At 39.8% G+C, this 142168-nt stretch overlaps 8 protein-coding genes and 1 long non-coding RNA gene across 11 annotated transcripts; 5 read left to right on the top strand and 4 right to left on the bottom strand.

The window, feature by feature from the left end:
- The first annotated feature begins 3702 nt into the window (after positions 1–3702).
- On the top strand, positions 3703–7519 carry LOC119725775 (membrane progestin receptor gamma-B-like). Its single transcript, XM_038197342.1, has 2 exons — positions 3703–4044; positions 5210–7519. The coding sequence occupies exon 2, from the start codon at positions 5230–5232 to the stop codon at positions 6259–6261; it is 1032 nt and encodes a 343-aa protein (XP_038053270.1). The 5' UTR covers positions 3703–4044; positions 5210–5229; the 3' UTR covers positions 6262–7519.
- A 739-nt stretch (positions 7520–8258) lies between these two features.
- Positions 8259–32041, bottom strand: LOC119725774 (DNA-directed RNA polymerase III subunit RPC2-like). Its single transcript, XM_038197341.1, has 26 exons — positions 31964–32041; positions 27753–27842; positions 27117–27181; positions 26588–26764; positions 25509–25718; positions 25004–25085; positions 23826–23975; positions 22873–22989; positions 22120–22257; positions 21291–21452; positions 20539–20649; positions 20083–20172; positions 18935–19251; positions 18182–18355; positions 16520–16647; positions 15765–15850; positions 15009–15132; positions 14584–14742; positions 13980–14100; positions 13322–13465; positions 13045–13111; positions 12855–12960; positions 12460–12556; positions 11374–11511; positions 10329–10478; positions 8259–9224 (listed from the first exon to the last, which is right to left on the bottom strand). The coding sequence occupies exons 1-26, from the start codon at positions 32039–32041 to the stop codon at positions 9095–9097; spliced, it is 3411 nt and encodes a 1136-aa protein (XP_038053269.1). The 3' UTR covers positions 8259–9094.
- Positions 32042–37489: 5448 nt separating this feature from the next.
- On the top strand, positions 37490–50649 carry LOC119725412 (GDNF family receptor alpha-4-like). The gene is made up of 14 exons (XM_038196817.1): positions 37490–37517; positions 38112–38246; positions 39416–39580; positions 40219–40266; positions 41194–41262; positions 42451–42772; positions 43207–43415; positions 44260–44358; positions 46802–46866; positions 47254–47362; positions 47588–47674; positions 48404–48537; positions 48791–48892; positions 49057–50649. The coding sequence occupies exons 1-14, from the start codon at positions 37490–37492 to the stop codon at positions 49306–49308; spliced, it is 1824 nt and encodes a 607-aa protein (XP_038052745.1). The 3' UTR covers positions 49309–50649.
- A 1679-nt stretch (positions 50650–52328) lies between these two features.
- Positions 52329–88715, top strand: LOC119725769 (DNA-binding protein RFX6-like). Of its 3 annotated transcripts, none has more exons than XM_038197338.1 (17): positions 52329–53376; positions 55206–55404; positions 56406–56529; positions 59736–59797; positions 65546–65623; positions 69006–69033; positions 79755–79862; positions 80122–80199; positions 81082–81245; positions 81915–82074; positions 82379–82520; positions 82745–82839; positions 83402–83507; positions 84163–84294; positions 84657–85409; positions 86073–86306; positions 86995–88715. In XM_038197338.1, the coding sequence occupies exons 1-17, from the start codon at positions 53217–53219 to the stop codon at positions 87252–87254; spliced, it is 2883 nt and encodes a 960-aa protein (XP_038053266.1). In that variant the 5' UTR covers positions 52329–53216; the 3' UTR covers positions 87255–88715. The 3 variants fall into 3 exon arrangements, with proteins under 3 accessions (XP_038053266.1, XP_038053265.1, XP_038053264.1); XM_038197337.1 differs by having other exon boundaries at positions 83390–83507; positions 84163–84285; XM_038197336.1 differs by having other exon boundaries at positions 83390–83507.
- Positions 88716–88717: 2 nt separating this feature from the next.
- Positions 88718–93325, bottom strand: LOC119725773. The gene is made up of 2 exons (XR_005270733.1): positions 89929–93325; positions 88718–89819 (listed from the first exon to the last, which is right to left on the bottom strand). It is a non-coding gene; the product is annotated as an uncharacterized LOC119725773 (long non-coding RNA).
- Positions 93326–94490: 1165 nt separating this feature from the next.
- On the top strand, positions 94491–95144 carry LOC119725411. Its single transcript, XM_038196815.1, has one exon. The coding sequence runs from the start codon at positions 94491–94493 to the stop codon at positions 95142–95144; it is 654 nt and encodes a 217-aa protein (XP_038052743.1).
- A 3609-nt stretch (positions 95145–98753) lies between these two features.
- On the bottom strand, positions 98754–104501 carry LOC119725772 (U11/U12 small nuclear ribonucleoprotein 35 kDa protein-like). The gene is made up of 5 exons (XM_038197340.1): positions 104438–104501; positions 102127–102259; positions 101315–101413; positions 100518–100731; positions 98754–99426 (listed from the first exon to the last, which is right to left on the bottom strand). Exons 2-5 carry the CDS (start codon positions 102241–102243, stop codon positions 98921–98923), a joined length of 936 nt encoding a protein of 311 aa, XP_038053268.1. The 5' UTR covers positions 102244–102259; positions 104438–104501; the 3' UTR covers positions 98754–98920.
- A 1315-nt stretch (positions 104502–105816) lies between these two features.
- LOC119725770 (heparan sulfate glucosamine 3-O-sulfotransferase 1-like) lies at positions 105817–109591 on the bottom strand. The gene is made up of 3 exons (XM_038197339.1): positions 109095–109591; positions 107783–108204; positions 105817–106967 (listed from the first exon to the last, which is right to left on the bottom strand). The coding sequence occupies exons 2-3, from the start codon at positions 108102–108104 to the stop codon at positions 106216–106218; spliced, it is 1074 nt and encodes a 357-aa protein (XP_038053267.1). The 5' UTR covers positions 108105–108204; positions 109095–109591; the 3' UTR covers positions 105817–106215.
- A 1331-nt stretch (positions 109592–110922) lies between these two features.
- On the top strand, positions 110923–141911 carry LOC119725768 (TBC1 domain family member 2B-like). Its single transcript, XM_038197335.1, has 30 exons — positions 110923–111550; positions 112734–112816; positions 114944–115012; positions 115288–115362; positions 115770–115842; positions 116326–116406; positions 117749–117812; positions 118311–118455; positions 118628–118714; positions 119492–119611; positions 121926–122025; positions 122857–122984; positions 123709–123843; positions 125590–125689; positions 126532–126696; positions 127464–127570; positions 128724–128809; positions 131783–131897; positions 132068–132179; positions 133169–133255; positions 133870–133934; positions 134577–134652; positions 136051–136146; positions 137034–137099; positions 137406–137464; positions 137818–137961; positions 138746–138812; positions 139507–139686; positions 139950–140027; positions 141391–141911. The coding sequence occupies exons 1-30, from the start codon at positions 111197–111199 to the stop codon at positions 141517–141519; spliced, it is 3246 nt and encodes a 1081-aa protein (XP_038053263.1). The 5' UTR covers positions 110923–111196; the 3' UTR covers positions 141520–141911.
- Positions 141912–142168: the final 257 nt, after the last annotated feature.

Raw genomic sequence — 142168 nt, 5'->3', positions numbered from 1 at the left:
GTGGACTTTTGGTTCAAAAGTTATGACAAGTTTTGTGAAGCCCTTCTGAAGCGAGTTGGTCTGATTCAATGACCTTAACACAACGACCAGTTATGTACAATGCAGGTATGCATTGAAGACAATTAAACCAGAACAAAACTTTCTTTGAAACAACTGATGATAAGTATCAATTAAATTTAATAACTGGACTATCATTGTTTCAAAGCATCATGAATTATTGACTAATAACATTGATTGTGGACTAAAGGATTATGTAAACCTAATCCTGCCACACATGTCCTTCTTTGTGATCCACAAATACTTTCACCTGTACTGAATTCAAACCTTTCATTAGGTATGTGTGATTTCACAAATCAGACCAGCTTGGAATTTATAACCCTTCTTCAATGTACTCTATCTCTGGACAGGATTGTACAAATGAGATGGGATAAAAAGCATAGTGAAGAGAAGGAAAGGTACTTTGAAAAGAGGGTTAACATTATGATGAATAGGGGTGGTTTATATTCTTAATATTTTTGTTTCTAATCCTGCGTTTTTATTGACATACGCTGTAGAAGAGGATTATTATGTTATTTTTAATGACTGTTCCTGACATATGTACGCCTGGGTTTTATCATTATACATACTGTACATGAACTTCAACAAAAACTGTCTTGTTTTTCTAACATGCATACGAGTATTAAACTGTATGTTTTTGTGCTGGTAGACAGTACCTGGTATATAAGAGGTCTGAATTCTGGATAAATAGAACGACAGTTTTAAAACAAAAGGGTAGTTTGTAAAGCGAACATGTTTGTAAATAAGATATTTTGGTTGTAGCATTTAAATCGATTCCAACAATTTTTAGTGCAAAGTTAGAACTGTTTTGAGCTAATACATTAATAGAATGTTTTGAAATTATGGTATAAAATTTGAACTGCATATTTTTGTGTCAACGAAATCGATTTCAAGCGCTTCCTAAATATGGTGCATGAACAAGTTAACGATATATTTTTCTGCGCTTTCGTAAAAAAAAAGTTTTGTTACTTTTCAATACTTATGCTTGAGTAAATGTTCTGCTCATTCGTGTACCTTTTCATACATGAAGCAAAATCTGCATTTTCGTGATCGCTACGCATTTAATAAGAAGTAGGCCTATACTTTGTGAGAAAAGTTGTAATATGGAATGTTATTCATAATCTGCTTTGTAACATTTATACACTTTTATATTTTCCGAAGTATATTGCAATATAACGCATTTGCACACAACTGGTACTTTACATGTATTTCTTTTACAGAACTAGATTTTTACGAATATTTTTGTACATTTTTTCTTTGTATTTTGGTTAAGTTTTCAAGTTATCTTCTTTTTTTTAGGTTTAACTTAAAGGGTCTATTTTGTATTGACACAGTAACGTTTAAAACCTAAATATCACATGTACACGTACTTGAAGAGGTTATACATTGTATATATTTTTGTAAGCCACAGAGAGCCTGCCAGGTGTCTATCTCACTGACTGATGTCATTTGCGACCCGGGCAGTGCTATTGTATAGGATTACCCATAATGCCAATTGCCCATTGTGCAGACCAGATGCATGAACAGACTTCCAGTGAATAGCCATTCTGAAACAATTGAATAGAATGTGTGGACTCTGGGACCAGCTTTACTACGCGTGTCTAGTTCTTTTCTTCTTTTTTTCCCAAAGTGCCTTAAAAAATACATGTAAAATGCTTCTTTCATGCATCTACGTGATTCATTTAATCATCGTTACGCTATGTGAAAGCAGGCATTTTTACTTACAAGTCAAAACATATTGTGGTGCTGAATGACATTTTTGAATGACAAATTCGGAAAAATGTACCAAGTTGGAATATAAGGTATAGGTATAATGTGCAAGACTTAAAACAGTCATGACAGTGAATGCTTTTTGTTTTGTGAAAGTAAAAGTGATGTTTTGATTGCTGTATGGTTTGGGATATCAGTAAACATTAATTAAACTAGAAATTATCTCGTTTCAATTCATTCTTAATTAATCTAAAACAAATCTGGATAGTTTTCTGAACTTTTTTGTGTAACTTTATGCAATTTGGCTTGCTTTTGACTCATTTTCTATAAATTTGGGTTCCACTTTTTTTCCTGTCCCTGTTACATCTGACATCTTTGATTTATAATTCTAACGCACTCCTTAATGCAGTCATCCTCCAAGAGTGATTATGAATAGAAAACTACCCACCCAACAAATATAAAAATCGTCATTCTTAATGATACTTGAATAACAAAATTAAAAAGTACCAAGGTAACAGAGACACGAAAAACATTGTACTTTGGCCCCGAAATTTATAAAAGGACCCTTTCCCAAAAAGAATTCTTTGCAGATATTTTTTTTTGTACAACACACTGACATTGAGGTGGTCATTGTTCGCCCGTTCGTTTTCCTGTTTTGTAGTTTCCTGAGTTGTTTAGCCTTGTTACAGGAACGACCTTCAGTAAAAAAGGTCAAATTTTGTTCAACGACACGTTCACGCATACACTTTATGTGCCTACATGTACGATCCATGTCTTCATATAAAATAACTCAGTCAATGAAATAGTTTTTTAACTTGCGATTTCATTAATATTTTTGTAAGCATGCCTTACGCAAGCAATTAAATGCAAACAAACTGTAATTAATAATTTAGTTTTTGACAAAAAACTGTTTTGATTATTTTTTTGGTGATTGGTTTTATTACTTGTGTGAACTGAGCATGTGTAATAAATCGGACTGCTTTCAACAAACTGAAAGTTTGAACAGTGTGATTATTCTTATTTTTGTCAGTTTCTGAAACATCAGGAGGGAATTATTTTAAAATGAAAATAACAGCCCTTTCTTCCACCAAAGCTAGGTCTCAAAGCACTTCTGAGTTATTACCCTTGTTTATCAGGCCATGAGACCATTTTTGTGTCGCCGGGATTAGCGCAATTTGGTCTCTACCCTCACAGGTACCCATTTGTACTGCTGGGTGGAGAGAGGCAATTGTAGTAAAGTGTCTTGCCCAAGAACACAAGCACCATGTTCCCTGTCAGGGTTCGAACCCATGTACCATGGCACATAAGTTGAACACTATAACCACAAGACTACAGAGCAGTTAAAACTGTTTTTGAAAGTCACTTAACTTTGTATGCATCAGAACAGAACAGATATGTACAGGAAAAGTTTAAAATCAAAAGATGATGAATACATTTTAAAGTTGCATCGCCCATGCCCTTGAACAAATTCAATTTTTTTTCTCTTAATAAACTTTTACCTTGTATTTTATTCTGGGGGGGGGGGGGGGTGTGCTAGGTGATCTAAGCCCCTCCCCCCATTGGTCGCCAAAAAAAAAAAAAAAAAAAAAAACAAATAAAAAAAACACAATAGTTTTCTTCTGTAAGAAAATGATTCTAGACATACATGGAATTTTTCTTGGTTTAAGAAATTCACAACAAAAAACTAGAAACAAATTCTTTAAAGTTTGAATATCTAATATTTCCAGGAAAATTGTCTTGACGATTGGTTTCATAACCATTTTCTCATTTCAAGAATATTTTCTTATTTTAGGAGAGTCCTTTTATAACAAATGTGAAATATATTTTCTTAAATAATTTTCTAACTGTTCTCATATTAGGAGAATATTTCCAAATGTAAGACAAATTTTCCTGTCATGAAAGCAAAAGAAAAACCCATGTTAAAAAAATATATTTTGGGGCAGTGTACATGTAAATGCTTTGGCATCTGTTTTGGGTACGTGGGTGTGCTGCATTTAGTCAATTGCTAGAAGATTTGAATGAATGCCCATACACACAGCACTCATCCACTGACTCTATGCAACCATGCATAGCCAAGGCTATAAAGTACCTAGTAACAGAATAGTGCTATCAGTCCACAGGAAGAATAACTTCACACGAACAAAAAGTTGCCCACTATTGTGAAAAACACTTTTGTGGTTCGAGTGAAGCATTTACACACTATTATTGATTTTGCACCAAGGCTGTTTAGTGGGTGGATCGAATGCACAGGCAGTGCAGCATCACTACACATACAAGGTAGGTACATGAAAACTGATTTATGAAAACAACTTCTCTTTTAAGTTGATTTAAAGAAATATATGTGTTAAATTGAAGATAAACATCAAACTACAGCATGTTAATGTGACATCATACTAACAGACAACCAAACATTTAAGCAGCTTTTGCACGTTATTTAGCCCACATTAATCTGTTATGTCAACACATATCAACCATTCATATTTCAATTAGAGATATATACGCAGTGCAAAGAAAAGTTGTGGCAGAATAGTTGTGAGATTTTGGACCAAGTATCCACGCCTATGTATAAAACTTTTGAATTTGCTTTCTTGGGTGTTGTGTGATACTAGGGGAGTCAGGTGGGCCTTGCCTTCCACCTCTGTGACCCAGGTTCGAATCCCGCCTGGGCCAACATGTGGATTGGGTTTTCAGTCCCTGCCTGATTCCGTGGGTTTCCCCCAGAATTTTCTTCTGGGGTTTTCCTCCCACCTCTAAAACTGTAATTTCTTTATACTGTTTTTTCTTTACTGGGCCCCATGGGAGACCAGAGGATTCCACTGAATGGACTACCCAGTTAAAATAAGAAATAAAATGAAAAATAAATACAGTCTATTAAGCAAAGGCAATTATCCCTGATCTTAAACAGATGTCAAGTGGTTTTTTTTTTTTTTTGCTGGTAGTTCTAAAATCATGCCTGGGAATCAAAATATTAAATACAGATGTAAAAATGTCGACCAATCACAGGTCAGCTCATAAGCATAATTTTATTTATGAAATCGAAATGCCTTGGTCATGTAGTTCATTTTAATATCTATGAAATGATTCTATGAAATATGTCTAAAAATTATTTTTGTCACAGATACATTTTCTTACAAGTATTAGAAATAGCTCTTAATTTTGATGTATAGTTTGGCCTCATGATGAATACGGATGCTATGTTGGTGAATAAAAAAAGAAATTGATAGATTTATTGATTTTAGTTGTGAAAGATTTTTGATAAGGACCTGTAAGTCAACAGCATTTTCTGGTGACTTCTGACATAATTTCACTGTGAGGATTGGGGGTGGGGCCTAAGAAGGGGGGGGGGGGGGGGGGGGGGCATGGCATATTCAAAACTTTCCCAATTCAGCTATATTTAATTTGTTCACTGATCAACTTCTCCATTTTTATGTGTGATTGCTAGGTTGCTACAGTTACATCGTGATGTGTGCCAAGTTACTACGGGTCAACCATGTTCCCAAAGACTTCCGGGAACCGTTTATCGTATCCGGGTACCGGTCCTGCCGCAGCAGTTTCTCAGCCTGCATACGGAGTGCCTTCAGTTTGAACAACGAAACTTTCAACTTTTGGACTCATTTCGCAAGTTTTGTCTACTTCACGTGGCTTTTCACGCAATGGTTGTGGTACGAGTTCAGATTCGATGTCGACCCGTTCACGTACCCACTGCAAGTGTACTTGGCGTCGGTCAGCTTGTATATGCTTGTCAGCAGTATAGCGCATCTCTTCAACTGTATGTCAGAAAGGGCTCACCATATCTGCTTCTTTATGGACTACAGCGCTATCAGTATCTACAGTCTATCTTGCTGTATCATGTACAATGTTTACGTCTTTCCAAAAAGCTGGATTAATTCGACGTTTCATACAGTTTACATTCCATGTAGTGTTATCAATAGCCTACTGTGTACATCACTAGGATGTGTAGCACGCTTCGTAAACTGGAAGGCGCTTCGCGTGTCGGCGTTTGCTGTAAAATATCTATTCTGCAGTTTTCCTTTATTGTATCGCTGCATTTTTTGCGAAGACGACGATTGCCAGGATCCCAACGCCATCCAGTTTCACGTTTATCAGTTCATCTTATGCGCAGTTACCGTCGCCGTTTATGCAACGCATTTCCCAGAAGTCCTTGCTCCGGGGAAGTTTGACGTCTTCGGTCACAGCCACCAGTTTTTCCACATTTTGAGCGGCATCGCAAACTACTGCCAACTACAAGGCAATATTTTAGACATGCAGTACAGACGTGATTATTTACTTTCTGTTTCACCGATGCCGACTTTTGCAAACACGGCAGGCGTCGCGCTCTTTGCTCTAATAATAAATATCGCGATAATCGGTATTTTCACGGGTATGATCTGGAAAAAGCAGCATTTACGTAGAGTGAAGTCAAGGCAGGGTATCTTAACGATTGATTGGGAAAATTCCAATAACAACGCTTTCAAAAACGGAAAAGTACATTAATGTGGAGTTACAATTTTAAATGGAGAGGCTCTTTTATAAGTATCATTTGTACAGTAATACAGATATTATTCTATATTTTTTGTAGAATATTTTTTACATTATTTTGCACAAGTAGGCTTTACTAAAAAAAAAAAAAAAAAATTCAGTAAAATAAAAGAGTGATTTTCTTTCTTAATTACCGTAGGTAGTTTATTAGTTTATTCTCAACCATTCTGGAAATCTGGGAAAACTTTGAAAATGAGTTTTATATTTTTCCAGTCAGGGAAAACTCAGGAAATTTGGGAAAAACACTCGAGATCTGGGAAAACTCAGGGAATTAGACAGTGACCCAGAAGGGAAAGGTTTTCGCCAGTTTGGCGTATGTGTGTCTTGTGCCGTGTGTCCAAGTTGTGTCTGTTGACTGACTGGCTATGGTGGCTTTCTAGTGTTTATGCAGTGTGAGTATCTTGGTTGTTTTGCTGCAACCACCTCTTGATTTCCCAGCAACCTCGTTCAAGTAAAAATATTTCTCATGGAATTTTTGGAAATTTCTCAGGGAAATACATGTATCAGGGAAAACTCAGGAAAGTTTAATTTCATAAACTGCTATGAGTTCACGAAGTTTACAGAAAAGTTCTTTTTCTTATAGAAATTTTTTTTTTTAACTGATGTTTACTTGAACAAATACAAAATTTTCCATAACTTGAAAGTTTACAAACTTTTCCTGAAATCTTTCCTGCTAAACAATTCTCGAAACGGGTGCGTCCATATTTACTGCACGTAAAGTGAAAGCCACCTTTTTGTACCCTCTTCCGGGCAGATATTTGCATATGCATGACTAGTATTAACTATGCATGACTAGATTTACATATGAAAGACCAGTATTTGCATATGAATGACTAAAAGAATTTTCCTGTAGACGAAGGTCTTTTGTTGTCAGGAAAAAATGCCTTGAATTACATTGATTTTAATCATGTGATGTTGTGTCGTTTGGAATAATGAACTCAGTATTGCACATGTGCAGGGTATTAGGTCTTTCTCTTTCAAAAGTTCTCTTCAAGTTCGTACTTAAAAACTAATTTTGTTAATTTTGAGGTCCTTTAACTTAAATGAGTTTACTTGTGGTTTACATGGTGTATTTATTAATAGCAATTTATCACAGTACTGTAAAAAATAATACAAATAAATACATGAAGTTTTTTGTCTTTTCTTATGGTTGATTGTTTGTTTTATGGAAGATGTACGAATTCTGGGCCTAATAAAACTAAATAAACAACTGAAGTTACTAAGTTTTTTCGTTATGGTCCATCGATGAGATTTCAAGCAATAACTTTTCGACTAATTCTGAACGAAAAGTATCACCAATATTGGCATGAATACGGTAGCCTCTTATCTACACAAATTTCAAACCTAACCAAATTCTGGTTGTAGTGAGCATAAAATCCAGTTCTATCGTGCCTTTATGCGCACAACGAATGGGCCAACACTCCACCTAGTACAAAAATCTGATTTCACAAACATTTTGTCAGGTCGATCCAGACAAAAACTTATCGACTGTATTACACTCGATATTGAAGGCCTCATTTTGAATAATAATACGACAGTGTCCCTGGGTCAGTTTGGCAGTGCTTTGTTCTGTTTGTCCTTCACAGTCTTTGTCTGTTTAAGGACAAAGTTCAATTCTCTAAAAACAAATCTGCCTGTTTACTGCTATGTGTGCGTCCGACTGGAACAGTTTAACTTATTGCATACCAGCACTTTTATACATGAAACAAATATACAAAGTGTTTCCCGAAAAGTTAAATTTTTTTCAGAGCAGATTTCACAAAATTGGGGAGATATGTTGAAGTTGTTTTTTAGATATTCCTAAACTACAAGATCTCGACAGTATATGGTGAAAATGGAGTTGAAAATAAAGCTGAAGTTAAGAAGTTGTTATTTACAGAAAAGTGGTCAAAAACTAGTTTGTCCACGTCTATGTCAGTCATGTAGACCTAATTACAATTATTGCAGTTCTGTGTGCGTGCAGTGCTATTGTGTTGACCATATGTCATAGACTTGCATGAGGACAAACTGGTTTTTGAACATTTTTCGTAAAACAATTTTAACATGTATCTCCAATTCCAAGAAATATGCGTCTGAAAATGTGTAAATTTGGTTTGGACACTATCAGTTGGCCTTTCAAGATAAAACGCAACAAAAGATATTGACAACAGGCCATCGGATTTACTTTAACTCTATTTTTATAGAATTTTAAAGAATTTGTGTTTAATAAAGAAATAAAAAAAAAATAAACAAATCAGAGAATTTTGTGAGATTTCTTTCTTTCTGAGGTTTATTTGTATTTTCAAATTTTATACAACTTGTGTTTTATCTCCAAAAAAGTATGAAAAACAAAGAAATAAGAGAATTTTTTCTTTTTTACTTGTTTACCTGTAATTTCAGATTGTTTACAATTTGTGTTTATCTCAAAAAAGACTGCTAAACGAATAAAAAAAATAATAGAATTTTGTTAGTCTCTGATTTAGGTTTATGTGTTTTTATGGAGCACGTGAAAGTACCCCCTCAATGTTTAAAAATGGAGAGTTGGGGGAAACCACTTGGAGGGACATTCGAACACATCGCTGACGACGCCTGACACTCATGCGAAGACGTACAAAAATTGTGCAAATTCAGGGCAAAACAAGTCGTGCGTATTTCGTGCCCTTATGCGCGAACCATTACGCACATGCTGTGCGGCCTCCCATTAAGACTTGAAATCGGTCAAAAAGCGCCCTCTATAGTTCTCGCACAGAGTCCATTGATATGACCTGCATTGTTTTGGAAGGTCGTTGCATATCATACATTACATGCGTTATTCGGTGTATTTCTGGAGTTTGAGGCGAGGCACGATGTTCATGGATTGCATTTCTTGGAAGAGGAGTTTGCAGGCGTAGGGGATGCGTAGAGATGATACGCTGCTTGAAGACTTGCAGTAATGACACCTGGAAACAGATAAAGAAAAGAACAACCGTCATAAGCTAGTCATAAGCCAATCAAAAGTCATCACAAGTCATCACAAGTCATCACATGTCAATCACATAATGTCAATCACAAGGCATCACAAGTCAATCACAAGTTAATCACAAGTCATCACAAGTCATCACAAGTCAATCACAAGTCAGTTACAAGTCAATCACAAGTTAATCACAAGTCAATCACAAGTTAATCACAAGTCAATCACAAGTCAATCACATGTCAATCACAAGTTAATCACAAGTCAGTCACATGTCAATCACATGTCAATCACAAGTCAATCACAAGTTAATCACAAGTCAGTCACATGTCAATCACATGTCAATCACAAGTCAATCACAAGTTAATCACAAGTCAGTCACATGTCAATCACATGTCAATCACAAGTCAATCACAAGTCAATCACAAGTCAATCACACGTCAATCACAAGTCAATCACAAGTTAATCACAAGTCAGTCACATGTCAATCACATGTCAATCACAAGTCAATCACAAGTCAATCACAAGTCAATCACACGTCAATCACAAGTCAATCACAAGTCAATCACAAGTCATCACAAGTCAATCACAAGTAAATCACATGTCAATCACATGTCAATAACATGTCAATCACATGTCAATCACAAGTCAATCACAAGTCATCACAAGTCAATCACAAGTCAATCACAAGTCAATCACACGTCAATCACAAGTCAATCACAAGTCAATCACAAGTCAATCACAAGTCAATCCCAAGTCAATCACACGTCAATCACAAGTCAATCACAAGTCAATCACAAGTCAATCACAAGTCAATCACAAGTCAATCACAAGTCAATCACAAGTCAATCACAAGTCAATCACAAGTCCATCACAAGTCAATCACAAGTCAATCACATGTCAATCACAGGTCAATCACAGATCAATCACAGATCAATCACAAGTCAATCACAAGTCAAACACATGGGGTGGGGATGGGGTTGGGGTGGTGTTGGGAAGAGGGTGAGGGTGAGGCTGGGGGTAGGGTTGGGCTGGGGGTGGGGCAGGGGGGCTGGGGGTGGGGGTGGGATGGGGACTGGACTTTTCTACTTACCATCCTGAGTAGCCTAGCAGTCCACACTTTCCGCACACATCTACTTGGAATTGATCGCTAGAGATCATCAGCCGCTCCAGTAGCAGCATGCTAGCACCGTAGCCAATCAGACAGTCACGTTCCATCTCGCCAAGTCGCAATCCACCATCTCTGCATGGCATCAAATCAATCAGAGAGGAAGATTAAAGGGGTACGCTCAAGAGTAAGAACCCATTCGGGCTCGAAATTCGCATAACCAAGGAAATGATAATAGTTGGAAAGTTTGTCAAAATATAGAATGCAAATGTTAACACAACTATACCTTTGAAATTTGCTGTGTTTTTTTTAATGAAATTCCCACGCAAAGGAATTTCAGGGAACAAAATCTTGGTCCTCAAAAATCAAACTGTTGGAGCACTAGTCTTAATTCCAGTCACAACTTTTTTCAAAACTTTCTTCAAAATGCCTGGGTGCAAAAGATCGCTTTGCGTATTATTCTGAAGCTAGTCTGGGACCTGGTACTGCACAGTGAATCACACAGTGAATTGAATCCATTTTATGCGGCGCCAGTCTTTTGTTGACATGTGGCTAAAAATTAGATGATTGAAATAAAATGAAAACAAAATGAGACAGAACTGGGCAGAGGACGAAATGAGGATTTGTGGGTATTAGGAAAGAGAATAAAATTCTCCTTACAATACTGTTTGTTGTACTTCAATCAGACATTCCATTGACAAGTTACGGCTGTTTATAAAAGTTCGCATTTATCAACACGTCAAAAAAGTAAAATACCGAGAAAAAGGCCTTTAATGTTTCAACTGTTTTGTAAGTCTCACAAACAAAAAATGCAAAAATGTTCCTTAAAAATATTTATTCCGCAATTTTTACATTATTTCTGAAAATTTTTTGAGTAGACATATCAAAGATTACAACTATCAACACATCTGAAAATTAAAAAATAAAATCAACCCTATTTGGATTTTTGCATTTTTCTCCAATACGGCCTGTGCCAGTACCGTCTCATTTTACGAGAACAGGTCACAAGTTTTGTCGGATACGAGCTTACCTAGATCGCCCTTCTGTCGGTTGTCTCGTCAGCACAGCGCGAGGTCCCTTGGCCCTGGCATGCATTTTGTCCAGCACCATGTGTTTGAGTTTCTGGTAGTACACTGGACCAAAGTAGATGTAGGCACTCAATGGCTCTCTGCAACAAGAAAACCCCCCAAAAAGTTAAAAAGAAGAATATATTAATCCTCCTTTGGTTTGATAAGTCACAGACAGTCAAAATTCAATCCTGTTGAACTGCCATGCCTTTTAAGCAGGCTAGTCACCAACAGTCACCTCACTAAATGGCCAACTTTTTTAAAATAATTTTTTTTCCCCCAAAAAATTGTGGGAGCAGAACTGAAAATGTTACCCTGAGATAAGGTTCACAAAACTATTTCGATCTAGGGTTTAATGTACCGATCAATTTTTATGTAGTAAATAAATAACCTGCGAACATAAAACCTGATAATTTCTAATTGAACAAAACTGTAATGAAGAATTTTTGGCATCCTGTTGAGAAATAATGACAAAAGCTGGGATATAACTTAAAAAAAAGTATCATAGCCTGCACTCATTTTGTGCAAACTGTTTCTGGCTATGTCAATAGAGGGCGCTGCTTTTCTTATGTTTCTTAAGGGAACAAAGTAGTTCACCAAACAACGCTCTATAACTTCCATGGGTTCCATTTTTTAAAAATAAATTAGAAATCCTTCCATATGGGCTCCGTGCACCAACCAAAGAGGGCGCCCTTTCACCTAGCAACGACGTCCCATGGGCGGGACATTTCGCTGGTTGACGTGCACTGTTCCTTGTGTGTGACGCACGTACACCTGCACCCGATTTTATAAAACGCGTCTTATCCCTACGATGCGTCGCAGCTGCGATGCGTCCTGCTGGGATTTGTACTACACGCAGTGGCCGCGCTTTGCGCTTCTCTGCACAAAATTGCAGTCAGGCAAGATGGCGTCGGTCGGACACCCCCAACCGTACTTTCTTTGCCGGTGAGGGGGTACTTGTGAACGGAGTGGACAGGTGAAGATAAGAACTAAAGGGGTTACACGGGGGTCTTAAATCCGATGGATCTATAAGTGCCCAAAGAATTTACCCTGTGATGCCTGACGTGACATAGTCCTTGCCTAGATAGTTGAAGCCATGACTGATGAGATCCTGAGAGATGTCGACAACTTTGTCGCCGCCAAATGCTGCAAAAAAGAATGTGCAAAATGCAAAATCCATAAACTATTAACGATCATTAGCAAGTTGGAGAAGAGTATAAAATCTGAAGTTGTACTGCAGTGAAAACTGTGAATCTTTCGTTGGTCAGACATCTGTGCTAGTAAGCAGGAGGTCGTGAGTTCAACTCCCACCTGATCACATTCAATTCACACACTCAGTCTATCAGCAACTCTTAGGTGGAAAAGTTGAACAAAGCTGAAAGCAACTGGTCCGGATCTGCACATGCTTCCTTCTTCCAACTTATTAAAGAGGAGTGTAACTTACCCGTTCCATAATGGAACTTTCCTTTCAGGAGCCCCGCTTTGCCGGCCAGCAGCTCAATGAGTTTGCCGACAGTCATCCGAGACGGAAATCCGTGAGGGTTCATAATCTGCAGAAGTAAATTCATATTCATGAGCAAATTATCACCCAAGATTTTGAGTGTTAAGCTGAAAAGTGAGACGTGTTTACTTACGATATCAGGGCACATTCCCAGATCATTGAAGGGCATATCTTCCTGCTGAACGATCAAGCCACATACACTGTTGAGAAAAAAAATACAATTATTCCTCGTTCATCAGGCCACGATATCAGCATACATTCGGTCCTCAACCCTCACAGGTACCCATTTGTACTCCTGAGTGGAGAGAGGCAATTGTAGTCAAGTGTCTTGCCCAGGGGCACAAACACCAACGTCCCTGGTGTGCATTCACAAAATTAAAAGTTCCTGCCAAAAATCAGTGTTGGCTTACCCTTTCTGTCCATGGCGACTGCTGAATTTATCGCCAATCTCTGGTATTCTGGTCTGTCTGAGTAGCACCTTGATCAAGAAAGCTTCTTCAGGATTTGAGGTGATCAGAACCTTCTCAATGTAGGAATCCTGAGCACCTTTGAAGCTGAAAAATAAATAAATTACATAATGTGATCTTGCAAAATCAGACGGAACTAAGAAATGGTTCATATATAAATTATTGGTAGATTTTCAGGGTTAAACCCTACTTTAAGATGAAACGGAGCAATTTATAGACGTCGGGGAATTGTAAGGTCAGGGAACCAGTCTAGCTTGCTTGTATACGTTTCAAAGGTGTGTAATCGATTGCAAACAAAATGCAGACTAACTAAATATGGTAAATTGGGGCAGTCTTTGAAAAAAGCCCGTTTTTTAACACTGGTCAGCTGACCAGTATTGGAAATTGATACAAAAATACAAATTTCTTGAAAATGTCAGCACACCAGGTGCCATGATTTTACAGGATGCTTTAGACTGTCATTCACTAACAGTCCAGTAAGATATTTCATAATAATTTGGTAGTTTTGTTTTTGATGTTTGCAAATGTTTATATTCCCTTTCTGAACACACAGAACAAAATTAACATATTTGTACAAAACATATGATGAATAAAACCTTACGTTATAGGCACATCCCGGTACTCGGCTTGCTGTTCACCGGTGGCGTTACTAGGCAACGGGTTCATGGTGACAACCGGCATGGATTTATTCAACAGGACTTGCTTGTTCTTCACGCGCTCTCCTGAAATACGGAACAAAATAAATCAATAAAAATTTACAACTATGGATCATAACATGGTCAACAAGTCAACAATTTTTTAAGCTAACATGCAAACATACATTCTGTGCAAATTTGTCCTTTTTCAGTCAAAATCAATCAAGTGACTGTTTTCAACAATTAAGAGCTCCCAAACTACATAAACAGGATTGACTGGCTGTGACTATTTATTTAACTTGATGCAGCTATGCTTTGACTGCAGGTGATTGCAACAGCGCCCTCAGTTGTCAGGAAAAGCATGGAACAATTTTGATATTATAAAAAATTGCACTTTACAAATATTTTTACCAAAAAAAGAATGTCTCACAATTTGCAATATTTCTGAAAAATGAAAAATTGGACAAAACATGGTCCAGCGTAAAAATAATGTCACCAACTCTTTAATATTTTTCAGCAAGTCGAAGAATTTCACACTTGGTATCATACATCTATTTTTATTGTACATACCTGGCGCACATATGCCATCCAAGTCCAGCACTTCATGTCTCCATATTGGTTTCTTAGTAGCTGCGTCTAGCATCGGACCCATCATACGATCATATGTCTGATTGGCGTAGCGTTTCAGTGTGCACTTCTGATTGCGATATACCAGACAACGTCCGACACCTGCAAAAATGAAACCATTCATAGACAATCTCAGCTCTCTGGGGAGTATACAGCTCGATGCAGCCATTTCGACACAAAAGTCAATCACAATAACCATCTCTGCCCTCACAGGTACCCATTTACTCCTGGATAGAGAAGCAATGAGTGACAAAGTGCCTTGCCCAAGGGCACACGCACCATGACCCCAGGCTGGACTCAAACCCACAACCTGCAGAATTACCCGCAGACCACAAATTTGATGCTCCAAAAAATAAATGAATAAGTACCTCTATCTACGGATGCTTTGTTCAAGATGAGTGCGTCCTCAATATCATAACCGCTGTAGCTCATTACGGCTATAATTGCGTTCTGGCCGGCTGGGATTTTATCGAAGCCGATCAGATCGATCGTCTGAAAAAAAAAACAGCACAAATAAAATCATTATTAATTTTACGATTACATTCATGGCTTCTGACTAGCGCCCTTGAATAAGACATTGAAAAAAAAGGAACCACCAACATAGGGCTGGATAGCTCAGTTGGTAGAGCACTGCAAATGGCAATCCGGAGGTCCCAGGTTCAAACCCCACTCCAGTCAATTTTTTTTCAACTTTTAAATTATTGAGAGCATTTTGAGAATGACTGCAGAGCCCGCTGATGTATATATATTAATATTTGTAATCGTTAATATGTCTACTACACTTATTTTAAAAAAATAAAATATAAAATTATGGGTTAAAACTGTTTTTAAAGGAAAGACAATTGGCATCTTTCATTTTAACGACTACAAGACAGTCATAACTTTAAAGGCTTTTTCTCAGTATTTCACTATTTATGACATGTCAATAAATGCGAACTTTAAACAGCCATAACTTGTCAACGGAATGTCCAATTGAATAGGACATTTCCTTTTCCTAATATCCGCAAACCCTCATTTCGACCTCTGCCCAGTTCTGTCTCATTTTGGCAGAACATCTCACGGTTGCAAAAATGTACAAAACTTCTTGAGGGGTACAAAATGTATTAACAAATTTGCAAATATACCCTTGATTTGACGAGAGGCGCTTGTGGATATGCCAGTAGGTACATCAGGGTGTCGATGCGATTCCGCTGGTTGTAGGCGATGGTTCCTATCACAAATTAAAAGAAACTTGACAATGAAGGCCTCGTGGTAAGTGGGACACAGACGAACTACATTATTCCGTGTGCTACGAGCACGAGCGCGATAATGAATTTATCTTCAAGCAACTTGACGCACTAAAAACTTTTTAGCAGTTATCCTATGCGTGTTTGTACGGAATGGCGCGCACATCTTAAAATAGCCCAATGCATGGAGTGCGGTATGGACCGTGGCCGTGTTACATGGTTATATGTAGCACGGCTTGTTGCCATGGATCGACAAATCAGGATCGAGGATTTAAGATTACTCAAAGATAAATGTACATGTACTACAAACACCCCGAAGACAGACAGACAGGCAGACAAAGGGAGAACAACAGATTATTTGTTGTCCTCGAGTGTTCGTCTTTTGTTGGCAACGGTCCTTGATCATTAGTGCGTGTGTGCTTAGTCTATGGGAGAGTGTTATATTATAGGGACAAAGGAAAACACAAAGCCTTGTCCTCGAGAGTATAGTAAAACAAGACTGCGTGTACTTGCTGTGTGACTTCACTTATTTCAGTATGAAGTGGCCGTAACTTTTCATCTACCCATTCCAAATCTTCGCAAATAATTTGGTTTGGCGCGACTCCGGAACGCCGTTCTGAGGGTCATGTGACTTCTGAAGTCATGTGACTTACCCATTGCCTGCTTGCCCATGGCACATTGGTACGTGTTTCTGGGTGACTGGTTGTGGTGTGGGTAGGGGATGAGCCCAGCGCACACACCCAGGATGGTAAACGGTTCGATCTCTAAATGGGTCGTCTCACTGTGAAAAATACAACAGAAAAACGATCAAACACTACATTAGTGGGTATTAGTATACAACTATTGAGTGGCTCGGAGTGAATTTGGAGAAATATTATCGAAAGGTAAAATCTGGACTTTTCCATTTCACTAGGCGAAGCCGAATAAACTAAAAAAGTCCAGATTTTACAGAGCCATAATATTCCTCCCATTTCACAATTTAAAGCCACTCAATATTTGTTTAATATAACTGACATAGATCTTTGTCATTTGATATTGTTTGAACTTTTATTTCAAAACAAAATTGGTGGAAAATGTATTTCTCTCTTCCAAACCACCCCTTCACGAAAATGTTTAAACCCAACTCTGTAGCGCTGGCTCTTTGGAACAATACGCGCTACGCGCAACGCTGAACGCGCTCACCAGTATGCATTTGCACACAAAACCGTGTCATGGAACAAGAATGATCCTAACTGTTGAATAGTATTTCCCATTCCCCATGGGCAAATGGGACTTTTTGAGCCCCGGCGTGAATGGGAGCAATAACGAATATCACATGATGTAGGTTCCACCAATCAAATGACAAGGATCTGTATGTTGGTTATATAATTCTAAACATCAGACTCCACGAACCCCTTCTGGGTACGAGCCTTAACAAAGACAAAAAAAGACCGACTGAAATGGTCTTAATACTAACCTGGTTATGAAGGATTCATACAGCTCTATCCGACAGTTGTTTTCTTCATATACATTGAGATACTCCACCAGTCCATCTCCAATGAAATTTTCTATCTAATCCAAACCACTAACTATTACACTATTAACCAAACCACTAACTACTATTAACCAAACCACTAACTACTCAGTAACCAAAGCACTAACCTGGTTATGAAGGATTCATACAGCGCTATCTGACAGTCGTTTTCTTCGTTTACATCGAGATACTCTACCAGTCCATCTCCAAGGAAATCTTCTATTTAACCCAAACCACTAACTACTAAACTATTAACCAAACCACTAACTACTATTAACCAAACCACTAACTACTCAGTAACCAAAGCACTAACCTGGTTATGAAGGATTCGTACAGTGCTATCTGACAGTCGTTTTCTTCGTTTACATTGAGATACTCCACCAGTCCATCTCCAATGAAATTTTCTATCTAATCCAAACCACTAACTATTACACTATTAACCAAACCACTAACTACCCAGTAACCAAAGCACTAACCTGGTAATGAAGGATTCGTACAGCGCTATCCGACAGTCGTTTTCTTCGTTTACATCGAGATACTCCACCAGTCCATCTACAAGGAAATCTTCTATCTAACCCAAACCACTAACTACTAAACTATTAACCACACCACTAACTACTCAGTAACCAAAGCACTAACCTGGTTATGAAGGATTCGTACAGCGCTATCCGACAGTCGTTTTCTTCGTTAACAACGAGATACTCCACCAGTCCATCTCCAAGGAAATCTTCTATCTAACCCAAACCACTAACTACTAAACTATTAACCAAACCACTAACTACTCAGTAACCAAAGCACTAACCTGGTGATGAAGGATTCATACAGCGCTATCTGACAGTCGTTTTCTTCGTTTACATCCAGATACTCCACCAGTCCATCTCCAAGGAAATCTTCAAAGCTGCGGATTCCTTGATTCAGTTCTTGCATGTGTTGGTTGGTCACTTTGGGCCGAGCATTCTGAACTATGATGTACGGTCTGTGTGGAAAACATCGTCAAATAAACTTTTTACAAGAAAAACCTTTTAAAAAACTTCAAATACACAGAGATGGGTTCTCATTTTATTGTATTGCATGTTGTTGCATTTATCAGGGTTCGCATTTCAGCTGTGTTGTATTTAGCAGGGTTCTCAATTCAGATGTGTTGCATTTTGTTGCATTTATCAGGGTTCTCATTTCAGCTGGGTTGCATATGTAGTTATATTTAACAGGGTTCTCATTTCAGCTACGTTGCATGTTGTTGCATTTATCAGGGTTCTCATTTCAGCTGGGTTGCATATGTAGTTATATTTAACAGGGTTCTCATTTCAGCTACGTTGCATGTTGTTGTATTTAGCAGGGTTCTCGTTTCAGCTGTGTTGCATGTTGTTGCATTTAAAAGGGTTCTCATTTTAGCTGTGCTGCATTTTGTTGCAATAAGCAAGATTCTCATTTTAGATGTGTTGGATTATGTCACATTTAGCATGGTTCTCATTTCAGCTGGGTTGCATTCAGCATGGTACCTGAAGAGAACCTGACGGGGGTTAGGGCTAATAGAATAAAAAAGCTGACAATTCACCTGCAAACGCGGCCGCCGTCTGACGCGATGTAGACTGTCCGTTGCGAATGATTTGCAAAGATGGAAACAAACTCGTTGACGTAACCGGCGCGCCGCATCATGCGGAACGTCCGAACCAACTTCTTGTGATCACAGATGACTCCGAGGATGTTTCCATTCAAGAAAACCAGGTAGGTGTATGGAGAACTCAGCTCTTCGCCTGACAATAGACTGATGTCTTCGACGCCGAGGTTGAAAGCTAACTGGACGATGGGTTGCTCTTCCATGTCTGTGGTGATGTGCGTCATTAGGGCAAGATTTTTCACAAGTCCACATGCCTGAAAATAAACAAAAATCTTCCTATTTCGTTTGTCCTAAAATGCTATACTTTCTTGAAGGCATGTAGGACAAAAGTGGGCAATTCCAACATTATTAAATGTCTGGGATAGATCTTTTAAGAGCTCAGTGAATCAACCTGAATTTTTTTCAAATCTATACATCCATCATCTAGTAATGGTCAAGGAGATTACAGACTAGGAGTTTTGGATCATTTCTCTGAATCATTAATGAGATATCATGGTTAATTGGCTCTGTCACGGACAGTACAATTCCATTCACACCGCTGGAAATGCCCAAGTGTACAGTAGGACCTTTTGCAATTTTCACCAAGTACCTACAAATTTAATTTAAAACCCTCCTATGCAAACATGCATTCTGAGCCATGCTGTTACTTGGGTCAATATTGTTCAAGTGACCCATTGGTTTGTTACAAGTACACCAGGGGAAGTGGAAGGAAGTGACCTTTTAAACAGCAGGAGGGTTAATTGACAGAAATCTTGCTAAAAGTGAAGATAAAATAACTAGACTGGTATCAAATTACCCAGTGAAACTATTTCAACTGAAATGTAATATCATTTGAAAGATAACAATCTTGGAAGTGGTTTTAAAAAGTTTGTCCACTGGCACACTTTTGCGATGCCTACAGAATCTAGTTACCGACCCCAACAAATTTTGCATATTTTTTTCTCTGTTTTCTCAAAATGTATAGTATCCACTGAGCTGAAACTTCAACATGTTAGTTGTTTGTACCCTACTTAAGATTTTGAGCAATTTTTGTTGCTTCAAAATGAACCAAAAACCCACAAAGAGCAAATGATCCTGAAACTGACCTCTCCTTCTGGCGTGTCCGATGGACACAACATGCCCCACTGTGATGGTTGCAAGGACCGTGGACCGCTCACTTTCCTGGTCTTTTCAAACTGTGTTGAAATACAACAAATATAGAGATGTAATGTAGTTCATTAAGTCAATCACAAGTCAATCACAAGTCCATCGAAAGTCCATCACAAGACAATCACAAGTCAATCACAAGTCAATCACAAGTCAATCACAAGTCAATCACAAGTCAATCACAAGTCAATCACAAGACAATCACAAGTCCATCACAAGTCCATCACAAGTCCATCACAATCAAAAGTCAATCACAAGTCAATCACAAGTCCATCACAAGTCCATCACAAGTCAATCACAAGTCAATCACAAGTCCATCACAAGTCCATCACAAGTCAATCACAAGTCCATCACAAGTCAATCACAAGTCCATCACAATGCATCTATAAGCCTACCTGGCTTGATATTCTTGTCATCATTCCCAGACATGAGATGTAGGATAATCTGGACAGTACTTGAGTCACTCCAGCACGATCCATCTTGAAACGCTTGACTGACCAGTTACCCTGAAAAACATTTTAATACAATTATTTTTATACATCATCGTGTCTGTGCAACAAGGTAATATTTCCTAAAATGGGCCGGACGTGAAACACAAGTTTTAGAATGTCAAAAGGTCGTATCTCATGTAAAATAACAAGGATGTGCACACAAAGTCAATGGACGTCAAGATATGACTTTGTTGCACGGAGCGTATTCGCGTGAGATACGACTATGTTGCAGAATGGAGTTATGACCTTGTTGTACTGACGCGACGAAATGTAGTTTCTATGACTGATAATCTCACTGTTTGATGTAGTGTTTATCAGGCCAATTGGTAATCGGATCCTGTCTCATATGTTTGATTAGGATTAGTGATTGTTAACTAGGGTTTGTGAGGGGTTAACTAGGGTTAGTGATGGGTTAAGTAGTTTATATGACCAATAATCTCACAGTTGATATAGCTGTAATCAGGTCATTGGTAAATCTGATCCTGTCTCATACCGGGGGTATATTTCACTAGGGGTTAGTGATGGGTTAACTAGGGTTAGCAATGTTTTAACTAGGGTTAGTGATGGGCTCACTAGATTAAGTGACGGGTTATCTGGGATTAATGGTGGGCTAACTAGGGTTATTGATTTGTTAACTAGTTTTATGATGATCTCACCGTTGATATAGCCGTAATCAAGCCATTGGTGATCTGATCCTGTCTCATATGCTTGACGATGTCAAACTGCGCAGCTCGAGGTTTGGGAATCGTCTGGTCAGCGATCTTCTTCAACTCACTGTTGAATTTCTTGAACAAATCTTCGAAGAGCAGTGCTATCAACTAAAAACAAATAACATCTTCATAAACATTTCTCATTTATGATATCAATATCCACAAATTTAAAAATGACACCAAATACATAAACCTCAAATTCCTAAGAATGCAAATAAAAGGAGAGAAATTTAAATTTTTATATAAACCATGAAGCTGTATCCTCTTTGAGTGATCCCCGTTTGCTATTTCCTAGGTTTGCAGCATTGCTAATGTTGCTAGCATCGTGACTTTGGGCATGATCCCTGGCTACATGGCAAATACTGGTATGGGTTGATGGCTTCTGACTAGCGCCCCTTGAACAAAGACATTGACAAAATGGGGAACCGCCAACATAGGGCTGATAGCTCAGTTGGTAGAGCACCGGAACGGCAATCCGGAGGTCACAGGTTCAAACCCCGCTCCAGTCAATTTCATTTTAAACTTTAACAAGGCAAGGCAAGTCTAGTAAAGCTGGTCCCAGAGTGCATACAATTCTACTCAATTGATTCAGAATGGCTATTTTCTGGAAGTCTTTGCATGCATCTTTCCACACAATGGCCAGATTTAGCCCATTCATTGCTATTACAGGTAATCCTATACAATAGCACTGCCCGACTCACAAGTGACAGTGAGTCATAGAGGTACAACAAATACAATAGGCTGGCCCTCTGGGACCAGCAAAAAGTCGACGTACCTGCCCGGCCAATTCAAGTCTCTTGTTGCCATAGTAATCTCTATCGTCGACTTTGACCGCATCTCCCTGGGCCTGGATCACACGACGAACCATCAACGCCAGATAAATGCATTTAGGTTTGAAGTTGAATTGAACGACCTACAACGTTCAGCAAAAAGGGAACATTACATCAGATTTGTTGAATTTAAAGGTACATGTCCAAACACTTGTAAAAAAAAAGTGTGCCCTTGGACACACTTTTTAAAAATTTGATATTGATGGCATCGTTTGAAAGAAACGACAACTGAAGGTGGTGTTATAAAAAAAAGTGTGGCTGTGGACACACTTTTTAAAAATTTGATATTGATGGTATTATTTGAAAGAAACGACAATTGAAGGTGTTTTTTTTAAAAGGTGTGCCCGCGGACACACTTTTTAAAATTTTATATATTGATGGTAACATTCGAAAGAAACGACAGTAGAAGGTGGAGTTATATAAAAAGTGTGCCCGCGGACACAGTTTTTAAAAATTTGATGATACTGATGGGACCATTCTAAAGAAACGACAATTGAAGGTGGTGTAATAAAAAATGTGTGCCCGTGGACACACTTTTAAAAGTTCTTTATGATGATATTCGTTAAATAATGCATAGATTTTCCATGCATTATTCAAATAAATATATGCGTGGCCCACGAAGGCCACGTGCTGTAACATGCGTGTGGCTGATTTCTGGAAAGTTTTTTGCCAACCAAGCTCGTAGATATGGTACTTACGGGTACATGGGCTAGTACTGTGGTTGCTAAAATCTCCCTCGCTTCGTCAATTTTGCTCCGTTTTGCTCCGCCCCACATGCGCTTTTGTCTCACTTTACTTCCGATATACTTCAGGGCCTGTAAAAAAAATAAAGACACTTCACAATGAACGTTAAATTCACTACCACATTTTTAGGAAACTTTTATATTAGGGAGCTGAGTTAGTCCAATGCAGACGTGTACAGTTCAAGCATGGACTCAACGCTACACGGTTTCTAATGATAAAAAAATTGACATTTCCTGGATTAGTTGTTACAATCTTTTCTTATATATGTAGTCATGAATTTCTATTCAATGTAGGTGATTCCCAATACAGTGCGCCAAGAGTTTGCCACGGAGAGTCCTTTTTTCGCAGCGCATTGTGGGAGACGGTCGACAAATTCGCTGTGGCGCAAGGACGCTTAAAATTGTAAGTTTGTCCGGTCAGTAGTTTCGTAAGCATTTGATTCGAATATGATTTTTTTTTTTATCGAACTGGTGGTTTGTTTTTTTGAGATGGCAGAATGCTAGTGGTATGCCCCAATCCATCAAAAATTTCCTCTAGTTATCTGACATTTGTTCAAACGGTGGCAAGTCGGCCATGTTTTTGGCGACAGTCAAGTTGAAAATGGACTCTCCGTGGCAAACTCTTGGTGGCGCACTGTATTGGGAATCGCCCGTACTGATTCAGAATGGCTATTCACTGTTGGTACTTTCACGCATGTGGTGTGCACAGTTGGCCGTATTTTGTCATAGGGTAATCCTATACAATAGCACTGCCCGGCTGTCTTTCACAAACTACAGTCAGTCAGTGGGATACAATGAGGATTCTAGTCCTCTGATATACCACGATATAAAAAAACGATTGTCTGTTGTGACATGGTCCATGGGTTTTTGGAACCAACCAGTGTTCAAAAACGCCACGAATCATTTACCTGCGTCTGTGTGTATATCTGTAGTCTATGACACTCTTCCAAGTTGGGTGCGAATACTGCCATCGTGTTCTCCTCAACTCCGATGACTTGGACGATCTCTTGATCGCTTTCCATACCCATGGCTTTGAAGACTGCCACAATAGGGATGTCCTGTTAAACGACAAGGAAAATCCGTTCACATGTGTTGTGGTAAAGTGTCTTGCCCAAGAACACAAGCCCAATGCTCATTGGCAGGCTTTGAACCAATGTACAATCGCGGTGTCTGAATCGTGTGCGCTTGTTTGTGGTTTCGATCCCTGCCTGGGAGCATGGAGCTTGAGCTCTTGGGCAAGACGCTTTACCCACGCCGCATGGGTTCAAACCCTGAAAGGGGGATATGGTGCTTGTGTTCTTGGGCAAGACACTGTACCCATGGCACATGGGTTCAAACCCCGACAGGGGAACATTGTGCTTGTGTTCTTGGGCAAGACACTTTACCCACGGCACATGGGTTCAAACCCTGACAGGGAACATGGTGCTTGTGTTCTTGGGCAAGACACTTTACCCGTGGCACATGGGTTCAAACCCTGACAGGGAACATGGTGCTTGTGTTCTTGGGCAAGACACTTTACCCACGGCACATGGGTTCAAACCCTGACAGGGAACATGGTGCTTGTGTTCTTGGGCAAGACACTTTACCCACGGCACATGGGTTCAAACCCTGACAAGGGAACATTGTGCTTGTGTTCTTGGGCAAGACGCTTTACCCATGGCACATGGGTTCAAACCCTGACAGGGGAACATGGTGCTTGTGTTCTTGGGCAAGACACTTTACCCATGGTATATGGGTACAAACCCTAATAAGTTGAAATGGTGCTTGTGTTCTTGGGCAAGACACTTTACCCAAGGCACGTGGGTTCAATTCCTGAAAGGATTGGTTCAATTCTCTTCAATGCTTGTGTTCTTAGGTAAGACACTACAATTGCCTCTTTCCACCCAGGAGTACAAATGAGTACCTGTGAGGGCACATTAGATTGCTTACTCTCTGACTGTTATGGAACTAGATTAAAGCCATTTATGAGACTCAATTCCCCCCCCCCCCCCCAAAAAAAGTGGACTCAGCTTTCCAATATTTATTTTGGAATCAATTCTCTTCGCTTCTCGTGCAGAGAAATCCAAAGCCTATGTCATTTGCCCACCTCTGACATGGTGTTGTGTTTGAGGAAGTGACGTCCTTTCTTGAGGATGACGTTGGTTCGACTCTTCTTCTCATGAGTTGAACTAAGAAAAAATGAAGACATACATGAAGCTTGAATTCTGTTAGCTTGAGGTCATCGATAAAAAAAATCAATGTCAATATTGCTTGAAAAAATGCCAAAACTTTGCATTACCCCAAAACCCTGGCAGGTGCAACACAGTGCATCAGGTGTAAAAGTCTGTGGGACCTTGCTACACCAGTGCATAAACAGCCAATTCTGAGACAACAAGAGCTAGTCCCATTGAACAAGGACACAGTTGTGTCCTGCTGCATGCGGTGAGCACAGACTCTGAGGCAGTTTGGCCTTGAGACTTTTGACCTGATGGATCTTGCTGCACTGGGCAGGCTTGTCACTTAGACAAATGTTGCATGTTGCTGCGTTTGGCAGGGTATCTAGCCAAAATACCCCAAGGTTAGAGGTAGAGTTAGGGTTAGGATGAACATACCTGGTAACATTGCATGTGACACCACCTTTCTTGCTGGACTCTACTATCATTCTATTCTTGGACAGTTGTTCCTGGATCAAGATGACTTTCTCCACGCCTTTACAGATGAAGTAGCCCCCTGGGTCTAGGGGGCATTCGTTGAGTTTTGCTAGCTCAGCGGGGCTCTTCCCATTCAAGACGCAGTTGGAACTTCTCAACATGATTGGCATCCTATGACACAGAATAATCACAATCACATTAAATTATGGGGTTTTACCAAACCAGTTTCGATTTGATTCTATCACAAGTCCATCACAAGTCCCATAAAGTCATAACAAGTCCATAAAAAGTCCACACAAGTCAATCACAATTTTGAATGGACTTGTGATGGACTTGTGATGGACTTGTGATGACTTGTGATGGACTTGTGATGGACTTGTGATAGACTTGTGATAGACTTGTGATAGACTTGTGATGGACTTGTGATGGACTTGTGATGACTTGTGATGGACTTGTGGTGAACTTGTGATGACTTGTGATAGACTTGTGATTGACTTGTGATAGGCTTGTGATTGACTTGTTAGGACTTGTGATTGACTTGTGATTGACTTGTGATTGACTTGTGATAGGCTTGTGATTGACTTGTTAGGACTTGTGATAGACTTGTGATGGACTTAAAATAGACTTGTAATGGATTGTGATGGACTTGTGATGGACTTGTGATTGACTTGTGATGGACTTGTGATGGACTTGTGATGGACTTGTGATGGACTTAAAATGGACTTGTAATAGATTGTGATGGACTTGTGATGGACTTGTGATTGACTTGTGATGGACTTGTGATTGACTTGTGATTGACTTGTGATAGGCTTGTGATTGACTTGTAAATGACTTGTAATGGACTTTTGATGGACTTGTGACCACTCTGTGATAGACTTGTGATGGACTTGTGATAGACTTGCGATGGGCTTGTGATTGACTAGTGATAGACTTGTGTTGGACTTGTGATGGACTTGTGATAGACTTGTGATCACTTTGTGATAGACTTATGATAGACTTGTAAAAGGCTTGTGATTGGCTTGTGAAGGAATTCCACATACCTTCCAATAGGTAAATTGTTTCTTATGACTCTCTGTGATCCTCTAGTGTATTCCACATCTACTGTGATGGGTGCGGAGTAGGTCATATCTCGCAGACGGCATTCATGAGGAGATATCGGCTTAGTGATGTTGAAACTCTCCTCAACATCTGGCGTTCCGACATAAATGTTGAGATACCTTGAAATAAAAAATCGGAAAGTTGATAAATGTAGATCATCGTGGTCCAATGGTTACAGTGTTCAACACGTGCAACGGTGTATCAGTTTGAACCCTGACAGCAACATGGTGCTTGTGTTCTTGGGCAAGACACTTTACCCATAGCACATGGATTCCCAAGCTGACAGGGGAACATGGTGCTTGTGTTCTTGGGCAAGACACTTCACTACAATTCCCTCTTTCCACGCAGGAGTATGGATAATGTGAAAGATTCTGTACAAATCCAGCAATCCTTTCCCTTCACAATAGAGGATTGTGAAACAGATTGATGTTTTTTTGCATGATTTTTTGAATGGATAGAAAGTGCACTTACTTCATGTAGAAATTGGGATCGGCGTCACTCATAACCTTCTCATTGGCCAACATAATCTTCTTGATCTAGAAATATAAAAAAAAAAGTTGGTTTGTGGCAACGCATTTTAATAATTCAATTCAACATCTTAATATAAAAGACCTACGTAGAAATATGAGCCATAATTCTAAACACAAATTACACTTACAATTACACAAATTTCTGTTGTTTAGTTATGTAGTGATAAGATACTCATTGTGCTTCAAAGTTGTCACGTGTTCAAGTTAAAAAAAAAAAAGTCTCCGGTTTCTAGTATGGAGCTTGCCCAAAAAGTGGTGCGGCGACATGGCTTTTTTTTTTTTTTTACCTGTTTTTTTTGCTTCAAATGTCGGCTGATGACTGCAAATGGTGCCCGACTAAATATTATGGGAGACCAGAGAGGCCACATAAAGCTTATTCTCGATCATAACCCCTTCTAAAAACCTGTTAAAATTGTGCAGCAGCAGGATTCCAGTCAAACCAGTGAGTTTGGCGGTTTTGAGACATCATCTTTCATTGAAAAAAAAACTTTTTCATTTTGCCGACGCTCATGGCTACGGCGACGCGCGCGCATACCAGAAACCGGAGACTTTTTTTTTTTGGCCTTAAGGAGATTACCTCAACATTGATGAAGTAGTTGAAGGAATCTATATGCTGTCTGACCAAACCTCGCACCTTCAGAAACGCAGGAAGGAGTTTCCATTTTTCCTATAAGAGAACACAAAAATAATTAATCATGATCAAAACTCCCTGAAGCAGAGCCAGTGACATCCTGGAGCAGTGCGGACGACTTCAAGTATAATGATCCAGCCCTGAATTTATGCACGGCTGAGCATAAACAACACAATTAAGGTCCCGCCTAAGATATTGATTGACACAGTGTAGGGCTGTGCCGAATATTCGAATATTCGGTTATTCGATCGATAATCGAATATTCGAATATTTATTTTCGAATAAGAATATTCGGTGGTGATATGCAATGAAATAAAAAGGTGGAAAAAACTTTTTTTTTAACAACAAAAGTGTATTCTCAAAGTTAAGTTTCAAGTTGCTGCCAAAAAAAACATAAAAGTAGCTTGTATATATGCCAAGCAATAATGCCATACATATATTACTTCTGCTTTGGGAGTGCTTGCAGTAAAGCCAACCCATTTTTTTAACGCCGGACTGCAACACCAATCGCTGATGCTTCCGACAAGATAAACAAGACATTTTGTCTTTCATGTCTTCACAAAACACTTCCTGACACCTTTTCATATCAAACTTCTAGCATGAGTAGTAACGTTTCCGTTGTCCGTATTTTTGTTTGTTGTTGTCCTACTTACAATCCCTACTTTCAAAAGAAAACTGCCGCTGTTTTCCCCGATGCGATCCTGGCAAGTTTCCCCGCGCGTTGGTGTTACATGTACATGTACATGTACATGTGTGCAGCATAGGAAAATGCAGCGCGGCATTGGAGAGGAGCACGTGTTAATTTGCCCACGTGCGCAGTGGGAGGGGCTTACTGGATCGGCTATTGACATCGCGAAAATGGCATGCCAACATCGATGTAGAAGACCTCTGCAATCTCATGCAAAGAACTTGATTTCTTTTCTCTGTGTGGGCCTTTGTATTTTCCGTTTTCATGTACTTATTTTGAGGACGTACTGCTCGCACAGGGTCGCACAAGAAGCGGTACATATTTACACTGATACAGCGAAGCCAATTCCCCCCAAAGTTTTCCATCGCCTGTTCAATCGTGTCGAATGCACGTGGTTATAGGGAATCGCCTTGCACGCAGTATGCTGCCCACAGCACGTGGCGGTGTAGAAAACTTGTCATGAACCCCAACATTACTTTAAAACGTTTTGAAAACCTTGGTTAATTTACGTTACGGACTCTGGGATTTTTCTAAAAGAATTTCTTGTTTACTTTTAGGGGTAAATTTATTATGGCTGTTCGATGTTCGCCTCAATGCCTCCGTATACATGTACATGTACAAAATAATCTAGTTCTCTCAACTGATCAGAGCACCCTTTTATCGAACACATTTTCGTTCGCTGTCTGTCAGCTTTGTTCGCTGGGTTAGTCTGCTAATTGCACCCAATATTTGCACAAATAAAACATACATAAACACTTCAAAAACTAGTTCAGCAATTATACTTTCAGTAATAATAGCGGGAACCTCTGGCTTATTTCCTCCAAGTCGAGCAAAACGCAAGAAAAAGGGCAGACAACAGAGAGGATTTCAAACTCAAAAGAGCTCTCATTTATTTCGCCAGACAGACTTTGCGGTCAACTCACCGCACCGTACCCCTGATTCCCAGCATAGAAAACCACAGCTAGACAAAATGTATCAAAATGTTGCAAGTTGGAATATCCAAACCTTTTAGTGGCCTATTTGTTAGAAAGTTATCTACAGAGCACGCACTTAGCCAGACAAAAGAACCGGGTCAGCGCACCTGTGCCCTAATTAGCCCGCCAACAATGCGCCCGCCGGAGCTCGGCCGGCAATTTTTTTTTTTTTGCTGAAATGTCACCCTTCATGTTTTGGGTACACAGCTTATAATACATCCCCTGTGGGCAAACAAGGAAATACTGCTTTGCACATGTCAAGCTGGGGCGTGTGTATGCCGCGCCCACGCCCATTATTTGCATAAACTTAAATATGCATTTACAATTCAAAGACCCATATTTCATTGAATAAAGACATTAAATATCATAGGTTTTTTTCTTGGAGTTTTTGGTTGTTGAGAATAAGTTATTTAAAATGATATAAAATCATTTCCTCAATTCTTGGTGACAAAAGTGCGAGTTATTATTATAAAAGTGATTTTTTTCATCCTCAATACTGTGACTAGGAAGTACACCGTTTTGTAGACTTCAAGAAGCTTCCAGTAATAGATATGCTCGGTTCCTGTTTGCGAGTTAAGGGTCGGAGAGTCACAATAGCTGACGCCACCCGCCGTGTTTGGGGATCACGGCTTAATACGTCCCCCATGCAAACAAGGAATCCTTCACTCTAGCTTCTCTGGTTATTGTTAAAGGGAATATACATCATTTGCTTTTGCTGTAATTTTCAGAAATGGATGGAATTGGGGGGTTTGAAATATAAAGCAAATATAGTTACACTAACTTTTTGGAGGTTTTGGGTTCGAAAATGCTATAAAAACCAAGAAAAACGATCATTTTCCTGTAGTCTGGTTCCCTGACTCCATATAAGAAGAAACAGAGCAGTTTACATACATTTGGGAATTGTAAGGTCAGGGAACCAGTCTAGCTGGCTCGTACCCGTTCATAGGTTTGTAATCGATTGCAAACAAGTGCAATGGTCAATTGGGGCCAGTATTTGAAAAAAAAAGCCAGTTGTTTCCAACGCTGATCGGCCGATCAGCGTTGGAAATTGATACAAAAATACCACTTTTCTTGAAAATGACAGTATACCAGGTGCCATGATTTTACAGGATGCTTTAGACTGTCATTTACCAACATCCTATTAAGGTATTTCGCAAAAACTTGGTAGTTTTATTTTTCGATGTTTGCAAATGTTGTATATTCCCTTTAATCTTTAAATTACTGACGACTGAAGAACAACTGATTGTTGTCAAATACCTGACTTACCTGTGAAGAAATCATGCATGGCATGCTGACGTGCGCACGTACGTTGACTACATGTACATGTATGGCATATTTTTGCTTTTGAGGGAATTTGGAATGGCCAAATAACCGAATATTCGAATATTCGATCGATTGGAAGGTCGAATATTCGAATATTCAATTATTTGAATTGACTCAGCCCTAACACAGTGCATCCTCCAAAATGAGCCACACATTTTTCCACGTAGCCTCAGTCATGCATGCAAAATCCTCTGTTTTGCGAAGAGGGTTTTGGAGGATTTGGGAATTGTTAGGGTTAGCAAACACACAGTACAAAACTTTATTCAACTTGGACATGTCTTCAACAAAAAATTGGGGGGGACAAACATTTTCTGTACACTCATTTCTTATTTATACTACTACTTCGTACTAGGCTTAGGCCTAATTAATTTGTGAATCGATGATCAGTTAATTTTGGAAAAATACTAAAGAAAAAAATGTATTAAGCTTTGGCGAACTCACTGCCCCCCATAGCATAGGTTTTAAAACAAGATAGTGGATATTTTGCCGGAGGTAATGACGGCAAACTAACGATTACTAAGGGTTTGCCGGCGGCAATCCATATCAACAGAGGGCGCTGTACTCTTTAAAATAGGGCTGAATTATAAGATGTATTAAATTCCCACCAAATGTCGTGTAGCACGTTTGGTGTAATGGTTAAGCAAAGGCTCTAGTAAGCGGGATGACTCGCGTTCGATTCCGATCGCACCAAATTTTTAAGTTTTTTTTTCTCATCCCCAAATAAATAAGAATATTCTTCTTTTATTATTTTAACATGTCTCAAACATTTTTTGCAGAGTATTACATTTTCTTTTTCAGATTTGTGGCTCTGGAGGATTTTTTTTAAAAGGGAAATAAAGTCCGAAATTATAAAATGGTCTGAATCCCATCTTGTGAATACGAGGTAACAACGATAATTTTGGCATGGAGCCAGACTAAAACTTTTCACCGGAAAATGTTTAAGTACAAAAAAACAGTAACTGCGCATGTTCAGTGCATATCCGGCAAACTAACGTTTACTAAAGGTTTGCCGTCTCCGGCAAAATATACACTGCCTTAAAACAACGTTGCTTGTTTGTCATTCATCATGATGATGCAATACAATCTAAATCATAACAACACAAAAATGGCACCGGCATGACCGGGGGTCAATAATGTCAAAAACCAAGTTAAAAGGTTTAACTTAACAGTACCTCGACAGTTTTAATTGGTGCAGACAGTTTGGCAACATCAGCATCAGCAGCTGGCTCCTTCTCAGTATCTACACCCATGATGGCACTTGCAGAAAAACCAAACAATGTGGTCGTAACTTTTCTTGCAGTTTAGCGTGGACGTCCCATGTAGGCTGCCATCTTGGATTATCGAATACAGATTCTACCACGAGATGGCGCTCTTCACAATCACCGGTGCCACTTTTGGTGTTTCGTAACCTCGGCTTCGTTACAGCTGTGACTGCAGGATATTTTCCCCTCACTTTAACCCTTGCTGAATATTAAAGGGAACATACATTCTGCGTTGGAAATATTAAAAATCATAAAGGCATTTTTAAGTATTTGAGTTATTTTAGTTGATTTTTCTGATCACGTTTTGATAATTTTGCAAGGTAGTTGGTTTGTTGGCCTCTGAAATGATTCGGTGACATAATATGGGTCAAGTTATTCACCAAATTTTAAAAGTTTTTTAATTTTTTTTTTATTCATCTACATTTAGGTATTTAAATTGCAAGCACTGCCGTCACAAATTAGTCTTATTACCACCTGAAAGGTACACAGATACGAGCAACAGAGAATACGGATTTTACAAAGAGATCATAAAAAACTCTTTGTATTGCATCTAGCAAGTGCTTTCGCGCCCGCCCCCGGCCCGGCCCCCGGCCCCGGTCTCAATTTGCCCTTTTTCAAATCCCGGCATTGGTTCCGATCCGGCTCCAGACACTTTTCCAATCTGCACGAATTAAACCAGAGACGGAACGAAGCCGGGGTTTGTAAAACGGCCATTAAATCTTTCACCCACATAACATCTTATTTAAATCTGCGCGCGCCACCGTGTCATGATTTAGCCTTGTTACCGGACGATAGATAATAATAATAATAATAATAATAATAATTTGGGAGGCTAATCATCCTTACTCGCAGCTGGGATGCTGAATTGCGAAGGACGCGGCTACAACGTGGTCGGGCCGCTGGCACGTAAAGGCGCCTCTGGCTGCCGGCCACATCGACCCATATATGACCACGGAGCAACCAGAGCAACATTGAATGTAGTATGCGGAGATGAGAAAAGTAAACTGTCTCCTGGAATTGCCTCTAATTGCTTTCACGCACTAAATACAGGCATTCAAATCTGCAAGCACCGTGTTATAAATTAGCCTTATCACCGGCCGATAGATACACGGAGCAAATGTATGCAATGTAAAAAAGCAAACGACAAATAAACTGTCTCCTGGAATTGCCTCTAACAAACGCTTTCACCCACATACAAAACCTGCAAACACGTTATAAATTAGCCTCATTACCAGCTGCTACACTCCACGGAATATGCAGGATTCGGATTCGGACAAGCTACTAGCCGCCCACGCACAAAAGGTTAAGTGCAAGAAGGGGCAAAACGCTTCACATAAGCTGGCAAGATTTCTGCCTCCATGATCTCTGTGTTTCGCCTCCTCACGTAAAAGCCTCCGCACGTTATGCATACTGGCCAAGACAACGCGATGCTACGAAGGTAACTCGATATTGTGTGTCGCAAACATGTTGCGCGCAGGGGCCGGGTAGTCCACGTCTCAAGAGCTGTCGATCGCAACAAAAATCACATCACTGTGGATGTTCTTGTCATCACTAGGATATCATTTTTCATGTGACGTAAGTAAAATCAGATCGATAATTAACACTGAGTAATAAATTTACAATGAATCGATTTTAGTATATCAATTAATCGATCTTGAATTGATTAATTAATACAGCTTCACACGGACAGACAATTGATAAGCTGGTTTTCTTGATATTAAGTCACAATTTCATAGCACGACAAAATTCATTTGTTGATTGATAAATTAAGCACCAATTAATTATAATTGATAAATTAATTGATAAATACACAAATACTGAATGGCAAGAACTATTTACCACTCATTCCTCCCTCAATCGGTTCAAGCATGCAGGATAATAATTACTACTTTTATTCTAAATAATTATGAATAGTTATTTTGGATGTAGGCCAGCTTTAGATCAACTTGTCAGCATCACGACAGAAACACCGCATTTGCAACGATGGGCGACGCGACGCGTCTTCGCACAAAATGCAATTTGTTTCCACCAAGGAATAATCCGTTTGTAAATAAAGCCGTGATTTTAACAGCGCGTACGTTGATAGCGTCATGGTTACCTCACTGACACAACACGTTCACTTATTGCTCATCAGAGATTGCTAAATACATCTTTGATACCCACAGCTTGAGGCTGGGAGCGTCGATTATCACGACTTGTGACAACACGATGCGCAGTGATCACCGCCGCCGTGTTTCGCGTTGAGTGCCCCGGGACATACTCTTGCGTTGCCGCTCCGTAGGCCTACACGCAATGGATACTATCTTCCATGCAGGTACGTTTAGCTATAGTAAAAAAAAATCGTCTATCATCATTGCATATTTTGTGCATGCCTTGTCTGCTTTTACAATTGCAAATCCAGCACTGTGAATGTAGATTAAATGTCATATAACTGATGCATTGTATAATCTTGTAACTCATCTTTATTTTTGCATCAGATTTCACGACCGGCGCTGAAGGGTATCCAGTGACTGCTTGTTTTTCTATAAAAAAAATTACGCAGCTCGGATTTATCAAAATGATTTTGAAGGCCTTATGATTTGTCCGGGAATTTACTGGCAAATTATTTGGTTTAGCAAAAGAAACGAGGGTTTTGTTGTAAAGACTGCGCAGCAATGCTTTTTGACCAGTAAAAAACTGTGAACCGGCTTTTATTTTCCATGTGTGTTAAAATTCGCCCAACAATTTTCGATTCAGTACGATTAAACAAAAAGTGTTAGGAAATGAAGATTAATTTTTTGCGGGGGACCTGGATGATTTTTTTTGCGATCATATCGATTTAAAAGCCGATTTTTTTTCGGGGCTTACAATCATGATGCTATATTTGCAGAAACGATGCATAGTTTTGGAAAGTACTGAAGATACAGCGCCTTTAAAGCCCGAGTCCATCATTTGCAGCTATCCAAAAAAGTAACTGGCGTAATTATTGTTGAAAAACATACTGGTTGAAAGATAGTAAGTGACTAAACTCCCTGTGAAATTATCCTTTCTGGCAAGCTCTCATTTTGAAGAAATCAACGAAAGAAGGCATTTCCAACGGTGCGTCTTAAGAAGCACCGTAGGAAAATTTAAATTAGTAGTTCGTTTTGTTATTCGGCGCAGCGCGCACAAGCATTGGAACGACGCACAGGCGCGCGCGGTTGCTATAATTCGTCGGATCAGTGCGCGACATCGCGTAAAGCTGCAATTCAAAACAATTCGAAACATGATTTAGCAACTTTTGATTAGAAATTGAGATCCTAAAATGCTGTTTTTCTCGGAATATAAAGCTGAAGCTGAGCTGAAACTTCATCAAGTAAGTTGTTCAGTATCCTTCATTAGATTTTGAACACTTTTGTTGCTTCAAACGAACAAAATGCACTAATTACAAATGATGGACTATAGCTTTAAGGCATATGGATTTTTCATGAATTTTGTTCGTTTCCGATAAAAACACCACTCAAAGTCCAAAGACGAAGTTCCAAACCTAACCTGTTGAAGTTTCAGCTCAGTGGATATTACACTTCGAGAAAACAGTGATAACCCGTGCACAACCTTTTGATCACAAAACACGATTTCGTCAAAAGCACTCTTTAGTCATTTCCCAAAATCAGTCAATTATGATCGTTGGAAACCACCTACATTTCTTGATTTCTTCTAAATGAAAGCAAGCCAGACGGAATAATATCACAGGGTGTTTAGTACCAGTACGATCTTGAATCCAAGTAAGCTTTTTGATAACTTAGGTTGCTTTTGGGGTAATTGCAAATGATCCTATAGATATGCCTTTAATTCGCAGGGTAAAGAGAAAACGCTGGATTGAAAGCCGCACACTAAAAGGATATCGCGAAAATTGGTTCTTAGATTTTTCTAACCATACTAGTAATATTTCTGTAATCGCGTATAGTTTAGGACTCCGATCCCATATAAAAGAACAAAAAGACACATTTTATGTTTTAGGACTTAATCCCTAAACATTTGGCTATGATACAATTGGGAAAAGTCACTTTGTGTATGTGTTTCCCTGTGTGGATGATAAATAGTTCGCTAAGATACCATGTTGAATATCAGCTAGCTTAATTTTGTGGAAAGAGAGCAGAACTAGTAAAACATAAGAGGTGTCATAAACAACACGATTGCCAACATTTCAAAAGTCTGGGTTACAGAAACGTCTTCCCCGTATATAGGCGAAGAAAATGGAAAACAAAAAACCGTTGTTTATAATACATTCGGCGCGGCAGTGATTTGTGCAGATGATTATTCAAACGGAGACAACTTTTCTTTGTTTTTACTTCAATCAGTCAAAACCATGGGCGTTGCCAGGATAGGGCAAGCCCCCCCCCCCTGGAAAAGTCATATTTGCTTTTAATTTAATACACATTTAACAAAATGGGCATCTGCGGAGGTGTCAATGGGGGTGGGGTGGGTAATGTCCCCCCGCCCACCCTCGAAAAAAAATGATAATTTGAGAATATGCTTGAGAAAGTACAAGGGGTTTTTTTTTGGGGGGGGAGGGGGTGTGCTTCCCCCCCCCCCCTAAAAAAAATCCTGGCGACGCCCATGGTCGAAACTGACCACAGCATTTTAAGACTGTCTTATAATTATGGTTAACTCCGAGTACAAAACGAAAAAAAAAAAAATTCAGTGCACACGCAAGATCTGAACAGAACTGCATGTATTTCGTGCGACTATAGTACAATATCAGCCTTCACGTACCGTATTAAAAAAAATATATGATCGACGGCGCGAGAAACGTTCGGCCTTCAGACATCAATCATAATATTTCTGAGTATTTTAGTTTTAAGATCTGAGAGTTATTTTACAGTCTGTTGATTCGTTTATGCTAATCCTGCACAACACTTAGCCTAAGTGCCATTATACGGAGGCGGCAAGGCGTATAGGCTAGCTATGGGCGATCGCCGTAACCCGCCCACTCAATGTGGTTCATGCCCCGCCTACGTTTTGACACTTCTTTAAATCAAACGGAAGTGAAATTCATACACCCCAAAAAACATGGCTTTTTGAACGGTAGTGTTTCTCAGAAAATATGCTCAGTGTGATTGAAATGTTAAATTATAACGGAAGAAGAAATTCTAAACTTCATGTTAGTGAAAAATCGCCCGTTTTCCACAACTTATAATCTATCCCTGTGAATAGATTATCCTCTCTTTTTTTTTCCTTTATACTTTCCTTTAGTTCGCACCTTGAAAGGCCCTCTGGCCGTGTGATTGGCGATTCTCATAAAAAAGCTACATAATTACTTGAATATGTGTTTGCCCAATCGCCTCCTGCGCCAGTAACAAACACAATGGTGCCTTTCTTAACAGCAATTAAAATACAGAACACGATGTGGCAACAATCTGCACTTTTAATTATAGTCAGCTGCGCTGTTCAAATTTGCCTAGTCTCCCCGACACAATGTGTCAATACATCGAAGATGAAAGATGTAAATTCGGGACATAATTAAGGAACCTCCGTATACGTATTACATAAACAATCATTTCGTAATTCAGGATTTTCTTTAAAAAATAAGGAAACTTGGAGTTTTTGTCCAGACACACAGTAGCCTGTGTTGGAACGCCACTGTGTACACCGGTGTCATAGGAAATTTGGACTCTTATGAAATCTTGTCTCTTTTAGCTTATATGGACTCTGAGCCTAACACATGACATGTCACTTAGGCATGCGCAATACAACCAATGAGTCCGTACTTCGTTGAGTCTAAATTTTACACGACACCGGTATCAAACATCATAGAAAGTGGTACAATGTTTGTGGGGGCTAAGACTCGATACATAACTTTTAAAAAAACTACGAATTTGAAAATTACCTACATCATCACGGACATAACAGTTTATCACAGACATAACAGGTTATCACAGACATAACAGGTTATGTCTGTGATATGATAGGTAATTTTTGCTGAATGACTGACTAGCTGGCTCAGTCAGCACAGGCATATACTGAGACTTTTTAGGTGCAACTTGACTAGCCAGCTTAGTTTTGTTACGTTACCCAATCAAATGTTCCTTCTTTTCAGGCTTATACGCGGTGCTATGGTTACTTGCATTAAGAGGCCACGCCTTAGACTGCCAACATGCGCAGGCGCAGTGCACCGAGGACCGCACATGCGCAGTTATGCTGATGATGGTCCCTGACCTGTGCGGAAACCCAGGTAAGAGACATGCGCAGTACGGTCAATGCGGTTGTTTTTTCACAGAGTCCGGATTTTATATAACACCAAAACCTCACGCCACCTAGGCAAGCCTTGTCCAATTGCCATGGTGCCGCCCCCACATATTACCATGGCAACCATCTCCACGCCAACGCGTGTTTTCCCGGGGGGATATCACATCTAGGTTACCTTGGACAAATGTCGGTATTTATGAGAAAATCTGGCACACAAGATGACGGATTACCTATGTGATAGTTACAAATATGCGTTTTGCGACGGTCTATTTTTAACATCGAAAGGCGTGATTTATTCATGAGATTTAAAATGTGCATGTTCAAGACGTTCATAATTACAGAAACTGCTGAAAAACTGACTAGCTGTTTTGGGGTTTAACGTTCGACATTTTAATGGGTATTTTTGTTTAATGTCGTGCATTACTGTTCATTTTTGTTTCGGCAATGTAAACTTGACGTCCATACAATAATGATGTGTTAATGTGTTTAATGCAAAGGAGGCGGAATTGACGTCCATAACTATGAAACATATATACTTGAAATTGTGAAACATTCAATTTGCTCTCCATTCAGCTAAAATTATTTCAAATGAGCTTTGTTTTTCAGCAGACTTCAAACCAATCGAACATTCCTACAGTGAATTTAAAGTGTTTACAACTTTTGTTAAGCATTGTGATGTATGTTACCATGCCCATAATAATACATTCAAGACTGGCATTTAAGCCTGAAACAATCATGCAACATAAAATTGCTGAAATGGTCACAATCGGCGAGATTTCGGGGAATTTTTTTTAGATCGTTATTGGTCTAAAAGTAGCTGTTCAAGTAACAGGCGAAAAGACAAGCTGCAACCGGTTTACTAAAAGACATCTAAAACATCGTAATTCTGATAAAATTTAGAAAGTGTATTTTGTTTAATTATAGGGGCCTATAGATTTGAAATCATCACTTGACTAAATTCACTAAATTCTAAAAGGTTTTTCTGATTTTGTTTTATTTAAGGAACTTAATTCGCTTCATAATTGGTCAACGAGACGAAACAATGACAATTACTGATGCAAAGGATTATGCAAAAATTTCCCAGCTTGCTTTTAATCCATACCCAGAACGCACCGCGAATATGGAAAGTGACTTGAAGTTCTTATTTGACGACAGGTTCGGAGACTACGTGTGACGCGCCTGATAGGCCGCAATGTGAGGGGATCCTTCAGATTTTACGGCAGAGCCAGCATTTCAGAGGATGCAGCTGCGATCCGCTCGCCGTCAACTATCAAGAATGTCAGGCCGTATACTCTCAGCTGTACAGGGAACAGTGCAGGGGTAGGACTTCATTAAACCATTGCTATGACGTCACACTATTGTTAAAAGTATGGTTTCGGAACTACGAATCTGTTACACTGGTCACAAAGTGTGGATTCGAAACTTAGTAAAGTCAGGATTCGGAATTACGAATCCACACTCTGAACAATTTTTCTTCATAAGGAGGTTCAATAGGACCGTCTGCGTGAAAACTTTCATTCCGAAATTATTTGCATTTTCACTGTCAGATTCTCCGCCGTCACTGCAAAAACTAATTTGAGTCAGAAAGAAATCGTCGTCTGAACTATCCATGTTGACGGAAGGAGCCAACACACAAAATGACTTGGTTGTACGGGTGTGGCGATACACATGCTAAACACGCCACAATGTTTGAGATAAGGGTAAAAAACTCAAAATAAGCCAGTAACAGACAAAAATGCGGGGAGAAGTAACGATGTTTCGTATCACGTGCACGACCTGCGTGATAAAGTTTGCAGACAATCAATGCACTTGAGTCTCCGTAGAGATCGTAATGGGTTCGTAGGCGCGTGTTTGAAGACGTACGTGATCGGAATGATGCCGTGCTTTAGCAAACACGAATTACAATTCGAAGTTAAGGTGCGCCGCTAATGCATTTTCCATCTTCAATTTCCTTTAAGACTCGGACGAAGAAGTCGTTCAAGAGGTTCCAACTCAACCCGTGCAAGGTAATTTGTGCAAGCTAGAGTAGGCCTAAGCCAATCTTTCTCTGAAAAAGGAGTACATGTAGGCATATAGGGTGAGTTGAAAAAAAGCGAAACCCAAATGTCGGGACCATTGTATTAGTGAAGTTCTGCACGTAGCACTTTCAAAATCTAGGATATGAAAAGCCCAATTCATAAGCTATCTGTTAGTGTAAGAATCATTCAAAGCATCGATCATAAGTTACGGAATTTTAAACACAACCACCGTTTTAAAGGTCCACGGATCACAAAAAAGGTGTTTGTTCTTTCAGCAACACGAAAATAATTCACATACATCTCCATGTGATTTTTTTTTTGCTGGAAGAACACTTACCTTCTTGTGATCCGTGGACAGAACTTTAAGACGGTGGTTGTGTTTAAAATTCCGTAACTTGAAAAGTACATAAGTGATTTGAATGATTCTTGTACTAAAAGAAACCTCATGAATTGGGCTTTTATATCTAAGATTTTGAAAGTGCTATGCAGAACTTCACTAAAACAATGGTCCCGACTGTTGGGTTTCTTTTTTTACTCACCCTGTAGAGTTCAGCCAAATTGGAGTCGACTTTGGAAAGTCGTGACGTCATTTCGATCAGAAATGTGGACTTAGCTTTTGATTGGTCAATTTGGATGCCGTGTTTTTGTAACACAACAACGGGTTATATGGAAGACCCAAAGGCGCCCGCTGAATGGTCAGAATCTTGAGGTCAAGACGCAGTCTTGTTTGCATAATTAATCGCTGATTCTGCTCACATATCATACACCATTTCTGTGCATAGCTCTATTCCATAGACTACAAAACAGCTCCCAGTTATGGCAGCGTTTACGTTACCTTCTAGGCATATTTGAACTGCTTCTGATGTCATATGTTTTCACGTATTTCAAATACCATTGTTTTTTATCCTTGCGGAGATCCTTTCGCTGTTTCCCCATGGCAGTACATGGCAAATGTTGATCAAGTTGGCCCTGCACCGACCGGAGGTAAATATTTACACAATATTGGATGGCAACGAGGGGATATAAGATTATATTGCACGAGTTGAAACAGTATTGCACTAGACGTAGACAAGTGCACTACATAGAGTGCGTCCGTAACCTTTTTGTGAGGCTCTAGCGTTGCCGCACAAACATGTACTGCCATTATTTTTTAAAATCATTGGAAAGCTTGGAATCTTAACTTTATCCCTTGTAAGTATTGGTTTGATTTTCAAAAGGGTTTTGAAATTATCCGTGTTCAAATAAAGGCATGTAAAAAACAAACTTAACCGATTTAAAGGAAAATCAATTATGCGCATTTTTTCTGATGTGGAAATGCTTCATCGTGTTCATAATGTGACGATCTCGTTGCCTTTTACTGTTTCCTTTTCTTTTCGATCCACGTAGACTACACCTTAAACAAATTCACAATATAGTTTTTTTGTTTCAAGTTCAATGGGTTTTTAAATATAAATCAACTGTTTTTTAATTTTTTTATTTCAACAGTTTGTTAACTCGAGTTTGCATCTGATATACCGCATCATCGATTTTCCTTGAAATCGGTTGAGTTTGTTTTCGACATGCCTTTATTTGAACAACAGATAATTCGAAAACTCTTTTAAATATCAAACCAATAGTCGCCAGGGATAAAAGTAAATATTCCCATCTTGAAAATGGTCCAAAAATAATGGCAGTAAGTGTTTCCGCGCCGACGCTAGAGCCTCGCAAAAAAGATGCGAATATTTTGGGACGCGCTGTATTGCAGATCCTCATTGAAGAGCCTGATTTAACTGCATGTCCGAGAGTTGATCATCTGTGATTGACTTGTGACGACTTGTGACGGCATGTGATACTTTGTGATGACTTGTGGTGACTTGTGATGACTTGTGATGACATATAATGGCTTACGATGACTTGTGATGACGTATGATGACTTATGATGACTTGTGATGACCTGTGATGACTTATGATGACTTATAATGACTTGTGATGACCTGTTATGACTTTTAATGACTGATGATGACTTACGATGACATGGGATGATGATTTGTAAGTACTTGTGAGGACTTGTAATGACTTATGATGCATTGTGATGACGTGTGATTACTTGTGACGACTTGTGATGATTTATGATGACTTGCGATGGCTTGCGATGGCCTGTGATCACTTAATTACAACTCATATTCCCTTTAGAAAGCACCTGTATAGAAGCTCTGAACGCTTGCAACGTCGACGCGACCTGCCGTCAGAGCCTTTACGAGTATCTTACCGAGTGCAGAGGCGACCCTGTCGCAAACACCTGCAAAATGACCGCCTGTAGACACTCCATACGAGCGTTCTTAGATGCCGTATCGCCCCGGTACACACACCCACTGTTGTATTGTTACTGCGCTAGTGACGATACGCAGTGTGATACAGTATGGCAGGGTCTGAATGCTGAATGTGCGTACAAGCTGACACCACTACCTAGCTGTCTGGATGTGAAGGAACAATGCATCCGATCTGCACTGTGCAGGTGAGATTTGAAAAAAAGTTTTTGAAAACAAAAAATGCAAACCTAGAAAACCTGGTCCAGAGCACACATATCCTATTAAGTTGACTCATAATGGATATTCGGGTCTTTTCATGCATCTGATCCGCAAAATGTGTAGGATTTAGCGCATTCATTGACGCAACGGGGTCATCCAATACAATAGCACTGCCCGGTTTGCAAAGTTACTGTCAGTAAGTCAGTTCGTGAGTCAGTCAGTGAGATAAGTGCTTGGCACTACATTTGATTATGCAGCCAAAGTTTAATATGCAAATGTATCTAATATAAGGGTGAGTGAGGAGCTAAAATGGTGGCGTACTTCATGAGGCCATGTGTACGAGGTTGGTCATGCACATAATGACGATGGTCGGATTGACAACGATCTCTTTCTCGGCGTTTTTTTCTTTCGCCACGCAAAGCACAAATTTCGAGAACTACAAATTCCAGTGCGCAGTCAGCGACGCGACCGGGACAGGTTGCGCACAAAGCTACGGCGCATGCCGTGACTCTCGGCTGGGAATTCTGGGAACGATCGTGGCAGCCAGTTGCACGTGTAGAGGCGTGGAGGGGTCGGATTTGGACGCGTGCAAGCAACAACAACTCATTGTGCTGGACAACCCCTGCTTTGGTGAGTAAGAGTGTGTCCTAGTGGTTAGGGTTCCTGACTCATGATAAGAAGGTCGTGGGTTCGAATCCTGCTCCTGTAATCTAGTCTCACAATTGCCTTGCTTTCTCCTACACTATCAAAGACACTGCAACATTTGCTAATTTTGCCTGTAAAGCCAATGGCTCTATACGAGAGCATGGTACTAATGTATTCTCCTAGTTGGAGAGAGGTAATTGTAGTAAAGTGTCTTGCCCAAGAACACAAGCACCATGTTCCCCGCCAGGATTCGAACCCACGTACCATCGCACATTAGGACACCATTATCCTTAGCAGCTGAATATCAGCGCAAACACACTCCTTGGTGGACAGACACAATTGTAGTAAAGTGTCTTGCCCAAGAACAAAAGCACCAAGCTCCCCGCCAGGATTCGAACCACGTATCGTCCCACATTAGTTGGACACCATTATCTGTAGCAGTTTGACATCAGAGCAAGCATACTCATGGGTGGACAGACACAATTGTAGTAATTAAATCGTCTTGCCCAAGAACACAAGCACCGCGTTTCCAGTGAGGGTTCGAATCCATGCATCACCACACATGGGTTGGACACTGCAGACCTATAACCATTGGACCACGGAACTCCACATTAAAATGAGATTCCCAAGTTGATATCTCGACTCGGTGACCTAACAATATGCACCTCCACATCAATGACCAACTGAAGCAAACGTGCGCATGCGCATAATTAGTGTACAGGGAGTATGTACGGTGGCGTATAAGGTGAGATTGTTACACACAATATTTTCATTTCATGTCGCAGCCTCAACTTCTTGCAATTGATTTCATCTCTTTTTTCGTTCCCAGCCCGAGCGAGCCAAGCCTATTACCCATCAACCAAGAACCAAGATGGCGCCCATACTACTGCGCAGCCGCAGATCCATGTCAACAAACGCGTCAAGAACGGTAAGTGTTTAGTTCTAGATTTGGCACATCATAAATCCAATCACAAGTCAACGATTAGTCCAATCCTTAGTAAGGTCCATATTTTAATCAACCGGTTTTGAATATAAATATCAAAGGAATGCCATTGTCATAGCTCAGTTAATTTAAATAACTTGTCACGTGACTTGTCACGTGTCGTGAGGACTTCAGTACGTTGAACAATTCGATTGTGATGTCTAGATCATCATGGATAAGTTTGACATCTTTTAATTACGGAATAATTACAATTAAGGCACAGAATAAATAACGTATAACTCATTCCTGCTACTATTTAAACAGTCACAGACAGCCAAAATTTCCACCCACTTCCACTGCCATACTTATAACACAGACTAGTCACCAACAGTCAGATCATATTTCAAGCAATCACTTCGACTGGTCAAATTCAGTCAACAGACGATTTAAGCAGGCAACTGGTAGGCACGGTTGTCTTATCAATCACCTACAGTCAAAGCCTAGCTGTGGTAAGTTACATAGACAGTCACAGCCAGTCAATCCTGCTTATGTATAGGCTGGGAACTCTTAACTATTAAAAACAGTTACTTGACTGATTTTCACTGAAAGGACAACTTTGCACAGAATGCGTGTTTGCATAGGAGGGTAAGATTATTGGTAAGTTACTCATTTGAACTATTTTAAAACTGGATAAGTGGAGTCGAAAAAATCTTAAGTTGCCACACACACTCTCAAATTTGTATCCTTGTGGAGACATTTCTTTGTTCTCGTGTAGTAAAGTTATCAATTTTGAAAGTGAAGTTTCAAAATGCTCTTATTTTAACCAGAATTAATTTCCTTGGTTGAAATTCGGACTTCATATCCCTTTTCTAAAACTCTTCCATTTGCGACAGATCAACCCACCTTGGAAATTCCTTGTTTTCGAGTAGACCTATTCATCTATAGAAATTGCCTTGTGGAGACCTTTACAATGTTTTGTTCCCTATTGTGTGCGTGTCTCTACAAGGATACAAATTTGAGCACAAAAAAATCCTCATTAGCCACCGTACAATGTTCGTTTGTGTGTTTCATACGAAGATGTCCCGTGAGAATATGCATTGCTGTATCTACATCTGTACCAACGGATGTCAAGTGCTTCGTAACTCAGTTCTTCTGCAAATTTCGCGGAATTTTGCCCAATATAGCTCTATTTTGAAAGGAAATTGCCTTTATAATGCCAACTGAGCAGTCTCATTCGAAAGCGCTTTGGCGTCTTGACGTTGTGATTGCCTTCTTGCTTTTGCAAAACCAATGTCTGATTGCAATTGCAAGGAATGGATGTGAGGAGTTATTAAGTGAGAAACCCGATCCTTTCACCTAAATTGACTCCCATCTTGTGATCGATAGAAGGGTCGGATGTACGAACACGGCGCTCAGTAACCGCACAGATGTAGTTAAATACATACTATAGCGGGAGACGCAGACAAAAACAGTGCTGTTTCCATGCATGTGACGTCACTCTGTTGCTCTTTCGTAAAACGTTTGATAGCTATTGACAAATCTTACCATTTGTAGGCCTAATAGGGTGTCAAAGTTTAATTATTATAGAATAGTTAAACTCATTACTTTATAATTAAATAGGAACGAAAACAGATACGGTTTGGCAGATTGTTGTTAAAGTGAGAACAAATTTTATACCATCGTTGTTTCCGATGTTTTGTCAAAGTACAAAATGTATATCTTTCTGTTCCTCAGTGTTTACAATCTCAATCATTTTAGATTTTGAAATTTTGAAACTAAGTTGCTCAGAATCTTAAGTAGGGTGCATACCAATTAAATTGTTGAAGTTATAGCTCAGTGGCTACAGTATACATTTTGGGAAAAGAGAAAAAATCTATGCTTATTTTGTTTTCTTTTGCATAGTTAATGGATGCCGTTGCTTATGCTTCCAATTCAAAATGCGTTTCATATGTCGAATTGCGCCCTCTCGTGGTAACATCCCTGAATCATCACTCGGGACATAATTTTCATTCAGCCGGTCGGTGTACATGACGAAAATTCAATGGATTGGTTATTTTCAGTGTTTGACGGACATCGTTAAATTGTTAGAAAAACGTTTGTCTGCGGGCACACTCTTTTAATACCACATCCAATGGTTGTTTTCTTTCGGTCATAACCACTTCACGCGGAATAAGTTCACATGGTATTTGAGACCAGCTCTATATATCTTCACTTTGAGCGAGGTTTTTCTCATAAAATCGGCAGGTCCATATCCGGGTATTGGAGACTTTTGCGACGTTGGTGGCAGCAAACACACCAGTCCTTTTCCCATTGTTTGCATTATATTGAGCATCCGCACTTAAGATTAAACATGACGTAAACAATTGAAAAGGACTGGTGTGTTTGCTGCCGCCAACGTCTCAAAAGTCTCCTATTACCAATATTCCTACTTTAACTTTGCAATTCGCAGGATGTGTTGTCAGGCTGTGGAATGGTTACCCGGATGTAAACGTCGCCACGGGTCACAACATCCGGGTAAGTAATTTTTGCACAGACATGAATGAAAACAAGATGGTGGACTTTGTTTGTTTTACTTTTTTCAAAATTCGTTTTATCAAAATATGATTATAAAAATTAAATATTTTGCAATGGTCACGCTATCCCATGACACATGATGTGCGATATAGTAGGTCGGAACCCTGTCGGGAACATGGTGCTTGTGTTCTTGGGCAAGACACTTTACTACAATTGCCTCTCTCCACCCAGGAGTACAAATGGGTACCTGTGATGGGTATCTCGAGCTGATGCTGCTGCTGCTGCTGCAAAAAAAAAAAATCATGGTCTCATTGCCTGATGAACAGGGGTGATAATAATACGTCAACATTAATTCAGTTATTAATTAATTAATTTCCCTTTTTTAAGATTGCGAGTGACGACTTTGCGGCCTGCACCCAGATATGCCGTTGCGTGACTGGCTATCTCTCTCAGTGTTTCGACGTTCTGTGCAATGTGACACAACCATGTAACGAAGGTATTCATTACCAAAATATCAATAAAAAGTACCAAATTATAGGAAGCAGGAGGTCGTGGGTTCGACTGATGTAAACTTTTGTCTCGTAAGCCCTCCTCTTACTACACGTTAGTCATTACTTTAATCTTATTGTGTCTTGTGAAATATTAGTGATTGTTTTTTGTTGTTGTTGTTGTTGTTTTTTACATATGTTTGTCCTGAAAACCTGCTTTTTTTGCAATGCAGGAGCTCGCATAAGTCATGAAGGGTCAAAGGAATGCGTTTGTACGGGCAGAGAACAGATCTGCATAGATACGAAAATCAGCTTACACGGTAAGGAACGTAGATTTGACGAGAAATATACACTAACGCGCTTTGGGTTAGAAGGCAAACAACCAGATTATTAAATTTTGTGAATTCACAAGTTCGGTCAGAGGAGGTAACGGGGAATAAGACTGGATGACCTGTGAGGACTTGTGAGGACTTGTGGGGACTCGTGTTGACGTTTTAGGACTTGTGAGGACTGGTGAGGACTTTTGGGACTTGTAAGGACATTGTGAGGAGTTTTGAGGACTGGTCAGGACCGTTTTAGGTCTTGTGAGAACTAGTGATGCACTTGCGAGGACTCGATTGTGATGACGTTTTTGGACTTGTGAGGACTTTGTGAGAACTTGTGATGGACTTAATTGTGATAGCCTTGTAGACTTGTGATGGACTTGTGAGGACTTGCGATGGACATGTGAAGACTTGTGTTGTATTTGTGAGGACTTGTTATTGACTGCTGGGGATTTATGTTGGCATTGTGAGGACGTAATGTTGATTGACGCCCGAGGACATGTGATTGACTTGTGAGTGACTTGTGAGTGACTAACGAGGACTTTGTGTTTGTGTTTGTGGATTTGTGTTTGACTTGCGAAGACTTGGGAGAACCTCGTTTTGAAAATCATAACATGACATAAATATGATTGTTATAGTCAAATTCTCGGTGTTTAGGTTTGGCGACTGTGTTGCTTAATCACTGTGACAAATAATGACGCTCACGTTTTGTTAATTTTCTAACAGTTGATGCTCCGGCAATGGTAATTGGATACAGTGTGATCGAGCGTGAGTTTATAGAGCGTCAACTACACGTTCGAGTTACTGCTCAGACTGTTGTATCAAAACTCCAGCAAGCACTTTCGGGTGTTTTCTCGCGTGTAAGTTGAAAAGCCAGAGATCATTTTAATTTCAAACCAAAAGAAAAAGTGAAAATGGCCCTACTTTGGATTTATTACTTAAAGACACGTACGAACATTTACACTAACCTGGAAACAGACCTACCGATTGAATAAATGTGATATTGAATTGTTTACTGCCCACTGAGCTTAAACTTAACATGTTAGTTGTGCATTGTACTTAACATTTGGAGCACCTTGAATGATGGAAGGTGTTTGTTTGTTTTTCTGACAGAAACCCTGTGAACTTAAGACAGTAACTGGTACCCACGTCAATGGTACCCATCTAGATGGAAGAATCGTGATCGTTGCTCATTCAGAACGTAACGTTACACAGGTAATGTTTCCCTCTGCAGTTAAAAACATCATGAATGCCCCCTCCAAAAATTCAGCCTGCCCTCTAAATTTCCACCAGCCCTATGTTAGTTTGACCCAAGTTCATGAAAAGAGATTGTTAGCTGACCAACGTAAACAGTGATGCACACATTTCTTTTGGCACAGAATTACTGGGAGTGTATGAACCAGCTAAACGACGTGGTCGCCATGATAAACAGCAGGGCGCCACCTATTGCCAGTGACGTCATCCTCTCAATGATTAAGATTGCCAGTTTGATAGAGGGCGCCCCGGAAAAGGAACAGACAGGAGCGCAAATTAGCTATACCCGTTCAGGTGCGACGCGTGTTGTGGCAATGCTTTTTATATTGCAATGTCTGCCTTTCGTATTACTACTAGTAACACCAAAGTTGTATTAACCTGAAAATAAAAACATGTCTTAAGGCATATCGATCGAAGGTTGTAAAGTTTGCGTTGTTCAAACTACAACATCAAAAGTAATTTATTGAAAATATCTGAGTCCAATGCAGTACGTCTTTAATTTGAAAAAAAATACATTAGAAATTATATTTACCAAACAATCACTGTTATCAAATATATAAAGAAATTGAGGGATTTCAGGGCACCTACTCCGTACAAGATAAACATGGAATAGTCACTTTTTCGCAACATTTCTTATCATATTATGAAGAATGATAAACATAAATGCTTTTAGATATTAAAAGCAACTTTAATAATAGTTTTTAATAGTTGTTGACAGTTATGGACTTTAAGTTTCAAAAATTTTGAAAAGGTAGACTATTGTATATGCAACAATATTAACTGCAATTGCACTCTGGCACACGTAAATTCTTCACCCATATTAATTCAACTCCAGTTTGTGACCATTTGCCACCGATAAAAGTTCAGGGTTTTACAACTTCTAATTTTTTTTTTACAGAAATGAACAAATTTGTAGCGTGTTTCGTTGGAGTCAGTGAAGATATTCAAAAGTTTCGAAGAACAGTTTTTGTTAAAATGAATGTGTTCTAACACAAGAAGACGGGTTCAAACGTTCAGACAGGGAACCTTATTACGGGATGAATTTTATTTCGTAATTTTGATACAGGGTATATTTATGTCAAGTTGTAAATAATTGGCTGAAAAAAGATGAGAAATTATATCGATTTTGTAAATATTAATTGCACATTCGAATGTGAAATTCGAAATTCAACCACACTGTGATTGATCGAAGTCAAGGTACCAGACTGTGTCTCACCAAAACCGTCCACGTGACCACCAAACCAAAAGATTGGATACTACGATTTGATAGGAGTAGATCAGGCTCAAACCTACGTCCAGTATTCGTTCTGTATTCGTTGTTTGCAGGGAGTCGCCATGCATGTTGAATCCATATCGAGGCTGACCTTTCAAACCAAGGAAACGGAAAATTGCTTAGCAATTGGTATGCTAAACGACAGTCGCTGAGAACCAGCCAAAAGATATCACCGTATAGAGTTTTTCGCTGGTAACCTGTGTTCGCTAAGCAATGTAGCTCCACCAAATTGACGACCGGCCACAATAGAAGGTATTACGTAATCACAGTGAGCCGGCCTCGGCCTCGATTTCAACCTGACTTTACAAGGAAAAATGGAGGTCAAGGGGTCGCCCGCCCTCAAGAGTTCAGTCTTAGTACTACATCGTTGGTTATTCTACGGCCCAGGAAATACAGTGTCAAATTTTTACCAATGTTTCTGGCCTGGTTACAAATTTCACGATTTACAATAATAACATGTACAAATGTATCGAAAGCTGGAGTGTTACATATTTGTATCTATTATGCTATTTTGTGTACTTATGTAATCAAAGACATTGAGGGATATTTTAAGGATAAAATAAACAAGTGGAAAAGTTGGTGTTCATTTTGTGTGTTTGTAGTTTTGTATTTTTTGTTTTGTTTAAAAATGTTATTCCCGGCTCCGCTGCGTTCGGCGCCACATCGCGCAGTACCCGGTGCACGCGTACCAATCTCTACACAATTATAAGGAGGTTTATTAGTACTATTCGCGATAAACATAGCTGGTGGGTGTTTCACAAGACATGAAATGAAATGGTTAGGGATAGGATCGATGTATGTGAATTGTTTTCGTTTTGCTGAAAGGACACGTACTTTTTGTGATCCGCGTACAGAACTTTAAACGGTGTTTGTGTTTATGTTCAAAATGCCGTAACTTGAAAAGTACATGAGTGATTTGAATGATTCTTGCACTAACTGAAAGCTTATGAATTGGGCTTTCATATCCTAGATTTCGAAAGTGCTACATGCAGAACTGCATTAAAAAATGGTCCTGACATTTAGTGTTTTTGTACTCACCCTGTACACACACGATGTGCAGGGCCTAAATGTGCAGGGTAAGTAAAAATCCCCCCCCCAAAAACCAAATGTCGGGACAATTGTTTTAGTGAAGTTCTGCATGTAGCACTTTCACAATCTAGGATATAAAAGCCCATTTCATAAGCTTTTTTTTAGTACAAGAATCATTCAAATTACTTATGTACTCTTCAAGTTACGGAGTTTTAAACACAACAAAAAAGTTCAGTGCTCTTTCAGCAAAACGGAAACAATCACCTAAGGATTGTGTGTGAATTGTTTTCGTTTTGCTGAAAGAACGCACACCTTTGTTTGTGATCCGTGGACAGAACTTTAAAACGGTGGTTGTGTTTAAAATTCCGTAACTTAAAAAGTACATAAGTGATTTGAATGATTCGTCTACTAAAAGAAAGCTTATGACTTGGGCTTTTTATATCGCAGAACTTCAATAAAACAATAGTCCCGACATTTGGGTTTCATTTCTTTTTACTCACCCTGTATAATTTTTGCCATTGTGATTCTTGTAACTGATATTCAACCATGGTAGCAGTGTCAGTCCTACAAACAAATCAACAAGGAAGACAGTCATATTGTCGGTTCGTCTCCGGTGTGACGATCAGGGTTCTATTTCAGTTTTCCCCGTGCTCATCGTTAAACTTTAACCGACTGATTTGCTACTCAGTAACATTTCTCAAGTACCTCCGGTTATTTATTAAAAAAATCCCCGGCGAATAATCAGCGGTCGGCATTGGCCGACCCACCGCAATCTCACCCGCGTTTTGTTTGTTGGTTTTTGTGTCATGTATAAAGCCGTCAAACTCAAAAGAATTCGGCACAGAAAAAAAATCCTTAACTGTTCCCAATCCTCATTATATCACAAGAGGAACCAGCAATGGTGATTGTCCCAGCTTTTTTTATGCCTTTTTCTTTCTGAAAAGCGCCGTGTTTTGCAGCGGTGTGATGAAATTACCCATTTCGACCAGCGCCTATTGTTTTGCGCGCTTCTAGTCTCACTAGTGTAGATGGATAGGATATTTGTGTGCGTTACCCTCTCTTAAACGCGTCCAAAGTCCAGCTTGGCTCTATCGCTCTCAGAGAGTGCAGTGTGTACAGTCGGATACGGTTTTTGGTTTGGGGCAATAGTCGTCCGCTCAGGCAAAGGAGATTGCACTTTGGAGGTTTTGCCAAACTGCCAGCGATCGAGACGGGGTTTGGACGTGTATGCACGCGGGCCGCACGTACACAAGCACTGCCTTGACATATCAGTCTCATGGAACCAGATAGCTTGGTTTATGGTTATCAGAAGAAATTAATCTCAGTGTAACTGGCTTTTTTGTTTAGTGAACTGATTTGAACGACTAACACCTTGAAGTTTAACAGGTATCACTTTGGATGCATCACTACCGCCACAGACAACCGCCACAGACTCTAACTCGTTTTGGTCCATTTTGAGAAGGGCAAAGTATCGTACCAGAGACCACTGAATTTGGCACCGTGCATGTCGGTGCAGCAAACCCAGGAGATCAACTTGCTGAACCAGACTCAAATTCAGATCGCCAGCTACAACAGAAGACTGGACTTAACTTATACAGCCAATCAGATTCGGTCTATCGAGATGCACTGAGAACCTGTCATATCCAACGGCGTCTTAAGAGGAACGCAGCGCTTCAACTGCAGACCCACTTCCACGGTCTCCAGCATAGCTTCGACAGACAACCTCACGTATCTGAAAGATCAAGCTTCAAACAGTGTACTAGAAAGAACAGCCGAAAATCAAACATCTGTTAAACTTTTCCAAGACGAAAAAGTGTGTCCAAACTGCGTAAATAAGAACACATAAATAAGATCAGACGCATTACTAGAGCTTTACAATTGGTACGAACCACCCTGTACTGCACAAATTGAAGTTAAAGTTACCGTCGCAAAAGGAGCAAAAATCTTTCGAATTTGAGCGAGGAAAGTCGACTTAGACACCGAATGATGAAGTTGAACGGCAGGGCAGCGTCACCGGCGCGCACCGTGGACTCTCACGCGGGGGCTCCGCTCAAAAGAACGGTCAGTGTCATCAGCCGGAATCACGCCGAGCCGGCCAAGAAGTCTGCTCGCACGGAGGAAGAATGCAAGCTGACCAAGCTAGGTAAATATCCTTCATGAAATATGACTTGGAAGATTGAACGCTGAAAAAGCAGTGAGTTACTGAGTTTGTCAGTAGTACTATGAAGCTCTTTAGTGTGTGCGGTTCTGGCGAGGGGACCATGTAGTTTTTGAGGTTGTCACTGTCGATTCTCATGGTTGTCCGTAGTTCGTTGGAATATAGTAATAGATTTGGCTGCATGCCAATACTTTCTTTCTCGTACACATTTTCTTTGATTTTAACAAAATCTCGTTCTTACTCAAGCAAGTTATGTTTTCCAAGTCGTCTGACTCTATAGACACACATCTCAAACATATAATGAGATTTTGTTACACAGATTTTTGGTACGGACTCCAAAATTAATCATGATATAGTTTTTATTTCCCGCCAAATGGGATGCGTGTTCCATGCTACTTTGAAATGTAAAGTGAATTAATCGCTTGAATGTTTTCTTTTACTGTAAAAATCTCACACTTTCGAAAAGAAACACTCTTCAAAATGCGTTTCCATCGATTAGTGGTAGAATTTGTTGTCTCTGGTTTTCTCAAAATGTATGGTATCCACTGAGCTAATACTCAACAGAACAGTTATTATACAGCCTGCTCTTAAATTTTGAGCAATTTTGTTGCAAACAAAGAATTCACGAAGAGCAACATGGTCCTATATAGCTTTAATGCAGCAGTAATAGTCATTATTGTAGACATAGTGCCGTAAGGAACCTGCACGGAGAGTACATTACAAACGAGACCTTTGAGACCGTTAAAATCCGACCATTCAGGATTTGTTGTTTACCATCGCTTACCACACGATTTCCTTTCCCAGCGGTTCGTGATAAGAGTGTTTGGTCGGTCCACCTGTAAAACTGACACATAAAAATGAAGGTGCAAAATGTTTGTCATGTACGATGCGAAGTAAAACATGAAGACTGGTCATAAAATAACTGACTATGATTAAGGGGGTTACTCTGTAAAGATGGTCAACAAAACACGAAAACTGTTGAGGTTCTGGAGGCCAGTAAATAGGCCCGAAATTGCCTACGCCGGCCAAACTTGCATGTCCTTAAATTCTCCGATATTAGACATTTTGTGCGCTATGAACTTGAGGATTTGTAAAAAAAAAAGAAGGATGAAAGCCGTGAAGCGGACTGCAAGCACGTTTTTCTGTGTAATGCGGATGTAATTAGACCCTAAAAATGCTCTATTTTGTAATGGAGCGTAGGCATCCTTTTTCAAAATGGCATTTTGGCTCAGTCTGACTAAACTCACTTCTATATATAACTTATTTGAAAAACCACGTGATCCTCAAAATGACAATGGCACTGTAGCTCAAAAGCTAAAAAAAAATAATACCTTTCATAGAGACGATGAAGAATGTTTTATGGGTCCGATGAGCAGGGGTAATATTATGACTTGACACTTCAATATTAATGTAGAACTGCGCTTATAAATGCACATTATTAACCTGACTTCCAAGATAGATTTCAAAGTTTTGTTGTTCAGTATCATAACCTCATTGGTACCGCCTCAACTTGCCTTCAGGATCAACTCTTCGTCAGATTTAGAACTCTCCCTTAATAAATCAACTGGTTTCATGAAGTGCTACATGTTTTGGTTCTCGCTCCTCTCAAGCCGTTTCCACCCATCTATTTAACTCTTTACCTGAGAACATTTAGCTAACAGAACTTTACTTTTAACAACTGGGTGCCTGTATATTTCATTGCTTGTGTTTTCAGTGACAGCGCCTGGGGCCTAAAAGTGATATGCGAGAACTGTGATGTTGTTATTGTTTATTGTTGTTATTGATGTTATTGTTTCATTGCTATATTTTGACAGAGCTAACCCCTATACTGACTGAGGATGAAGGAGAGACGTTTCCATCCGACGAATCAGAAGAGGAAGAAGATGAAGAAGAAGAGGAAGAAACTAGAGATAAGAAGCATGAGCGAGAGAGCACATCTTCCAGTCAGCCTAAACGATCCGTGGCCCAGATGATGAAAGACAAGAAGAAGCAGACGTCTCTCACGCTCCACTGGTAAGTACTCTTTCACACGACACCGAGAAACTGACAATGCTTGAGAAATTTACCAATGCTTGAGCAATTTCACAAATCTAATCGTGTGAACAAAGATCAATGTACATGTATAAGGGAGACAGTTTTTCTTTCAAACGACACTGAGCAAGACTTACAATGGTTGAGAAATTTACCTATGTTTGAGAAATTTACCATTGAATGCTTGAGCACTTTCCCAAATCTAATCGTGTGAAAGCAATGTTAGAAAGATCAATGCACATGGCGATACAGTTTCTTATTCACACTGAGTGAAACTTACATTGGTTGAGAAATTTATCTATAGATGCCTGAGAAATTTCACACAATCATATCGTGTGAAAAGACATCAATGCTAGAAAGATCAATATGTGACAGAGATACAGTAGCTGTTTCGCACGACACTGAGTAAAACTAACAATGCTTGAGAAATTTACCTATGCTTGAGAAATTTCACAACATCTAATTTTGAAAAGTCGTAAAGGTCGAGTCCGCACAAGTTCTCGCAAGTCTTTACAAGTCCATCACAAGTCCATCACAAGTCCATCACAAGTCCATCACAAATTCATCACAAGTCCATTACACGTCCATCAATAGTCAATCACAAGTCCATCACTAGTCCACCACATGTCCACCACAAGTCCATCACAAGTCCATCACAAGTCCCTTACAAGTCCATCACAAGTCCCTTACAAGTTCATCACACGTCCATCACTAGTCCATCACAAGTCCATCACAAGACAGTCGAGTCATAGGCAATTCAAATATGAACTGTGAGAAAAGTATTCCGTTGTAATTGTTAGGCGTAATCCACGTTACTTGTGATCGGGCTTGTGAAAGGACTTCGGCAAAATGAATGAATTTACAGCGAGGACATAGTGTCTAGAATCCTTTTTAGACAGCACTGTTTCATGAAAGCATTATCTCTTTTTTCATTATATTTTTTCTTCAACAACGTGAATTATTTTGTTTCTTCTCAATGATAGGTTGGAGGAGAACTACTGCATGTGCGAGGGCGTGTGTTTACCGCGTTGTATCCTCTACGCGCATTACCTGGACTTCTGCCGGAAGGAGAGCCTGGAGCCTGCATGTGCCGCCACTTTCGGCAAGGTAAGGCACCATACTAATTACAAACATATCAGCTAGGGCTACGTACTGCAGCGCGCCAATGGCAGAATCAATTTGCCACAAATTGCCCGATTTGGATATTGCCTACATTATTAAACCGTTCCGTAACAAAAAAAGACATTGTGTACAACTTTCCACCCTATAATACTCTGTCCTCAAACATAACAGAGGTATATTTTTTTCCCCTATTTTTCCGACCCCTGCATTTAAAACAAAATGTATTTCAAATATGTATACAGGGTAAGCTAAACCAGTATAAGCTTCTTACCATTGAGACCATGTTATCCAAAAGAAAAATCGAATTGAACTTAAAACTTACAAGGATACCATTCATTATGTTATTATGTATGCAAAAAGAAAAGACGAGAGCATATAAACTAAAACGTTTTGATTCTGCAAATTCCTTGAAAGGGAACCGCTTTCTAAGTAAATAATACCTGAAAGAAAATCCTCAAAGCGTTATAAAGCCATGAATATTGTATAAATACTAATGTTATTCCCCCTTTAAATATATTCCTGATGTTAATTAAACAGTTGAAGATGTACACAAGGAAAGGTTTTCAAATTATTAAAATTTTATTTTGGGTTGTCGATTAAATGTCATGCTATGTTTTGTTCCATTACGGGACTAGATATCGTGCTTAGGTCACAGATGTACACTGTATACACGGAAAATATATTATGTAACATGGTCAACGTTATCTTCATTTTATGACCAGGAAACGCTTTTGTCACGCCGCTAACGTTCTGAGCGGGACATTTTTATGGGGTGATATGACGCAAAAGCTTTGTTTGTGGTTTAGCGGGACTTGTAGATATGGGATGTTTTCATGGCTTGAAGTAATGAAGAACAAAGATGCTTTTATACCCTAACAGTTTTAGTGCTTTATCCAATGACGTGGAACTGTACACAAAGCGAAGTTTACATATAAATGCAAAATATGTTTCAACCGTTTGAAAAGTCCTTGTGTTAAGGTGAAGTAAGGGGACAATAGATATCGCTCGGAAAGGAATGTGTAAAGATTTTTTTGCGTTTATTGTACAACGAACACCCGGCTCTAAATTACCTGCAATGCTTAAAGGGCATGCGATGAATATTTCTTTGAAACACATTTTGTGCGACTTTCTAATCCTCTTAAATGTATGAAAATGATTTGACATCCCTTTTTGGTAAATTTTATTGAAAATTTAAGCTCACTTCTTCGTTAAAACATTTGAGACTCTCCATGCTTTCCGAACAACTGAGGGCACTGTTGCTATGATGTCATTCCAGGAAGACCCTGTTCAGTTTAGGAGTGTTCTGTTCAAATTGGGAACCAACAATTTTCTTATTTGAAAACATTTGTGAGAAAGGGTTGCTCATTGGCCAACTGCCATGTACTAACACTACGAATCACCAAAGAAAAAAAAATCTACGATACTAAAATATCCAAAAATTAGTCAGCTATTTTCCTGTTACCTGTATCAAACAAAGGATCAGGAAATATCAAAAATATTGTTCCATTCCTAGTTCAAAGATCAGCTGTAGAACACTTGCCAAAAAATGAATTTAATTTAATTAATGAAAATTTGATTGATACAGGGATTGTGAAGTTAGAACACTTCACAGTGCATTTGTGATAATAATCATTGAGCGAGCCTAAATGATGACGTCACGATTTTAAGTCTTAAACGTATTTATTCATATGCACGTATTGGTCACAATAATAACAGCCATTATGCTTATCAGGATTTTGTCCCGTTACAAGGGTAAAGTCATTCCAAGCTAAGCTGATATCTTCAGGAAAGATATGTATGCTCATTAATGGAAATGGCAAACGCTTATGATCAAACAAAGCGGGACAATAAAAAGACTATGTCTCCTCAGCACTTCCGTACACATCTTAATGAGGCTACTACACCAATGTATCAGTTACAGCGCAAGCCAAATATAGCACAGACAACAGATGTGTAAATAGCCTCGCTGCCGTACAAATAGACATAGAGGCATGTTTTTACCAAACCAATGACGTTTGGTAGCGGGCGCGCGGTGCCGTGTTATCGCGGTGTTAAGGGGGATAATCCACGGTGTAATCGCAGTGTAATGTGGATTTATCGGGATCAACCGCTGGTGTAGTTGCATCTGTGTTTGTCACCGCCATGTCAGGGTTAGATAAGAGTTTAATATCAGATTTCCCCCACTTCATTTGCGTCATCATTGACATTGTTCAAACAATGCAGTACTACGTCTGAGACAAAGACATCGCGAAAGAACTTCGTCATACTTGTCTGTGGATTCGATTTAAAACAAAGGATTACAGAATAAAACTGAATGTGTATACAGTAGAACTCATTCAAAAAGTCAAAGCATTTAATAAGCTTCCTCAATCCTCCAAAATCTTCCAGGCGGTTTTGGAGGATTGAGGCTGAATGGCCAAAAGTGTCAGTTGATTTTGGAGGATGCATTGTGTCGAGTTCGTAGGCTGTGCCCAGCAATGTTTACGTTCAGCCAAGCGTAATTAAGCCTTGCATTATGTTTGGTATCATCCACGCTGCTTCTGAATGTCATCAGCACTGCCTCAACCCATTAACAGTGATTGTTGGAGGATTTTGAAGGATTGAGGCAGTGGTCACCCCTCCACTGAACAAATTCAAGAAATAACGGATGATTTGAGGATTGAGGCTGAATCCAATTTTATCATGGTGGTAATTGGAGGATTTTGCAGGATTGAGGATTGTTCTTATAGCCAAAAGAGCCGAGGGTTTAGGCTCATGAACATACTGGGAAAAGCAATATACAACTTTCATGGAACCATGACTGACGCACTGTTTCAGTTCGAACAGTTTGAGAAATCTAACTGTATGATTTATCGTCTGTTGTCCTATATAAAAATGTATGTTTTTTATGAAATAAATCTGCTGATAAAGGCCTATCATTAGTGAAATCACAAGTCACAGAATCATTAAGTTACAAGTGACAGGATTGAACATCGACAAAGAAATCTTTTCATCTCAGTTCATTTGTACAGCTAGAAACTTCACTTGAGACTGAAAACTTGTCGACAAAACAACTCTGAAATCACGCCTAATGTTGCAACTCAATTGAACGATGTTCTAAACAACAGTACATACTTAATATTTAGAAATGCACCAATTGTAGTTTGTAATGTCTTCTGGTAAAATTATTGATACTTTGGCTTCTATTATAGACGATTCGTCAGAAGTTTCCGCATCTTACTACCAGACGCCTCGGGACGCGTGGACATTCCAAGTATGTATACATTAATTTTACTAACTTAAGGCACCGAGTAACAGTTGTCTTTAGGCCTATACGAAAACGGAACCATCGAATTTATAAGAAACTTCTTGCTCAAATTGAGAAAGGATTAGTATCAAATACCCTGTGAAATTATTTCGCCTGAAAACAATAACTGAAGGTGTTTTGAAAACATATTACGAGACCCCAAATTATGCATATTATTTCTCAGTTTTCTCAAAACGTACAGTAGCCACAGTCTGAAACATGTAGCTTGATTAAACTTTTAAACGGTTTTGTTGCTTCAAATGGGGAAAAAGACACAAAGAGCAATTGATTTTATGGACATTCAACACAGTTGTACCTGCCAAAGCCTGGTACTATGCAATTATTACGCTTCCATGTTTTTCGTATTGGGACTTTGCAACTATTAATATGTGTTCCATGCATGCGGGCACTTCGTATAGAGTATCAAGCAAGTATCCGGTACATAGTCTGATGGATCTGAAACATCGCTAGGAACACGATACGCTCTCGTGTCGGTCACGAACCAAAGAAGGGATGCAGAGTCCAAGATGTTCTCAACACAGGAAAAAGAATGTGTGCAATATTCTCCAGCCAAATAATATCTTAAAAGATACCACTGAGAAATATGTTAAGGTATTCAAATCCGCAAGCCTGTTTTTTTTGTCTGCAAGGGTATTACTTAATCGGTGAGACTTGTGTTGCTCTTATAACTGGGGGTAATTAATGCGTAATTGTTGTAGCATTGAATATGGTCTTCTCAAACACAAAGGCAGACAGCCCACCATACATTTAAAACAAAAAGTTTATTTTAGCCTTTTATACGAAATGTGTCGTTTTTTCCCCACCAAAAAAAATAACAATTGGACACATCAGACTTTTTCAGCAAGAGGTAGAATATAAATGTGACGCCTAACACAAAACAACAATCCTGAAAATGTGCCATTTTGTGTAATTCTCGCAAAAAGGAATTTTGCTTGTTTTGATTCAAGTCACACATTTTATTTTCGAGAATGTTGCTTCAAATGTTGCTCCCATCATGGGGCCTGATTTTATGAAACGCCGGTTGAACGTTAACAGCTTTGGCTCATTTGATTGCCCGATCGCTCTATCTAGTGATGTAACAGCTAGGCAAAAAAAGCTTCCGCACCAGACGTACACAAACCGGGTCTGTCAAAATTTTCCCGTAAATTTTTACGGGAACATTATTTGGATTTACCCACAGCTTCAGAACATTAGATGTATAATAGGCCCATTGAAAATAATCAAAAACTGTAAATTCTGACGATCTCAGGAGGAATGTGTTTTTTAAACAAAATGATTTTCCAGAGTGGATGAACTTAAAGACTTAAGTAACAAAAATTGTCAAAACTTGTAAGGGACCAATTATTGCTTCAAAATATTCAAAATCTAAGCACAATTCTTGAACGAAACTAATCCAGTTATTGTTGAATCGAGTGCGCACATGCCTACTTGATGTTGGACGAAATCTTATTTGTTAGTACTTGGGGAATAATGAATTATTCTTTCAGCGGACACGGGTCATTTGACCCGACTCAAGAAAGATGTATCTCGGCCTCAAAGTGATGGTTCGTATCCATTTGAATGGCTATTGCCAAATATCTTATTTTTGCACTCATTCATCATCGTACGCGGCGTTGACGCTTCGAGCGAACTTTGACCGAGTGCAGGCGGGTTGCATACGGGCGATGGACCGGTCAGTATCGCTGGCGCTGGGCGGCTCATCCTGGCCTGGTGTATCAGGGAGCTAATTTCTGCTTGTCCTACAGGGGCCAAACGATACACTCATTTTGTGTGTGTGCATATTAATCATTTGAAGCGACAAATCTCTTAAAATCTCTAGAAGGGTGCATATTAACAAACCTGTTGAAGTTTCAGCTCAGAGTATTTTGTTCCGAACGATAACATTTCAATAGAAACTGTATTATCCAAGATAGAGGGGAAATTAAATTGGCCATTTTAACATGTACACATTAAAAATACTCACAAGAATTACAATAGACAAGAATTCCAATAGACATCTCAGGTGGAATAATGTATAAGGATATTTGGTACCATGTCCTTATTTCTCCCTGAGCAAGGATTTTCGTTAGATTACCAATGTTTGGTAGGTTACCAATGTTCGGTAGGTTTATACCAATGTTCGTTAGGTTACCAATGTTCAGTAGGCTAATTACCAATGTTCGGTAGGTTACCAACGTTCGGTAGGTTACCAGTGTTTAGTTGGTTCATGTTCAGGTTACCGATGTTCGGTAGGTACAAATGTGCGGTAGGTTACAAATGTTCGGTATGGTACCATGTTCGGTAGGTCACCAATGTTCCTACCTGCCTGTAAAAGCTTTACCGTATGGTGAACTGTAACGGAGACACATCACATATGTGTACACTTGCTCACGGCATCCAAAATAAAATTATGATGATCTCAAAACCATAACAATTTTACATCGAGCAGCAGTATGCTACAGTGTGCCAGCATTTCACTGTCTCCTTCTTGCAGCGTGCATGACATCATCATTCCGCCCTGTTTACTACCCTCCGTGATAAACGACATCAGGGCGCACCGTTTAGCGGAACCATTACGGTGTATTATAGACGACCGCGGCCGGTGCCGATACTGGCCCGGCGTTTTATTGCATGTTGGACGGCTGTGCAAAGAGTAGGGATCTTTACTGTACTTCCGCGATACGAAGACGGGGCCAATGGGTAATATATGTTTGAACTGGGATGAGGCAACTGCATTTGGGGGCAACTTTCCCAAGCATAGAATCTGTATACATCAATGAAAGTGAAGTAAACATTTCGCCATTTTTACAAGCTTTAAATAGAATTTTAGGCCTATCTACATCATAAAAACTCATTCACAATTCCTTTGGAATTGTATTATGTTTAAGGGTAAATCAAGAATACAGTCATCGAATAAAACATACTACATTGTACATGAAGCCAGGCAATTACATTAATGAAAGGAATACAAGTTTCGCCAATTTTACAAGCCTTTAACTAAAAATATTCACATCACAAAAGCTATTCAGTAATTAATACTATACCTCATAACTCTTTCTATACTTGAATTAAATGGAAAATTTCACCTGTTTTTCAAAAACATTTAACAATATTTTTTAACCCTTAAAGACTTATTCAATAAATAAGAAAAAACGTCGGGGTCTATTTTGTTTTGTTATATTTGAAAGGTTTTCTATGAAATTGTGTATTCAGTGACTTTTCAGTTGCTGGAATTCGAGGATTCCTAGAATTCGAATTCGAAATTTAACAAAGACATCAATCTCCATTATAATTACACTTCCCAAGCCTCACGATTTTAGCCCTTTTCCCCACAATTTCCGTATCCTTTGACTTGCATTTCAGTTGTTTCGAAAGCTCTGACCATTACTGTGAATTTCAGAAGTTTGAAAAAAATATCTCTTTAGCATTTATGTTTTAGGACAAAATTAAGACTACAGTCATCATATTAGAAATACTAAAAATCAAACAAGCATTAAAAAAATGGTTTCTTTCTGCTTGAGCGTTGTTCTTATGACGCATTAAGTCATATATTATCTTCCAGAAATAGGCGGTAATAAAACATTCTTCGATGCTTTTCATCAAATTTCATTTATTATGTTTGTTTCCATTAATAACACCACTCAAAATCCACAGAATTGTCAAACCCTAACCTACGTTTCAACTCAGTGGATATTACACTTTCCGAGAAAACAGTGAAACACCACGCAAAACGTTTTGATCACGAAACACGATTTCGTCAATAAATGATTAGTCAAATGACTGATCATTCGAAACCATCAACATTTCTCGTTTTCTTCCAAATGACATCTACCTGAACGGAATCATTTCACGGGGTGTTTAGTACCAGTACAATCTTTAATCCAAGTAAGCTTTTTGGTAATTCGGTAGCTTACTTGTAGGATAAACACAAAATGACCATATGTACTTTTAACGCAAATGGCGCAGACAGTATCCGAAGAATTGACCCGAATTGAATGCTATACACCAGACAGCTTGAATACAATACAATGAACAGGACACAGCCGCTGTACGCGAGCTCCAAATTATTACAGCCTTTCTTACAACAGTATTCGCTATCGGGGTTACTTATAAACCAATCTTGCTGCATTTTGTGTCGTGGTTGAGAGAAACTCTTCCTGTCTTTTAATCGTTAACTTCTCGCTTAGTGCTCAAGACAGACTTGAGGCAGATGCTATACGTCTTCGCCACCAATTCCCCCCCACCCTGACCGACAATTATTTCCCCATCACTCAACTAGACTGTCACTTTATCTATGAACACAAAACCTTACATGACTGTGTCATTTGTTCTCTAAAAAAAACATGTAATTCTAAATAAATTCGGTCGTGCTGCATTGTTTGTGATTTTCTTTTTGTAAATACATGTATAGCTTTTTTTGATAGAAATTAAAATTGTTAAAATAATTCCGTCATGAATGCAGGCCTACATTAATTTTTTTTCTGACAGTATTTCTAAAATGAATATTTTCGGTTGTTCAGATTTTGGATATTGTTTATTCCATATCTTTAAAGACGAAAATTGTTGGAATTAAGGGAAACGTCCGGTGTCATATGATTTGTAAATGGTTTTATTATTAATTTTGGTAATTTTTCTTTTTATAGATAATTTTCATGTAAAGAAGGTAAAATATTCCTCGCATAATGCCGTTGGGTGTATTTTCCCTACGGCATTCCAGAAAGGATATTCTCGATTGCGCTGAAATGGACCTTCAATTTTAGAGTGTTTCAAATTATATTAAAAAGCTAAGGATATAAACACTGGTACAACACCACCATTAATGCCTAGAAACTTATCATCACAACCTAATTAAATAACAGGTCTTTTACTGTGTATATCGCTTTCGTGTTATTTTTAATCAGAAAATCCAATATGAATTGTCATAATTTGTGACATATGTCAATGACCTCTCCCCTAAAAAAAATGGCCGTAAAAATCCGTTGTCCAGTAGTAAACAACCAAGTGTTCAGACTGTCCAGACCTCACATTCCACCGGCGTTACAATTAGACTTGCTATAACCCTCGCCCCACACTGTTTAACACGATGTTAGTGAATTGCCGGTAATTCGCGTATATTGATTCGCCAATAAAGACCACTTGTATGTAGCCATGGAAATTCGTGTTATTACTCCGCGCTGGCTCGACGCTGAGGGCGTTTAGAGAAATCGTGAAATGAACAGCCACCTTTTTTCTATTCGGTGTTGCAATTTGTCCCTGTTTATTGTAAGGCGAGTGAATTTTTACAAATATTAGGACTGAAGGACACAGATATCCGGTTGTATTTTGATAAAAGCATGGCATTTGGCACATAGTCATAGTATGTCCTAAGAAAGATATTTGGCTATAGGGCCATCGCAGATCTGTCCTTTAAAAGAAAATAGGTAGAATAACAAATAATGTTCAAAATTTTCAAAATGGCTGCCATTGCTTGTTATTCTTCCTATTATTTATTCAAAGGACAAATCTGCGATGGCCTTATAGCCAAATATCTTTCTCATGACATACTCTGTCTATGTGACGAATGCCATGCTTGTAGCATCAAAGACACAACCCCTGCACCCATCTGCCAGACTATAACATAGTCTTGTTTCCAATCGTTTCCTTGAATTTGAAATTAACTACAAGCTTAATTGATTTTGCTCATGTAAATGTAACCTGTATTTTCTTTTCACGCAGATATCACTACTATGGCATCGGTATTAAGGAGACGAGTGCGTACTATCATTCTGTCTATTCGGGCAAGGGTCTTACAAGGTAGGACAATTCAGCCAATCAACTTATAGCGATATGCTTTATAGTAATATAACCTTCGACATTCAGACAATAAACAAGGTGTTCAGGGTAGTACATAAAGAAGGAAAGCCAATTTTGAAAGCAATTTTCACCTACTTGTTGAGCATATTTCAAAAATTTAATTTAATGGTATTAATATTGATTTTTAAACAAAAGTGACGAAAAAGAATGATTGCAAATTCATATTTTGTCTCTGAGACTCACTCACTCAGTCAGCCATTGAGTTTATCAAGTGCAAAGATGACTACAAGGGTTGTCCTATGCTATAGCACTGCCCGGCTCTATTCAGCAGTCTACAACCAGGTTAAGTCAGAATTGAATCAGACAGTGAGTCATAGTGAGTCAGCCAGTGGGTCTATCAAGTACAAAAATGACGACAAGGGTATCCTGTACGATAGCACTGCCTGACTCTACTCAGCAGAATGTACAATCAGGTTCAGTTAGAATTGAATCAGGCAGTGAGTCATAGTGACTCACGCAGTGAGTCAGCCAGTGAGTCTATCAAGTGCAAAGATGACTACACGGGTTATCCTATACGATAGCACTGCTCGGATCTTTTCACCAGTCTACAACCAGATTCAGTCAGAATTGAATCATTCAGTGTGAGTCATAGTGACTCACTCAGTGAGTCAGCCAGTGAGTCTATCAAGTACAAAATGACTACAAGGGTATCCTATACGATAGCACTGCCTGGCTCTAGTCACCAGTCTACATCTTCGGTCAGAATTGAATCAGTCAGTGAGTAATTGTGACTAAATCAGTGAGTCAGCCAGTGAGTTGATCAAATCCAGAGATGAAGGGTTATCCTATACGATATAACTGCCCGGCTCTATTCACCAGTCTACAAGCAGATTTAGTCAGAATTGATCAGGCAGTGAGTCATAGTGACTCACTAGAGTGAATCATAGTGACTCACTAGAGTGAATGATAGTGACTCACTAGAGTGAGTCAGTGAGTCCAAACGATGACCAAAACATGTCTGCCTTAATTCATAAAGTATTCTCTTCTTAAGGGGGAGGGTGAAAATACATCACTGTATTTTGAGTCAGGCACGAATTTGTTATCACGTAATTTTCGGATACGCCTTCGTCATTAATTAATGTTAAACATGTCACTGCACTATCCAACGCTATACTATCAATCACAGAAGAGTTCCGGAAGATCAAAGGCAAAACACAAGCAGTGCTTCGCTCTCCAACTCTCCTTGTCCGGACACAACTGAATCAAAGCGTATCCGATCTCATAGTTTCAAGCCAAGTTATCTATCAGAGAGAACCTTTAGTGTACTTTTTTGTCTGAAAGTACATTACTAGATCGCATCGGGGAACGGGTAATTTTCACGTGTGTGTACAGAGTGATGCATGCGATCAGCCTGTGGTTTATCCGATAAAGCGAGCGTGGTGTGCACGTTAGGATCGACTCGTGCTACTCGCCTGATAAATCACACAGATAAATATTCACACACAAAAAAGCAAAGGCGGTTTTCTTGCAGGCTAGGCAAAGGGACCTCCATATATGATGATAAATGATACGGCTTTGCTTGATTGAGCAAATACCCAAAAGATGGTGTAATCGGCTTATTTGAAACCCGAGATGGGTTGGAGCGGCCGGGGCAAATATTGACTCTGCGATAACAGGGTAAATTTATGTAGAGTTTGTGAGGATGGGGTAAGGCCGAGCGAGCAACTATTTCCCATCACAGCGGGGTGATATACGTACTATTGACTTCACAGTGGGGTGATATGCGAATATTGACATCAAATATAACCCAAAACAACAAAGACATTACCTCAGATTCTTCACATAGGCATGTTATGATCTTCATGGAATAATAGGCACACCACCATGTACGAATGTTAATGCTGTTCTTTAAACAAAAACTATAAGGATTACCAAAGTTATTAGTACATGATATGCCAATTAAAATAATAATTACCAATAATTGTTCCACTGGGAGACATTCCAATAGGATTGTGCACGAAACAATGTCAAACTTTCCTGACCCCTAACCTCCATTTGTACTTAAATCCTACTCCACGAATTTTTGGTACATTTATGTTTTGAGCCACGAGCAACCGATCTAGCTTATTTGTAACAATATAATTTTGCATCTACAATGTATAGAAGTTGTGGCATTAGAGTAACATTGAAATGTCTCCTTAATCTACCTAGTACATTGTTCTGCCAAAATTATGATTATATATACTTATTGAATAATGACCCATTTACACTTGTCCGTAGAAAAAAAAAGACATTCTTGCTAATCCTGTCGAAATTCCTGTGTCTAAGAAAACTGCATAGGTAATTCTTAGGCTGATTTCATTGTTGTTAATCATGGAAAATCTTTGATTAGGAAAACGCATGCTTCTAATAAAAAAGTTCGTCACCAGGTAAATTTAAAACGCATTTGACGTTTCTTTACCGATTTCTGCCGAACTTAGTTTCCTAGTTATATCTTATGCTTACCACCCAAGTAAACGAACGATCGTACAACGCTTGAAGTGAAGTCACTTGAATTCAGTGGGAAAAATATGGGCTATAGTATTCACTGTATGAGAGCCAACAAATGATAGCATCAAGTAGGCCTACCACTTCCTCAGAGTTCAAATTTGCCGATTCTAACATCAGAACAGTGCCAGTTTATTCTTTTTTTGTGTTAGCATACAACATTTATGATACATTTATGTTCAGCGTTCGCATAAAAGAATGCAATCCTTCAGCGACATCATAATTTTACAACATTACATTACATTACATTACATTACATTACATTACAACAGTGTGACATTTCTTTTTGCTGTGGCGCCAATTATCAACTTAAATATGCATACAAAACAATTTGATATAAATCTAAATAGGATTCATATTGCACGTGATCAGAAGTAGTTAATTAATAATTATAAATTAAGTTTGCATTCAAAGAACACTCAAGAGCATTTGCTATTCTGGCCATTACACGTGCTGTCTGACGGTAGCCGAAGCTTGCGATGCACATTTGACATAACTTATTTCAGCTTTGTTTGCAATTTAAAGACCAATAATGAACAAGCAGCCGCTTCAGTTCTGTTACAAATGAAAAACATAAATCAAAACGCGCTGTATACAAGTTTCGATCACAAAGACAGAGCAAATATGCTTGCCTATAGCAAGTAATCAATAAGTAATATGGCAAGTAATTAGGCCTATGTAATGAATATTGAGTTTCTGCTCGGAATTTAAATACTTTAGTGTTAATTAAATATATTTTTTTCAAAATGACATAGTCGGCATCGAAAGATAAAGATGTGAATTGGTTTTTTTTCCGTTTAAACTTCTACCTTTATGTTTTGTTTTTGATGTTCAGGTTTTCTGGAGCCAGACTGAATAACGAGGTAAGTGCTTATATCACATTACTTTTGGTTATTTTAACCTGTATTTTGGTTAGAGCTAAACCCATCGGTTGGTCAACTAATTACCATGGGTTGCGACGTATTGGTTACCTTGAACAATCGTAAGGTCAAAACTTTGGTCGATGTAAACCAAATAAGTGGTTGGTTATTTCAACCGTGTTGTCGGTTACAATTTACCGTTGGCATTGGTCAGCGACAACCAGAGTTTTTTTGGATTAAATCGGTTTCATGAAGTTAACCAAATCGTTGGTTGAATATTCACCATAAAGCTGGTAATTTGTGTCTGGCCTCATAATGGTTAATTTGACCAATATAAGTTGGTTAAACCACGTTATAATCTATTGCTTTCACGTGATCAGGGCACAACTATCACATGCACGACCAATGTGTAGAACTAGAGCAGTCATTGCTTCAAATAAAGGCTAAAAGAAAACAAAAATGATTACTGAAATAAAGGCATACGATTTCCAAATCACTCAATGTGCATGCATAAAACAGATGTAGAAAGCAACATGTTTCCATGACGATCCTAAGTTACGCAAAGAAGAACATTGGCCTTTAACATCTCGTCACAAACTTCGTACAATGTACAATAGCAATAATATCAAATGCTTTGGTTATTTGCACCGTTACGGACGATGTTGGTTTTGGAGGTTGTCATTTTCATTCATAATACCTCCATAGTGACGATACAACGACGTTGTTATGGTCGTACCATTCGACAAGGTGTCATAAATCTGTCTATAGTCCTTGACCATGTCTAGAATTCCTGACCAAGCTTGTTCTTTCATTGGTTACCGGGTACCGTCCCTCAATACGCAGCTCGATCCAGCAACGAAAGCTCACCCACCCCAATACCATGTATCGTTTTCCCTGGAGTGGCTCAAGTTGCCGTGATCTTTTCAAGCGCGTCTCCAGACTCACCCCGTTTCCCAGGAATCCCCGGCACGATTGCGTATCGGGCGAGGTGTGAACAACTCCCCCGGACAACGCTGCCTTGTAGCAGCGCGCGCGCTCCGCTCCTGTCTGGCCGTTGCGCGGTGCCGTTGCCAGGTACCGAGTGAGATGGGACACGGTCACCCCCGGTGTCGGAGTCTACCGTTTCAATATCGCAACACTCCAAGTAGCCGAAGCTATGTCCGTCCACATTACACACAACTGAGATTTGCTGCTTGTCAGAATGTCGACAAAGTCGCGTCACCATTCGAGGATTTTTAGTGTCATTTTGGGCCACAGATGTCCCGTTTGAATGTAGCTCAAGTTTGTACAGAAATTTGCCTTACACATAAAAATATGTGCTTAACACATAAATAATGTGCTTAGCGCAAATAGATAACCAGTTAAGATGTCTCCCTTTGTTTACAGTCACGTGCTACTGGTTTTCATTTACTATTTTTGCTTAGAAATTCACTTGCTTCAGATATAGTTTTCTGCTTTAGCATTTCATACTTGGAACAATGCTTCTTCAAACGATGGTACGGTGCAACTATTTATACAAATATTAAAGAATTTATTCCTTTCTATTGCTACATCCATTTTTATTTCTGATTTGGATGTCATTTATTTTCTCTCGGCTAGCTGAAAATAGTTATGTTTTTCCTGCAGGTATATGATTAAATTATTCCAATCGTCGGCGACAAAGTGCAAAGATCTACTCACATGCTACAGCAAAATAAATATGGTTTACTACCAAGAAAAGAAGAGAAATAAAATCATTACTTGCACTAAATTAAACTTTGCGATCCCTTGTAAAATCACATTTAAAGCTTTATCTGTTATAAAACAAGACTTGATGGGTCGGATTCTTAGTTCTATCTATGAAAAGGAGCCTCTTCATTTTCTTAATTTTTTTTCAAAGAAGACAGAAAAGTCTCTGCGAAACGTCGAGACTTAGCCTGGTTCCTTCTCAGAACCAGAAACGTAATCGAACAATAACTTCGTCAATAGTTCCCGCCCACGGAGCCCCGGTCGCACGAACCATGCGAATCCAACATAGTTCAACTCCTTTTTTGTATCATTTATTTTGCAAATTTTCTAATTACAAAATACCAACTTCCTGGCCCACCTCCCATATAGTTTTTCTAATATGTTACAGAACTGAAATATTATCTCTTAGTTATTGTTTTGTTTGTGTGCATCTAGACGGAGGTTGATAGAACCATGAGAAAAAAAACAACCAAAGTGCAACAAACTGAACTAAAAAAAATATCTGACAGCATGTCAATCATTTGATATACCGATACACATGACACCGCAGACCCTTTAGTTTACCGCGTACATTCATGCTTTTAACCAAGTTAAAAGTTGATGTGCATTTCCCCCATGTTCACGGCCCATTAGTAGTCTATAATTACCAAGTTATTATATTTCGCAACCCATTTCTGCTGCACAATCAGGGCGCACATTACCAGGGCCTCCGTTTATAGAAAATTTATCAAGTGGCTGGCAGGCTGCCGAGACCAACCCTTTTTTTCTCAAATTTACCCATGCGTACTAAAGTATGTTGACATTGCCGCCAATTTTTTTTGACAATGTCACAAACGGTAAACACGGCTAACAAAGACGGCACAGAGGCGTGATTGGCAGTTTCAAAATACAAACAGTACTTTTGCACTTTCTGGACGCGAAATGGTAACCTCTGAATCCAACGGCTGTTTGCTGAAACAACTTGGATTATGTCCAATGTGGTCTGGTTCCCAGGTCTCGCGAACCCGACTATTCTGAAGAATGTTATTTAGTTGAGCGGAAATATCACGAGCTAACAGATATTCCTGCCCGTTTCCGAAAATGTCCGAAGTTTTCCGAGTACCTTTGCATTGAGGCTCGGATATGTTCGTACTAGAGGCCCATACAGGTAATTCCGGGTGAAAAGTTAGTTGTATTTTGCTTTGGTCGGCAAAAAGGCCTGTCATTTTTGTTATCAGTCTTTACATTTTAAGTTTTTGAAACCGAGGCTCCATTTGCGAAATCCGATTTTAGGTCAGTTAGAGTTTTTAACACTTCTGTCCCATTTTGGAGACAATTAAAGTGAGGTGTTCAAGAGAATATTGGACCCCGTGATTTCTATGTCAACATTAACAGTGTTAAACTTGACACATACCTCATGACATTTTAAGTCCTTTTCGAGAAATACTTTTAAAGATTGTAGATTGTCTGATATCATCCAAAGAAACCAACGATAATAGTGAGGAATGATTGGTATTAAATTGCAAATGCACAGAACCCGGTGCAACCAATATGAAACCAGTCTACTCGATTTGGGAAGCAGACGCCTTAATGTTAATTCGTTTAAAAAAAATTAATAGAGAGGGAAAAAAGTCCGCCTTGTAATATTTTTATACCTTCTTGCATAGAACAGCCGTCGACAGTCTGGTTTGCAAAGCCTGTCAAGAGGTGGGCAACGTGACTGCACTGCAGATAACGCCCGCCTATTCTCGGATTGCTTAAGTAAACTAATGATTCCCTGACGAAATTCATAGCGTTGCGTTTCAGGAATAGACGAAGGACAACAAGATGGCTTAAAGCGGAAATTGTGGAGTGAAATTCAACCAACTTTTCTTGTTTTTGTTTGATTGATTGTTTGTTTGGTTTGGTTTCGGTCTGACCCAGATGACTTCTTAATGAAATGAATTTCCTGAAATACATTTCATAATTCACGATAAATATATCTAAAATTCGAAGACCTTATTTTACTCTCATCGCACCGTCTGATAATGACGATCAAATTAAAAATTGCTGAAGTGTGTAAAGGAGGCGTAAAGTTTAAAACAATTCAAATTTGGAAAAGACATTTTGATAGTTGAAGAAATTCTCAGATTACCAACAAAAATGAGGTACAACTTACGATTTTGCAGTGTTCTCCTACATGAAGTCCAGCTTAGCCGCAGCATTGAACTCTAAATTTCCCAGCTGTAATGACTCCAGTACTTCAAAAAGCTGCAAAATCAGTCAAAGTTTTTACGAAAAAAATGTGTTTGTAATCAGTCTGAGTAATAAGGTGTAGCAGTAGTAGCAGCACACTGGATTAGAACTGAGACATGCAATACACCCATCGATATCCACACCCATCATACACATACACACACCGTGAACACGCCCAACTAACCAAACATAAAGAACCTCACCCAACTATATAACGTCACTGCATACCAGACCTGTACAAAATATGCATGCCAAGTCCTAACTAATATTGAATATGCATGAATCGAAAAGGGGAATTTGCATATAAAAACCAACTTTACTTGCAGGAAAAATAAAGAGACACAAACATTAAATACATGTAGTCAAACTGTCGATTTAGGATATATGGCTTTATCACAAAAAATATCACTCTGCATATCTGCTCAAACTGGACACATTTTTGCCCCAGAAAAGTTTGCCTGAAATGTATTTCATGTGCTGTATAATTACACGATATCTGTACAAAAATAACGCGCAGAATTAATAGGTACTTTGACTCACACATGATATTATTTCGAAAGCACGAAGATTTAAAGAATTAGTAATTACCCGTAAATGACCTATACTGATTTAATAACAAAAACCTTGCTGTGAAATGATTCTGCCTGAAATGGTATTGCTCGGAAGAAAATAATCATTATTGAAAGATGCTTTGAAAAAAATGTGCCTGCCGGCACACTTTTTAATGTGCGCTAGCAATGGCATTTAGTTATATACGAGACCAACAAATCGTGCAGTTTGTTTCTCTGTTTTCTCAAAAGGTAAAGTAAGTTAGTTTTATTCATTTATTAGCCATATCCAAGAGAACGCCAATTACAGGAATGGGAGAATAAACACCTTACTTAAACTTTTGAGCAATTCTGTTACTTCGAACAAATGTACAAATACCAAATGATCATTTGTTCCTTTAACTGCGAATTTAGGCTATCATTCTAGATTGTGTATTAAGCTCCAATTGTGTGAGTATACTAGGATCTAGGTTGTTTGCAGGCCCACCAATTTGACCCAGCGGCCACCCATGTGTACATACCGATCTCTATGCTTCATTCAAGACAATTTTTATTTATCGGCCTAACCCAAACTCAACTGTAGTCCAAAGGAAGAGTCAATATTGTGAGCTAGTTTGTTGTGTGTCAATGAATAGACCACGGCGTGCAATCGTCACGCAGGGTAGATAAGAACGCTTCGTCATCCGGACTCGTCAGTATTGTCGGTCAGTGTACGGTGATGATTCTTGTTCTTCATCATTCACTCACGTCGAGTCCAAAGACTGACAGCGTTCAATCTACCTCGACAGGAATGTCAATCGCAGAGTTTTTATTGTTCAAACATTCGTTATATATTTCCTACCGTAAAATATTTGTTAACACGGTTATACATTATGTATTTGTGCTGTGACCGACTGCTGCAAAATAATAATAACAGTTGGACAATAACCAAATCTACGATTTAATACTTCAGTAGTAAAGTTTGTGAAATATCTCCCTTAAACACATTATACGGAGACTTTTGAGACGCTTGGTGGCAGCAAGCACACCGGTCCTGTTCTATAGACCATTATCATGTTGCGGCCATTTTCCCCATTTAAATCAACGCAACCAAAGCGAGGCTGGAAGGAAAAACCGTCTGGTTCCTTTTTGCACAAAAATATTATCATTCAGTACTGTTATTTGATACAGGGAACATGACTGAAATGGTGGCAGCATATGATAAAGGTCGATTGTGAGCAGGCTCGGCTCTATGGGCGCATGCGTGTTAAGATCGCGCAAGGCATGATGGGAACCAACATGGTGTAGCAGATCGTATCCATGCAAACGAGGTTGTATTGTTAGCGTCATTTTAAACATGCGCACATTAGCTTGAACATGACGCAAAATGTGTGTTGACAGCCACCAAGAATCTCAAAAATATTCCATTACCCACACGTTTTCAATATATGTTTAAATTCACTTGCTGAAGAGTCAGATTGGCGCAGTGGTTCTTTCCTTGCCTTCGTCCTCCATGGCCCCGGTTCGATTCCTGCCCAGACCACATTTTATTGGGTTTTCAGTCCCTACCTGATGCTGTGGGTTTTCCAGAACAGTCTGCATATGTTTTTCTCCAACCAAGTTGGGGGAACGGGTGCTGTGGTCTAATGGTTACGGTGTTCGACTCGTGTGCCATGGTACATGGGTTCGAATCCTGACCGTGGGAACATGGTGCTTGTGCTCTTGAGCAAGGCACTTTACCATTATTGCTTCGTCCTTCGGATGGGACGTAAAGCCGTAGGTCCCATGTGTTGTGTAATGCACGTTAAAACAATCCCAGTAAAACTTATCGCTAAGAGAAGTTGCCCCGGTGTTTCCGGCAGTGGCTGCAATATGCGCCGCAGCATCTTGTAAACCCTTATAAGGTGCTACATAGTGGGTCTCATATTCTCATAACGCTTCATTTACTTGTCTGTAATAATGGATATAATTTCCAGCGCCTTGAGTACCTAATTGTTGGTAGATACGTGCGCTATACAAGACTCTGGTATTATAAGTATTATTATTACAAGTCCCTGTATTATGCAAGGCGAAATTGATCAAACTTTTACAGAATCATTCGATAAGCTCATAATACTCAGAGAAGCACTGCGCTTACAGGCTTATCCGATTGGAACTTCCAACTTAAAACACTCGAAGACTCATACAGTGGTTTCAAAGTTCCCCGGATACGTGTAACACGTTACAGAGTGAACTAGATAACTCAACACGATATATTTTTGTCAAGTTTTGGAACTACACGTGTCATATCTAATTCTACTCACAGTGATAAATCTACCAACAGAACATCAAGTTGTTATGACTTTCCTTGAGGTAACGGGAAACCTATTTCCCCTGAAGGATCTTAACATGATTCAGGATAATCGAGGCACCATAAGTCTTTGAACTTTCTCAAATTGAATTAGCTCACAAACAGAGGGTGCTTATTCCGGCAAATGAACGGAAGAGAAAACTCGGTGTGATGGACAGGGAAGCTTGCTTGCGAGCTACAGTGCTGATAATCAGTAACCGTTCCCCCTCGCGCGCGACTCGCAATCGCCACATCGACACGAGGAGAAATTCGTGCGTCAAATTTTCCCCACTAATAATTAGCGCTCTCTAAAAGACATTAGGCTTCGGCGTACAAACACGGCGCACGGCCTGCGTATGAGGGGCCACTCGTGAATAAATGGTGGGGCCCTGTCCATCTGTGGCCGCTATCAATTGCTAAATTAAGCTGCTAAATTGACTTGGAAATGCAGCGACCATTAGAGCTAGTCAATGAATGACCAGGCGCAGGCTAGAGCGGCCCCGGACGCTACGGTGGAGACTCTGCAAGGCATGAACTTCGAGAAAGCAAAGAAAAATGATCCTGGTCGCTGGATATGCAGCCATGGAACAAAGTTTAAAAGACATTTATCGAACGAGCCGTTCACTGTCAGTGTAGTCGACCGTCATACACAGTATCTTTTCCAGGTCAAAAAGGTAGCGGTATTCTTGATAGCAAATCGTTTTGGTCACTAAATATTTAGTTATGTATCAGTTAACGAGGCAAAGCAAGATGGGTAGAGCTGGTCTCCGAGTGCACACAATTCTAATATTATGATTCAGTATGGCTCTTCACTGAATTGGGAAGACTATTGTCTGGCTACACAACCGGCCGGATTTAGCTCACCGGGTGTTGCAGGATCCTATTTGAAACATTTGGACCAAGATTAAACCTAACAAAGTTTACTTCACAAGTAACGGTTATCGGATGAGTGAGTGCGTGAGTCAGTCAGTCAGTTAGTCTGGTACAACGACCAGAAATAATATGACATTTGGGAAAAAAATCCCTGTTGAGATCTGCCAAATAACGAGGGGGAGGAGGCTGCCGGGAATTGCGACTGAAGTAAACAGCAGCGATCTGACTGAGGTTCCCAATCAAATTAGAAGAAAGTTTCTACTGTGGCGTAGAAAAGATGGTTTTTACAATGCAGTATTAATTCAAGATGTAGTGTGTAGGCCACAGTTGCAACAATTCCCAGTTTCAGCGATGTTTTTTTTTTTAATCAAACAAAGATTTCTCTTTTTCTGCAAGCATTCAGTTAATGTTTAGTAAACAAAATCATTCTTTTTTACAAATGAAATGTTCGGTGCACTGGAGATTCACTTATAAAGTATTCATAAATACCCGAGACAGTTTATCAATTCTTGTTGGTCGAAAGCCCGTCACGGGGTGGTTTTACACCGCTGGTAAAACACCGCTGCGTTCTGCGCCACTTCGAGCAGTATGCGCGCGCCGCGCCCGCCAATTTCCATATAAAGAGATTTTTAGCACTACGCGCGAGAGGCACATACCATACCATAGATATAGGCAGAGGGATGTTTCACAAAAGATGCAGTAAAGCTGTTGAACAAAATCGTTGAAAATTGTTAATTTTTGACTTGGTTTGACTTCGGCTCAGGCCATTATCCGCGTCCCTTACTGGTTTTAAACGTGCTTGTTTAAAACCGGCCAAGCATTTTCCATTATTAAAACACAGAACAACCATAGCCCAATTTTATATGTCACAAAAAGCTACGTAAGAGAATCGGCAGGACACTAGGAATCAGTACTGTACGATACACTGAAAAAGTGCAACAAACTTAGGTGGGTCAATATACGTCAATGTTGCGAGGCGTTTCGCGTCCAAACTCCACCCCAGAAAAGAAGTTTTGGAATGCACTAAACTTCAAGTTGTCATTGTGTTTAATTAAGGAACAAACCGTGAACTTAATTAAATTGCACATGTAATCGCCGGACACTCGTCGCGCGAACATTTTCTCCGGCAAGAAAAAAAAACCTGGCAAGTTGGAGTCCTCGTGGTCTGTGTGTAAGCCATAGTTCCCTCGCCAGGGAGTTAGGGTATAAATCAGACTTACACGGGACCCAAACAGAAGTGGATTTTACACAAAACAAGCGTGAAAATGACGGGGCATTCCTGGGTGGCGCGCCAGCAAGAATTTAATCAAGAGTCGCGGTCTATCGCTCAATTTCTTTATTGGCAAATATGACGTTTTTTCCCCCCTACCATTTCTTGATGGAAGCGGGTTGGTGTTTACCAAGATTTTGTCCAGGCACATAAACCCGTTATTGTAAACGTTCCCCCGCGCGCGCTCCCACCCTCAAGACACTGCAAGAAATTAATTTGGCGGATAACGAGTACTTGTTTCCGATATTGTTGCAGCTCAAATATGCACAGCGTAAGCAATATCGTGTTTTACATTGTACCTGGCCAATTGGGGCCATTTAGGACTGTCGCCTCGGACTAACAACCCGGGGTATATATTTATCTATTGACCGAGGCCCTTGAAGACACAGCAATTGCTGGTCCTACACGTCCCTTATTAAATTCTCAAGTAGGAGACTTTGTAAGATCTCATTCAGCAGGATGATATAGGATGAAGGACCTGGTATATAAATGACTTCAGCTAGCAAACTCGCCAAACGAACCAGATAAGGACGAACCCATTTGTCTTTTTCTCACCTCCCTAAATCTCCACGACACTTTTTTTTTAATATCCTTGGTCTCGTAGCTTACTTAATAATGTTTTTTTCCCCATACTTTCCTTCAGTGACTAAACACTAACGGAGTTTATTCAATATACACAAGTCTATGTTCAAAAGAAGTACCATATCCGAATATCACAACGCACCGCCACATCGTACGTACCTATTCAGGCACAATCATCTTTTGAAACTTATAAGAGACGGACAATTTTTAATTATCACTCTTGAGGACTTGAAATATAAATCAGTCATTCAATTACAAGGAATTGTTCCTTTGCGAATGGCATAACTGTCACCAAGTATTAAGTTTGTAGGATGCTGTCGTTGCACTTTTTTAGTCAGTTTCAAGTTCAGAATGCGATTCGTTTGTGGCAAACTTATACAACACGCATGTTTTGTTTTTTAATTAAACACCTTGAAATTGTTCCTTTGCGAATGACATAACTGTTACCAAGTATTAAGTTTGTAGGATGCTGTCATTGCACTTTTTTTAGTCGGTTTCAAGTTCAGAATGCGATTCGTTTTTGGTTTCAAACTTATACTGCACGCATGTTTTGTATTTTAAGCACCTTGAACCGGACTATCGAAAGTTAGAAACTAAAGAGTGTGCAAAGGAAGTATATCACATAAAAACATGCAAGTGTTTGAATCTGAATTGTTACGGAACACCAATAATCTGAAGAAAAGCAATGGATTCAAAATGAAGATATGCCTGGATAAACGCACTTCATCATAGATGACTTACAATAACCCTCAATAACCTATCTCAATATTGCAAGCCTTTCTATAAAGCTTCAGGCCTTCTGCCATATTATCGCCTCCTCCGTTTGGAAATTGGAAAATTCATCCCTCATCCAGCTGGACTTGGAAATTCTTGGATTCAATAGAGTTTTGAATTGGCACTGAAGCCGAAGGCACAGTGCTGTAGTTTGTTGAGAGGATTAAAACAAGAAAAGATCCTCGATGCATACAATGACTAAGCCTTAGAGCCTTGCTTTCAATGCTGATTTGAAATTTGTCTGTTACCCAATCTTAACCTACCTCAGAAAATCTTTCGTCCTTCACTGCTACTGTTTCTGTCTTTACGACGTCGTGGTTCTCACCATGATGCATACTCCAAGTTTATGCTGAACCACACAGGTCTTGTGCAAAATTGAACTGACAACAGTTTTCCTTTCATTTATATTTTTTTCAATCAAAATTAGGGAGGCTTCACCAGGAAGTACTCTCTGGCTTCCAAGACTGGCACCTTGCTTCCTGAGTTCCCCAGCGCAGCATCGCTGGTCCTACCATACAGCATCCCAAAGGAAAAGGTACCAGACTTGACAATAACTGCCTGATGAAAATCTGCAACCAGGAAAACATTGTGACATTTTCATTTTACTTCTAATTTAATAAATGTCGTGTATTTTTGTAGGAGTCACTCAATATCTTTTGGAGATATGGTGGATATAAAAAGAGGGGGCTATTAAGAGTTTAAATAAGTTCTTTAAAATATCATATGACCATTGTCTCAAAATTGCGATTTTGTTTTTTGGATAATTTTTTTTTTTTTTTTGATTTTCTTTTCAGGTGGAGACCCTGCTAATGATGTACAAGACACACTGTCAGTGCATCTTGGATACGATTATCAACTCAAATTTTGAAGAGGTAAATTTACTTTTAACAAAGCCATCCCAGCAGTCAAAATCACGCAAGTTACTGTTTTAACAGATAAGAGCCTACTGCCTACATAAACCAACTTTGACTGGCTGCAACTATTTATGCAACTCGATACAGCTTTGCCTTGACTGTTGGCGATTGATAAGCAGCTATACCTATATAAGTTACCTTCTTTTGTCTGTTGATGGAATGTGACTGGTCAGTGCTTATCAAAAATATGATCTGACTTTTGGTGACTAGCATGTTGTAGTCCAAAAATTTGGGACTCTTATCTTTGATTGAGAGTCCCAAAACTTAAGGTATTGAAAACATGCAACGAAAGAAAATAGTCTGATATGGCACATAGAACAAACAGTCCAACACCGCTTCAGTGATGTGTCAATCAAGTGTGTAAAAAGAAACATCTGGTACCAGTCTCTATTTGTACACATATCTCCATAGTCTGCCACCAGGCTAGCGAAGAGGCCAGTTGAACAGTTTGTATGTAGGCCTACTAGTCTAGTCTTAGGCTTCAAATTGAAATCACTTGAAAGAAAATTCTCCTTTAAAATTGAATTGAGACTTCAAAGTTGGTTGGTGAAATACTGAGGACCTCGTCTTTGCCTCATGTAAAACTTTGAGAATTTTGTCTGCAAATGAGTGAGCAAAATTGGCGCGAATTTGTTTTGCATGTTTTTCATTATTCAAGGTCCCACTGGTCTCAAAATGTCTAGCCACACACGCATCCGAGCCCCATGCCTGGACTCGAACCCATAAGGTTTACCCACAAACCATACATTCGATGCGTTAGACCACCAGGCCACTCCATGTTACTCGCTGCTAAGAACATTAATTAATACTACAATACATTTGCTTAATACTGACCACCAGATCCAGAATTTCTTGCTGCATTTCTGGCAAGGCATGCCAGACCATCTGCTGCCGTTGCTAGACAGCTCGGTTATCATCGACATGATCTGCATCTGCGACTCCATCCTATACAAAACAACGGTGGAGATCCTGATACCAGCGACGATGCAGGAAATGCCTGAAGGGTGAGTACCAGCTAGCAACGGTCAAAGGTCATGAGCCATAGCCTCTTTCACTATTGGATATGGGGGGGGGGGTTCTTGCAAGTTAACATATCATTAGTATGTTGCAATAACATTTACAATGCACAAATTCACCAGAGAAACCTACAAACGTAAAGCATGATTAACTTTTAATACGAATTTATAAATAGAAATACGATTACGTCCAGTAATTTATGCTCCAAAAAGGACGTGCGGCCGGGTTTATCAAAAAGGGTGGCCCAAACAAAAGAAATTATTGTGTACACATTATAATCTTGAGCATTGTCACTGTGGTTACATTTTAAAGGGTGGCTCGTCAAGTAATACCTCCATTGCATCGCTGCAGACATTGATGGCTGAACATTTTAATTCAAAACATAAGCTCGAAACTATCTCTTTCCAATTCTGATGTAGTGATAATTCACAGGAACATTTTGAGTCCGCGGTCACAAGACTTAAATCACAAGTCAGTTCACAAGTCCTGTCACAACTAGTGGAGAAACAATAACAAGGGATGCCCGTAGGCTATCTTATGGATGACTTGTGATGTCTTGTGATTGTCTTGTGATTGTCTTGCAATAACTTGCGATCAATCTTAATCACCCCGACAACACTGCTTGATGCTTTATCTTTGAATTACTTATGTCACAGACTCTTGGCTGATATTCGTAACTTTGCTAAACATTGGGAGCAGTGGTTATGCTCATCGTTGGAACACCTTCCGGAGGCCGTCAGCCAGTCTAAACTTCCTGTGGCTAGACGCTTCGTCCAGTCGTTAAGAAGACAGACATCATTTCTTCATTTAGCTCAGGTCAGACAGTTACCTTAGTATCCATGATAGTAATAAAGTCTACTTATTGATATGATTCTGAAAAGTTCATTTACTGAACGGTGTTAAATGTAAGTTAGTGTACCTCTCTGACCTTTTCATTCTCGATTCTTTTTTTTTAAGAGAAAAATGGCGATGTTTATAATCTGTAAAGGAGATATATCTGTTTTATCACATGAAAATATCTCTTTTATCAGGTGGTCATATACCGGTATGTATTATCAGATGGAAATATCTGTAGTATCTTGTGGAAATATCTCTTATATGGCTATATCTTTACCTACAGACGTCTAGGCCAGTGTTATTCGATCAACAGTTGATCGATCAGATGATTTCTGATTTGGATAAAGTGGATCTGCACAGCATCGGCTCCCAGGCGCTACTGACGGCTTCAACGGACGAGTCAGACATGGAGCTCAATGCAGAATGTAAGAAAATATGTCAAACATCATTCAACAACGCATAAAATTCACAATATTGGTAAACAAACCCTAGGTGTGTTGCATTGGACCATTGGGCAAATTCCAACCCTTGTCATCGGACAGCTGAAATAAAGACTAATATGCAACTCATATGAAAATATTTGGAGGTATTCTTATAATGTGCGACTGTCAAGCTGATAACCTTGTGATTTTTTTTCAAATAATTTCAGTCTTGAAGGAGTTTAAAGAGTTACTGAAGAAGCAGGCGACGGTGGAAGCCTTCACGGAGTGGCTGGATCAGGTTGTTGAGAGCAAAGTTATCAAGGTTGGTGAAATGGTAATTTTCCTTCTGTAGTAGCATTTTAAAAGCACACAGATCGTCGAAGATCACCGTGGTCCGATTGTTACAGTGTCCAACTCATGTGTGACGGTACGTGGGTTTGTGCCCTGACTGCGAACTTGGTGCTTGTGTTCTTGGGCAAGACACTTTACCGCAATAGACTGTCTCCACCCAGGAGTATAAATGGGTACCTGTGAAGATACAGACCACATTGTGCTTATGTCGAGCTACTGCAAAGCGGTCTTGTGGCCTGATGAACAGGGGTAATTATTATTGTGAAGCACTTTGAGACTGTGGTGTTATCACATTAACGAAATCTTGTCTTAGTTAAACTTCAACTAAAGGTTCCCTGTTTGTTCTAATGACATGTTAGTATGCAAGAAGTAGACAAGCTAACGCTGTCTGTACAGCAACTTTAGTCTGAAAAAAAAAATGATTTTTGTTCTTCTTGATGAAATTCTTCTCAAATTAACTTGGAAAGATTTGAGGTGTCTTCTTATTGTGTAACGTCTGGCTGTACTTATTTTGGTTGCAGCCCGGTAAACAGAACGGAAGATCCATGAAGAAACGAGCACAAGACTTTCTCCTCAAATGGTCGTTCTTCGGCGCCCGGGTCATGCACAACCTGACGCTCAATAATGCACAGAGCTTCGGTAAGGTCTCGAACATTAACTTCCTGTAACAGAATTAGACTAAGCAAGTTTCAAAGCGCCAGGATGTATTCCAGTCCATCACAAGCCCCTGCAAGACCATCACAAGTCCTCCAGTCCCAATTCAAACCATTAGCTAGTAACATGAGCTTTGGCAAAACATGCCTTTGTTAGTGTTCATCCTCTTTTGGGTTTGGACTTGTGGTGGACTTGTGATGGACTCAACTAGGCTACATCCCTGCAGAACGCACATCTCTTGCATCTTTCACGCGTCTGGTCTACACAATGGGCCGGACTTAGGTTATTCAATGGCGTTATGAGGTTATCATATACGATAGCACTGCCCAGCGAACAAGTGAAAGTCAGTCGCACTGTAATTAAGTAATGAAGTACATAGCGGAAACTAGGCTGCCCTCTACGGTGCCAGCAAAAATTTAAAAGAAAAGTTGAAGTTTTGCTTATGCATAAATGAAAAAAGTGTAACCTTTAATCAATGAGAGACAGTTAAGCGCTACTTGGGATTTTCTCTACGAACCATACTTCACTTAGTCTTGGAAGACTAGTCAACAGATGATATCATGTCGTTCGTTCCTTGTGTGTAAAAATTCGTCATTGGCTGGAGCACTTCTGATTGTTTTGAACTTATTCATTTTGACAGCCTCGTTCCATCTCATTCGGATGTTACTGGACGAGTACATCTTACTTGCTGTCGAGCAACAATTTAACACTGAGAAGGATAACGATCTACAGAACCGACTGGAGAAACACATGAAGGTTGCTGGTAAGAACGGTAAACACGTTGACAATTCTTTTATCTCATTAGCCAAAAGAAAAAGCCAATGAAGTCCTATTACATTTTCACAATCAAGTTTGTACTTTTTGTCTTTGTACCAAATATAGAGCTTTTGAGCGACCGGTGAATAAACCTGAAAATGCATATTTCAAATCTTACACCCATCATCTAGTGATGGTCAAGGAGATAACAGACTAGGAGATTTGGATCATTTCTCTGTATCATGTTTTAGAAATCATGGTTCTGTTACAGACAGTAATACTTCAATTCATGACGTCGGAATTACCACATGCATTTCTCTGTATCTTAGAACTGTCAGTTTCAGATGCAAACATGTTTTGTCTGTTTTGTTTACCCAGATCCCAACAACCCACAAAGACCTTTATCGAACCAACCAGGCACGTGCTTCTTGGCGAACCGCAACAACATCATGTCTCGTCCGAACCAAGGATTTTCAGACCAATCTCCGGTCAAACGAGAAGACTATGTCGAACGGTATCCCGGTGGTACATACACCGGACACACGGTCATTGCTGAGAAAGACTCCTATACGATCCCTGGACATTATGGCACTCAACCGTCCATGCCTAGCCCAGGCAGTGCCGCAAGGAGCAATGCTATGTTAACTCCGCCCATCTCACCAATCGTGGTCAACCCAATGCGCAACTCAGTCATCAACCAGGGTCACGTGGGCGTCAACGCGCGCAATCCAACCAATCCCTCCTCCCTCGTGCCTCCCGCAATGCACCACGGCGCGTATCCCTACCTGGGTCACGTGGGGCAAAACCAGGATCCTTATTCGTCGGGCAGGGCGCAGGGATATCTAGGGCCGTACCAGGGAGGCGGTTGCTACCCGCCCGCCATGTTTCACTCGAACTACTCCCCCGCTGCATATCACTCCAAGAACGACGCGGACGCAGCACCGACGTATCCCTACGCGGATCCTCAGTACCGTGACGACGGCTACTACAACAGCTGTGCAATGGGGACAGGACACCACGTGGAGGGCGGAGTGATACAGGCAACGGGTGCGGTGCACGGCAGCAGTGCCTTCAATGTTGTGGGCAATATACCGTCTACCTACGCCTTTACAAATGGATACCAAAATGCAGGTATGTGAACTTTGAAAATAAGCATGAAAATAAATTATTCTAAACCTTAAGACGTGCACCCTCCTATGAAGAATATTAATGTCCACAAACATTGGGATTACACTGAGATTTTCAGAAGTATACGGAGGCGAAGTTCTTCAACTAATTCAATATTTTTTTTATCAAGACGAAGTTTCATCTTCTACCGAAGTAAAAATCTGTATACAATTCAAGCGTCTACAATTGTTGTAGGCTGCTTTTGCACACAGTTTAACCTTGTGGGTAGCATGGTTCTCGATCCCTTTATTATTGATAATGACAGGAATGCGGGAACCAGTGTATACCCTGCGACAGCTGAATTTTTGTCGCGCTGCAAATTCGCAAAGTTTGCCACTAAACATTGGCCAAAGGCCGCTTCGATATCCCATTCTTTTAAGTGTATAACTTTTTAAATTCTACAAAAATAACAATTGAAACAATTAGGATAGGACTGGAAAATAGAGCGGACATTATTTCTTAAAGAAAAGGTAACATTACTTAGCTATATTATATAATCTTGACGAAGTTTGTAAAGTATTATTCCAGCACAGAAGAGCAACAAATCTAACAGGGTATTATATTCATATACCTTAGTCTCACCGACAAAGACGAAAAACTAACGACTGTTGTAACTGTCTTACACAGGATACTACTCACAAGGTGCTTACAACCATGAACATCCGGGTCACAAGGACGTGGAGCACGTGTCTGTCATCAGCAGCACGCATGCGCAGAGGGTGCGACCCGAGAGAGGACATGCGCAGTTCAACGAGATCAACGATCCGTTGAATATTTTAGATCGTCCGGCAGTGACGAGAGGAAACAAAGAGGATCTCATCTACGGTGTGACGAGCCAGGCTAGCTGCCATGATCCTACAGGTACCATTGAATTCATGTTTCGTTCTATGTATGGTTATCATCATGGTGGTGTGGAAATGTGGCTAGTTGGCCTTGTGGTTAGGGTTTGTGACTCATGTTCAGAGGGTCAGAGGTTCGAATCCTGCCTCTTCCATGTATACCGCCATTCATGCTTCTATATACATGATTCCTTTAATCTATTCATGGAGGTAGAATTGGTCGTGTTGGTAGCGTTTAAGATTCATGATCATGATGCAACTGGTCACGTGTGGTGTCTTTGGGCAAGCTACTTTACTCCCACTTGCCTCACTCCACCCAGGAGTGTAAGGGTGCCGACATTAGCCGAGGAGTATCCTGCGATGGAATTGCATACTTTAAACCACCCACCATGGACATACTTTAAACCACCCACCATGGAATTTATGTATGTGCCTGATAACTGACATTGCTCGTCCAAGCGTTATGCACACGTAAAGCCTAGTTTCCACGTTAGGATTATCCAGATTATGCAGACAGTGCGCGGAGCCGATCGTCTGCGAGATAGTTCGCGTCTGTCTGGGTTGTCGGTCACATTTGCAGATTAAATGTTTCCATGTCTGCGTTGCATTTTGGGTCTTGTTTGCGTTGCTCTCTACGTTTCTTACCTCTGTATGAAAACTAGTTTTCCTTATCTCAACGAGTGATGTTGTCTTTACTATATCTTCAACAGGTAACCAGGCGTCACAGTCCCCATCATGCAACGGGGTTCGACGTCACCCTGAGAATCTGATTGGCCAGAGCGACTACATTCCGGTGCCAGGGGTCAGCATGTACCACGACACCACGGGGGAGATCCGACCGATCGTATCCAATCAACATAGCACTTCGCACGCAAGCCATCACCCTCAACCAAACGGCACCCCTATTGAGAATAATGAGCAGGGCTCGTCACTTCCGCCAATCAATACAGTCTTTAATATAGATGGTTAGAAGCCAATGCACCGATTTAAGCCAAAGCAGATTTCAAATGTTTAACTTTGAGAATAGGTGATAACATTTTGTTTGGACTTTTCTACAAATAAAACTTTCAACTTGTTGGTACGTTATGTACAAATTCTGATTAACTAGGGGCAAAAACTACCATGATTATAGTGCATTGGTTTCTCAAATTGATCTTCATTAAACACCTCATTAAATCCTTGTCATCTGATTGGTGGGTTTTTGATTACGTGGGTCGTTGATCACGTTGGTAAAAACGATTTGACCAAATGATATAATAATCATTTTTATAACGTTCGAGCTTTTTCCCTACAGATATATATTTGTACATATTAACATTAAATTAAAAAAAAACACTACACAAAGGAATTTTGTACAAAGGTGATATTTTGCCGTGCCCCAACAAAAAATAAATAGTTTTGGTTCTTTAAGATAATCTATACGAATTGATAATTCATTCGTAAAACAATCTTTGGTGAAAATACAAAAAGAGCAACTTTTATTTATTCCCAAGTGACCGGTTTTTTTTTTGGTGCCGGGATTGTTTTTTGGTACCGTGTGAATGTTCATTGCATTCGTGTTTCCAATGCAACAAATTAGTTCAACATAATACTTGAAACGCAACTCCTCACTTCCCAACGATTTTATTCATCTACAATTTTCATCACAAACAGTTTTTGAATATGTGATTATAGTAACAAGTTTCATAAAAAAATATCCCTTCAAATTATTCTTTCTGGCTTGCTGTCATTTGGAAAAAAATAAAGAAATGTACATGTAGGTGATTTCCAACTATCAGTAAAATTGACTGACTTTTGGAAATAAAAAGTGGTGTGGACGAAATCCCCAAAAGTGTCATATCCACTGAGCTGAAACTTCAACAGCTTTAGTTTGGAACATTCTTCTTTGGATTTTGAGTGGTGTTATCGTTGGAAACAAACAAAAATGCAAATGATTTTATATGCCTTTAATATTAAGCTTCTGATCTTGTGATGGAATATGTTGGAATTTGTTGGAATTTGTTTTAATTTAATACCATCCCATTTTGATTGCGTAATCACATCTTGGGCTTTCAATGTGACACAAACCTTGTAAAAAGTTGATCAAAATTTTAACAGTAGGTTTTTTATCATATAAAAATAGTTCGAAACGTGTATATAAACTGATTGTTTTGTGTATGGTTATTGTTTTGTTATAAAGAGTTATAAGATTCTGCATTTTGTTATAGACTGATTTTATAAGATCCCTAAGAACTTGAGGTAAATTATAACAAATGACTTCATTTTTAACAGTTGTAGATATGTTATGAATGGAACAATCCGTCCAAGTATGTACTGTCAGTCAAAATAGCTATTTTTCAGTTAACTTATAGAATTTTTATTTAGTGTTCTTATAACAGTGTAAACGAAAGTACTTCGAAATCAAAAAATAAACCATACTGTGAATCAACCATATTGTTTTCCGAAATATCTTTATTGTCATAAATTTAGACAAATGAAAAAAAAACCATACAAGTACCATGCAAATTGCTATAGGACAAGATGGTTTTAAATTCACATACATTTTTACTGCTGGCAGGTTAAACATGAAAAACGTAAAGACAAAAAGAAAAAGAAAAAACTATCTAATAAATAAATATATGTAAATCCTTTTTCTCACACGAAGTTTCACTGAATACTATTTTGTCCACATGGAAAAGTTTTTTTAGCAATGTGGTTAACAAACTTTTCATCTGAGTGTATTAATCATATTACCTGCTATGCCGTTTTAAAGGTAATATACATGTACAACATTAACCTTTTGCTGTAATTTTTAGAAATGGATTAGAAAAAAACCAAGAAAAAAAAAACGTTCTTGTAGTCTGGTTCCCTGACCCTACTTCAGACGAAACGGATCAATTTATAGATGTCAGGGAATTGTCAGGGCAGGGAACCAGACTAGCTCGCTTGCACCCAGTTATGGATTCGTAACCAATGCAAACAAAATGTGGACTAACTAAATTACGTAAATTGGGGGCAGTATATTAAAAAAAGGTCAGTTTTCCTACGATGGTCAGCCAAACATTGTTGGAAATGGATTTAAAAAATTTACTTTTCTTGACAATGACGCAACCGGGTGCCATGACTTTACAAGATGCTTACAGTCAAGTAAGGTATTTTATAATAATGTGGTAGGTATTGTTTATATTTGCGAATGGCGTAGATCACCTTTAATACATGTTCATTTTCCAAGTTTGTTTCAACAAAGTCTGGATTCAAAATGTCAGAAGGTGCTTTTTCGCGCTTTTTCTGAAACTTGTAAGCCACAAGATTCTAGGATTGAGCACAAATACTCTAAATTCAAGGCCAATCTTGTAAGTGAGGAATTTTTCCCAACTAGGGCACGTAGCTCATCCCTCTCAGCTTTAAAAAAAGCTTTTGCAGCTGGAGAGTGGCATTACAACCTCAAGAAAAACAGCTGTGCTTCAGGGAGCGCAAGAACGTACGGTCTGCGAGGTTCATTCTTCAGAACCCTCATTGATGAAGGTACTTCGGATTTAAAGAAGGCATCACAAACCTCACCAATCAGAACTGTGCTTCAGGAAGCACAAGAACGTGCGGTCTGCGAGGTTCATTCTTCGGAACCCTCATAGAAGGTACTTCGAGTTGAGAGAGGCATCACAAACCTCACCAATCACAACTGCGCTTCAGGGAGCACAAGAACGTACGGTCTGCGAGGTTCATTCTTCGAAACCCTCATAGAAGGTACTTCGAATTGAGAGAGGCATCACAAACCTCACCAATCACAACTGCACTTCAGGGAGCACAAGAACGTACGGTCTGTGAGGTTCATTCTTCGAAACCCTCATAGAAGGTACTTCGAATTGAGAGAGGCATCACAAACCTCACCAATCACAACTGCGCTTCAGGGAGCACAAGAACGTACGGTCTGCGAGGTTCATTTTTCGGAACCCTCATCAGGGTACTTCGGATTGAGAGAGGCATCACAAACCTCACCAATCACAACTGCGCTTCAGGGAGCACAAGAATGTATTGGTGTTTATTCTATTACGATGAAACATTAATAAAATGGTAATAAAACTGGGAAAAGGCAAAAGCAAAAGCAAAGCACAACACAGAAAAAGATAAACACATATTAGAACCCACAAGAAAATTTGGACTCAAATGTCGAAAGACGGTTGTCCTGAAACTTGTAAGAAACAAGATTCTTAGATGAAACACAAAAGATAAGACTCAAGTCAAGGAAGATCTTATGAAGAATGACTACAAGTGACAGGCACATTCATCAACGCAGACAGACGAAAGTGTTGCCAAAAACGAAGACACTGTCACCAAACAAGGCAAGTACTCAGTTCTTTAGCAAACATGGAATATGATGAACTCATGGATTTTAAGACTTCGATGCTGCTCATAACTTTCATAGCCGTGAAAAGCCATGGCAGCAAAATCCTACAAGAAGTGGCGTAAACAAACTGTAGGGATTCAACAAGCTTATGCTGAGACAGTCGATTAAGAAACACAATGTTCTTATCAATGAGTCAAGATGATTCAAAAATTATACATTCACACAAAAAATATTACCAAGAAATGTTGACATGTCTTGGTGATTTAGAAGAAAGTGGTTCAACTGGTAAAATCGTGCCAGTAAAACCCAAGGCAGATCTACCCTCTCTCCTGGGTAAAACCAAATCAAAGTCCAAACTTACCAGCGATGACCTAAGCATCTGCTGAGTAAGAAACACGTTGTAAACTCTCTTTTGGGTAAAACCAAATCAAAATCTAAACTTACTGGCAATGACCTACACAGGCATCTGCTGAGTAAGGTACACTCCTCTCAGGCAATCAGCTTTCCTTTAGTTAGAAATTCAGCTAGTATATAAACCTGAAGGGAAGCTGCTCAAAATTTAGACAAGTTGTAGCTATGAGGGGATTGGGAAGCATAAGGCTCGATGCTGCTCATAACTTTCATAGCCGTGAAAAGCCAGCAAAATCCTGGAAGAAGTGGCGTAAACAAACTGTAGGGATTCAACGAGCTTATGCCAATAACATACGTCTGATATCAAATTTATTTAAAAATTACCCTTTGGGAGCACAAGAATGTATTGGTGTTTATTCTATTCTGAAGAAACATAAAAAATAGTAACAAACCAAGAAAAGGAAAAAGCAAAAACAGAGCAAAACACAGAGAAAAGACAAACACATATCAGAACCCACAAGAAAATTTGGACTCAAATGTCGGAAGATGGTTGTCCTGAAACTTGTAAGAAACAAGATTCTTAGATGAAGCACAAAAGATAAGACTCAAGTCAAGGAAGATCTTATGAAGAATGACTACAAGTGACAGGCACATTCATCAACGCAGACAGACAAAAGTGTTGCCAAAAACGAAGACACTGTCACCAAACAAGGCAAGTACTCAATTCTTTAGCGACCAAGGAATATGATGAACTCATGGATTTTAAGACTTCGATGCTGCTCATAACTTTCATAGCCGTGAAAAGCCAGCAAAATCCTGGAAGAAGTGGCGTACACAAACTGTAGGGATTCAACAAGCTTATGCTGAGAAAGTCGATAAAGAAACACAATGTTGTTATCAATGGAGTCAAGATGACTTAAAAATTATACATTCACACACAAAATATTACCAAGAAATGTTGACATGTCTTGGTGATTTGGAAGAAAGTGGTCCAACTGGTGAAATCATGCCAGTAAAGCCCAAGGGAGAAGTGGCGTAAACAAACTGTAGGGATTCAACAAGCTTACGCTAACAACATACGTCTGATATCAAATTTATTAAAAAATTACCCTTTGTTTGGAAAATTAGGAGTGTCATTTAAAACAATTTACAATCTTAGAAATAACAGAAGGTGGTCATCCTGAAACTTGAAAGCCAAAAGATAGATAACACTCAAACTATTAGACTGCATTCAAGGACGATATTGTAAGTGAAGAATGCTACAAGTGACAGGCCCGCTTATCAATTATTCTTCAAACCCTTAAGAAAGTCTGGATTGAAATTTCAGAAGGCGGTCGTCATGAAACTTGTAAGCCACAAGATTGTTAGATAACAATCAAACAATAAGACTCAATTCAAGGACGAATTTGTATAAAGTGAAGAATGCTACAAGTGACAAGCCTGCTAATCAATTATTCTTCAGAACCCTCCACAAAGTCTGGATTGAATGACAGAAAGCGGTCTCCTGAAACTTGTAAGCCAAAAGATTGTTAGATAACATTCAAACTATTAGACTAATTCATGGACGATCTTGTAAGTGAAGAATGCTACAAGTGACAAGCCCGCTAATCAATTATTCTTCAGAACCCTCCACAAAGTCTGGATTGAATGACAGAAAGCGGTCTCCTGAAACTTGTAAGCCAAAAGATTGTTAGATAACATTCAAACTATTAGACTAATTCATGGACGATCTTGTAAGTGAAGAATGCTACAAGTGACAAGCCCGCTAATCAATTATTCTTCAGAACCCTCCACAAAGTCTGGATTGAATGTCAGAAGGCGATCGTCCTGAAACTTGTAAGCCAAAACATTGTTAGATAACAATCAAACAATAACACTCAATTCAAGGACGATTTTGTATCCAAGTGAAGAAAGATAGAAGTGACAGGTCTGCTTATCAAATATTCCTCAGAACCCTCAACAAAGTCTGGACTGAAATGTCAGAAGGTGGCTGTTCTGAAACTTGAGCACAATGTGACATGTCACAACATAGATGAGGAGGGGCTGGTTGTTGTGCCGGTTGCTGCTTTTGCGGCAGTAGGGGAGCGCTGCTGCCGCAAAGAGTGTGTCACTTGGCATCCCCGGGGGAAGAGAGGGGCTCCTTGAGGACAGACCGGGGGGGGGGGGGGGGGGGGGGGGATTCAGGGAGAGACTACACCTGGACATCCACTACCTGCGCAGGCTACTCATGAAAGACAAGAAAAAGACAGTTCTAGTGGAACCTAGTGGAAGATTTAGCTCAAAAAAAATCACAAATTTATGATATCAATGACTGAAAAATTAAGAAATACTATATGATCATGCTGGTAACTAAATGGTTTATATTGAGATGTGGAGCCAAGCATTGGCAAAAGACCAACTAATATCTTAGATCATTGGCTGATGATTAAAGAAAGACGGCACTGCTCCCAAATAAACAATGTAACTGCCGCAGAAATAAGGGTGTGCCTTCATCTGTTGGTGTGAAGAAGTTTTCCCTGACTAACAGGAACATAGGTCATCCATTTCAACTTTGAAAGAGTGGATAAACAAGAAGATACGATGGATTTTCTATACATTCCTTCAAAAACAGAACTGGACTACGGTTTTGAGATTATGGTTGCACGTTCATATTCAAGAAGGAAGCTTGAGGTTGTAAACTCAGACATCGCTCAGCTCTGCTCTGTGACATACACATTATCAGCTGCTCAAAACTTGGAATGCAAGCTCAGGAAAAACACCTGTGCATGGTATGAATGTTGTTATTTTTTGTGTTAGCAGAGTAAACAGTAAATAGGGGAAATGCAAACCACCTGTATTGGTGAAAATACATTGGCATGGAATAGTCACAAACTACTCCTGTATGTATACACATGTAGGTGCGTTCCATTTGGTTTGTTGTAGAAATATCTATTCCATAACTCAGAATGGCATTCATATTACCCACACTGATGATGTTAAATTACATCATAATATTAAGTCTTTTTGCAAGAAGTTTAATACTTTATAAATTTTGTGAAATAAATTCATATGATGCATCATTTGAGACGACGTTCACAGACCGTGCATCCTGTAGCCTACACTACACGCTACACAATACTGAGCATGCGCAGACGTAACATCAATGATATATGGAACTAGCTTCCGCCTCACACACGTACACCTAAGTTTCATTCCACTTTCAAGATACCACTGAACCTAATGACCACTGACAGGCCAATGTGCAATATCAAACGAGGCTCTGGCCTAGCAACCCTACTTCAACATTGCACAGCCATCTTCTGGGATGAGGCTACAATGGCTCATAAAACTGCTCTCGAAGCACTAGACCGCACCCTTCAAGACATCCGTAACTGCACATCCATATTTGGCGGTATTCTACTCATCCTCTCAGGTGACTTTCGCCAAATACTACCAGTCATTCCTCAAGGGACCCGTGCAAACGAAATACACGCTTCCATCAAATCATCCCATCTATGGCAACATGTACAGAGGCACTCCCTTACCACAAACATGAGAGTTCATTTGAAGAGCGCAAGCAACACCAAAGAATTTGCTGCCCTTCTTCTCACAATCGGCAATGGGACACTACCATCCACAGATGGTACAACTGTACAAATCCCAAAAGCACTTGGCTTAAACCTACCATCACCAGAAGACCTCCTGAACCATGTATACCCCGACATACACCTCCATGCACACAACATCGAATGGCTCATCGAGCGTGCAATTCTGGCTCCACACAACGACACAGTCCGAGAAATCAACTGGCAACTACTTCAAAAATACCCTGGCCAAGAAACTGTCTTCACATCCATAGACACAGTCCCACAAGATGACCAAGCCGTCCAGTACCCATCAGAATTTCTTAATTCCCTGCACCCTTCTGGAATGCCACCACATCTACTTACGGTGAAGGTTGGAATACCAATCATATGCCTTCGCAACCTCACACCAACAATGGCAAACGGTACCAGAATGATTGTCACAAACATCACCCCCAACTGCCTCCAAGTGACCATTGCAACAGGACCAAACATCCTTCATTCCACGCATCCCTTTGATTCCCAGCGACTCCGTCTTGCCATTCTCCTTCAGAAGAGTCCAATTCCCTGTACAACTCTGCTTTGCCATGACCATCAACAAAGCCCAAGGCCAAACACTTGAAGTAGCCGGCCTGGACCTCAGACGTCCCTGCTTCACCCACGGTCAATTCTACGTAGCCTGCTCAAGAGTCAGAGCTGCCAGACACCTGTATTTATTCGCACCCAACAACACCACCTCCAACGTTGTATACAAAGAAATCCTCAACTAAATCAACTCCTCTACAGGTACAGTTGTCAAACCTTTCTTTCACACAAACCCAACTATCTACCCCTACAACCATCCATTCCCTCCTTTTGCTTGCTCTCCAACGCACACTCTATTAAACATCCCCCTACACAACATCTCAACGCACCATGATCGGGTACTACAGCTTGTCAATGATATATGGAACTAGCTTCTTTTCTTTTGTGGAAGATTTGGACCAAAGAGAATCGGCAATCTCTACTTATTTGTCGTCGAAGTGCGACGCTTTAGCGACGAACTTCATTCATTCAAAATTATCAGTGGACGATAAACTTTCTCTGCTTGTTTCAAAGTTTTCCTTTGATGAAGTTCTACGTGTGCGTAATTGTATTGCAACCAGTGGGATTGGAGACGCAGATCTTCTTGCTGAATGTTTGACAGCAGATGCTGAACTGTGTGCATCATTACTCGCTTTAAGTTCATAACGAGAAGAGCAAGATAATAGGAAGGAGGTGAAGCTGCTACTGCTAGTGCTACTAGTACTAGGCCTACTACTACCACTAGTGCTACTGCTACCTCTATTCGTCCTTGGCCAACTAATACCGTATTTGCTCCACCAGTTTCTAGATGCCTGGTTTGTGAGGAGAAACTCACACGCAATCATGTGATTACGACTGTGAAATATTTTTCGTTCACTGGTCTTGATGAGTCTGCCAAGAAAATTACTTTGCGGTGCCGTCCCTGCAAGCTAGTGTACGACTGGTACGAGTACGGTAGCAAGACAACATACTGGAAACTGTATGACGAGCAACGTCCGGCTGTACAGGCTAGCGACACTGTGTTCGTTTGTGTGCTGTTTGATTTACCTTGGTTCTGAATTTGTTAAGTTGTGGGAGTCAAGTAAGCACTATTGCTGCAGCAGGGAGTAGGGAGGGGCTATGTTGGGTTGAAGATGTTTTCCTGACTGGGACATGCATCTCATCCATCTCAAAAACTTTCACCATGGCAGAGCAACAAAACCAGCAGATGATTCAAGAAGTCTACCTTGGTACATGTGGCATTTGCCCCATACACGGGCCTTGGAGCCCTCTTCCATGGCCTTGCCAGCTAAAAGTCATAGTATAAAAGAAGTTTTACTGACAAGGGGACGTATAACATCCGTCTTGACTGTAAAACCACAAGAAAATCGGTGTCACAACCTATATCTTTGTTTCACACTCTAGAAATCAACAGTTTGACAAGTGTTTGAAGGAAAACGTTTAATGAAACGTCCAACATCATGTGAAGAAGTTTTCCTGACGAGAGGATACATCACTATTGATTGATCACTATTGGATATTTGATACAGTGGATGATGAAAGGACTACTACGTCTGCCCCCCAAGCCATCAGCAGAATATTTGAGCCAAAGTAGTGTTGTCACTCTCAGGCTCAAGAAAGCAAGAAGATGAAACGTGACAGCGATGATCAGAACGAGGCTGCACCTGTAAGACGTTTCGTTCAAGACCAGTGATTGACTCGTAGAGGGCTACAGGTGTACACTACCAAACACTCTTCCTATCGCTAGAAGCAAAGAAGGCAAGAACTGTGAGGAACTTTCATTTAACATTATTCAGTCGATATTTGTTTCTTGTTTTCATAAGAACGCGAAGCAATTTGCAACAGCTGTCAACTGCAAGTAGTAGAAGACGTCACCCTGAAAAATCACGAATGTCTGATGCACTTATCTGCCTCAGTGCACTAAATGCAGCAATATATGCACCCCTGAAATTCCGGAAAATACCTCTGATGACGGGTTTCGACGCCAGCATATTAAGCAAGGTGATGTATGCTCTGCCTTTACCTAGAGCATTTCGTACCAGGTATCACAGTTTCAAGTTTAAACTTGACGTCTCACATCTAACCAGAACATAACAAAAAGTAGTAAGCAAAAAACACACCATGTTTTCTGCTACATACCGCTGCTGCATATGATGTAGACAAATCAAAGTACATCGTATTTCATTGCCAAGAATCTCATTGTTGTTATGACGAACCACAATGATACCTGTTCTCTGAACTCAAATAATTGATGGGAGAGCAGTCCAGTGCCCAGAATCCCCCGACCCCTGAAGCTGTCTTCCAAATTTTTTTTTTTCCCCTTCTTGAACGAAAAATACAGACTGGTACTTCTAGGGCTAGGCTCATCTCGAAGAAAAAAAGCAGTGATGTCATCCAACAATAGACGACAGAAAAGGAATGAAGAAGTCTGCTTTGTGTGTGGCATGTTGTGTCCAAGAAACTTTGTTTTTTTTATCATTTCCATACAAGACATCGTCCGAAGCAGTGGTCGAGACTTTGTAATGGACCAAACACTCAGCCGGTAAAGCATTCAGATCCATCTGTTAATGATCACCAGCCGTATAACAGGGACTTTCTAACCTAAGCCGTGCCTATACCATAGTACTGGTGCAATGCTTTCAGCTATGTTTTAATGGGAGACCCAACAAGGTCCGTTAAGCTCGCTGGGTCCGAAAGACGCTTTTACATTGAATGGACTACACCGAATGCTAAAATTGTGTTGCAAAAGCAACTGGAGTTAAGATTGAGTCATGAAAAATGACTTAACAGACACAATTGCAGATAGACAAGTTGTGTCTGAAATCAGCATCGACAATTAAAAGATGGCTTCAGGTTCAACGGACGAGATTATAAAAAGAACAAGATGGCTGAAACAGAGATACTGCTGCCCGATGCTGGTATTTTTGAGTGATTCAACTTTTTTCGGCACTGTGAATTTTGTGCCTTTCCTTACACTTTGACCTTTTCTACTTTCAGACGACTTTAGATGAAGTTACATCGAAGCTTGAATTTGATGGCGACAAAACTAGGACTGCTGCGGAAAAGAAGTGCCATCAAGTAGCAACAGGGAACTGTATAGCTCTCAGAATTATAAAATCAGAATTATGAAAAAATAGACATCAGATGTAACAGAGACAGGAAAAACATTGACCCTAAATTTACAGTATGACCAGGATGTTTTTCATGGCAATTTTTTTTCAATACTTCCACCAGGCTACCACTAGGATGACACATTCACGGAATGTTTGCTGAATAATTGCCAATTGTTCTCTTTTACTGGCCCTGTTTACTGTTAGCAAATGGCCTCGCTTACTTTAGCAGAAAATTCCATGTTCAAGGTTAGGATACTTCCATGTTTATGTAGCTAGGAATGCTGGTATCTGTGCATGCCTTCATCTTTTAAAAGTAATGTACTACATTTGCAAACAAACAAGAAGAAAAAAACCACCACATTATTAAGAAATCCCTTACTTGACTGTAAGTGAATAGTAGTCTCAAGCATCCTGTGAAATCATGGCACCTGTCATTGTCAAGAAATTAGTGGAACTTTGTATCAATTTCCAATGAAGGTTGGCCGACCATTGCTGAATAAAACACTGATTTTTTTTTGGGGGGGGGGGCGCCAAATGCTGCCCCCAATTTACAAAATTTAGTTAGTCCACATGTTGTTTGCAATTGTTTAAACATCCGTGAACGGGTGCAAGTCAGCTAGTCTGGTTCCCTGAACTGCCGTTAGCAAAGAATGTTGATCACAAGTGCCAAATTCCGTGGTTAAGAGTGCCATGAAATTGGGCTGAGGTTATTTGAGAAGTGTTATAATTTTTCCTGCTTGATGTTCATTACAAATGGTTGAGCTGAACTGTCGACTGAGGTAGGTATGAATTCAGAAGTCTGGACTGGTGTGTCATGCTCCATTTTAATTGAGACTTCCTGATCATGTGTCTCACCCTGTGTGCCACCTTCTTTCTCACTGTATCTGTCTCGATCCCTCACTCTATCCCTATGTCTGCCTGTATCTCTGTCTCTCCCCTCCCTTCTATCATGGTATCTGTCACCATCTCTATCTCTGTATCTGTCACTATCTCTGTGTCTGTCTCTCTCCCGGTGCCTGTCATGATACCGGTCCGTATCTCTGCTTCTATCACGGCGTCTGTCACCCTCTCTGTCGTAGTGACTACCACCGTGTCTGTTACCGGGTCGGTCCTGCGGTCCCCCTCTACCTGTGTCTTGCTTGTTGAGGACGATGGGTCTGCGGAAGGTTCTATCGGATCCTCCGAACCGGAGTTGTCCGGACTCCTTCTTGCCTCCAAAACCACCACCTGAGGAGGGAATTACGTACATTTAGTAAGTACTGTGACTTATACATGTGTACATCAAACAACATGGATTAGGAGACATTAACCCTAACCTTATGGTATATTTGGCTAGAAGCCCTGCTGAAGGCAAAAACATGCAGCATAATCCATCCGGCCAAACATCTTAAAGCTATAGTCCATCATTTGCAGCCATCCGAAAAGTAACTGGCGTAATTATTGTTGAAAAACAAACTTGGTTGAAAGATAGTAAGGGAACTAAACTCCCTGTGAAATTATTCTTTCTGGCAAGCTGTCATTTTGAAGTAATCAACGAAAGAAGGCATTTCCAACGGTGATTCTTAAGAAGCACCGTAGGAAAATTTAAATTAGTAGTTCGTTTTGTTATTCAGCGCAGCGCGCACAAGTATTGGAACGACGCACACACGCGCGCGGTTGTTGTAATTCATCGGATCAGTGCGCGACGTCGCGTATAGCTGCAATTCAAAACAATTCAAAACATGATTCAGCAACTTTTGATTTGAAATTGAGATCTTAGAATGTTTTTTTTCTCGGAATGTACAGCTGAAACTTAGCTGAAACTTCATCACGTTAGTTGCTCAGTATCCTTCATTAGATTTTGAACTCTCTTGTTTCTTCAAACGAACAAAATGCACAAATTACAAATGATGGACTGTAGCTTTAAGGCCATAATGCCTCAGAGTCTGGTCTCCAAGTACAGCAGGATACAACTCTGTGGCACTTTTCAATAAGACAAGCTCTCATTGTTTCAGAATTGGCAGTTTATGCACTGGTGTTCGTGGCTCATGCAGTGTGTCACAGACTTTTTACACCTGAGCACTGTGTTCAGTCAGGGTTAATGGGCACGTTTTCCACCTGTGAATAATGAATTGCTTTGTCGCTGTTCGCCAAATGTTGATTTTGAATTGACGTGTGATTTACACAATCAGTGGTGTAGTCAATCACACGTTAATTTACTTCATATGAATAGCTTATTATGACATTATACACTGTATTACAGACAGCATTAATGCTATTGTCTTTCAATAACTTGAAATACTTGTGCATTTTATTGGGTATTGACAATTTGAACTCACCTAATCTTCTAGGAATCCACTTGGCTAAGACGCGTTCACACTCGTATTCAACCAAGATTTCAGAACCGTCCACTGCTAAATGGTTGGCATCTCTCCTAGCTCGGGACGCATACCGCTGTTTGCTGTACTCGACAAACGCGTATCGTTTGGACATTCCCGTTACAATGTCTCGCACTAGACGGATGTAGATGATGTCACCATACTTGGAGAAAATCTGCCCATTGCAAAAATGTAAAATATGTAACGTTTATCTAGCACATATTAGTCCAAAAGATCTTTGCTTCCATTTCAAAAAATTACAGCATCCACCATTTACCTTTTAATAACAACGATTGGGCAAGTCTGTGTCCCATATTGAACAAAGACGCACTGCATTTTCGATGTTCCATGAGCACGAACGGGATACTGAACTTATCTTTAGGCAAACCCAACGCACAGTAGAGATGGAACGCGCATGCCGTAGTCACGTTTCAACAATTATCAGGCCCTATAGATCAGGGCGGAGTGACGTCATCCGATGAAAACATCACTTCACTTATACACCAGTTTTCATCGGTTGCTATGTGTTACCATTCAGCACTCCAGACTCAAGCACCATTGAGTTTCAAGAACCTAAGTCTGGGAGCTAGATTTTGTGCCCATCTATTACACATACAGCACAGGTAGCACATGCATCTTTAGAATAGCACGATATGCAGATAAGTACAATATCACACTGTTGTTGCATGGATTGACCAATCAAACACGATAATTCAGGTTTGCTGAAAATAACGCGCAATCCTAACTTGGTACCGTACCTTTTTTAGCGCGTGTTCTGTTGTTCCAGGATCCAGCCTCCCAATGAACAGTGTGCATTCTGGATCTCCTTGTACAGACTTATTAGGCTTGTAGATTGCCTTCAAATGTAAAAAGGAAGTACAAGTCGTGAAAATGCATGAGGATACTTCCCGTAGTCGGGAATAGCATCGATTTCAGGATATCAACAGGAAACATGTGAACATGTATACGACCCGCACAAAGGCAAGGAAACTTCTATTGCATATGTACATGATGTACAGTAAAGCTCAGATTAACCTTAACTGCCCTGAATCCTTCAAAATCCCCTTTGCCAATATGGAGGAATTTGGAGGATTGAGGTTACATGGCAAAAGTGTGTTACTGATTTCGTAGGATGGGCCGGACCTTGTGTTGTTTAGCTCAGCCTTGCATAATAGCCTGGATTATGCTTGAAATACTCCGTACTGCTCCAAAATGTCACTGGCCAAGCCTCAACATACTGACAGTCACTGCCGCAGGATTTTGCCGGATTCAGGCAGTGGTCACCCCATATTCAAGAAACAAATGAGGAATTTGCAGGATTGAGGCTACATCCTAGCACAAAGGCCTAGGGAGTTAGGGTTAATAAAATTCCTTTTCAATGACAGTATCTTTGTGATAAGGCCAAAGAAAAAAATAAATAATAATTTCTCGTCCGTTTTTGTTTTTTAAGAATGGGAGATGGCGACTCTTTGTTCCCCTTATTTTTTTCCCGTTGCCACACCCTCGCCGGAGCTCCAATGAGTGGTGAATAGCGCCCTCTAATGTTCATACACAGTGTCCATTAATTTACCTTCATGGCTCTTTCAATGGCTCTGTCATGTGGTCTGCTGTCTGTGCCATCAATGCTACCAGCTTTTAGTGGACAGTACACTCTGAGCGTAGGCTCCCACCTGACGTCAGACTCCATCTTGCAACAGTCCTATCTGCAAGGAATAAAATAGATAGTGGATATTTTGCCGGAGGTAATGACGGCAAACTAACGATTACTAAAGGTTTGCCGGCGGCAATCCATATCAACAGAGGGCGCTGTACTCTTTAAAATAGGGCTGAATTATAAGATGTATTAAATTCCCACCAAAAGTTGTGTAGCACGTTTGGTGTAGTGGTTAAGCAAAAGCTCTAGTGAGCGGGATGACTCGGGTTCGATCCCGATTCCCGCCACATTTTAAAGGTTTTTTTCCCATCCCCAAATAAATAAGAATATTCTTCTTTTATTTTTTTAACATGTCTCAATCATTTTATTGCAAAGTATTACATTTTCTTTTTCAGATTTGTGGCTCTGGAGGATTTTTTTTTAAAGGGAAATAAATTCCGAAATTATAAAATGGTCTGAATCCCATCTTGTGAATACGAGGTTACAACGATAATATTGGCATGGAGCCAGACTAAAATTTGTCACCGGAAAATGTTTAATTAAGTACAAAAAAACAGTAACTGCGCATGTTCAGTGCTAGACCCGTAAACGTGGCTTGTAAACTATGCCACGTTCACGGGTCTAGTTCAGTGCATATCCGGCAAACTAACGTTTAGGCCTACTAAAGGTTTGCCGTCTCCGGCAAAATATCCACTGGCACTGCCATTTTTTATCTGTGATTCTGTATATTTTGTAATATTTTTTTTTATATCACTTTTTTATCAGCCAGTGGAGAAGTACACTGTAGTGTAGTCGAGGCTGGTGAGTAAAACTGTCACGCCCCAACTATCGCATCGGTCCCAACTATAGTTGGGCCTGTCCCAACTATAGTTGGGCCTGTCCCAACTATAGTTGGGCCTGTCCCAACTATAGTTGGGCCTGTCCCAACTATAGTTGGGCCTGTCCCAACTGTAGTTCCACAGTTGGGCTGGCCCAACTATAGTTGGGCCTGTCCCAACTGTAAGTTCCATTGTTGGGCTGGCCCATCTATAGTTGGGCCACTCCGATCTTTTTTATTTTGCGGTGTCCCAACTATAGTTTACATTGATGTACAACCATAAAACGTTTCCTACAGCTCTGATACACGTCTGACTTTACTGGGGACCACTGAAATTAGCTATTGATGGGGCGAATCTATAGTTGGGCCATCCCAGTCTTTTTATTTTGCGGTCCCAACTATAGTGTACATTGTTGTACGATTATAAAACATTCCCTACAACTCTAATACACATCTGACTTTACTGGGGACTAATGAAATGATCTATGGGTGGGGACCATCTGTAGTTGGGCCACCGCAATATTTTTATTTGGCAGTCCCAACTATAGTTTACAATTGATGTACGACTATAAAACATTCTCTACAGCTCTGCTTACATTACATTGGCTTACATGTCCGACTTGGGACCTTTGACATTAGCTATGGGTGGGGCCCATCTATAGTTGGCCGGCCATGGCAATCTTTGAATTTTGCAAAATGTTGCTGGATAATAAAACCCAGCAGCTGGACAACTCGTCCAACTAGGCAGTACCACGTGACCGGCCAGCCTTGCGGCATGCATGCACGACGAATACACGGTGCCAGCGCCGCGGAACATTTAATCCAACAAGATCTATCAAGCATGAAGCATCCGGCGCAACTCCAGTCCTAACTATAGTTGGGCCGACCCAACTGCCGCACTATAGTTGGGACAGTCCCAACTATAGTTGGGACCGATGCGATAGTTGGGGCGTGACAAAACTAAAGTAAAAACTCAAATTTTCCACCCAAAAAAATTTCCGTTGATCCAAACATACACAAACATGGCAAACATGACAACATTACAGCAAAAAAGGCATATTGTTGAATTCCGTAATAAACTCCGATTAAAAGAACTGATCGGTGGGTGATTATGCAACACATCGGCATCGCATATGCACACTGCAAATGGGGCGAGTTGACAATCAACAGAATAAGTGTAACGCATGGGATTGTAATTGCATGCCTAAAAAACTCGCCCCACCTGCGCGGCACTGCATTGCAAAATGCAACGAACAAAGTTGAAACGCAACCAAACATTTGGGGCTGTAAAAAAAAGAAGAATGTTTATAGCCTCCTCTTTTGAGCACTCCTGCATCTTTGTTCTCATGTACTTAGAATTCCGTGCCATCCTTTAAGAACTGGAAGCAAAATAAGAACGAAAATACACACCTAAAAATATCCTGCTTTGATCTTACTCGTAGTCGTACTCGTCACGTTGCGGGTGGGGAAGGTCACGTGGGGGTCAGGCCACCGTCACGTGACGCGTCATTTGCAGGGTAGTGTTTGACGTTTGGTGGCGCTATTCATGTATTTCGTCGAAAAAATAACAAGTGACAAAAAATTAAAGTCAAAGCCGACTATACACAGGAAAAACTTTTTTTTTAAACTTTCTGTGACATATAATTCATAGAAACGTAAGTCCATGCATGGATTTACGTTTCTATGAACTTCAGGTGCTGGAGACCTTTAGAAATATGGTTCTATATTGATATCTTTATATGTTGTATACATGCATTCCCGTCGCGGCCGGATGTGCAAAAGTCATATGACTTGAATGATTTTGAGGATGGGATCATTGCACAAAAAGCCTGTGATGCGGGGTTGCCTAAAACAGTCATGTAATTCCTTGCTATTAACCAGAGTTCATGCAGGCGTACGTTAATATCTGTATCCTATTGCTCGACTCCAGTAGTATGGATGGTTGACTGTTTCATGTTCGAACGAGGTAATTTGACGTTTTAATGTTTGTTTAATTCTTTGCCTTTTTAATTCAGCAACAATATACAATCCAGATATACCTGCAGATATATCTGCAACACAAATTAAGTGGTAACGCCGAAGATAAAAGAGAGGGAAAGAAAGACTAGAATACTTGCTCAAGCCCTTGCCCCCCCCCCCCCCCCCCCGCCCCAGCGGATTTTTGTAAAAATATTTGTCAGGAACTATTTCCATAAATGTGCCGACATGAAAAAGAAAAGAAAACTCTAAATAATACCACAATTTGCTGTAAAAATCGGCATTCCATATCCAGTATGCATAATCATGATTTGTTTTGAGGAGCGCCCCCATTTGGAAGGTGGGTACCACCCCCCCCCTTTTTTAAATTTTACGAAGGCCAAGTGTCCGGAAAAAAAGGTACATTTCGGCGCCGGGCGCGGGATGTACGGTTGCCCACCTCCTAGACATAAAAAGCTGGCATGATACCCTCTGCAAACCCACAAAAAATTCTGGTTCTATCCCTGAATATTATTTTTGTCAACACCGAAAAAAACTTGCGTTTCTGCTGTCACAGTCAACCGAATTTGTGCATTACTATTTTCCGAGGGCATTAAAAACCGCACACCTTTGTTTGCCAATTGTCGAAAAGGAGCGCGCTAAACAAAATAGTGGTCTCGCACGGAGCGGAGACAAACGGGCCTAGTAATGGTCTACTATTTCGGTCAATAGAGGGCGCGCCACATAATTAGTGGTCCTACCCATGGTCCTAACACTGAATAAAGATAAACACAGATGCCGCACCATAACAAAAAAAAAGAACACACTCATTGTTCAGGGAAATACCGGATGATTTATTTTTACATTTTGTGCAGTCCTTCCGCTTCGTCTTTGCAAATTATTTCGCGAGAAACCGTCAAGACTAAAAATTATTATGACCAAATCACCACAGTGTTTTAAACTCGAAAACTATCCGAATGAAAGTCAACGGTCACGGAAAACAACACACTGGTTATGTGTAGGCGCTATAGCTCAGTCAATGGGTTTGTACTCAACATCCAGTTCGGATACGGTGCAAAAGACCTCTCGATATCGTCACTCGGCCGGTGTCGTGGCTTATTAACCGAGTCACCAACAAAAAATCGAAAAGCTGAGTTGATAGAGCGTCACACGATGTTCCAGAGGTAGCATGCAGGCTAGCGTCCCATTTATGTATTGATTATAAAAATAGTTTAATAAGAAAACCATTCAAACGAAGGTTCTTCCAAGAGTTTTGCGAGTTGTTTATTTAATGGTCTGAAGTATCGATATAAAGTCATCAACACGGAATCGCTCACTTTGGGGTGTGGTGGATGGGGCCGGCTCTGTGGGACGCAAGAATAGATTGGTTTGGTCAAACACCAGAAACCACTGGTGCTATTCTTGACGAAAATATCCTTGGTAAAGAATGGCCGGATGCCCAGGTATTTCTCGATGCGCTGGAGTTGAGGCACCGGGTCCCGCTGAAACGGGTCGCCATCAATCGCAAGGAATCGCCCGGGCGGGAAGTGCCTCAGCCACCGCTTGACAAAAACAGAGTACGCGGACTGTATGAGATACTCGGAGTGTACGTTCACGTACCCGTCTGCAGTCATGACAGCCTCTTCAAAAGTGGCAGGAAAGTAAAAATCTTGAGTCCTGAGTCTTTCGAAGTTGTAGTGCGAGATGGCTCGCTTGACTGGGTCCTTCATGATCATGAGGATCTTCACATCGGGGAGATTTTGGATGATTCTTTCTGGGACGCCCTCACCATGGTAGTAGTCCGGGGTTTTCTCGATAGTGACTTGTCTCGGCGTGCTGTAGTGCATCATCTTGCGGTATCGCTCCAGACCTTGCTCAAATTCCTCCGGCTTATTCCAGAACCACGGTTCGTCATACGCCATGGCTATGTCCGGATGGTAACTGAGGTAGGTTCTCAACGCATACGTCCCTGATTTCATTGCACCTTTGAATGGAGAACCGTGAAAATCAAACGTGGCAATTTTTTATACACTTTTCGATCTTTAAAATAGGGACCGCACACCATTAAAAAAGTTCCGAAAAGCCAGTTTTTGTGGCCATGGGGTAATATTTTGAGGCGCGTGGTGGCAGCATTCAGACGGACACTTTTCCCTTGTTTAAGTCATGTTTAAGCTCATGTGCGCATGTTCAAAATGACGTTAAAAAATGAAAAGGACAGTGTTTGCTGCCACGAAGCGTCTCAAAAGTCTCACATTGAAAGAAAAAGTTAACATTATGCACATAGCCATCTAATTTTTTGAAATCGGATGAGATATTAACAATTCTTTTCCAAGGTACTTTTTGACTTCTTATCTCTATGGGGGACATTTATCTTTGCCTTGTTTACTGATCCGTATTCGGTAAACAATATCAAAATCCAATAACTGAACAACCATTTTATTCAGGCAGTTTCGAATTTGAAAAACATAAGCCTGAGGAATGACATAGTTCAAAATGGGGAAATATTAAATTGTGAACTTTGTGAGTTTGGTCTCTGGTTACAACAATACATAATAATATTTCGGAAAAGTCCCACTTGCTTGTACGAAATAATGTGATAAGCATCCTGTGAAATCAGTGCACCTATTATGCTTTCAATATCAAGAAAAGAGAAATTATCATCATTTCCAGTACTGATGCATAGGAGCTAACAATATGGCAATCGCGAGAAAAAAAACACGATTTAATTTCCTCAAAATTTCTTCCAAACTTTTGTAAACCAATTGGTCAAGTTTTTTTTTTTTTTTTTATAATACTCACCAATTATGATGGCTTGGGGTAGTCTCTTTTCACAGTGTCGCTCAGTCAACGTAGCCTCGCTCAAGTCGCCGAAATCAGCCATTATGTGTGAAGCTGGAGTGTAACAGTAACAGCACGTGTCGCACACAACGTCTGTTTCATTACACGTGTGCCGTAGGATGTAACGCCCGTAAGATGCATCACGCCACCAGTAGATGGAACGGTCGTCGGGTAGCGATGGGAGATTGACAGTGGCGGTGTACATCAAATACACCATCAAAATTGCGGTTGAGACGAGGTACGAAACACCAAAAGCCCATAATGCTTTGGAACGGAAACTCATCTTGTCACTTCCGTCACGTGATGTTTCCGGATGCTGGGTAAAATTGCCAAAAATAATTTCCAAGACTATATTTAATTGATGATGACCTCAGCTGCCACAGCTGTGTTACGGAAATAAAATTCAAATCCAAATCATGTTGATTGGACAAAATTTAACCAAATTTGAACTCAAAATTACAGGATAATATAAGTATATTTAGAGTTAAGGAATTAAATTTTCGCTGTTTCCACCCAGGTAATTAAGTAGCGTCCCAAGTATCAAGTGGAAACTTGTATAGATTTCAAATTCAGGAAAGTAAGTTCTCATGAAATTTAGCATCCATATTATTGCTGTGTGGCTCGAAAAGACACGGAGGGAGTCCGTATTTGAGACACATTTACGGAGCTTTGGGCATCTTACTTAATGCACGAGTCGCCGGAGTCGGCCATATTAAATTGTAAACGAGGCACACTCTTCATTTCAGATTGGAACTTAGAAATGAAAGCAATGAAATAAAAGTTCATTGCAAATTAATACCAGTCTGCTCTGATGAATAATTTAAAATTTGTGATTAAACATGCGCTATGATGTTTTAAGCCACATTTAAAAACAAACAAACAAACACCCCAACAACCCAAACAAACAAACAAACAAACAAACAAACAAACAAACAAACGAACGTGAGGCTTGGAAGGCATCCAATCATAAAATAGTCTGGCACCACCCCATTCAACAGTTTACAATGTATAAAAAAGATTCCGGGAACACGATCGAAAATGTCTTCCTCGTGAATTCAAATAAGGTATATAATTTAGTGACTGCAAAATATCATGGGTGCTCGAGACACGGAAGTAATATTCCGGACAAATAATAATCACTACATCAATTCATTGAACGTAGAATATAGTGGGTGATATACCTTTTGTCCTATAATGTAGCAGAATGATATATTTTCTGTAGTTAAAAAAGGTGAATATCACCCTCCAATATACAATTAATATGAAATCTTACCTGTTGCTACTCAATCATCATTGACATAATATTATATCATGCCACGTACACGTTCGCGCTATATGCAGCACTATAGCAGCAATGACTGATCACATCTGTGTATATCTCTATGGCGGTTTACCGTGTGTGTTGTAAAACTAGTGAGGCGTGAAGATTCATTGTTGTGCGTTCGTTGTTCATTTTTAACAATTGAATTGAGGTCAGGCAATGCTCAGTGTATGGCGTAGTTCTACATGCAGAGTTAGGCTGGTTTATCAACGATTACGTTGGCGCAGTGTTTACCATGGCCAAATCAGTAGTGCATGACTCGCAGGGTTTATAAAGATGAAAGACCAATTTGTTTGATAGTGAAATTTTAATATTTATTTAGTCATAATTCAGTCAACACAGCCCCATGCCTCATTGGTGCATGCCTTTTTCATAATTGTTGGTTTGAGTAAAATATTCCCGACATTTGATCAGTTCATCAGTAGTTTTTCTCGTGTTGACAAACAAAATATTTACGGTGGTGACTGCTGTTTGTGAAGCGCGCCCTCTTTTTAAAGAAAATTAAAGTTGACTTTAGTTAGTTTATTCATTAAGTCAAATTAATTACTTAAATTAATAAATTAAATTAATTAATTAAATTAGTAATGAGTTCATTCATTTTTTTTCAAATTATGCATTTTTGAAAAATGAATTATTGTACCGTCCAATTAATTAATTGCTAGATTAATTAAATGAGTATTTTTTAAGAATAAGTACTTTTTTAATTGAGCAGTACGTGTAATGTAATTTAAAGCATTTAAAAAATAATGTAAATGATTATTATAACGTCAAAACTTGAATAATTGAAGGGATCATTATCATTCTTTTGGTGGAGTGGAGTGTGTGGCCTAGTGGTTAGGGTTCGCTACTCATGATCAGAGGGTCAGGGGTTCGAATCCAGCTGCTGGCCATACATTGTGTCCTTGGGCAAGGCACTTCACCCCCACTTGCCCCTCTCCACCCAGGAGTATAAATGGGTACCGGCATTAGCTGGGGAGTAATCTGCGATGGACTAGCATCCCATCCAGGGGAGTAGAAATATTCTCAGTCGTTTCATGCTACTGAAACCGGAGATAAACGCCGGCCTGATGAGCCACATTGGCTCAGGACAGACTTTACTTACTTTTTTAATCATTCTTTTGAGGTTAACAACGGGATACCCCCAGGAAATTAAGATTTATTGACATTTAAGAATATAAATAAAATGCTAATTAGTTATACTAGGTAAAAAACTTGAAGCTGGTCTCCATTATTGAACAACTTCAGTTCACTTTCCAAGATGATCGTCGCTCATAGTGTGCTAATTGATTGCCTGCCCGGTCCCCTCCCCGCCCCGCCCCCTGACGCTAATTGAATTCCCCTTTTTATTTATTTCTTTGTTCACTGATTTATTCCATTATTTATCAATTTATTTCTCCATGTACTCGTGTTTTGAAAAATCCCGCCCGCAAGGTTCTCAAATTGCGATCGCCTATGCGCAAGTTGTAACGTGCGCACGCAAATTAAAATGGCGCAGTGTAATTTGCGTGCTTCGCAATTCGGGAGTCCCTCGCGCAAGTTTGACGCGGGGCCCGGGGGACTCAAATTGCGCTCGACAATTTTTTTGTTCAGTGTTGACAATAAGGCCGCATCCGAATCAACAGTCTAGAGCTAGGTCTAGGTCCGCGCCCATTGAAAATACGCGGGGACGCGCTGACAATAGACGTAGCCGTAGCTCTGCAAGCCCGTTTCGGACACGGCCTAATCTTACCGGTGACCACTATTTGTGTAGCGCGCCCTCTTTTGAAAGGAAAATGTAAGTTCCTGAAAATATGAGGGATGTGCTAGTCTTCCTTTGATTTAACTATATCATTTTATTTTTGGACGATTAATCTTGATATTTAATAAATGTAATAGATTTGTGTTATGTATAATTTGAATTATTAAACGAAATTTCAAGTCAATACATCAGGTATTTCGTCTTGTGGAAGTTAAATTCCTGTTTCAGTTCGGCCTCGACTCAGGTCGTCCGACTGGAGTGCAAGACTAGCATTAAAACAAATATGGCGGTGCCCAGGGCTGACTTCTGAAACACGATGGAAAGTGGACGGAAGTTTCCGGGTGATTCAGCAGCGACGAGTGAAGTACCTACTGCTCTACTTATATCCTTTGACGATGAGCCTCCAGTCGAAGGAACAAAAGGAGGAAGTATGGCAGATCAGCAGGGCAGTGTTGAGCAGAAAAGCGACCCTGGAAGTGGAACTGAGCGAAGCCGAAGTGCGACTGATCCGATGCTGTTGGCGCTAGATGTCGTGGCTGATTGTCCGCCTAGTCGGGCCGACCCCGCCGGCCCAGCCGACCCCACTGGCGAGGGACGGGCCGGTGCAACAGTGCACGGAGACGATACGAATGCGGCATTGAGTGCCAGTCAGATCGACTCACAGAAACGGGTAGGCCTACATTGAACAAGTTGTCAGGTTGTTCTTATTTGAAGTTGAAAATTGTGAAAATCTGCCAATCTTGGGGAAACTTGCCAAAATCTCACACAGTTAAATGCTAGTTTGCACCTAGCTGGAGTTACCCAGCCCTGAATTTTATAATTGGGTTGTCATGCCTACATGACAACCCAATGATACAATTTAGGGCTGGGTAACTCCAGCTAGTTTGCACCTGTTAAAAAAATGTTGCAACCTGACGCCACTTTTTTTCTTCATATATCATCTCAATGAAGGTCAGTCATTGCAAAAATGACGATAATTAAGACATGAATCTAGGACTGAGAAACATTTCCAATTTTGTTAAGAAATACTTAGAAAATGTTCTTGACTCTTCAGAGACTTTGTACACAACTAGCTGCTGACATGGCTGAAGTGGCGTCAGGTTGCAACATTTTTTGAAAAAATATATGCCTATACATTTTTCTTTTATTTTTTAAACCTATAGGATACACCCATGCTGTTGTAAATTATAATAATACAACTTTGTTAATACCTGGTAAAGTGTTATAGGAGGACCCTGTTTCATAAACATGATAAAGATTCTAAAATTAAAAAGAGCACAAAAAGATACTTCAATATTTCTGGACTTTTGGCCTACCTAGAATTATAGTTGGCGATAGGCCTACCAGCATGAAAAGAGACCGATATTCAATAATATTTCGCTAAGATACCGCCGACCCTCAATCAATCGTGGATCTGGTTATAATAAAAATGCAACTTACATCAGGGAATCAAGTGCTTTCAAACATCGGCACACAATATCAGGAAAAAATGTTGCCACGTGACGCCACTGAAATAAGCAGTTGTGTACAAAGTCTATGGAGAGTCAAGAAAATGTTCGTTAAGTATTTCCTAACAAAATTGGAAATGTTCTCAGTCCCAGATTCATGTCTTATCGTCATTTTTGCAATGACTGACCTTCAATGAGATGATATAAAGAAAAAAGTGATGTCAGGTTGCAACGTTTGTTCCCAATATCGCCATCTCCATTGCGTCATGTGTTTCTTGGGTTGTCTCAGATTTTGAATATGAGTTTGTAAGTTGTGATACATTTTGACTTCAGCATCCTTAAACGATGACCTCATTTTGACACAAATTTGGATACTTTTACTTTTTTTTCTTTCAAATGCTGCAGGGTACAATGGAGGAGGTGAAACTGTGCGGTTACTTGAACAAAATGGGGGACAAAGGGATTATCAAGACCTACAAGACCAGATGGTACACAAATTAAGGAAATTAAAGTTGCCCATGCTTTTAAACAAATTTGAGTATCAATCATTTTCAACTTGTTTGTTTAATTCCAACAAAAACACTTTTTCCCCCCTGTTTTGGACATCTGCACCCCTTTAAAAAAAGGGACGGTTTTCGGCACAAACGGATCCGCTTTTGCAATCAGACTGGCCCCCGGCCTATACATTATTAATTATGATTGTGGGGCAGGAACCAGCCTACCCCGCGAGAACGGAAAATTTTATGGAAGCCAAGAATTTGAAATTGCAAAATTTAAACTTCAATAAACAAGGGCCGATTTTCTTTGGTCGATATCTCATTCAAAAGTAAATAGCACTTGGATTGCTAGAAAAATAGCAATTCACAAAAGGAATCTATTTTTCGGGATGAAATGAATCCGTCTGGCTGGCTGCCATTTAGAAGAAATCAAGAAATGTAGGTGATTTCCAACGATGAATCAATTGACTGATTTTGGGGAATAAAGAGTGCATTGATGAAACTGTGTTTTTACGTCATGATCGAAAAGCTGTGCAGGGGTCTCACTGTTAGGCTTGCAAAGTGTAATATCCACTGAGCTGAAATTTCAACAGGTTAGGTTTTGAACAATCGTCTTTGGTTTTTGAGTGATGTTATTATTTGAAGCAACATAATACATGAAAACCAAATGAACCCATACACATGTATACATTGTATACTTTACTTTATTATTTAATTGTTGAAACATCCTGCACAATGGATTTATACAGTGATGTAATGACATCATTGTTAAAACAGGAAGAGGAAATAGTAGTGTGCTATAAATAGGCCTGTACAACATGTACATATATGTACATGTGCACATAGTACAGTGTACGTATGCATGTGCATGTATGGGCATGTACATACACATACATGCACACGCAAACTTGACTGCAATTGGGGACCCCCTATTGTCCCTCTTTTGTTTGCACTAACTTTTTAGGAAGACCTCCCATATGTTTTGTACACAAATCCAAATTGGTGACCTCTCGGGAATTGGGGACCCTTTCTATTGTTTACCGTCCCGTATTGAATGCAGAAATAATAATAATAAATAATAAAAATTGCATTTATTATGCGCATACATGTACCATAAAATGTTTAAATGCACATTACAAAACCTAGACAACAGCTAAAATATTAACAGTACGAATTCAAATTAAACATTAGTCTTAACTCATATAGTATACTGAACTTCTATATTCTATAATTATTTCATCAACAAGAAAATGTATGTTGTTTGTACATCGTACATTGTACTACTTTCTGAACAGTCACAGAAAGACAAAACATCCTGTTCCCCTGCCATGACTTTATACACAGGCTAGTCACCAACAGCCAACATTTCTTATAAAAATGTGACAAGTTGAATTCCATCAACAGACAAAAGCAAGGAACTTTTTTACTTGATTGTTTCGGTACTAAACCTAGACAACATGTATTAGTCACTGATTCTCGGTTTGAGGTTACAATAGTCATGTGTATGATTGATTGACTGGAAAAATGATTACATTTTTTCCTGTCATTATGGTCATCAATTTTCGATATTGTTGCAAATTGTCAAGGTTTTGCTTTTTCACTGGAATACCTGAACAGAAACAGCTTGCTCAGGAAATGAAATTAATAAAAAAATACGACATTGAGTTCCAGACAAGTTGCGGATAGAATCATTCAATTTTTCCGGAAGAAGCTCTGTATTTGTCCCTGACATGTTCCAGGGAAAGTTTCATTAGCAACTGCTGATAACTTCATTGCAGGAAGATTGTGGGGAAGTTGTTAAGAATCCTGCAACTTATACCCGATGCGATGCCTGCAACTTTGCCGGAACTCGACCCAGATATGATTGAAATCTAAAAATTAATGTGGCCTGACGTTGCGAACTTAGCAAGTTCTTCTTCAGAGGCTGAAACAGAAAAGTTTTAGCCTCTGAAAAAGAACTTGCTAAGTTCGCAACGTCCATGACGTCAGGCCACATTAATTTTTAGAATTATATATTTCAGGTCCATCAAGTCAGTAAGCAGTTTGCAGCAGTCTTACTTTTTTTCAGATATGATTGAGACGGGCCAACCAATATTTTATTCTTTTCTTTCTCATCAGGTTTGTCTTTGATAGACAGAGATGTCGTCTATACTACTATAGAACTCCACATGATCTGTTACCTCTTGGGTAAGCGTTGAGAGTACTTTGACAAGTCTAATGACCATATAAGGATATGTCTTAAAGATGCACTGTCCATGCTCAACAAATCTGATGTTTTTCTTCTGACAAATTTCAATTCTTGAATTGAAGTTGCAGCATTAAGCTGTATACTTAGCAAGGACGTGAGATGATCTTTGGAATGTCTTGGCCCAGTGAGCAGGGGTACTAATGATGTTGTGGCTTGTGGATTACTTCTGCTAGATGTGTGTGAGAATTTATACATATTGTATCATTTTGTGCAGATCAATTGACATAGCTAATGCAACGTTTAACTTCGAGGCCAATGACTCGACTAGTACCGGCCAGTTCCATATATCGTGAGTTTCCTTACATACAAAGTGATAATTAATAAGCTTTGTTATTATCTTGTGTTCAGACTTTGGGAAACAATAAATTTAAAAAAAAATCTGCATGTGCACTGTGAGTGACATCTACCGGTACAGCTGATTTCATGAAACTGTGTTACGCCATGTGTACGATTACCAAAATCTATACAATGATAAAATCGTCCATTTTCTATACAGTACATCATAACTTATGCAACTTACGCAGTAAAATGTGGCAAAAGTTGAGTTATACCAAATGTTACGTAACATTTAATTAAATCGGCTGCTGGAAAGTGCTGATCAATCTATAAAGTAAATATTTCATAAATAAATGTTATATTTTGAGCACAAAAGCTTGATATATTGATGTTTGTTGAATTTAATTTGATTGATTGAAGTACGGGCGGCCGCATTTATCACCTACAAGCCAAAGACAGACACACGATGATGTTCTGGTTGCAAGAACTACAGGTACTTTCTTCAATTTTTCTCGCTAAATTGGAACATTTAAACAGATTGGATTGATATATGAGTTTGCTAAGATGCGATACATGCTTGAACGTTAACCAGTTTTATTACACCGGGATTATTTTGACATTGATGGACCCAGGCGCGGGAATGTTTTTCATGAACCTCGATGCTAGATGGGTTCAGGCCGTCATCTGCGGGTAGCACACCCTGATATTTGCAGCCTTGCTCGCTGCGAGCGGGTCGCTGACAGATACTTCCCGCCTCGCTCGTTGCTTGTTTGTCTGTCATCTGTTCTAAATACCGCAAAACCTTTGCGTGTTTACACATCATCCGACGTGGACTAGTTAAACTGAATAATTCAGTGACACATGATCAACTATCCACCAATCAGATGACAGACGTTGAATAATACAAGATATGTTCTTGTTATAATGATATTTTGAGTTCCTCATTGTTTCATAGTTCAAAAATTATTTTTTGTAGGAACGTCGAAGAGCTTACAGTCATCAGAGAACTTCACTGCAAAGAGATAAATCATTGGGTCATGTGTCGCCAACATCAGTGGTAAATATTTACAGAAACATTTTGTAAATATTGCCTTAACTCTTAATCCCCGTCCAGTCAAACTCCCAACACCAGATTTTGTTGGAATCTGTTGGAGTGAGTACTGCACTAGTAAACTGATTATGCTTTACATGGGGTCAGGCATACCACCATAATCAGAGTCCAACAGTTTGGGTGTAGAGTTACCATATGGTGTTGGAATTTGCAAGAATGAGGAAGGATCCTAGTAAATCACTCAAGGGGGTTAGGGTTAATAAGGGAATAAATGTGTGCTCCGGAGGTTTTTATCACTCTGTTTAATACCACTTAGAGTCTGGGTGCTGATAATTACCCGAGCCGGAGGCGAGGGTAATTATCAGCACCCAGACTCTAAGTGGTATTAAACAGAGTGATAAATACCGACGGAGTACATATTTATTCCCATTCATAAATACCTTTTCGGTAAAAAAAAATCATATAATTCGTTCAAAACATCCCGATTTTGTTCAACAAATTCACTTTATGCTTTTTGAATCATCCCTCCTGCAAAATAATGGAGTGTTCAGCTGGCGAGTAAGATAAAAACAACCCTTTTATGGAGATTGACGCGCGCGTATCATGTTCTATGCGATGTCGCGCAGAACGCACCTGGCGCGTTGCGTTTTGAATTTAGAACTATACAATTCTAACTCCCTGGTAGTGTTGCGCATGCCTACGTGAGGATTGTGAACGTTCAACCAATGAAACGATAAGAGGCACTGGGTTTTTAGGAGTCCACATTTTATTGTGACACTGGAAAAGTGTTTAAGACCAGCTAGCCATGTCTTTATCATCCGTTTAATACCGGCCACGTGACGGGCTCTCGACCAATAGGAATGGCTAAACTGTCTGAGGTATTTATGAATGTCTGTTTAAATTGCGAAGAGTAAAGACCAAATGAAGCACAAGTGAAAGTTTTCAAAGCGAAATTGACTGGATGCAACTTCCATAGCACTTCAGTAACTACGATAACGCTGTATAGATGACTGTAATGTTGAACAAATTGAACTGCAAGCACGTGTACATTGTAGTGGGATAACCGCTGAAAAGTTCATGCACAGCGTGCTTGTTCCAACTTGACTGTGCATGAAGCTTGCTTGAAGATAAATCGTTATCCCACTCGCGATTGTGGAACACAGAAAATGTAGTGAATCTGTGTCACACATCACACGCCTTCGACTTCATGGCATATGGGCACAGACGCACTGCATTATTCTGTGTACCACTCGCACTTGGGGGATAACTCATAAATGGGGCGATACAGGTAGTAGGCAGGGCGGGTTGGGGCGGCGCAATGATTAATGCGTTAATTTCTTTATTGCAGCAACCCAAGACAGGTCTTGTCAGTACACAAAAGATCAAAGACAGAAGTGGCGATCCATTCAGAGGTCAGTATCAAGAACAAAAGGTCAAATGTGTTCATATATTCATAAATTGTTTTCATAGTGCGGGCATGACATATAAGTACGCATGAATATGTTTCTGGTAATAAAACCAAGACTTCCTCAAAAGCGATTTTAGAGGATGCACTGTGCCAAGGTCTTGGGCCGGACCTTGTGTTGTTTACGCTCAGCCGTGCATAAATTTAGCCCTAAACTATACTTGAAATCCTCCGCACTGCTCCAGGATGTCACTGGCCCTGCCTCAACATATTGACAGTGATTACCAGAGGATTTTGTAGGATTGAGGCAGTGGTCACCCCTCCAAGGACCACATTCAAGAAATAACAGAGGATTTTGCAGGATTGAGGCTGTATGCTATTTTTACATGGAGGCAGTTGGATGATTTTGCAGGATTGAGGTTGCATCCTGTCAAAAATGCCTAGGGAGTTAGGGTTAAAGTGTGGTGGGCATTATTAAAGAAACACTGATCCCTCCGTGTCACAGGTTTACCCCCTCTGCTGGGCCCAGTGGAAGTGCCCAGGCATTCGGTTGGTGAGTCAACGGCGCATACCACGCACCAAACAGGGGTGTTCAATCTCTCCCTCACAAACCTCAAAACAGAAATACGAAACCAGATGTCAAGTCTCGGGTAGGTTTTGTCATGAAACAAAATTTTTCTGTTTTATTTGATGTGTAAAATTTGTTCATTATGTATGTAACAATATGTACAAAAAAAAAAATGACAGTTTTTTTTTAGTAAAAGTACATGTATGTACCATTGTCAGATTTTGTTATGATTTTTTTTTGTGGGCTGACTCTAGTTTACGACGTGCTAATTCTGACGAAGCTTCGTTAGTGAATCTTGCCACGGAACCATCACAGTCTGATCCACCCAGTGCAGCTAAAAGGTATTACAATGAAATATCCAAGTAAAGACTAAACAGACACACTGTCAATTCTATCATGCAGGCGTGGCCCCCTTCAATGGCGAAAGCATTGTGCTAGCTATTGTTCAGATCCATCATGGTTATGTGCTTTGTACAATAGCATGCACAATGGTTTCTCCATTGAAGGGGCCTCGTTTGTACAGTGTTCATGTGACCGGATTCGTATAGACAGAGGCTGCTGACTGAAACCCATTTATGGGGATAGGCTCTGAAACTTATGTCTACTGAACATTTTTTTTATGAACTGAAAATTGGCATCATTCAAATTTTGCATTTTTTTGTCTCGTTACCTTTGCAACCTATCTTTAAAATTTGTTAGCTGTATCAGGAATTTCCTGTATTTTTACCCCAAATGTTTTTTTAAGGTTTTCACCCAACCCATTATCAACAAATCAAGCCTTATTCTAGAATGTTTAAAATGATTATGGGTATATAGCTGAATTTGTGTAAATATTTTTAAGTAATTATATTTGTAAAATTGTTCATAGTCTGTTTCACCAGTGCACTTTTTCCTTGTGAAGTTTACTTTGCTTAACGTACTTAATAATTTGTAAAGTATGTAAGGCCCCATACCAGTGGAAACAAGTTTTAAACTGTTAGGGCGCACTTTGGGCAAAACAAATAAAATAAATAACTAAATTGTCAATGTCTATAGCTACAGAAAAAACATTTTCAGACACCGTCCTACAATTTCAAGGTACTCAATGACTTTGTGATATTTTCCACTCCAAATTTTAGACCCACGTCACTAAACACAGCGCCCTCTAGTGGTAACCAGGAGCCAGGCCAGTCGGAGAGTAGCCCAGCAACTGAAGGGAATAGGACTGCATATGGTTCAATCAAAGCTGGATTTATCAAGTAAGATACGTCACTAACCTCCAGAGTAATGGACAGTAATGTTCTTAGTTTAACCAAGAAATATAAAAATATTTTGTTTCCTAAAAACATTCGCTGTTATTCTTGTAATATTCAGTATTAAAGGGAATATACATCATTTGCTTTTGCTGTAATTTTCAGAAATGGATGGAATTGGGGGGTTGGAAATATATAGCAAATATAGTTACACTGACTTTTTTGAGGTTTTGGGTTAGAAAATGCTATAAAAACCAAGAAAAACGATCATTTTCCTGTAGTCTGGTTCCCTGACTCCATTTAAGAAGGAACAGAGCAGTTTACATTCATTGGGGAATTGTAAGGTCAGGGAACCAGTCTAGCTGGCTTGTACCCGTTCATAGGTTTGTTATCGATTGCAAACAAGTGCGAGGGTCAATTGGGGCCAGTATTTGAAAAAAAAGCCAGTTGTTTCCAACGCTGATCAGCCGATCAGCGTTGGAAATTGATACAAAAATACCAGTTTTCTTGAAAATGACAGTATTCCAGGTACCATGATTTTACAGGATCCTTTACACTGTCATTCACTAACAGTCCTGCAAGGCATTTCAAAATGATTTGGTAATTTTATTTTTTGATGTTTGCAAATGTTGTATTTTCCCTTTAACGGAAGTATAAATTTGTATATATTTAGGCTGTAGAAATACATGCACATTGGCCTCATGTTGTAAAAGACATTCATAAATACCTAAGACAGTTTACCCATTCCTGTTGGTCGAGAGCCCGTCATGTGGCCAGTTTTAAATGGTTGATAAAGACGGCTGGTTGGTCTTAAACACTTTTTAGTGTCACATGAATTTTTGACTCCTATAAAATCCGGTGCTGGCACCGTTTATTGGTTGAACGTTCACAATCCTCACGTAGGCATGCGCAATACTACCAGTGAGTCAGTATTTCATAGTCCTAAATTCATGCTACTCCGGTCCATCTGCATTGTGCGCCACATCACGCAGTACGCGCAACGCCTACGTCAATCTCCGTACCGAAATAAGGAATTGTTTACCAAAGGACTTGACCATTGTAAAGCTTGAGGGGTGTCCTGTTTGTTGAAATAATTGAAAATTGATAATTTTTGACTTGCTTTGACTTTTGGACCAAAATGTGTTGAGTGTTTACCAAAAAGTATTTATGAATGAAAGAAATATGTGCTTAGTCGGTATTAAACACTCTGTTTAAGACCAGTCGGAGTCTGGATGCTGATAATTACTCTCGACTTTAGCTCCAGTAATTATGAGCAATACCAGTCTTAAACATAGTGTTTAACACTTTCTAAGCATTCCCTTATTGAAGTGAAGGAAACATTTCAGAAAGTGAAAATAAAACATTATTTATATAGTCTGTTTTTGGTCATTTCAGTTTCTATTTGCACAGTTTATGTAATCATTCAATTCTGTGGTATTTTGTATTTGATCGTCTGCTGTCACATTGTTCATGTGACACTCATGAACTTCCTGTTATATTATTGAACATCATTGACAAATTTAAGCTTACTATTGACTATTAGTTCAGCCCTTTGCAAAAAAACACAAAATTTCAAGATATAGTTGTGTAAAAATGTTCATATGCTGCGCACTTTTTAAAAATCATTCCAAATATTTTCAATTTGTGTTAAACACCTTTTTAGCTCGAAAGGGTGCATTCTCTCAAAAGTACTTTTTTAAAGGTAAACAGGATCATTTTCATTTATCCCAAAAATTATTATCAAAATCTGACTTAGAACCCTAACTCCCTAGGGGGTATGCAAATCGTATTGAAATTGGAGGATTCAGGACTGTTAAGGTTAATTAAAGATTGAACTGATACTAAGCACACTGTGAAATTATTCCATCTGGCTTGCTGTCATTTAGAAGAAATCAAGCAATGTAGGTGATTTTGTTTTGTGATTAAAAGGTGGTGCATGGTTTTTCACTGGTTTCTCCAAATGTGTAATATCCTCTGAGCTGAAACTTCAACAGGTTAGGTTTTGAACGTTCTTCTGAGGATTTTGAGCGTTGTTATTATTGGAAATGAACAAAATGCGTGAAAAGCAAATAATCCCACATGGCTTTGACACTCACTTCACCTAAAGCTACAAAATACTACTGAGTAGTAACCTGTAGTATGCATTTCTTTCCATACAAGTATGCACAACACATGTAGTATTCTGTGGTATTTGGTCCTTGACCCCCAAACAGCCCTTATTAGGACGTTAGGGTTAAAGACCCACCAATACAAAGAAAAACAAAGAAAACAAAACTAAAAAGCATACATTTCTGATGTTTGGTTTTCATTTTTATATCAGGAAGTTCAGTCGTACTAGTGGTGCTGATATACCATCCCCAACAACAGTGTGGTTTGAGAATCAGCCATCGCAAGACTATGAGTGTGCACATTGTAGAAAGGTACGTACTGTAGGTACATGCTTGTTATAATAATAGGACTGTGGTGTTATATAGCACTTTATACCAAAGGTCTATTAAAAGAGCTGAACCATTATTACCCCTGTTCATCAGGCCATGAGACCAGTTTTTGCAGCAGCTCAAGATCATCGCAAACTGGTCTCTGCCCTCACAGGTACCCATTTATACTCCTGGGTGGAGAGAGGCAATTGTAGTAAAGTGTCTTGCCCAAGAACACAGCACCATCTTCCCTGTCATCGTCAATACATGTAAGAGCATTATTTTGCAGCAGCAGCTCAAGATCATCGCAAACTGGTCTCTACCTTCACAGGTCCCCATTTATACTCCTGGGTGAAGAGAGGCAATTGTAGTAAAGTGTCTTGCCCAAGAACACAAGCACCATGTTCCCCGTCAGGGACTGAGGGTTCAAACCCACGCACCATGGCACATGAGTCAAACACCGTAACCATTGAACCATGTCACTCCATCAGATACAGCAAGAGGTTTAATAATTACCCTGGATTGGACATTTAGGAGACATCCCCATAGACTTGTGCGCACAATTGTTCAATCTTAAATGTGCCCTAACCCAATATTCCCTTGTCCTTTTTTCATGAATTTCGGTATGTTTACTAATTAGACCACGAGCAACAAATATAATCTAATTGCGACAGTAAAATTGTGCCTCTAAAGGGGGGCTGTGACATTAGGGAGACATGAAAATGTCTCCCTAATGACCGATGTCTCCCATCGTGCGAAGAAATTACGATAACGTGTCTCCTTAGTGGTACCATTACACGTATAAAAGTGTTAATATATTGTTGTGATCCACAGTTACATTCTGAGTTGAATTCAGTTCAGGAGGAATTGGAGTTGGTTGAAAACGAGGCGTGTGCTAGCCAGGAAGTTATCACGATGCTGCATAAACAACTGACTGCTACGCAGATGGAACATTCCACAAAGTAAGTTCATGTAGGGGTGTCGCCAGACCAATTTCAATTGAAGGGGGGGGGGGGGTTTGAATCAAAGATTTGAATCAAAATATTCTTTTTTCATAACGAGGTTGTAATTCTTTTTGGATTTTCGCAGTAAAATAGTACACACAAAATGAATGTTTATGAGTGCAATGGTGAGAATAATTTCATAGGTGACAGATGGATGTTTTATTTCACGAGATGAAGCCAAGTTGAATGGAACATTCCATCTGAAATAGTTCTTTCCATTGCAAGAATGTGCAATGTTGTTTTATACAACACCAGAATAAATCCTCGTCTGATTGTTCTGAGGCACCAATAGTGTGGCCCTGCAATAGAACGTCTATTTACTGTGGAATAGAACTTCTATTTTTGTGGGCCTTGCATTGGGACTAATAATTCAATGAGGTGTGATAAACAACCTACTAATCAGATGACAGACCTTTATCATGCTGCCACCATTTCAGTCATGTTCCCTGTATCCAATAACCGTACTGAATGTTAATGGTTTTTGTGCAAAAAGGAACCAGACTATTTTTCCTTCCAGCCTCGCTTTGGTTACATTGATTTGAATGTGGAAAAAATCAAGATGGCCGCATCATGATGATGGTCTGTAGCAACTACCATGTAACAATCTTTCCACCAATCAAGAGAAGGAATCTGTGGTTGAGGAGTTATCATACTCAGCTTAAAACTTATTATGTTTCTTTAGTGATATCTTCCTTCAGAGCAAGACAGACAAGGATAAGTTATTGATTTTGAATCGGAAGGACAAGCAACTGATTCAGCTCGAGCAGCTGCTGCAGGAAATGCGAGAAGACAGAGATAATGTCATGGATCAGCTCAGGTATTGTTATCGTTATTATTCCTTGATAAGAACAATCTTGAACTTAACAGCTTGTCATATTTTTGACTTGTGACTCGACAAACTGGGTCACAACTTCAGTTGAGCATGGTAGGGTTCGACTTTAGCGGTAGCCCGCTAGCCAAATGCTAGTCAAAACAGCGGCGGGCTAGTCAAACTATTCCTTAAGTAGCCCGGCTTGCGAGTCAAAAATTACTGGGCTACGGCAAAGATGAAAGGACAGGAAGAAATAAATCATTAAATTCAGAAAGCAAACCTGTTTGAATTTGTGTCTAATTAGGTTAAATGTTTAGGGTTAAATTATTAGATGTGATTGCCTCAGGATACACATTTTACAGTTTTGCACATTGTTGTTCATGAGACACTCAATAAAAGAAAAACATGCGGGCCAGTGAAAATGCCGGCAGGCTAGTTAAGAGTCTGTTTTAGTAGCCCGGCTGGCTTGTCTGAAAAAAAGTTAAGGTCGAACCCTGTAGTCGAGTCACTTCAGTTGAGTATGAGACTTCAGTCATTTGCTTCATGTCGGAGTCACGAATCACATGTACATGAACACGGTATACATGTACAGTGATCTTAACAAATCGAGACCCAAACAACGCAGGTACGATCTTTGTAGCATTGAAACCACAGCGTGTCTAGCGAGCATAATCACCGCGATGATTAACGACTCGCCAAATTGAATGGGCCCACTGATGGACAAGTTGTTTTCCAAAATGCTTGTTGAAATGATTAGATAACAATGCATATGCACGCAAAGGGATCGATAAAGCGCTCACATTAACTGAATTCACATTTCATCAAAGCTTGAATTACATGTAAGCATTTGTTTCCTTATAGGAATGTGCACATACATGTATTGGTCGGGACTGACAAAAATTATGCTTGTCTAAAACTAGCCTTGGTCAATGCTCTCGTCGTTATTTCTCCTGCACGCGGTCAATCGTCGGCATATATCCTCACGCGCTATGCACATGCATGTAAAAATACAGCGCGAACAGCGACCTCATGCGGCCACTATTTTTTTATGCAAATCAGTTGGGGACGATCGAGAGCCTTGGTTCAATCGTCCATGTGAGGTTTTGGGGGTGGTGCTCATTATGTTAATAGCCTTAGCTGACCTTCGTTGCGTGGAAACTTGCATAGTGAAATGTGGCACCGTACATAATCCATACACGTACACGTTGTGTGTCTCTGCACACGGCACCAATGCACAAAAACTGTGGTTCCTGTCACGTCCGCAAAAGGCGAATAGCTGCAAATAATTTGATGACGTCCGGATTTACCAAGGTGTGATTGGACACTCCACATATTAGCCCCGCCTACACTTATCTGTATTCGCATACGAGGTCGTGCGCTAGAAATCCAGCGCAAAATAAAGAAAAACATAAGCTTTTGCCGACGATTGAACCAAGGCTCTCGATCGTCCCCAACTGATTTGCATATAAAAGTAGTGGCCGCGTGAGGTCGCTGTTCGCGCTGTATTTTTACATGCATGTGCATAGCGCGTGAGGATATATACCGACGATTGACCGCGTACGGGACGAATAACGACGAGAGCATTGACCAAGGCTAGTCTTAAACGGAATCTCGTCCTAGCCGAGCTCGCAATAATGAGAGACGACTATATTAATTTTATTTCAATTTTATGTAAATGTAATGTGGTATTAACAAATATTAAGTTTGAAGACAAGATCCAGTGATTATTGGTTCGTCTGTGTATGTTTTTAGGGCCAAGGAAAGGGAGGTGGATCAATTGAAAGAGCAGACCTCGATGTGCATGGAAATGATTGCTGCTAAAGACCAAGTAGTCATGTCACTCACTCTCAAGGTGAGTTATGTTACTCATATACACTAATAAGTCATAACGTCTCTCATGATCGAGTATTGATGTTCATGGAGATGGGTGCAGTTAAAGGTGGTGGACAGTATTAGTAATTTTATATTTAATGGGACAGATTTTTTGGATTTAGTTATTTACATGTATTTATGTAGCAGATGTACAAAATGTATTCTACAGACCTGTTTGGTGTTGAGGGTCCATTGGTGCCTAAAAAAAACCTGTCTGTTTCTTTAAATCTTCAAAGTGCAACTAACTGAATTTGTGTTGCATGTAACCCAGGGGTGAAGCCAGTTGTCAGAGGCCATACCCAAAGGCCATGCTAAATGCAACAGAAAACAGCAATGGTAAAAAGTTGTTGCATACTGTTGCATTTAGCTACCAATTCAAGTCCTCCAGCTTTGTTGCAACTTGCTGCAAAATAGCATGGTAATTACAACTTTAGGCTTTACAACACAATCAACTGTTGCATTTTTGGTTGCCTTTAGCAGGGTAACTGATTGGTGCCAAGGCTGGTGTGTACCGGGTTCATTGTGCAACGTGTGGCAGGGCCAAATTTTTAGATTTACATTTTCATCATTTTAGAAAAGAAAAATCATTTTAGTTTAAATTTATGTCCCCGTCCCATTCTTGGTAGTGTGTCCCCCTGTTTACTTTACTTTAGCCCACAATTTCCCCTATATAAGTTGCCGCTTGGTCAAGCCACATATATTATAAGCTAGCAGACCAGCAGCGTATAGTTTATATTCCTCCTTAATGGGGTGGTGAGAGCTGTTTGCGTTTTGTCATTGGTGATTTTTCTTTACTTTTTCACTGTTTTTATTTTCATTAAGCTGCATGACTTGGAGCAGAAGGAGCCCATCAGGTTGACCACCACACCCAAGGGCACAATACAGAGCAGACCGGTGGACGGACCCCAGGGGAGAAACTCAACCTCCTTCACACGGCAGACCACCAATATTCCCTCCGTCGACCAGGCTGCATTTGACAGACTAAAAGTATGTGCATGAAAATGTTTGTTTAGATTATCCAATTTTGTTTCAAATTCCCTTCTTAATTTTCTAATTTTCCTGACACATTTACATACAAACATTGATAACATTTTGCAAACTGGATAGAAAAAATAACATTGATAATAATGTGATTCTCATATTAACCCTCCTATGCAAACATTTCTGTGCAAAGTTGTCTCAGTCATATTCAATTTAGTGACTGTTTTTAACAGTTACATGTAAGAGCTCCCAGCCTACATAAAGCAGGATTGACTGGCTGTGACTGTTTATGTAACTTGATACAGCTTTGCTTTGACTGTAGATGATTGATAAATCAGCTGTGCCTACCACTTGCCTGTTTTTGTCTGTTGATCGACTTAATTGACTTGTCACAGTGTAGCTTGCAATATGATGTGACTGTTGGTGACTAGCCTGTGTAAAAGGCATGGCAGGGGAAGAAGATTGATTTTTTGACTGTCTGTGACTGTTCAGACAGCAGGAGGGTTAAAGCCAAACTGTGCATGCTTTTCAACAAGTTCGATATTTATTTTAACGGTTTGGATGGTGTTGTTGAATTTACTTTTTTACTAGAAGTAAACCAGTAAATGTTATGGATTTCTGAACAATTTCACAAAATAGTTTAAATGATACAGATTACTGAGTACTTATGCTTCCCATACTTTTTTTTTACAAAATTTTCGAGACTATTGATCATTTTTTCATTGAGGTACTAATGTTTTCCACTTTTTCCAAAAATTGCTCTTGTTTTCCAGGACGCTTGCCAGGCGTTTGAGACGCAGAACAAGTTTCTGAACACAGAGATCCTGGAGCTGAATACGATCAGGGAAAATGATCTGCTGAGAGAAAGAATGATGTTTGAGTAAGCCATGTCGTGTTTTTCTGAATCCAGAACATTTTATTTACACTGAAATCGATTGTTGTGTGGTTGTGTCCGTTGTCAACCGCATGGTCCTTGATTTGACTTCCCTTTAAAAAAATTCTTCAGAGCCATGAATTAGAAAGACAAAATAAGGTTCGTTTACAAACTAAAATACAGGATTTAAAACAACAAATGCAGGGAGGAACCCCACAGTTTTGGAAGCAAAAGAAAGAATAGAAAGTTGTCTCTTGGATTCGAACTCAGCACCTTTGGCATTCAAAATGCGCCTTTATATTATAGGTCACAAATGACTTCATTTTCTACAGACTATCCACGTGCATCAGCATTTTGAGCGTCAACTTGCATAACGCGCAACGGCTGCGTCATATTTTGAATGCATTTCGAGCAACAAGCGCGCATGTTTGGAACATTTTTAACACTGCGCAATGCGTGCTTGATTCCGTAAAATACGCAGTTGCAGTCTTCCTACAGAGACCTACCAAAGGTTAAGGAATTTGCAACCTTAACCCTCCTTCTGTCTGAACAATCACAGGCAGTCAAAAAAAATCAATCCTCTTCCCCTGCCATGCCTTTCACACAGGCTAGTCACCAACAGTCAGATCAAATTCTTAGCAAGCACTCTGACTAGTCAAATTCAGTCAACAGACAAAAGTAGGCAACTGGTAGGCACAGCAGGCTTATCAATCACCTACAGTCAAAGCTTAGCTGTATCAAGTTACATAAACAGTCACAGCCAGTCAATCCTGCTTTATGTAGGCTGGGAGCTCTTAACTGTTAAAAACAGTCACCTGACTGATTTTGACTGAAACAACTTTGCACAGAATGCATGTTTGCATAGGAGAGTTAATCAATGTTATGTTGCAGTTCAGTATTACTGTAGCCGTTAATAAACACTTTATGGCTGCCGTAAAAATTGCAACTTCATTTGAAAAACTGAAGAAATAAACAAGAAAATTGACAGACTAAGTACAGTTGCAGTTGGCATTCAAGTTTGTGTGTTGTAATTCCTAGGTTGGTTGTCACGACAAAAGTATGTAGCTTTCAGTTGATAGTTTATCATCATGTTTAATACGCACAATAATTCAGCAAGTGTGTCGTAAAATGTTCTTGCATCCCATTTGTTATTTTACAGAAAATATTCAGAGCTAGAAGCTCAGTATTACCGGACGCAGAGTAAATATCTGCTGCTACTGGACCAAATGAAGACACCCAAACGAGGTACTGTTTAATACATTTCTTGATTAACTTATCAGGCCCTTTACTGCCACAAATGCTTGTGTGAGAATCAATAGATTTAGACCCCCCTATTTCCATTAGTGTAGGGACCATAACACCCCCGGGGCTTGAATGGTACAGTCTTAGTAGACAAAGGTCTAGCCATGGCCAAGTTCGGGCAAGGACCATTAGTCGACTAGTGGTTGATTTGTGATGTACCTTACGCCTGCGCACTGATAGCAAAGTGCGAACGTCTCTAGTCAAACGCTGGTCAAAATGTCATTGCAAAACGTCTGGATCCTGGCTCCCTGCTGTACGTTATGAACGCGCGCGGCTATGGTTACCAGCGAAGCAACCAACCCCAGTAGGTTGGTTCCAAATAGTCGACTAGCGTAGTTAACCATCGTCGACTAGACAGAGTTCGGGCAAGCGTTAGTCGACAAATGGTTAACTATAGTCCTTGCGCGAACTTGGCCTTTATCTGTTACTAGTCACTTATGTGGCACTAGTGGCAGTATAGCCAAGCTGAGTGAACAGTGTAGTGTCAGCATTTCTGTCCCTCTGCATGAATTAGGTATGTACCCATTTCGTGATTTTTACACTTGCATATTACATTTAGAAATGCCATGAAAACCTTTTGTTGAGATTATTGTACATACTAAAGTATCTTTAAAAGTTCCTTTGACATTGGCAATGTGTTAAGATCATTGTAACTTATGGTGACAATCAGTATAGTACAAGTTTTGATCATAATTAATGCCCTCTAAATTCTTATCGTTATGATGGATGGATTTTTGTCCAAGTATAGTTTATGACATTCTATGATAATTGAGATCTTTCTGGTCGTCATCAGTGAAGTACATTTAGTTGGATTCATAGTATTAGTGAGGACATGGTAAGGACTTAAGTTTGAATTTAACTTTGGACAAGAACTAAGTTTGCCTTAATTCTTGTGTTCCAGAAAACTCAGAATGTACAGGTTTATTTTCTGTTTTGTTTTGACTAAAATTCTAATAAACTTCTAGTGAATTTTTAAGAGAAAGGTCTTGCTTCAATGTTTTAAGAAAGTGAGACAGTGGAATGCATGTACAATGTGTATATGTACATGTATACTATGGGATAAGATGTATGTGCACATAGTCTGTGGTCACATGGTCAAGTCCTGGGCCAGCATTGGGAGAGACAGGTGGTCAATCAATTATCAGGCCCTAGGGGCCTGGCTGGTGGTCTGTTTATTAGCTAGAGATTAGACACACTGGCAAGGCTAGCCTGGGTTAATGTGTTTTATTACAGACTGTATATGGTAGACCTGTTGTTTATTATTATCAGTCAAGTGCCAGGCTAAGGTTTGTTGCCATGGAAGCAGGAGGGATGGCCATGAGAAGTTCAAAGTTCTGTTTATAGTGGATTACTGTGATGGCCACAGGAATTCAACAAATTGTTTCTAGTGGATTAGAAATGAGTTTTGCCACACTTTGTGCACTGAACTGAAAGCTCCACAGCTTCATTGATTGAAATTATTTAGAGCATAAACAACTTAATGTGCACAGGGACATGTTTTTATATTATGTTCATCAAGTTCAAGGTCCATGAATTTTTTCTTAGGAACACATTTTATGCAACTACTCCTCTTTAATGTATGAAAACTATTTGGCATCCCTTTTTAGTTAATTTTGTTGAAAAGTGCACTTTAAACATTTATAAAATGTCATGCTTTTCCGGACAACTGAGGGCGCTGTTGCTGTGATGTCATTTCAGGAAGACACTGTTCAATTGAGGGGTTTTCTGTTCAAATTGTGAACCCACAATTTGCTCATTGAAAACATTTGTGAGAAAGGTTTTGCTCATTAGCTTATTGCCATGTACTGACTCAACAAATCACAAAAGAAAAGAACATTTGTGACAGCAAAATATTCCAAATTCTAGCAACTTTTGTGCTGAAATAGCTGTAACATTGAGTTTTCTGCCCAGAATGGCATCATAATTTTGCTTATGAATGTGTAAATTTTCATTAGCATCTATACTACAATTCAAGGAATCTCTGTCTGTCTGTCTGTCTGTCTGTCGGGCTGTCTGTCTGTCTGTCCGCCGATTATCTCCAGAACCGGGCACCGTATGAAGTTGAAAATCGGCGGGTGCATTGCTCCGGATAGCAGAATGTGCAGTGCCGAGTTTGAAGTGGTTTGGATGAGCGGTTCTCGAAAAAGCTGCAAAAAAGCAGCATTTTCTGAGCCTCAACGTGGCAGATTATAGCTTAGAGCACGCACAGTCCTTTTCAATTGTTTACGTCAGGTTTGAGTGAAAGCGCGCGTGCTTAATAATAATATGACGCAACAATGGAAAAAGGACAGGCACATCATGGGGCACATGCTTTTCAGGGCGATACCATTATCCAGTATGGGTGAATAGCACTGAATACCATGTTTCCGTATGTACACGTTCGTGAGTAGCTACACGGGCACATGCATTTTGCAGTCGACTGAGCAACCATCACTGTATAGGCGGTCGACTAAGTAACCCTTACTGTAGGGCGATACCATTTTCCAGTAGGGGTAAATATCAGTGCCAGGGGATGACGACATGTGTGCGTTTAACCTGCGAGTGTGCGTTCAACCTGTAGAAGCACCATTGAATAATGTGCGTTGCTTGCAGAGCTGCAATTCTCAACTGCCCTTTCCGAACAGGCACATTTTCGACTGGCCCTGCACTAGTCAAATCTAAAAAGGCACAAAAATACCCTTTAAAATTGCAAAACAATAGCTGAAAATAAGGTTAAATGGGACACATAGGTGCATTTTTGAGAATTGCATTAAAAAATTACATGGCATGACCCTTTAATCCATTTGTCCCTGTGATACAATGTGATACAATGTAATACAATGTAATACAAATGTAATACAAATGTAATACAATGTATTAGTATACATACTGTAAAACGACATTTACATGCTTTACTACATGTATGTCAATATTCAGGATCGGATTACTCTGTTGCTGAGACTGATGATGAACTCATATCCAGACTGATAGAAGAAGCTATAGAGTCAGATACTAATGATGTGCAACAACCCACAAACAAAGCCGTCAACAAGTAAGTGGTTTTCTTCACTATAATTTCTTGAGAGGTTCTGCCGCCTTCTGATCTCAGAAATGCAGTCATTTTAATTACTCAATCTAAAGATGATCCGTTGACTGTGAAAATGTAAAGACAAAATACATGTGAATTCTCCGGTCTTACTGTCATTTGTATCATGTGTACAGTGGTGGATATGACCGTTTTGGCTTCATGCAGCAACTGGAACAGAGTGGTGAAGAGGCTAGCACACTGGCTTCCAAAGCGGCTGTGGCTAAGAGAAAATCCGAGGAAATTGAGGTAAGCATGGTTAATCCATCACAAGTCCATCACAAGTCCATCACAAGTCCATCACAAGTCCATCACAAGTCCATCACAAGTCCATCACAAGTCCATCACAAGTCCATCACAAGTCCGTCACAAGTCCATCACAAGTCCATCACAAGTCCATGACAAGTCCATCACAAGTCCATCGCAAGTCCATCACAAGTCAAACACAAGTCCATCACAAGTCCGTCCTAAGTCCATGACAAGTCTATCACAACTCGTTTACAAGTCCTCACAAGTCCATCGCAAGTCCATCGCAAGTCTATCACAGGTCCATCACAAGTCCATCACAAGTCCATCACAAGCCCATCACAAGTCCATCACAAGTCCATCACAAGTCCATCGCAAGTCCATCACAAGTCAAACACAAGTCCATCACAAGTCCGTCCTAAGTCCATGACAAGTCTATCACAACTCGTTTACAAGTCCTCACAAGTCCATCGCAAGTCTATCACAAGTCTATCACAAGTCCATCACAAGTCCATCACAAGTCCATCGCAAGTCCATCGCAAGTCTATCGCAAGTCCTTCGCAAATCCATCACAAGCCGATCACAAGTCCATCACAAGTCCATCACAAGTCCATCGCAAGTCCATCGCAAGTCCATCGCAAGTCCATCGCAAGTCCATCGCAAGTCCATCACAAGCCCATCACAAGTCCATCACGAGTCCATCACGAGTCCATCACGAGTCCATCACGAGTCCATCACGAGTCCATCACGAGTCTATCACAAGTCCATCACAAGTCCATCACAAGTCCATCACAAGTCCATCACAAGTCCATCACAAGTCCATCACAAGTCCATCACAAGTCCATCACAAGTCCATCACAAGTCCATCACAAGTCCTCCAGTCTCAGTCAAGTCAGTCTTAAGTCAAATTAACTGTGACAAAAGCAGTCCTTTGTAAAAATTTCTCATCAACCATTGATTCTTTATTATGATTTTGTGTGTGTTCTGTCTAGTCCCTGCGCTCAAACCGTGGAGTTTCAGTGTCCATCAAATGGGAGAACTACCTTGTTCAGCATGGTGATGGGGAACTGACTAAAACGGTAAGGATCCAGGTTTTGAATGCATAATTATCCCTTGTATGTTATGTTGGTAGATTTACTTGAAACTTGGTATGTCCAATGATGGGTATAATATAGGGGCGCAAACATGGCTGTTGTGCTAGATGTACGCAAACAGGTTTCATTTAACATAAGATGTCAGTTGGCTAAGTTGATGTGCGGATGAATGTCTACCTTTAAAGATGTATTAAAGTTGTAATAATAATAATAATAATAATAATAATAATAATAGCAGGCATTTATATAGCGCTTTTACGCTGCAACGGGGTTTCGAAACGCTTTACAATTGGGAGCATACACAGCTGGTAGGCAGCCATTTCGGCGCTCTTAGCCATAATCAACCTCTCACAATCACAAACACTGCCCTCACAGGTACCCATCTACTCCTGGGTGGAGAGAAGCAATGAGCGACAAAGTACCTTGCCCAAGGGCACACACACCATAGCCTCAGGCTGGACTCGAACCCACAACCTGCAGAATTACCCGCAGACCACAAATTCAATGCTCCAGACCATTAGGCCACAGCACTCCACAGTTGTGATTATAAAGATGTATTTGAATGTATTTGAGCTTTGTATTTTGTTTTTACGTTGTAGTTGGAGTTGAAGTCTTTGGTACGCCAGGGCATCCCACACGAATACAGGCACAGAGTATGGAAGGCGTAAGTACTCAGTAATCTGTGTCGTATAAACTATTTTGTGAAATTGTTCAGAAGTACATAACATTTGGTTTATTCTAGGTATAAAAGTTTTTTTGTGAAATCACTACCAAGAAATTTTGGAGTGATGAAAATGTCCTTAAATTAATGCAATTGGTTTTAGACTCAGAGACATCTGGTATTGCCCTGTATTGTGGCTATCGTTACTGCAATCGAACGTCTTGTTCCCTGACCTGACAATATTTGATACCAGATTTTTGGCTCTTGGAACCAGACTGTCAACCGAATGCTTCTCCGACTTAATGTTTTTAAATCACCCAGAGCCACGGATCACTAAGAAAAACATTAGTCAACTTCAATAAATAGTACAATTTGATTAAAAACAGAAAAGTAAAGAAAAACATTCAAAGAAAAAAAAAAATTCTCTGTTATTCCAAATGCGATCCCAGGACCTTCAGCGTCGTAGTCAATTTAACCAGTCGAGCTACCAAAATGCTCTTGCTAGGAGCACAATATGTGATATAGATGCACAATTGTCTTTGTTTTTGAAGTGCCGATAGCAGGTAAAATCACGTTATAGACGCTGATAGCCACTACATTTCTTAATAGATTGATAGTCTGGTGCTGTTTTGATCTTCTATACAGAATGGTTGAATGGCGTGTGAAGAGAGACAAGGAGCTAACCGGGCCAGGCTACTATGACAAGCTCCTCAAATCAGAGGTAAAAATGTCAACTCTGACAAAATGCAAAGTGAAGTTAAGTTTTGAAGTTGAAGAGTACGAACAAAAATCCATGTGTACGTTTCAATGTGTGAATTGCGCTGTGCGTTGACCAGTTGCGTATCGTGATGCGTTCTCTGAAAATCCATGTGTACATATTTGTAACCTGTTCTGTCAAAATCAGACTTTTCTGGGCATAAGGTCGAAAATGATATTTTTTACATATTGTTAACATATGTTCTTTTTCCTTTTAATAGGTGGTTTAATTTTTGAAACTGGTCATTCCTGGGCAGAGTTATGCTATTTTGAAGTTCATTGTGTCGAAAAGTAGAAAACGGAGAAAATGGCCACGAACGTCACAAAACAGTTATTTCTTTAACTGATATACCTTATCAAAATCATCAAAAATAGTATATGTAGAGTTCAAATTAAGGTTTCAAACTTTTATAGTATATTTTAGACATGTTCAGGATTACAAATATGCAAAAATTTGAAAATCGATAAAAATGACCCCCACAGCGTTTTTTGGCCCTATCTCAATTTCAACCTCTGCCCAGAAGCGTCTGCTTTTGACAGAACAGGTCACATTTTTCCGCACGCTTGATGGGCGTGAAAGCTCAAATAGAGAGCACGCAGCCTGCAGTTCTACGAGCAGAAAAAAAAATCAAGTCTCAATCAAAGTTGGAATAGTTTTGTCAAAATTCAGAATAATTATGAAATTAGATTTAACGTCTTAATTAAATGCAAGTGGTATCAACAGTTGATGCTTTGAAAATTAAATCAAGACAGGCCCTAGTTTGGTTTAATAAGATTCCTTTTTCGCTCCGTTCACAAGTACCCTCTCCCCGGCAAAGAAAGTACAGTTGGGGGTAACCGACCAACACCATCCTGCCTGACTGCAATTTTGCCGTGACGCACGGCCGTACCACCAGCACTGCGTGTACATAGTACAAATCCCCTGGTGTACGTGTGTCACACACAAGAAACGGTGTGTGTCAACTAGCTAAATGTCCTGCCCATGGGATGTCGTTGCTAAGTAAAAGGACGCCCTCTTTCGTTGGCGCACGGAACCCATACCACTTTCTTTTCATGCATTTTAACCCCACCTTTACATCGTTTGTTTCAGTTTCACACAAAAGTACCAAACGCGTATTGTATTTGCATTTCTTTCAATCACTTCATAAAACATGTAATATTTCAACGGATAAAATCGCAGTACGGAGAGCGTAATAGGCCATACGGATACATTGACGCATGCACGATGCTTTTCGAACAACTTGTTTTTACGCATCACCAGTGCATACTAACGCATGACGGCACGTGGGTTTGCAGCATAAGGGTATGTAATAATAATAATACCAGCCACCAACACTCCTATTTCATGTTGGGTATTTAACAGAAATTCAAGATGAACCCAGCCACCAAGCAGATAGAACTTGACTTGCTAAGAACTCTGCCCACCAACAAGAACTTTGACAACATTGAATCTAAAGGGGTAAGTTGCATGACATGAGCTGGGCCCTACTTCACGGTGCTGCTTAATTAACAGTTAGCAGAAAAGTTGTGCTTAGCACAGCAGAAAAATGTGCTAACCTCAAGCACTGTTTAATGGCGTGGATATGCTTATGGTCACGTGCGCATTGAGATTTTGATTGTTATGTCACTAAGTTAAGCAATTTTTTCCTCTGAGGTAAACGTGCCTTGTTTTGTGCTTATGCTTATGCATGGTTTCCATGAAATAGAGGCTCTGTTAGAAATAAATTGTGTGCTTAGCAGCGCCGTGCAATTGAGCCCTGGTTTTTTACCAGATGGTCTTAAAGGGAAAATACAACATTTGCAAACATCACAAAATAAAACTACCAAATCATTTTGAAATACCTTGCTGGACTGTTAGTGAATGACAGTGTAAAGCATCCTGTAAAATCATGGCACCTTGTATACTGTCATTTTCAAGAAAAGTGGTATTTTTGTATCAATCTCCAACGCTGATCGGCCGATCAGCGTTGGAAACAACTGGCTTTTTTTTCTTCAAATACTGGCCCCAATTGACCATCGCACTTGTTTGCAATCGATTACAAACCTATGAACGGGTACGAGCCAGCTAGAATGGTTTCCTGACCTTACAATTTCCCAATGTATGTAAACTGCTCTGTTTCTTCTTATATGGAGTCAGGGAACCAGACTACAGGAAAATGATCGTTTTTCTTGGTTTTTATAGCATTTTCGAACCCAAAACCTCAAAAAAGTCAGTGTAACTATATTTGCTATATATTTCCAACCCCCCAATTCCATCCATTTCTGAAAATTACAGCAAAAGCAAATGATGTATATTCCCTTTAACAGTACAAGTTAGCTCTAACAAAAGGAACTTGTTTCGTTTAGATTCCGTGTTTGCGACGGGTACTGAAGGCCTACAGTGTGCACAACCCTGCGATAGGATACTGTCAGGTAAGTACCATGGAGCTATTAATCCTAAACTGCCTACCGTACATATTGCTGAACAGCCGGTCGGTGACTGTGACACAGCGCCCCTCTAAAATCAACTGACACATTCTTGGCATTCAGCCGAAATGCTTGTGTGATTATGGAGGATTGAGAGGGAATAAGATTAAAGAAAGTGTTTGTACTACATATACCTTCGAATGAAGGCCAGAGAAGATGGACTTTAGCATTTCTGCAGTAAGGCTTTGTCCTGTTCATGAAGTGATGCTGCTTCCTGCTTTAATGTTTATTCATTTGCTCTTTTTGTGGCAGGGACTCAATCGTGTTGCTGCCATCAGTCTCCTGTTTTTGGATGAAGAAGATGCATTTTGGTATGTATATGAAGCACTCAAAAATAATCAGAAAACACATTAATTAGCTGAGGTTCAAGGCATATTGAATCATTTGCTGTTCATGCATTTTGTTTTTCGAGGCCCTGAACCACACGCTGTTGTGTAAAACCTCACTATGAGGTGTTTGATGTTATTTTGTGGTTCTGAATCGTATGCTGTGTTGCAGAATCCATTGTGAAACTATGAGGCGCTTCACTTCATTATGAGGTCCTGAACCTCACTTTATGCTGTTGAACCTCATTGTAAGGTACTTGATAGTTTTGTACCTCTCACATCATTCATATCTTCAAAGTTCTCTTGTCTGATGTGTGTATTTGGCCTAATTTCACTAGGTGCCTCGTTGCCATTGTTGAGTGCATCATGCCGGCAGATTATTACAGTAAGACGTTGATTGGTTCTCAGACTGATCAGAGAGTCTTCAAGGATCTTTTGTCAGAGAAGCTGCCGAGACTCAATACCCACCTGGACAACTTTGGGTAAGTAAACATGGGACAATGTATTTTCAGGCTTTCCTTATTCTTGCTTTTGGATCTTCAGTACAGTGTACTGTAGTTGAGTCCATCACGAGTCTACACAAAGGTGACAAGTTCTCACAAGCATGACAAGTCCTCACGAAACCTCAAGAAACCTCATGTATCCTGACAAGTCCTCACCAGTCCTCACGAAACCTCATGAGTCCTCACAAGTCACCACAAGTCCTCACGTAACCTCATGAGTCCTCACAAAACCTCATGAGTCCTCAAGAAACCTCATGAATCCTCACAAGTCCTCACATGTCCTCACATAACCTCACGAGTCCTCACAAGTCCTCACAAAACCTCATGAGTCCTCACAAGTCCTCCATGTCCTCGCAAGCCCTACGGGTCCTTATGAGTCCTCACGAGTCCTCATGAGTCCTCACGAGTCTTCACAACTCCTCACAAGTCCACAAAAGTCCTCACAGGTCCTCACAAGTCATACAAGTCCACACAAGTCCTCACAAGTCCATCACAAGATATCAGAGTCGCAAGTCAAGTCAAAAGCCATCAAATGAACTACGGAAAAACATACTTTGTTTTTGTTCTTCTCCTGTTACTTGAGAATGGACATGAGATTGACCTAGTGATGGAATTGACTACAGAACTTGGTCATGCACATGTAATAAGACATGTATTGTACCCATCGTTATTTACAGAAAGAGGACAATAGTATTTCTTCAAGAAAATAAATACCTTAATAAATTCGTGTCGATGAAGAAGTCTTTCTTTCTTGCTCCTGCAGCATTGATCTGTCTCTTATCTCCTTCAACTGGTTCATTACGGTCTTCTGTGACAACGTCCCACCAGAGGTAAGACGCAAAACAATAATTACAAATCCCAAGTTTGGAATTACAAATAATCCACAAATGGAAACTGGTCGCAAAACTGTGAAGAATTAAATTCTGTTTGGGAATACTGGCATTAATTCCTGAAAAATTCTGAGCTTACTTGCGGATCAAATGCTTGAATAAAGCTTATATGAGGAATATTCAGAATTTCTCTTTTCCAAGTACCAAGTTTCCAAGATTGCTTTTGATTGATCCTAGTGATAGCGCCCTCAAGCCACCCCCTTGCCAGGCTTCAGATGGCAACCGCCCGTCGGCCCCGCCCTGCTTTTGGAGCAAAAAATATGTAATGAACACATCACAGCAGATAGTGTCCTTGATTTTTGCTTGTGTAGCGCTGTGGCCCAATGGTTATGGTGTTCGGTTCATGTACCGTGGTATGTGGGTTCAAACCCTGACGGGGAACATGGTGCTTGTGTTCTTGGGCAAGACACTTTACTATGATTGCCTCTGTCCACCCAGGAGTATAAATGGGTACCTGTGAAGGTAGAGACCAGAATGCACTGATCTCGAGCTGCTGCAGAAACTGGTCTCTTGGCCTGATGAACAGGGGTAATAATTGTGAAACGCTTTGAGACCTTTGGTATAAAGCGCTATATAAGCACCACGTTATTATTATCCATCACACCAGATAATGTACTTGAATTTTCCTTATCAGACTATGGTGCGTATCTGGGACACCTTGTTGTACGAAGGCAACAAGGTCCTGTTCCGTTTTGCCTTGGCGTTCTTGAAGTCGTGTGAGGCTGAGCTTTTGGCACTGCATGATTACATCCTCATCTTCAACTTCCTCAGGAAAATGGCGTGCAAGATGACGGACGTCCACCGACTCTCAGAGGTCAGTCATGCTAGATCACTAGAAACCTAATGGCCCATCTCAGCTCACATGCGGGACGTGTTCCAGACAAGTTGCGGGTAGAATCATTCACTTTCTCCGGAAGAAGCTCTGCATTTTTCCCGGATATGTCCCGGGGAGATGTTCATTAGCAACTGCTTGACCGCATTACCTGAGTGCGACTCCTGTGAGCCTGGTACAATCCTGGCAAGTAACTGTTGGTGAATTTGTGTATAATAATGGTTTTTTTTGCTTTATTTTTGAAGATTGCCTTCTGTGAGTTAAACCCGTTCCCCAGGCGACACATCAACGCAAAGAGGGTCTTCCATAGAGCTCACATCAAGGTCAGTTACATACATCACGGGCCAGTCAAAATTATCAGTGTTTTAAAATTTTGATTTTGTTCCACATTCTTTTGACCTACCGACCCATCCCAATTTTCAATATCAAAATATCCACTTGATATTCAATACAATCAAATACATGTACTCTTAGTTCAGTGACGGCGTGTTGAAGCCATGGTCTGACCCTCTTGCACATGTACATGTACCTAGATGATTTTTGTGTGCTTCCTCAATTGATGGGATGTTGGAAATGACCTGTTACAGTTTTCTCAGAAACGTGGTTCTGTCTTGTTCACGATGAGGTGGCAACAAATGAGGCTGTGCCTTGTGCAGTAGTCGACTCTTTTCACAAGGCCTGTTGCTACTTATGGCTAGCTTGATATGAAGTCTACTTGACTGGTTAAAGGGTCCATGCGATGATTTGTTTCTTAGGAACAAGTTTTGTGCAACTCCCTCCTCTTAAATGCATGAAAACTATTTGGGTTAATTTTAATGGAAACTGCACTTCTTTTTACATTTTCTATGCTTTTCTGGACAACTGAGGTCGTTGTTGCTATGATGTCATTTCAGGAAGACAGTGTTCAGTTAGGGGGTTTCTGTTCAAATTATGAACCTAAAATTTGCTCATTAAAACATTTATGAGGAAGGGTTACTCATTGGCCTACTACCATGTACTTAAACAGCAATGAATAACCAAAGAAAAAAATTATGACAGCAAAATATTCAACATTCTGGCAACTTTTTGAGCTGAAATAGCTGTAACATTGAGGTTTCTGCCCGGAATGACATCACAGTTTTGCTCATGAATATGGAAATTTACATCAGCATAAAAACCACAAATTCACCAAAATAGCCTTCACAATGGCAAATTGAAATATAAAAAGAAGTTAAATGGGACACAAAGGTGCATTTCAAGGATAGCATTAAGAAATGACATTGCATGGGCCCAATAACCAGAACAGGAAGGCAAGTTTGGATGATATTAACTCTTTCGCTACGGCGAGCCGCTGACAGCGGCCCATACAAATTGTACAGGTCGTACGGAGAGCCGCTGGCAGCGGCTCGGTTGCGTTGCTATGAATAAACAGGATGTCCCCATGACGTGGGCCATATCTACATAATTTATATCGTATAACCTCTGACCCTAGTTTGAGCCGCTGCCAGCGGCTCTCCGTCTGGCCGGGGTGCGCTTTTTGTTATTGTGAGCAGTTTGTTTACGGAGATACATTCAAAGATGGCGGCGCCCACATCGACGCTCGGCGGAATTTTCAGCTTTTAATTACGTCCAGTTGGGACGAAAAAGGTAAATTTAATTCCGTAGCGAAAGAGTTAAGTAAACAATTTCCTTTTTTAATGTCTACAGCAACAACTAGAAGAGCTGGATCGAATGCGCGATGAGTACGTCCCGAAGCGCAAACAGTCAGCAGAGGGCGTGATCAGCGATGACGACGAGGATTACGACACGGTAGAAGCACTGGGTGGTAAGTCGTGAGAGTACGTCGGTTACGAGAACCGTCAACGCGAGACATCATCGTGGGAAGAGGCTGTGGTAGGGAAAAGAGCATAACGCAAGCAGCTCACAGAAAATATAATCAGTACATGAGTGCAACTGGCATTATGTACATTATTAGCTATCCCATGAACGTGAGTAGAACATCAAGAAGTTTGCGTTCATGTTGACTCTCATGTTTAGTGTGGACTGGGTTAATATCAGTAATGTATGCAGTTGCAGCTCGTGTATTGAATCTCCTTTGCGAGTTTGTGTAGTTCTTAACCAGCAAGATCTGGTTGCTGAAATCTGAACAGGATTAACTCTTTCAGTGCCAAAGTCGTACATGTATGAGGTATATTTGTTAGTTCGAAATTGCCAACCTCGTACATGTACGAGGTAGAGTAAGCATGTTATCACAAGGGGGCGCTCTCGCTCTTTCTAATAATATTATTTTCATTCAGGTCCGACCTGTATTTATTTGTTTCATTCGAGTTCTTGCGAGAGGGCGCAGCACTGACACTCGTATTTTCTGCAAAAAGTGCGGAATTCCCCTGTGTGCAGGACAGTGTTTCAGGGTGTATCACTATGTACGTGACTACTATTAACTTTCCAATGTACCAAGGATATACCAGAGAGCAACAACACATTT

Source organism: Patiria miniata, unplaced genomic scaffold (assembly GCF_015706575.1).
Source record: "Patiria miniata isolate m_02_andy unplaced genomic scaffold, ASM1570657v1 HiC_scaffold_19, whole genome shotgun sequence".
In the NCBI taxonomy this organism is placed as follows: domain Eukaryota; kingdom Metazoa; phylum Echinodermata; class Asteroidea; order Valvatida; family Asterinidae; genus Patiria; species Patiria miniata.
The sequence above is the reverse complement of the archived record's forward strand: the minus strand, read 5'-3'. Positions and strand labels throughout refer to the sequence as shown.

Coding starts and splice junctions, on each gene's coding strand:
- LOC119725775 (XM_038197342.1), top strand. CDS start 5,230: ATGTGTGCCAAGTTACTACGGGTCAACCATGTTCCCAAAGACTTCCGG.
- LOC119725774 (XM_038197341.1), bottom strand. CDS start 32,041: ATGGGTGTAGATACTGAGAAGGAGCCAGCTGCTGATGCTGATGTTGCC. Junction 27,843..31,963: donor CACCAATTAAAACTGTCGAG/GTACTGTTAAGT, acceptor GTTCTCTTATAG/GAAAAATGGAAACTCCTTCC. Junction 18,356..18,934: donor GACGGCGGCCGCGTTTGCAG/GTGAATTGTCAG, acceptor TTTTCCACACAG/ACCGTACATCATAGTTCAGA.
- LOC119725412 (XM_038196817.1), top strand. CDS start 37,490: ATGTGTCAATACATCGAAGATGAAAGAT. Junction 43,416..44,259: donor GCTGGACAACCCCTGCTTTG/GTGAGTAAGAGT, acceptor TTTCGTTCCCAG/CCCGAGCGAGCCAAGCCTAT. Junction 48,893..49,056: donor CAGAACGTAACGTTACACAG/GTAATGTTTCCC, acceptor CTTTTGGCACAG/AATTACTGGGAGTGTATGAA.
- LOC119725769 (XM_038197336.1), top strand. CDS start 53,217: ATGATGAAGTTGAACGGCAGGGCAGCGTCACCGGCGCGCACCGTGGAC. Junction 81,246..81,914: donor ATGCAGGAAATGCCTGAAGG/GTGAGTACCAGC, acceptor CTTATGTCACAG/ACTCTTGGCTGATATTCGTA. Junction 84,295..84,656: donor GAAGGTTGCTGGTAAGAACG/GTAAACACGTTG, acceptor TTGTTTACCCAG/ATCCCAACAACCCACAAAGA.
- LOC119725411 (XM_038196815.1), top strand. CDS start 94,491: ATGAGAGTTCATTTGAAGAGCGCAAGCAACACCAAAGAATTTGCTGCC.
- LOC119725772 (XM_038197340.1), bottom strand. CDS start 102,243: ATGGAGTCTGACGTCAGGTGGGAGCCTACGCTCAGAGTGTACTGTCCA. Junction 101,414..102,126: donor CCATTGAAAGAGCCATGAAG/GTAAATTAATGG, acceptor TTACATTTGAAG/GCAATCTACAAGCCTAATAA. Junction 100,732..101,314: donor CAGAACACGCGCTAAAAAAG/GTACGGTACCAA, acceptor TGCAATGGGCAG/ATTTTCTCCAAGTATGGTGA.
- LOC119725770 (XM_038197339.1), bottom strand. CDS start 108,104: ATGAGTTTCCGTTCCAAAGCATTATGGGCTTTTGGTGTTTCGTACCTC. Junction 106,968..107,782: donor ACCCCAAGCCATCATAATTG/GTGAGTATTATA, acceptor CTCCATTCAAAG/GTGCAATGAAATCAGGGACG.
- LOC119725768 (XM_038197335.1), top strand. CDS start 111,197: ATGGAAAGTGGACGGAAGTTTCCGGGTGATTCAGCAGCGACGAGTGAA. Junction 115,843..116,325: donor TCTGGTTGCAAGAACTACAG/GTACTTTCTTCA, acceptor TATTTTTTGTAG/GAACGTCGAAGAGCTTACAG. Junction 136,147..137,033: donor ACAACATTGAATCTAAAGGG/GTAAGTTGCATG, acceptor TGTTTCGTTTAG/ATTCCGTGTTTGCGACGGGT.